At 49.7% G+C, this 102,500-nt stretch overlaps 6 protein-coding genes and 1 long non-coding RNA gene across 11 annotated transcripts in view; 4 read left to right on the top strand and 3 right to left on the bottom strand.

The window, feature by feature from the left end:
* The window catches only part of LOC118229738 (basigin-like), a 9,785-nt gene extending 8,105 nt beyond the window's left edge, over positions 1-1,680 (bottom strand). Inside the window, exon 1 of one of the 2 annotated variants that reach the window (XM_035422037.1) lies at positions 1,405-1,680. In XM_035422037.1, the coding sequence (XP_035277928.1) occupies positions 1,405-1,471 (67 nt within the window). In that variant the 5' untranslated portion in view covers positions 1,472-1,680. The remainder of the gene's footprint in view (positions 1-1,404) is intronic. The other variant, XM_035422036.1, reaches the window with a different exon arrangement.
* Positions 1,681-4,345: 2,665 nt separating this feature from the next.
* LOC118229737 (E3 ubiquitin-protein ligase RNF126-like) lies at positions 4,346-11,059 on the bottom strand. Its single transcript, XM_035422035.1, has 9 exons — positions 10,966-11,059; positions 9,726-9,784; positions 9,287-9,350; positions 8,778-9,007; positions 8,061-8,129; positions 7,494-7,563; positions 6,441-6,534; positions 5,686-5,801; positions 4,346-5,287 (listed from the first exon to the last, which is right to left on the bottom strand). Exons 1-9 carry the CDS (start codon positions 11,038-11,040, stop codon positions 5,120-5,122), a joined length of 945 nt encoding a protein of 314 aa, XP_035277926.1. The 5' UTR covers positions 11,041-11,059; the 3' UTR covers positions 4,346-5,119.
* Positions 11,060-16,626: 5,567 nt separating this feature from the next.
* On the top strand, positions 16,627-36,430 carry LOC118230589 (serine/threonine-protein kinase STK11-like). Of its 3 annotated transcripts, none has more exons than XM_035423718.1 (11): positions 16,627-16,774; positions 17,867-18,947; positions 21,533-21,616; positions 23,201-23,290; positions 24,063-24,195; positions 24,366-24,502; positions 24,896-25,023; positions 27,072-27,129; positions 30,626-30,819; positions 33,762-33,972; positions 35,619-36,430. In XM_035423718.1, the coding sequence occupies exons 2-10, from the start codon at positions 18,664-18,666 to the stop codon at positions 33,941-33,943; spliced, it is 1,290 nt and encodes a 429-aa protein (XP_035279609.1). In that variant the 5' UTR covers positions 16,627-16,774; positions 17,867-18,663; the 3' UTR covers positions 33,944-33,972; positions 35,619-36,430. The 3 variants fall into 3 exon arrangements, with proteins under 3 accessions (XP_035279609.1, XP_035279608.1, XP_035279610.1); XM_035423717.1 differs by having other exon boundaries at positions 33,762-33,962; XM_035423719.1 differs by having other exon boundaries at positions 16,639-16,815; positions 33,762-33,962.
* A 4,491-nt stretch (positions 36,431-40,921) lies between these two features.
* LOC118229556 (voltage-dependent calcium channel beta subunit-associated regulatory protein-like) lies at positions 40,922-53,829 on the bottom strand. The gene is made up of 11 exons (XM_035421601.1): positions 53,537-53,829; positions 49,888-49,960; positions 47,104-47,255; positions 46,361-46,422; positions 45,674-45,836; positions 45,167-45,317; positions 44,758-44,883; positions 44,276-44,498; positions 43,050-43,224; positions 41,573-42,689; positions 40,922-41,401 (listed from the first exon to the last, which is right to left on the bottom strand). Exons 2-11 carry the CDS (start codon positions 49,933-49,935, stop codon positions 40,922-40,924), a joined length of 2,697 nt encoding a protein of 898 aa, XP_035277492.1. The 5' UTR covers positions 49,936-49,960; positions 53,537-53,829.
* Positions 53,830-55,778: 1,949 nt separating this feature from the next.
* On the top strand, positions 55,779-59,273 carry LOC118229193 (ATP synthase subunit delta, mitochondrial-like). Its single transcript, XM_035420924.1, has 5 exons — positions 55,779-56,023; positions 56,907-57,060; positions 57,847-57,935; positions 58,392-58,528; positions 59,134-59,273. The coding sequence occupies exons 1-4, from the start codon at positions 55,904-55,906 to the stop codon at positions 58,512-58,514; spliced, it is 486 nt and encodes a 161-aa protein (XP_035276815.1). The 5' UTR covers positions 55,779-55,903; the 3' UTR covers positions 58,515-58,528; positions 59,134-59,273.
* Positions 59,274-72,979: 13,706 nt separating this feature from the next.
* Positions 72,980-89,798, top strand: LOC118230732 (midnolin-like). 2 transcript variants are annotated; one of them, XM_035424005.1, is made up of 8 exons: positions 72,980-73,314; positions 76,634-76,868; positions 78,862-78,949; positions 79,645-79,710; positions 84,373-84,804; positions 84,992-85,118; positions 85,306-85,599; positions 89,007-89,798. In XM_035424005.1, exons 2-8 carry the CDS (start codon positions 76,648-76,650, stop codon positions 89,279-89,281), a joined length of 1,503 nt encoding a protein of 500 aa, XP_035279896.1. In that variant the 5' UTR covers positions 72,980-73,314; positions 76,634-76,647; the 3' UTR covers positions 89,282-89,798. The 2 variants fall into 2 exon arrangements, with proteins under 2 accessions (XP_035279896.1, XP_035279895.1); XM_035424004.1 differs by having other exon boundaries at positions 76,637-76,868.
* A 3,679-nt stretch (positions 89,799-93,477) lies between these two features.
* On the top strand, positions 93,478-96,704 carry LOC118230562. The gene is made up of 3 exons (XR_004765878.1): positions 93,478-93,789; positions 95,771-95,842; positions 96,475-96,704. It is a non-coding gene; the product is annotated as an uncharacterized LOC118230562 (long non-coding RNA).
* Positions 96,705-102,500: the final 5,796 nt, after the last annotated feature.

Genomic DNA, 102,500 nt, shown 5'->3' on the forward strand with positions numbered 1-102,500 from the left:
GACATTTAGCAGACGCTCTTATCCAGAGCGACTTACAATTTTTTACATGGTTTGCATCCATTTATACAGCTGGGTATATACTGAAGCAATGCTCTTGCTCAAGGGTACAACGGCAGTGTCCTATCCAAGAATCGAACCTGTGACCTTTTTAGGTTACAAGACTAGTTCCTTACCCATTACACTACACATTTCCAACTATAAACTACTTTAAATGCAGAGGGCATAACACACAAAACGGGTGCCAAAGACGCGTTCCTGGCCCGTGCCAACTTCTGACAACTGGCAGACTGGGGCTTTGGTAAAGGTTAAGGGTTTTCGCCCTGTGACATGATTTGATGTTGTCATATGCGGGATATGTATTCTTATGACATTAAATAGCCACGATAGTTGTCATGGAGTTGCGGTTATACAATACACTCCAGGAAAGCGCCTAAACTAAAAATATACTTCATAGATCATATTTTTAAACTATCGTGTCTCATACAAAACTAGCTTGGGCGAGCAACTCATTGACAACATCAGCACGCAGGGACAGAGCGACAGCACAGGGACGATAGCCAAGTCAGTGCCAATATATGCCAGCAATGTGCGCCAGAAAACTACTCTAAATTTCTCTTCTTTAAACCTATCTGGCCAGACTGCTCTAAAAACAGCAACGCAACACGGACTTAAGACAGCTGCGCCTAGCTTGATAGCGAACCGTCCCGTTGAAAGGAGCACTCTGCTAGCTTGTTGATAGCTAGATAGCCAAGTTACCCAGATGGTTAAAAGTTTACTGATAAGCCTCAACGACTGCTACTGACCGCTAGTCAGCTAACTTTAGCTGTTTAGCTACCTAGCTAGCAAGCCTACACCGGTATTGAGCACACAGTGTACGCATAGTGAGTTAATGTGAGCAGCGTACCTGGACGTGCTTTCCACCAGTCGAGACAATTATGATAACGTTATCGAGCAGCTCATCTGACGTTGGCTAGCCATGAGAAAAAAGTATCCACCAGCTCTTCAACTAGCTAGCAAACCCGAATAACGAGCGAGTGGCCTCCGCCATTTTAAACCATCGAGATATCTGGCAGCCTGGCTAACCAGTCACACAGCTTCTCCATTGTCATCAAGTCAAAACAGATACCCGTTGTTGGCTACAGCCAAGTTGCTTAGCTAGCTAGCTAATATTAGCGCAGGTACCACACCAGCTAACGTTGGCTTAAGTGACCTAGGCCACTCCAACTTCAAGTTCCAATCACCTCATTTCACTCAATTATATATATATATATATATATTTTTTTTTTTTTTTTTTTTTTTTTTAAAGCAACAAGAGTGCCGTTACGCCTAAACACCGAAAATCACCACAGCTATCAAAATGTTGGGTTAACAAAGTTATGTTTGCTAGCGTTAGCCACGGCTTACCTTCGTCGGCACCAGCCGTACACAGGCATACCAGGAAGAGAGCACCGCAGCTCCATAACACCGCCATTTTCACTCGTTGTTCGGAGAACTTTTAGTACCCGTCTTCTTTTATATGACCTTTAGGAATCAATAGGCAGCGTTTAATTTCGGAAACCCAAAACCTATCTTGGCCTTCGGCCAGCTACAGATACGTAGCTGGGGCAAATGTCTGGCGATTCGCCTGGGCGTTGATATTTATGTGCGCGCTCCGCACGCGCACTCTTCTCAGTGAACCCGCACAAGGGCGTTGCGTGACGTGACGTCCCTGGGGGAACACCAATGAACCGTATAACATGTACAGTACATTTCATTATAGTTTCTTATTCATATGCATTTCATATAGTTCATTAAAGTTAACGACCGACTGACAAAAGTGTCCGCACCAGTAACACGTGAACAGCCAGGGATGAATGTAAACAACTAGCAAAAAACCAAAAGGTCAGTTTGCACAGAAGTGCTTGGTGTGGCCAGCGACACTATTGCAAAGGTGTAAATGAAAGGGCCAATTTCAGTGCCATAATTAACATTTGCACGAAGTCGCATGAGGAGATGCAAAAAATAATAAATAAATAAATAAAATGAAATACAAATGAAAATCAAGGAAATCGTGTATTTGCATATACAAGTATTTGTCAGTCTTTCTTTCACAACGGACATCGTGCACATATCTCTTGAGGGGTTGACATCTTCCACATCCGTGTATTAAACTAAATGTAAACATTTCCTCTTCGACCCTTCGTTCCCTGTGTTGTACATTCTGCTCTGGCACCTACAGACCATATTCTGTCCAGATAGCAAATAAGAGCGTCTGCTAAATGCCTGTAATGTAATGTAATGTAATGAAAGGCGACAGGAGCCAAGTTTCACTAAAGAAAGGGGACACTTTTTTTGTTGTTGTAGTTGCTGAGGTATTTTTAAAAGTATGTGCATGCGTGCACTTATTCGCACAGAATAGGATTTCTGTTCGCAAGCAACCTGGGCCATTGTACGCACTGGAGCCATTTGTTTGCATGTAAAGACGTCTGTTGAGGCGGATCATGATTCGTTCTTTCTGGGCCTAGTCCACAGGCATGCCAGGTGCCAAGGACCGAACGCTGAAAAACACAGCTCGCCGCGTTTCCCCAGAAGGCGCCATACGGACTTAATTGCACAAACAAAAGTTCTGAGCCCGCCGTCGCGCCGCTTCTGGAATCCTTCCACTGGGCTCCTTTCCAAAACCCCCGAATGGCAGCGAGCTAAATACCGGGGAAGAGCGACTTGCTTCTCGAGAGACGGCACAGAGAATGCAGCCTGCTAACGTGTCCACCTGGATGTTCAAATAATAATAATCAAACAATAATATCACCTTTAAATCTTGCCGGTACTTCATTGGCTAGAAATAACTGTACGAAAAGAGTGTCGTACCTTATTGAACCTATGTTTTGTAGTTGTCCGACGACCATTATACGCACTTTTGTACGTCGCTTTGGATAAACGCCTGCTAAATAAATGAAATGTAATTTCATTGCGTGAGTGCGGCGGTCTCATGTTGCACATGTCCCAGGACATAGTTCCAACTGCAAATAAGATTAAATGTCATAAAAATAAATAAATATATATATATATATATATATAATCAGGTACACATATACAACCTCTGGAGGCATAACACTGTGCATGTAATTTTGCAGTTACCTGACCCAGTGATCGACAGGCACCCATTTAACAATCAACCCATTATTACCCACTTTTGCCTCAGGTCTGAAAATAGAGAGAACACCGTCACCAGCAATGCTATGTGATCTTTCAGTAAGACTGCCCTCTAGTGGCCATCTGTACGAATCGCAGATTTTCTGAAGGCGCTCACACATTCGCAAAAGAAATCCGAAGGGGGATTTATGTTATGAAACTACTTTATAATGTATGCAGCCTTGAAAACTGCAATGGCACGAAAAATCATTCATAATACAGGCAGACATGGACCACCAGTGGCAAACACCTGTGAGCAGACGTGCTGGGATTGACAGTAAGAACAGTTTCGTTCTCTGAATACAAGATCTGTGCTTCTGACACTTAGTCTACCACTTCACTACCATCCACAATCCACATTCATATCTTACATTGTTTTATTATCATTCTTACAAAAACATGTCATTAACTTAAAATAAGTTAATAAAATAAAATAAAAATTAAAAAACTCAAATTCACTGAATATGCATGGAGGAAAACAAAAAAACAAAACAGTGAGAACCTGACTGTCATATTCGTGGCGATGAAACATTTGAGTACGGCTCCCCTGCGTGGATAAGACTTCCTGTGCGATGAAGCGTGTTCAGGAAACGCACCGAACGCGCAGAGAACCGCTGGAGAATTCAGCAGGGCTGAAATATTCAGCCTCGGCTCTGCGCCCCCCCCGGGGGCCGTTCGGAAAGGAGGCGACCACCAGCACTCAGAGTCTGAGACACAGAACGAGGGATCGGTCCAGTTCACACGCTCTTACTTTTCTTTCACATCTTTTCTTCTTCTTTTTTTTTTTTTTTTGCCGAACTGCATTTAAAAGCTTTGCCTCGTCCAGCGGGCTTCAGTCCTGGTCCTGGGGGGCCGCAGGGTCTGCTGGTTTTTTGTTGTTACTCAGCACTTAATCGAACCCTTAATGCAGTCGATTACACACTTTACTCACCCCCCCCCCCCCCCCCCAGCCCCCTGGATTCTTGGGTCGGATTTGGTTGCTGATATTAAACAAAAATAAAAACCAGCAGACCGTGCGGCCCCCCAGGACTGGGAATGAAGGTCACTGGCGCAGCATTATGTTTACTGTACCTTTAAGAACAGCAAACATATGCTGTTGTGTAAATGAATAAAAAGATTGTGATGCCGAACTCACCCCCACCCCAGCCCCCCCCCACCCCACCCCATTTTGCAAGGATATTCTTTGATCCTTTGGCTGTATTGATGAACAGCAACTGAAAAAACATCAACACGTAGACTATGTACAAATATGCTTCCCCTTCGCAAACAGCTGTGTTGCTAATGGAGAGTTAAAAATTAAAAAGGAAAAGAAAAATGTGTGTGTATGTGTGCGTGTGTGTGTGTGTGTGCAAATCGAGTGCCCCTCCCCAGTCCCTGAACAAACACACACACACACACACACACAGAACTACTCCCTCAGTGCAGGGCAGGGCTGGTTCAGTGTTGTTTACGGTATTTATGCGGCCTTATTTCATTAGTCCCTCCCATGTCAGACGCAGCCAATCCCATGTCCTGATTGGCTGGTTCTGTCTGAAGTTCCTCAGCCCGCTCCCCCCCCCCCCCCCTCCCCACTGTCCCCAATCTCCCCTAGCTAGTGTCAGCCCATGGGTAGGAGGTCAGAGGTCAAATTCCACGCATATGTAGAAATGGTCACTAGCTGCTTTTGGAAGGGGGGGGGGGTGGTTTAAAGGGTAAGGGGGGGGTGCAGGGAACACGCCCCGGTGGTCTACGTCACGCCAGCCCCCGGCTCGCGCGTTTGGGCCAGGGCCCCGGAAGTGCACACTGAGGTGCGAGGAGGCGGTGCTGTGGAATGGGGCGGAGCCGTGGCAGGGGGGCGGGGCTACGGCAGGGGGCGGGGCCCTAACAGGGGGCGGTGCCGTGATGGGGGCAGCAGTGCCTTGGTGCCGAGGAAGGAGCCGGGGGGGGGGGGGGGGGGGGGGCAAGTCAATTACGAGTTTTTGGCGGTGTTCTCGTTGCTGGGTGAGCTGGCGGGAGAGGAGGAGGAGGAGGAGGAAGAGGACGAAGGGGCGGTGAAGCTCATCCCCGAGAGGCCGGGGGGGTCGGTGGCTGTGTTCAGGCCGCTCAGGCTCTTCCTGCACACCGGACACGTGTCGTGCTGAAACACAGAGGGGGGGGGGGGGGGGGGGGGGGGGGGGGGGGGGGGAGAAGGTCCGGCGTGAGGCAGAGGCAGGCTGACACGCCCTCTGTCCATCAGCAAGTTCACGGGCCAGTCGAAAATAGAGCTGGATATCAACAATTCCTAAAAGTCCCCTTAAAGATGCTGGAAACAGGGTTGCCAGGCTGGGCGATGACCCCGCAGATGTGGTGAGTTTATTCTTTAAATAAAAAAAGTATGGGAGTCAATGGAAGACGGAGGTGTTTTTTAAAACAGGTGTTCAGGAGGTAGGAACATTTTGGGGGATCCCTTTAACGGCAGCACAGAAGAAATGTTTTTGCCCGATGCAGTGCGGTAGAAGGGGGTGGGGGTGGGGGGGTGGGGGGGGGCAGGCCTACCTGTTCCAGCCAGGGCACTATGCAGTCGTTATGGAACAGGTGATTACAGGGCAGCTGCCTGACGCTCTCTCCCACACCGTAGTCTTCCTTACACACAGGGCACTCCAGGGCAGAGCCTGCCAAAACAGCACATCCACCATTACACCACTCACATCCTCAAACAAGAGCTCCCATTACCCAAAACAGCACATCCACCATTACACCACTCACATCCTCAAACAAGAGCTCCCATTACCCAAAACAGCACATCCACCATTACACCACTCACATCCTCAAACAAGAGCTCCCATTACCCAAAACAGCACATCCACCATTACACCACTCACATCCTCAAACAAGTGCTCCCATTACCCAAAACAGCACATCCACCATTACACCACTCACATCCTCAAAGAACAGCAAGCATTGCCCAGCACAGCACAGCAAATCAACCATTACACCATTCACCTCCTCAAACAAGACCTCCCATTACCCAAAACAGCACATTCATCATTACACCACACACCTCCTCAAAGAAGAGCAAGCATTACCCAAAACAGACAGAGTGCAGAAAAAAAAACTGATCTGCTTTTAAAACTGAAAGCACTGACCTGACACACCTGAAAAATAAACATGTACTGGTTATGTTATAATGAAAAAAATCTTGTTCATATACAAACCCTTTCCCCTGTAAGATGATTACACTCTCAGAGTATTCTCAGGGGAGTGAAAAGGGATGGGCGGACGTGTTTTTCGGGGGGTGGGGTCATACTGACCTACGTGCTCTTCTGTGATCTGCACTGTGGGAAGGCTTTTGATCTTCTCCTTGTCTGCAGGTGGGGGTCCAGTGTTCTCAAACTGATTCAACAACTGAGCGGGACGGACAGAGAAAATGATTTTACATCACAACAAGAACCTGCGAGATTTACAACTGCAAGCTCCTTCGATTCTGAGATTTGAAACACTAAGGCTCAGGAGGAAGATTTATAAATGTTCCCAAAAGTGAAATTCCCTCCCACACAACAACATTCCAAAAATAAAGGCATTATAAATGAAAATGAGGTACGCCCTATCTGGGAGGTCCCCTAATGAAATGATCCCAGAACCAGAGAAGTAGGCTCTCAGCAAATGAAATGAGAAAACCTGCAGACAGGAGGGCAGGGTAGTATTATATAATTATACTACATGCATAATTCATGCACAGTGCAGGAAACTTATTGCTGAAAAGCAGCAGGTTCGAGTGCCAGGTAGGACACTGTCATTGTACCCTAGAGTACGGTACGCCACACACTGCCACACACACTGCCACACACTGCCACACACTGCCACACACGCTGCCACACACGCTGCTACACGCTACACACGCTGACACACACACTGCCACACACGCTGCTACACACGCTGCCACACACGCTGCTACACGCTGCCACACACTGACACACGCTGCCACACACTGCCACACGCTACCACACGCTGACACACACTGCCACACACTACCACACACTACCACACACAACTACACACGCTGCCACACACGCTGCCACACACGCTACCACACGCTGCCACACACTGCCACACACACTGCCACACACACTGCCACACGCTACCACACGCTACCACACACACTGCCACACACGCTACCACACACTGCCACACATTGCCACACACACTGCCACACACTGACACACACACTGCCACACACTACCACACACTGCCACACGCTGCCACACACACTGCCACACACTACCACACACTGCCAGTTCACTCTGTCAGCGGGCACCAGGCGAACGCCAGGCCAGGTCTAAAGCAGGCGGGCGCTGCAGGCCTACCTGCGTAATAATGGCGTCCAGCCCGTTGGCCCCCCAGGCGTAGTCCATGGGGTTCGAGTGCAGCATCCCCCTTCCACGAGAGAACGATGTCAGCACCGAAATTATCCAATCATCAAGCTCCATCAATCGCTAAACTTAAGCTGGCAGCCGAAAACTCACTCAAGATTACTTCTGCATCACCATTGGTCACGTTACACGCTTTCTGTTCATTGTTTTTTAATCCACTTGCTAAATTTTGTCCATTTTTTATTTAACGTGCTGCATTTTGGTCTCCACTGTGAAGCATTCTGAGCTGCTCGTTTCCCCAAATGAAAGCTGCTCTACAAATAAATCAGATCATTATTCATTATTCAGGATGATCCTGCCAACACAAACCCTCCCTCCAGCCCAGCAAAAATATGACCAAATATGGACGCAGTGGTGGGGGGGGGGGCGTCGGATGTGACCGGGGCTGTAGGACAGACCCCAGAGCGCGTTAACCCGAACTCCGCCCCCCAGCAGGCGAGCGTGCGCGTGGTTTTCGCGGCGCTCCTCCGGGCACGAGGCACGCGCGGGCGGGCTCCTCACCAGGGCCCGACGCCGATGTTGGCCATGGCCGTGGGCGCGATGATGCCGTTCACCAGCTGCTGGATGATTCTGAGGAAGAGGAGGGGAGAGCTGGGTCACATTCCCCTGAGGAAGAGGAGGGGAGAGCTGGGTCACACTCCCCTGAGGAAGAGGAGGGGAGAGCTGGGTCGCACTCCCCTACTGGGCCAAGAAAGAGACGACGCGGCAGAGAATACAGACAGACAGACATACAGACAGATAAATGGTGAGTCACACACACAGACAGACAGATAAACGGTGAGACACACAGTCAGACAGACTTATATGGGTCAATGGACAGACAGACAGAGACAGACAGACACACAGACTGAGCAGCAGCCGTGTGGAGCAGGTACGGTGGGGGCAGCCGTGTGGAGCAGGTACGGTGGGGGCAGCCGTGTGGAGCAGGTACGGTGGGGGCAGCCGTGTGGAGCAGGTACGGTGGGGGCAGCCGTGTGGAGCAGGTACGGTGGGGGCAGCCGTGTGGAGCAGGTACGGTGGGGGCAGCCGTGTGGAGCAGGTACGGTGGGGGCAGCCGTGTGGAGCAGGTACGGTGGGGGGGGGGCGCAGGTTTGAGCGCAGGCCCACGTATGAAGTTAAGCGCCGTTGCACAATGCCGACCGCTCGTTTCCCTGGCAACGGTCGAAACCGCGTCAGCGCTGTGGGGAAGGGGGGGGGGGGGGTTGGGTCTCCACTCACCCCTCCAGCGTGGGCACGCCATCGTGCCTCCCGGCCGGCCGCCGGGGGGCGTGGCGGCCCCGTGGTTGCCTAGCGCCGTAGCGTTGGCGGTACGCCTGCTCCCGCTCCCGCCGGGCCTCCGCCTCGCGGTTGTCCTCCGGCGGCACGCCGAAGTCGAAGCCCTCGTCGAAGACGCCCAGAGCGAACTGGCCGTACCCGGGGGGGAACGCGAAGAGGTGCTGCTCCAAGCTCTGCAGGACGGGACGCACGCACACATGTACACACACACACGCACGCACGTACACATGTACACGCACACGCATGCACAGGCATACACGCACGCACATGCACAGGCACACACACGCACACGCATACACACACACGCACATGCAGGCACACGCACGCACACGCATGTACACACACACACACACAGTCAACCATTTATGAAAATCATGACCAGCCTTCTAAATTCTAGGGTGACCATTATCAACACCCCCACCGCCCCCACCCCGCCCCCCTCATTCGCACACCTCAAATGGCTGACGGCTCTGACTGCTGCTCGTGGAGGGGGTGGGTGTGGCTTCATTTTCAGCGCTGGAGTCGAACAGGGAATGAACAGTCAGACATCAGACCCCAGCACCCCCCCCCCCCCCTAAATGTGGCCAAATTCACAGGGAATAATCACCCCCCGCTTCATCCCCAAACTGGGCCAAATTCACAGGGAATAATCACCCCCCCCCCCTTCACCCCCAAACTGGGCCAAATTCACAGGGGCTCCTGGAGACCCAACACATCAGATGTCGAGTCCAGAGGTTAAAGACGAGACAGGTCCACTCAGCTGCTCACTGTGTTCCCCGCCATCCTGACACAGACGCCGTGGTCTTTCATCTGGGAATGCCGTATGAACCGGGCAGTGTGACAACGCTATATACAAGCAGCAAGACCCCAGGACCGCAGGACGTCACATACCTTCTGCTCTCCAGAAGCTCCTCTATGAATCCAGACTGGCACCGGGGACAGGTGTAATCCTGCAGAGGAGAGGCACACCTGTGTTATTTACCACCCTTATAGACACACTACAGTCTTCACACCACATATTATGCAATTACACACAGGCACATCATTATGTACAAAACTACCATGCTGAGAAATAGCCAGACACTGAGGTCATTACAAAAAACATAGCTTTCGTGTGTAAAAATGTAACAATTACAGAGTCAGGCTGAGATTTTACCTATTTATTTGTTTGATTTAACTGTTTTTAAGCCAACATACTTAAACAGTTACATATATCGCACATACCGCAGTGCTACAGTGTTTGCTAAGAGGCTGTCCAATTAACAGCTGACAGCAGGCGTTACCTGGCAACTGTTTTCATCGACAATGTTGTTCAAGGCGTTGCGGTGTCATGGCAATATGTGACATTTTCCCATTTTATGCAATTTAGTAACAAATACACACACACTTTTTCGTTAGAGGACACAATATATTAGCATTGACGTGACTGCTTGTTTACTAGTTAAATAGCCAGCGTTAGCTAGCTATAAGGGATAGCTAGCTGGCCCAACACTAGCGAGTTGCTCGGTTCAGAAGATAGCAGACTAGCTAGTCTACAATGAGGGACTACAATTATTTTTGAGATGTTCTACAGTACATCTAGCATGCCATTTAGCTTGCTAGTTAGACAATACTCCTGACTAGGAAATTAACAGCCACCAGCCAAATGCTAAATTGTATCTGTTGCTGGTAAGTTTGTCAACTCTATAAGCAACGGCAGGTAACCGCCCATCATTTGGCGACCCCTTTCTATTCTAAACATGTAGTTGTCTGGTAAAACAGAGGCGGTATAATTTGGGATGCATCAGCCACTGTGGCCAGTGAACGAAAAAAAAATAGATTTCTGCCCTGCTACTCGTTCACGAAAGTCACTCGCGAAAACAACATTTCTGGAGAGAAGTACCGCTGCATTAGGAAGCACTTCGACTAGGCAACGAACGGAACGAGCTAGCTAGCTAACTAAGCAATAGACTCTGGTGCTACTATCTACGAACAAGCTAGCTAGCTAGACAGACAGACAACATCAGCTACACAACCAGGCTATGGACAGCATCAGGACCTAAACTAGACCCATGGGCGAATTACCCACTCATTGTTATATCATAGACAATAATTGCTGCTTCATCATTTCTTCCTTGACCACATTACCAACCGGGAGTAGAGGGCTAATCTCTGCAGAACATCGGTGACAGAAAAACCGGCTGAGTCGTGGGGGAGCTTCCGCCATCTTCTGATTCAATTGCGAGACACACAAAGTTTGTACGGGCTAGGGGAGGGGACAAAACTAATCCACACAGCGGAATATACGAAATGCTAAAGATCTTAGGAAAGCGTCTACTTGCTGTTATTTGTGTTTTATTACATTTTGACGTTAAAACTCCGGCATCGTAAATTGATTGTGATTTTTCCGTTATGCGCTACCGTTGATCAGTTAGCATTTTTTGTTAAACAGTGACAATAATACAATACAACCACTTAGATGACCAAAGCGATTACAGTCCAGAATTATTTTTAACCCCCCTTCACCCCTTTAACATACACAGTAATCCTTTACATTCGGCACCATATAATTTTACTTGGTCTCAAACAGCAGATCTTGGTAAATCCGATTCTGAAAGTAATGTAGATTTGGAGCTTTAATACATGCCCTTGTGCAGTTTTGTGTACTTCCATGAGGTCTCAGCGTCCAAGTGTTACTGTCTGGAAGGAATAAGAGCCTAAGAGTCCTACAGTCAAACATTACGACATATTGCCTTCATCATTAGCGAAATGGCGTTACCGGCTGATCGAATCTAACTCAAACCCATAGATAAACCATAGCTCAAACGGCATGATTGCTCCTTGTGTAGTACCTGCAGCTACCAGGAGATGGTGCCATTTCAAGATTATTGACATTGTACAGTGTCCTGTTATTGGCCAATCAGGACATTTTTTTAAAATGAACGAAGACATATTTTATTGTTTGCTTAGTTGATGAACCTGGATCGGTCTACGTGACCCGCTATTTGCTGATATCCAGCTGTGTGACTGCAGCAAACGGTAACATTCTACTCAGGAAAAAATCTATGGTCAGAATTTTTTTTTTCAAAACACAGTCAAAGTCATGGAGAATATATGAAGCAATTACTAATTATTTATTGGTTATCCCATAAAATAACAGGATTTATACATTTTGACCCTTCATTGAATGTTTTTTTACAGGCAACATTGCTGCTGTTCTGTTACAGCATTTTTTTTTTTTTTTTGCAGTGCAGCTGAGATTCAATCCTGTATCCTACATGTTATCCTTGACCTCCACGCCACAGTGGTTTCCAAAACCTGCCCACTGCCCTCAGCGAAACCCACTGAGGTCTGAACAATACAAGCGCATAGTAAACAGCCTTACGATGAACAGACAGCATACCTATTTCACCCACCGTTGCTCACTTTTTTTCACAAGGGGGGGGGGGGGGGCAGGAAGGTAAACCCAGTTCAAAGACCTTTTAATAGCACAAGTACATTGCAATCATAATGTACCACAACAACGCACATCCGCAATCAAAGGAATTACGACTGTGCACACAAAAAAAATTATGAAACAGAATCAGGCTCTGCAATTATACACACACACACACACACACACACACACACACACACACTCACACACACACACACACACACACACACACACACACATATTACATAACATTACATTTATTTGGCAGACGCTTTTATCCAAGGCAACGTACAATAATAAGTGCACACTGAAGATTACTGGAACAACTACTAAACACAGGTCTGATAAGGCACAATAACATGAAAGTGGTACAGGTGGTACATGTGTAAAAATAAAGTGCTACAGGAACAAAGAGGAAGGATATAAGTGATAAAAATTATCTTAGATGAGGAGTGCCCTGCAGAGTGGTGATAGTTAGTCCAGGTACAGCCTGAAGAAGTGAGTCTTCAGGCCATGGTGGAAGATGGGCAATGACTGAGTGGTTCGTAGAGGAACAGGGAGTTCATTCCACCACTGGGGAGCTAGGGCGGAGAAGCGCCGTGGTAGGGATGAGCGAGAACCATTCACACACGCACACACACACACACACTCATGCGAGACAATGGCACCTAGCACAGAAATAGCTCTGGCAAACCATAAATAAAGTGTGTCTCCCGCCAAGCTGAGGAACCTGGCTCTGACATCATCAGTGGAGCTCGATGGGGCTAAACACATTGGCCAAATAGCCCTTAATGAGCAGCGAAGATGCAGGATCTCTCCCACTTCAGGGACGCAGTAGCCTCACGCTACGTCACACTGTGGATGACTCATCTAAACCGCACAGCTGCCAAACACCACAGAAGGAGAAAAACTCCTGAAGCGCGAGAGAGGCTCGCTCTCTTTATTTTGGCTCTTCCGCTTTGTACGTTTCAACGAGCCTGATCAGATTTGTTTTTTTAGATTTGTGTGTTTAGGAATCAAATATCCTGCAGTATGTTGAAATAAGCGATATTATCGCGATCAGAAAAGCCGCTCAGCGCAGATGGGGAAGCACACAAACGACTGCACATGATCGTAGACATTAAATACATCTCAGTGGGAAATATTTAGGCGTTGTTTTCATCCTAACAGGTCCACATCTTTACAGTGTACGACGCCAGCGCTTTCCGTGTGTGTGAGGGTAGCGGGGAGGTCATGTTGGGATCTACCCCCCTTCTGGGCGGAGCTGTGAGCTGGCAAAATTGCGCCCCACCCTCATCCCCCCCCCCACCCCCCCGGAGTCTCATTTATCAGTGACAGCGCAGCCTGAGCCAAGCCCCTGATGAGCTGGTAGGACTGCAACCCCCCTGCATCCCCCCCCCCCCCCCCCCCCCCCCCCCCCCAGTGACAGCGCAGCCTGAGCCAAGCCCCTGATGAGCTGGTAGGACTGCAACCCCCCCGCATCCCCGACCCCCCCCCCCCTCAGTGACAGCGCAGCCTGAGCCAGGCCCCTGATGAGCGGGGGGACGCCAGGCTGCTGTAATTAGACCCGCTGCCCGCCGTTCCCCGGGGATTACGCTCGTTAAATATAACCCACATTCTCCAGCTGAGCAGAAACTGCGTTCGGTAAGGAGCAGGCAAGCTGCGGGCTGTGTGAGAGCATGAGTGAGTGAGCGAGTGAGTTAGTGAGCGAGTGATTTAGTGAATGAGTGAGTTAGTGAGTGAGTGAGTGAATGAGTTAGTGAGCGAGTGAGTTAGTGAATGGGTGAGTTAGTGAGTGAGTGAGTGAATGAGTGAGTGAGTGAGCGAGTGAGTTAGTGAGCGAGTGAGTTAGTGAATGGGTGAGTTAGTGAGTGAGTGAGTCAGTGAGTCAGTGAGCGAGTGAGTGGATGAGTGAGCGAGTGAGTTAATGAATGAGTGAGTGAGTGAATGAGTGAGTTAGTGAGTGAGTGAGTGAGTGAATGAGTGAGTGAGTGAGACAGTGAGTCAGTGAGTGAGTCAGTGAGTGAGTGGATGAGTGACCGAGTGAGTTAGTGAGTGAGTGAGCGAGTGAGTGAGTGAGTGAGTCAGTCAGTCAGTCAGTCAGTCAGTCAGTCAGAACCTTTATTTAATTCTCAGAGGTACAATTGAGGGCCAGGTCGAGATTACAAAAACAATTAAGACACAATAAGTATAATAAAAGATCACAGAATATAGCAACAGTAACCAACATAGTGTATAATAAAATAACTAGAATAAAATAAAATATAATAAAAAAATAAATAAAATCAAATAACTAAGAGTGAGTGAGTGAGTGAGTGAGTGAGCGGGTGAATGTTAGTGTGAGTGAGTGAGTGAGTGAGTGAGCGAGTGAGTGAGTTAGTGAATGAGTGTTAGTGTGAGTGAGTGAGTGAGTGAGCAGGTGAATGTTAGTGTGAGTGAGTGAGTGAGTGAGTGAGTGAGCGAGCGATCAAGTGATTGAGTGAGCGAGCGAGCGAGTGAGCGAGCAAGCGAGCGAGTGTGTGAGGGAGGGAGGAAGGGTTTAGTTGAGGGGGGGCTTTACGGGTGATGGTTCATCTTGTTGAGTTTGAGGCATCAGAAAGGAGGTGCATTTAATTATTTTAGTCATTTCTGCTTTCAGTCATTAACAAGTCCTGGCACCACGAGGGGCTGACGTTTGAGCAGAGAGAGGGGGAGAGAGAGAGAGAGAGAGAGAGAGAGAGAGGGGGGGGGGGGAGAGAGAGAGAGAGAGAGAGAGAGAGAGAGAGAGCTAGCGGGGGAGAGAGAGAGAGAGCGAGAGAGAGGAGGAGAGAGAGAGAGAGAGGGAGAGAGAGAGAGAGAGGGGGAGAGAGAGAGAGCGAGGGGTTGATGTTTGAGGAGAGAGAGAGAGAGAGAGGGAGAGAGAGAGAGAGAGAGAGGGGAGAGAGAGAGAGAGAGAGAGAGAGAGAGAGAGAGAGGGAGAGAGAGAGAGAGAGAGAGAGAGAAAGAGCTGTTCTGTTGCTCTTAACTTGTTCTTGTGTATGAGGTGCTAAAATTAGGTGCTGATATGACGTTTGGCTGGAGGTTAGCGGTTTAAGGAGCCGCAGCAAGGGACACGAAGCTCATTGAAACAGCCCAGCGCTGTCGCCTCCAGCTGCAAGCCAGGCCGGGTCATCGTGTGTGCTTGTGTTTAATTAGCGGGAGACAGCTGCAGTGTACAGTCTATTAAACCACCCGCTGAACACTCGGGGTCCCAGTACCTGTATTCGGCCGCATTACCTGTAATTACACTGTTACTGCAGAGATGCGTTGAAATTACAATGTAATTACAATGTAATTACAACTATGTTGCCCTTGGTTTCACAAAATATTAGAACATAGGATTTTCTGGGGTGGTGGGACCCAATGTGAGATTATATCACAGGGCCTAAAATCCGTGGTGGCACACCTGATCACAGCTACAATCCAGGCCCAATGGTTGCCTTTAAAAATACTGAATTAAAATATGTATATGTAATCTGCTATTGCACATGCCATATTCTTAAATATGCAGAATAATTCCCTAAATATGCAAGGAATTATAATTAATATTATTCATATTGTAGTTTGTGTTTAGCACATTTGTGTTGATTTGATTTCCATGCATAATTCCAGGACATGGTATATTAACACACGAATGTCCACTACAGAATGCGACAACACCCAAGAGAAGCAATCATAAACCATCCGTTTATGATCAGTTCCCTTGGTCACGGAAGCACGGTCTTCAGCTTCGGCTAAATGCATCTCTTCATTTGCATAATGGCCAACAAGGGCTGTTATTTTGAAACCCAGTGGATTTATACGCGTTACATGCCATATTCTACGGTGCCCCCCTGGGGACAGCTGAGAAAAAAAGACCCATGTGTAAATCTGTACTCTCGGTTTATAAACCGTGCCCTCGGATTACGAATCCATGCACACGGATTTGTAGTTATTTGGCGCGCTGAGCAACTGGCAGAGAGGAAGACGAGAAAACGCTGGAGGAAATCAATGGCAACATAATAAAAGAATGTTCTAAAAAAAAAAATTCGTGACGCACACCACTTTGTTTGTGGTCTCTTATTAATGCAAGTCGCAGTTTCGCATGCCCGCCGAATTCATGGAACTCCAGCGGGACACCGTGTTACTTTTCTTTTCGCAGAAAATGTGCACAATTCTATTATTGGTCTGGATACCATTAACCTTAACATCAGCGGTAATGTTAGCTGGCCCGAGTGATTCGTTTACACCTGTTATAAATCAGGTTCCGAGTAGTAGTGGAAACCAACACATTTCGTTTTCGTAGTACCGAAGTACGATGGCGTCAATCACCAATGAAAACGCACGCAATTGGTTACTGGGCCTGACGCAACGACGTACCGTGTATTTTTCTTTCCCCCCCTCCTCGCGCGAGGGGGGAGGTAAACAAGATGGCGGAAGTCTGACAGCAGCTGATTGAGGATTGCAAACCTTCAGTTAACAGTCATGCATGCACCGGCACGACGCAAGGAAAAGAAAACCTGAAGAGGTAGCTAAAATATGAAATATCGTTGATAGATATTTGAATGCGTAAGTAAGAATTACTGTGGCTGAGCATCTGAACTGTAGCTAACACAATCTATTAACTACTAACTAACATTAACAGGATAGCTAGCTAACTTAGCGAGTTTACCGCAAACTATTAGCTAATAGCTAACATTGACTGCATGAAGCAATATCTGACTTTATTTGCTTACTGGTTTGGCTCCTATAGTTGATTAAATTATTCGGTCCCGGCATGGTTGCCACCAAAGTCAACATTTTCTTGTTAACGTTTCATAAATATTAAGATTAGAAAGTTTGCAACGGTATCAAGATCGTTAATGGGCCAAAGACCTAGTGCATAATTCACGGTCCGGTGTTGAGTTGGGGAATGCACGAGTTAGACTGTAAATAAACGGAAGGGACGCGTGTCTGCGTGGAGCCGCTGGTGTGTGTTCACTGCGCTAACCTTAGTCGTAGTTGGACACTGGAACTGCATGTAGTTCCCCATGCAAACCGGTATGTTTGCGGAGTATAACACCCCGTAGCCAAATACAGTTTGTCGCTTTTGTTGGCTTGCTAAACGTTGCACAGTTAGGGACGCGGCGTTGCTACAACGCAAGCTTTACTCACAATGTCGTTTATGGCTGGCTAGCTTGTTTACTTATTAACCTTAACGAAGCTTCAGAGTGTTAGCGTTTTTTTTTTGTTTCAAAGCAAAGGAGAATCACGGAAATACTGCAATGTCTCTGAGAAGTCGTGACGTGAGCCGGATGATGTAAAAAAAAAAAAAAAAAGGACACAGGACCACAAGTTATGTTTTTTGGAATAAATGTGTGTGCAATGTGTGTATAAACATTGACATAACCTACCTGTCAAGTGGTCTCGAAAATACCTGGAAATAGTTTGTAAGCTGTACACATTAATACGAGGGATTTTAGTCCGTGATCAGCTAACTTGATGTGAGTTTATATATACGTAGCGAACTAAATTGTAATATCACGTGGAAATGTTTTACAGAGTTTAGCCGTTATTTAAATTTAACAGTAAATGTGTTACTTCTTGAGCCTGAGAAATTATTTGGTTTCTTAAATTACAGATTCCATGGAGCAAGATCATGGTTTGCTGGCGATGGACACCCAAGAACTTGCCTTTAACTCTTCGCCAGCTGGTCAGGCATCCAGCCCGAGGCAGTGATGTACGATTCTGACTGATGTCGGATTAAGGAAAACCGGATGTTTTCAGTTTTAGACTATATGTAAAGAAGCAACAACCAAAGAAGGAAGTCTCGTTTGCGGTGGTTTGTAGACTAAATACTGCATAGCCTACTTTTGAAGTCACCAGGCGAAACGCTACTTAATTCAGCAGATGTAACGTCACCTTACTGATAACGCACGGAACTGGAGACGAAGGACATCGAATACAGGCATGCTGACCAAGGGCGGATCTGTGCCAATAGTCTGTTTTCTGCCACTTTCGAGCGGCGGTTCCGGTACTTTAAATCAATGGGATGTAATCTTATCAGTTAACCACAAATGATCTGAATTGATACCGGATCTCTGGCTTTCTTTGGGCTGAATTGAGCCGGCTTTGGTGGCCATTTGCCAGAAAAAGCAGGCAACGTTGTTCTTTTTGACATATTTTTGGTGTAAATGAAGACACTTGACCTTTTTTAGTAGTTCAGTAAGTCATTGTATTTTTTAAAAAAGAAAACAGAATTCATGAATCGGTCACTCGGTTAATTAATAAACACTCAATAGATCAACTCATACATTAAGCAGCCCCCCACCCATTCAGCTGAAACAGGGACATCGGGGTGGGTGGGGGGGAGGAAGGAGGAAGATCGTTGTGGGCGGAGGTTTTTTTAAAGGCTTTGTTTGCGGGCGCGGTTCAGAGATGAGCGAGGGGGACGTCGCGCACATGGACTACCTGACGGGGTCGGACCTGATGGGGATGGACACCTTCATCCACCACATCGACTCCACGGAGGTGATCTACCAGCCGCGCTGCAAGCGGGCCAAGCTGATCGGGAAGTACCTGATGGGCGACCTGCTCGGCGAGGGCTCGTACGGGAAGGTGAAGGAGGTGCTGGACTCCGAGACGCTCTGCCGACGCGCCGTCAAGATCCTGAAGAAGAAGAGGCTGCGCAGGATCCCCAACGGGGAGGCCAACGTGAAAAAGTGAGTCACGTGACCTGTGGGGGTGGGGGGTGGGTGGTGGTGGGCGGGGCTACGTGACGTCACACGACACCGGATTCTTTCAAGCGGGAGATCTTGTGTGGTTGATCTCTGCCCCAGAGCCAATCGCGACGCTAGAGAGCCACAGGTGCGTCCAACCTCAGGGGTTGGGGCTGAGAGGGTCCTTGACACCCGGGGGTAGAGGTGTTAGGGTTTTTCCAGAAGCCAGGGGTGAGGGTGTGTGGCAAGGTATATGGGGTGTGGGTCGCCTCAGAGGGCCGAAGAGCAGCTATTTGAGCGGCTCTTATCAAGTGCTGCCAATCCTTTACTCATCACCGTCCGTGGTTTTTCATATAGCAGCCTTTTTTTTTCAGCTGCCATTTGGCTTGTCTTGTCTTTTTTGAAGCGATATAGTAAAAACGGCGGAGTGTTTACATAGAGTCCTGTGGCCTCCGGTGCACGTCCGGCATTTGATAGCGTGATTCCAGGAGGAGCCCGTTCTAGCGGTAGGTTTAAGCCGTTTTTAGCGGTAGTATAAACGCGTTCTGGCGGTAGTTTTAAGCCCTTTTTAGCGGTAGTATAAACGCATCTGACGCAAAACCGCAGTGGTCTGAGTGCTGATGCGCGCGGCTCTGTGTCCAGCTGGCAGTGGGGCACGGTGCGGGAAAGTGCGCGTGTGTTTGGCGTTTTTTTTTGCCAGTCATCAGCTGACCTTAAGACTTCATTTCGGCGAACACGCGCAGGTAGCCACGCGGATTCTGTTTGTAGTAGCTTGTCTGAGTGAATCATTAAACCGCGTTCTCACTCTTTGAGTTCGTGCCGTCTGTCTGTCTATCTTTGGTTTGTGTTTACAGTCTGATAGTAACAGGGCGCTTCACTGTGGAATAGGAAGGGGGGGAGTGTAGTAACTGGAAGAGACCTGTTTGAGACAAATGCAGGAGCGTTTTGAGAAGTTATTAAAATGGCGGGATATAAAAGACACTGCACCCGGACATGTGCTGTACGTTAAACAGGCCAGTACTTCGAGCCATTAACTGGGTTCGCTCGTCTCGTGCCTGCCCATTGTGACGCATTATAAAAACTCTGCTCCATCCGCGCAAAACTGACGGATCAACTGCCCGTTCCAGAATGCGAGAACAGCCAATCAGAGAGCCGGAAAGGTGCGGCTCGGGGGATGCCCCCACTGTGGAGAGAGCCATCTGTTCTTTATTTCTCACTTGCTTGCATCCCCTGTTTTTTTTTATTTTCATTTGGCAGTTAAAAAAGGCTTTTGCTGAACTTTGATCGGTGCCAAATCGAGCACAGAATTCATATACGCATTTTCATGCGTCTGAAATTTGTTGTTTTGAATGCGGTCCTTAACATTTTAGCAAGTTCTAAATGATTACTTTTGGAAGCAAACACTCATGCCCACTTCTACTGTGTTCATCTGTCCTTCTGCCATATGCAACTCTTTTATCTGTTAGCATTTAGCCAGCCTACTCAGCTTACATCGTTTCACATGCAATTCAATACAGCTTAATATTTTACTGAAGCTGTTCAAACGCCTTTCCCATGGATACCATGCCAATGTCCTGCTTTGGAATCAAACCTGCAGCCCCTGTGTGACCGGTCCCTTTGGCTAAGCGGTTGTTGTGTGTGTGTGCACGTGCGTGTACGTGTGTGTGTACGTGTGTGTACGTGTGTATACGTGTGTGTGCGTGTGTGTGTGTTGTGGAAACGCATTAGACCATGGGGCAGAAATCCACCTATGGTGAGGCAGTTTGGAGTTAATCAGTGATCACTTGAGCCGTAGGAGTCCGTCCTGTTGTTGAAATGGAATTACTTCCTGTTGTTGTGATGGGCGGGGGGGGGGGGGAGGGGGGGTGCCTCTTGACATTCCCAGCATGCATTGCAACCCTGTCAGCAGCAGGCGTATACCGCTGGGGACCCTTTAGCCAATCGCTGACTTGAATGAATCACTTTACCGTGGAAACGTACCAAAAATCAGCAGGCACTGCAGCCCTCCCGGCCTACAGTCTGGCACCCCAGCATGGAGGATCACAGGCCGAGAGCTCACTGTTGCCCCTACTGGCGAATGTGAAGAAGTGACCGTTTTTTTTTCTTCCTCTGCTCATATTGTGCCCGATGAATTCTAACATCATCATATTAATATGACATCATTCAATATTTGCAACCAGGTCCCCGGTTCATGTTTTGGCTGGGGTTTTTGTGTGTGGCGTTTGCGTGTTCTCCCCGTGTCCACGTGGGTTTTCTCTGGGTGCTTCAGTTTCCTTGCACATTCTTAAGACATGCAGACGTACTGATTAAAGACTCTAAATTGCCTGTAGGTATGAGTGTGTGAGTGAATGGTGTGTGTGCCCTGCGATGGCATACACCTGACCAAAGTGTATTCCTGCCTCTCACCCACTGCACGCTGGGATAGGCTCCAGCACCCCCTGTGACCCTGACCAGGAATAAGTGTTAGATAACACCTGGATGGACGGATGGATTTAATATAGTACGATAATCTTGTATGATCAGGAGGCAATTTGTCAGATTGTGTGTTTATTTTTAAAACCTCTTTGCCTCTTTTTTCCCTCCCGCAGAGAAATCCAGTTGCTACGAAGACTGAGACATAAAAATGTCATCCAGTTAGTCGACGTGTTGTATAACGAAGAGAAACAGAAAATATATCCTTTTGGGAGAAAGTGGGATGGGGGGTTTGGTTGATGGCCTATTAATGAATTCCACAGGGAACCAGTTTCTTTGGTTTTGTTGTCTGATTATGATAAAGATGATGCATTGTTCAGGGTTGCCATGTTCCTTAAAAACAATCCTTTTGAAATAATTTCATCCTGGGGATGAAAGGCTGTGACCAAGTAGCTCTGGCGTCTGGCTGTTCCTGTACCGCCCCAAAAGTGTGAGCTGTGATCGAAAGGAGGATTCTGACCTTTAATTCAGAGATGAGCCCCCCCCCCCCCAGGCTGTGATCAAGCAGCTCTGGCGTCTGGCTGTTCCTGTACCGCCCCAAAAGTGTGAGCTGTGATCGAAAGGAGGATCCTGACCTCTAATTCAGAGACGAGAAACAGCCCCCCCGCCCGGTACCCTCCCCCCCCCACCCGATGCTTGCTGCAGAGCGGCTACGTGCTAGCCGCTAGGCTTCCCTAGCGCAGGGTCTCGCTGAATCTAAAAATAGCGTTCTGATGCGTCATACGCACCCGTCGCCGCTGGGCCGACCTCATGCGAGCACACGAGCAAGAGAGCGAGATCGAGATTTAAGCTCTCCTCAGACCACCCTTTCAGTCAGCTCGCCCGCGATGCTGTTTTTTCCCCCCCGTTTTAATTTAAAGTATTTTTTTATCACGGTCAGCTGTGCATCAGATGCAGTTGCAGGTGTTTCCCTGCAGGGTTGTTGGAGAGAACGTGATTAAGGGTTTTGGGGGTTTTTTTTTTTGTGTTGCAGTTTCATTCGCTGACCAGTAGATGTCTCTCTTTGTCCTGTGTGCTCAGGACGGACTGCGGATCGATCGACTTTCTGTAGTCTTCAATGCGGCTCATTCCAAAATACTCCCCTGACTGGTGACATAATGCATCCACTTCTGTGTTTTTCTCTCATTTACACTTGAAACTGACCCTGAAATTAATTGATTTTATCTATTTTTATTAAGTCAAATGTTTGTTTTTTTTGTTTTTTTTTTTTAAAAACAATTTGCTCCTCACTCGCACAAATCATTTGAATCAGTCTTCTCACTCAGAATTCCCTCATGGCTGCTGCTGAAACTGATGGCTCTGTCGCAGACTGTGGGAATAATATCTCGCTCTGCACCCATTTCCAGACAATGCGTCAACAGTCCCCCTTTGACCCTGTGATGAATTGGTCGGTTTTTTGTTTTTAAAGCCTGATAACTGTGGCCTGATAAAAGACGTCTGTGACCCGGACGGTTTATTCTTGTTGATGAGCGGTAAATATCGCGGCGCACAACGCTGGAGCGGTGGGTGGAGCGCGAAGACGCAGCGTTAGCGCGTTAGCACGTTAGCGTTCCCCAGGGCTGCCCTCCGCTGCGTTCTGAGATTCTGCTGACTCATGCTCTGGAGCGTGGAAGATGAATTTGAATGAAGAGTCTATCGTGCGCGTCTGTCTCTCCTCTGATAGCTGAGCGCTAGCGGCCTTCAGCGCCCCCTGCTGGGAGTCCTCCACCGTGCGAGCTCCTCTTGGTTCCTTAAAAAAAAAAAAAAAAATTATAGTATATTTTTTCTTTGACCTTTGACCTCACGTATATGGTGATGGAGTACTGTGTGTGCGGAATGCAGGAGGTCCTTGACAGCGTTCCGGAGAAGCAGTTTCCAGGATATCAGGCTCACGGGTAAGACTCCGCCTCCTTCCCCCCCCCCCCCCCCCCCCCACAAACACACACCCAGCCTTTTACAGTAGCCTAGCAACCAGCAGCCACTCCTCTGCCACATATTCATAATCAGAAATGGCTTGGAGAGACAGCGCCATAGAGGTGTGAACGGTATGGCTAAATCCATCGCCATGTCCTTTTTCAAAGTGGCGGGAACTGTCCTCTTTTTGCATCCATAATTCACGATGTTCAGCGCAGTAATAATGTCTCTCTCTGTCAGGTGTATTGTGCAAAAATATAAAAATGCTGAAATATTTTACTCGTTCTCCGTTTCCAGATGGCTTGCGAGCCTCAAAGTTAGGAAGATTGATTTGATTGGCGTCTGTAATGTGCCTTCCTGCTCCACCGCATTGGCTGATGTTTGGTTGTGTATGAGTTTCAAGACCTAGTCCTTTAAAATGAGATTTTTTTTCTGCTTGATTATAATGCAAACTCGCACATTTCTGCAGATGGTTGCTTATCACACTCCTGTGCTGGAACACTGCAGTGTTTTTCAGGGTTGTGTTTTTTTTTGTCCTTTTTTCTTCCAGTCAGCCAGTTTAGGCCTTAAAGCAGGGTCTGTGGTCTCTTCAGCCAACCAATGACTTTAACACAGCATGCTGAAACACTCCAAATCCCAGCATGCACTGCAACTCTCCATTTAAACAGCTACAGGAAAAAAAACCAAAGAAGAAGAGCCCTGTCTCTCAGTAGAGAAGCCTACAGACGCTGGTACCTGCCTGTCTTCTCACAGGTATTTCTGCCAGCTTCTGGACGGCCTGGAGTACCTGCACAGCCAGGGAATCGTTCACAAGGACATCAAACCGGGGAACCTGCTTCTCACTACGGACGGTGCGCTGAAAATATCCGACCTGGGCGTGGCCGAGGTGAGGGGGTCGTGCTGGCCGTGCGTCTGTCTGAAGACTCTCAGAAGGGCTCTGCTCCAGTGTGTGGATGGGCCCCACGGTCTGGTATCTGTTAAGGCTCTGTGCCAGTGTGTGGATGGGCCCCATGGTCTGGTATCTGTTAAGGCTCTGTGCCCCCCCCCCCCCCCCAGGCGCTGCACCCCTTTGCGGAGGACGACACGTGCAGGACCAGTCAGGGCTCCCCGGCGTTCCAGCCCCCCGAAATCGCCAACGGCCTGGACACCTTCTCCGGCTTCAAGGTGGACATCTGGTCCGCTGGGGTGACCCTGTGAGTCTGCGCCCCCCCAAACCCCCTTTCTCAGGGTGATTTTAATCTCTCCACCAATCAGATGTGGTTTCACTGCAGCTCGGCCATCACGGGGTTCCTGATGTTCAGAGTCTGGAACAGGAAGAACCTTCCCAAGTGGCTCATTTTCTGTCACCAGGGAAGCCATGCCCATTATTTTGGTCAGCCACGCCCACTGTCAGAGCAGCCACACCTACTTTTTTTTGGTCAGCGACGCCCACTGTCAGAACAACCACACCCACTCTCAGGGCGGCCACGCCCACTCTTGCCATATTAGCTGTGCGTGCTTCAGTCAGAGCTCTTGAGTAAGTGCTGAAATGCTGACCTCGCTGAACCCCTCCGTCCGTACCCTAATCCAGCAGTTTTCCTTCGCAGGTACAACATCACCACCAGTCTGTATCCGTTCGAGGGGGACAACATCTACAAGCTGTTCGAGAACATCGGCAAGGGGGACTACAGCGTTCCCGAAGACTGCTCCCCCCTCTTATCGGACCTCCTGAGAGGTAAAGGGCCGTCTTCCTGTGGATGCTTTGGTCCCATTGGTCTGGCCCAGTCAGGTGGTGGTCTGTTGCCATGGAAATAAGAAAACCAACAATGTACTGTGGGGGGGGGGGAGGCTTTACATGAATCCAAATCAAAGCATGCAGGTGAGGCTACCTGGAGGGGGGCAAGGGGGGCATTCACAGGGCATTGCTGCGAAAGAGCGCGTGTGTGTGCAGTGAACCTGTCCTGTATAAATAAAGGTAAATAAATAAATGAACGGTGAACTAAATACTTTAATAGACAGAGCTTCTGTGCACTGCCAGGAAGTGACCCACTTAAATGCATCGAAAGCCGCTTCGGCTAACTAGCGTCAACTAAAAACACAAAAACAAGGCGCAGCCTGGTGCGAATCGTCCTGCACAGAAGCCGGGATTAGCTTGGTCCCCGTCAGCTGCTTTTGTTTCCCGTGCTCGATTCTGTTTAATCCCCCCCCCCCCACCCCGAACCGAACTGGCCGCGGAACATCAGTCTGGCCGCGCTGCGTTTTTAGCCGCGCGCGATGCTAGTGGCGCGATGCACCCTGTCACTGCATGCTAACGTCACGCGGGTTAGCGCTGTTCGCAGTTTGTCGTGTGTGCGTTACGGGCCGCGGCTCAAATGCAGCGTCTCCGCGTGACCGCGCGCGCAGGAAGTGCCGCGCCTGGCGCCGCCCGCGGCGTTTGAGACAGAGCGTCACGCCGCTGACAGTCCCTTAGGGCGTGCCGAGCGACTCAACACTCTGCTCCCACTGAGGACAGTGTGGGAGAGACTCAACACTCTGCTCCCACTGAGGGGCTGGGCTGGGGGGCTTTCTAAAGGACAGTGTGGGTGAGACTCAACACTCTGCTCCCACTGAGGGGCTGGGCTGGGGGGCTTTCTAAAGGACAGTGTGGGTGAGACTCAACACTCTGCTCCCACTGAGGGGCTGGGCTGGGGGGCTTTCTGAAGGACAGTGTGGGTGAGACTCAACACTCTGCTCCCACTGAGGGGCCGGGCTGGGGGGCTTTCTGAAGGACAGTGTGGGTGAGACTCAACACTCTGCTCCCACTGAGGGGCTGGGCTGGGGGGCTTTCTAAAGGACAGTGTGGGAGAGACTCAACACTCTGCTCCCACTGAGGGGCTGGGCTGGGGGGCTTTCTAAAGGACAGTGTGGGTGAGACTCAACACTCTGCTCCCACTGAGGGGCTGGGCTGGGGGCTTTCTAAAGGACAGTGTGGGTGTGACTCAACACTCTGCTCCCACTGAGGGGCTGGGCTGGGGGGCTTTCTAAAGGACAGTGTGGGTGAGACTCAACACTCTGCTCCCACTGAGGGGCTGGGCTGGGGGGCTTTCTGAAGGACAGTGTGGGTGGGGAGGGGGAGGGGGAGGGGGAGGGGGAGGGGGGAGCTGCCGTTCACAGATGGACCAGCAGATGGCGCCGTGATAGTTCTGTCTGGGTGTCGCTGTTTAAGACTTTTGTGTGTGTGTGTGTGTGCGTGTGTGTGCATGTGTGCGTGTGTGTGTGTGAGAGAGAGGGGGGGAGATCCAAATCTAAGAATAGAGCTTAATTTAAGTGTGAGGGATGGCAGTGGCAGATGCCCTGTGTGAATTACAGATAGATATCAATAGCAGTAATAATAATAATAATAATAATAATGAATCCCTCGTATGATACACTGTGGCCCAGAGTGCTTAGCACAGAAAAGCCAGCGATAAGATGGTCAGAACGCAGAGATGAGGCGATCGGCGGTGACATCACAGCGAGCTTCCTGTCCTGCGGCTGCTGTGCACTGTGTCTGTTTCCTGTCGGGGGGGGGGGTGAAGGTTGGGGCAGCTGGGAGGGGCATCCTGCTAAACCGCTGTGACTTTGGCGGTAGGGAGGTGCGCTGACTACCGCTGACCTGGTATCGAATTCAGACCACGCCCCCTCCCTCCATAAGCGGGACAACTGAAAACTGAACTGGCTTTTCCTCGTGTGTCTGTTATTTATTAATATTTATTATCTGTCCTTCTCCTGGTTAAAGCTGTGCTTCGCCTCTCATTGTTTCAGGCATGCTGGAGTACGACCCGGTCAAGAGATTCTCTATACAGCGCATCAGAGAGCACAAGTAAGTCATCCATCAGTTTGCCTTTTTATAAAAGATTTTTAAAAAAAAGACTTTTTATTTATTTCTCATGATGGCACATAAAACTGCTTATTCCTGTTCAGAATGAAAAGACTTTAACAGTGAACAGTAACAGTGATATTGTTATGACCGCCCCCCCCCCCCCCGTCATAAAAGTGGTTGGATTTATTTGTGAGCTGTCTGAGGGCGTATAGAGCTTTGTTAGACCACACCCTCGATGCTGCGTAATGCTGCTGTTACTATTAATATACGAGTACAACTCTGAGCAGAGTGAATCTCATCCATGTTTCACTCCTATTAAACACTTGCAGTTGATCTGAGGAATTTTGCCGTGTATTATCCATGTTATCCGTGTCACTGTCATCATCATCATCATCATCATCATTCTGACGGACTTTAGGTGAACCCCGCTACCGCCACCCGGTCCCCAGGGTTTGGAACCTGCAACCTCCCGGTTAACGATTGGCGAGCGCTGATCCGCTCGTCCCAAACGGGGGGGGGCGGGCTTACGGACAGGACAGCTGTGCGCTAACTCCGCTAACGAGGCATGGGGTGGGCGAAGGTTTAGCCCGTTAGCCTCCGCGCGCGCTGCGGGGCCTCGTCGCTAACGCCGTCGGTAATACAAACGAGGCTCGAATCCGGCCCGAATCCAGCCTGAATCCGACTCAAATCTGGCCTCAGTCCGGCCTGAATCCGGCTCAAATCCGGCCTGAATCCAGCCTGAATCCGGCCTGAATCCAGCCCGAATCCGACTCAAATCTGGCCTGAATCCAGCCTGAATCCGGCCTGAATCCGGCTCGAATCCGGCCCGGCAGTTTCAGAGTGAATTAGCGCTCTCACACCGGCAGCGGCTCGGACGCCCGTTCCCGTTCTTCAAAGGGAAATCATGACAATGACACGGCGGCGGCGGAGTTAGCATTTCAAACGCTGCGCTGGGCGTGCGGCGGCGGCGGCGGCGGCGGCGGCGGCTCTGATCTGGGCTTAAAATACACACCGGGGACGGGGGAGGGGAAACGAGCCGGCTCCCAAAGACGGACAGGCTTCCAAACCGGCGAAGGTTCCTTTTTTTATTTGAAAATAGTAAATGATGATATGAATTCATTCTTATTCTTTTTTTTTTTTTTTTTTTTTTTTAAATAGAGCTCACTTCAAATAAGTGACATTCCTCGTTGAAGGTTTGTGTGTTGTATTAACGATAACGATAATAATAGTAAGCTTTTGTACTTGGAGATGCAGCTTTCACGTAAAGCAACTAGCAGCGTGAAGTGTTTCACTGTGGAATTGAAAAAGCAATCAATCAGTTGTTCAAAAATAAAAAATTCATTACAAAAGTAAAATTGAAGAACGTAGTTTGGCAATATTGATTATTCTTTAAAAACAAGTGTGTTCTACTCGGGCTTAAAAGGAGAAATAAACGAAGCCTGTCTTTTTTTTGTGTGGTAATTTTCCATCATTTCAGAGTGAGGGAGAGGTTTTTATGGGCAGTGGTCATGGGTGGGGGGGGGGTGACCAGTGATGTCACTGAGTTGCACAGGAAGGAGGGAGAAGCTGAGAATGTTTTTTCTCTGTTCCACACCCCTGCAACCCCAACCCCCCCCCCCCGCCTGCCCCTGTGTGAACTCCTGCACACTGCCCTAGCTGTTTAAAGGCAAACAGCCGTTTCCCTGGTAACGGTGACTGAAGCAGGCCCCTGTGTCGGCATGGCGATGCCTGAGCACATGACCAGTGGGAGGTTACACTTCCTTCACACTCTCTCCCTCACACACATGTGCACACACACACACTGTCACACGTGCACGCATGGACACACACACACACACACGCGCGCACACACACACAGTCATATGTGCACGTATACACACATGTACACACACAGGCACACACAGACACAGAGTCACACACATACACAGGCTTGCATGTTGAGCTTTTGCTGAGTGATTCTGTGGATCGAAAAATTTCCCCAGATTATCGCCACATAATTCTCTCTGCCTCCTCTGACTGGATCCCCCGGCTCCACTCCGTGTTTTCATGGCAACGCACTGCCGCAAACGAAGAAGCATTTTATGGTGAAAGTGAAAATGGAAAGTTAGCATCGGCATTAATATTTAAACCAGCGAAAGGGCTGTAACAGTCAGTCACGCAGCTGCTCTCTCTGTTATGATCCAGCATTTAGGAGTTTTAAACCCTCTCACTGTTCCTGTTTGGGCCTCCAGACAGTTTAAACCAGTTTATTCCAGTTTAATCCAGTTTTAATGTGCAGGCGGACAGGTCTGTGGTTGTGAAGTGTTGGCTGAAGCAGGTGAAGTCCCTCTGAAGCGTTTCGTCAGCCCGTTTCCCTCACCCCATGCGACTCCTCTGGCCCTGGCCTGCGGTATTGGCCTGCCTCTCGGCCAATCAGGTTCTGCATGTTTAATTATATGCCCCGCCTCCCTCCCCCAAACTCTGTGTGCAGCTCTGTTGCAGTGCTTGTACACACAACGGTGTGTTTCCCATATTTCAGGAGAAGGCCTGTTGAATATTGATGGCGCAGTGGGGATAAACCCGCCAGAATGCCGCACTCTGAGTGACTCAGCTGCAGGTCCTGCTTAATTATTCATTAGCCCTGCTTCATTATTCATGTGTGGTGCTTAATTAGTAATGAGCTCTGCTGGTAAGGCCGGGGGGGAGTGCCACGCCCATGGACGCTGTGTTCCCATGGCGATCGGCCACAAAGCCTTTTATACTATACGACACAGTACGATATGCAGTATGCAGAACTTAATATGCAGTGCGGTATACAAAACGCACCGCAAAGCAATGTATAGTGTACAATTTGAACATAAACTAGGACAAACAAACATGAGAGAGAACATGAGGACCAAGCGTTGAACAGAAGAAAGGCAGGAACTTAAAAATACTGGGGGGAAAACCACACATGCAGGCTATCGCTGAAATGAGGAGACGTTCGAGTGCGGTCTGGGGCAAAGCGATGATCCGATTAGCGGGGCGACTAACGGGCACGAGACGGGAAACGCGGGGAACGCACCGAAACGCTGCTGAGAACTAAAATCAGGAAACGGACAGCGACCGGCAACCGGGAACCGGAGTCGCGGCTCAGTACAGTGCGTACAGTACCATGCAGTCCACTGTTCAGCAAATGCAGTATTCAGTGCAGTATCGCAGTGAACACTGTACGGTACAATGTGCAGTATGCCAACCCATATATATTACAGCACACAATAGACCATACACAGTACTGTACAGCCCAATGTACTGCATACAGTTTAGCCCTTTAAGGTGTGAGGTCACAGTTATGCGATTAGAATATTCTCAGCTGAACATTCTATAACGCTGATGTCACAATCACCGCTGGTGACGGAAAGGGACGGAGTTCTAGAACACTGACCTTTGGGGGGGGGAAAAAAACACATTCTGGAGAGCCTGCTCTGCAGAGGACACAAGTGAAGGGCGTTTGGGTCTCTGTTGTCGTCCCGTTCAGCTGGGTGCGGAAGAAACACCCCCGCTCGGAGCCCCCGGTGCCCGTCCCCCCCAGCGCGGACGGCAGGGACCGCTGGCGCAGCATGACGGTCCTGCCGTACCTGGAGGACCTGCACGGGTACCACGAGGACGATGACGAACAGTTCTTCGACAACGAGGACGACATCATCTACACTCAGGACTTCACTGTGCCGGGTAAGGAGGCGACGTCGCCCGCGACGTACAAAAGAAAGGTGTAAGCACCGCACATGAATAATTAAGGTGCAAGCATCACCTTGGTGACGGAGGTGTACGTGTCACCTTGGTGACGGAGGTGTACGTGTCACCTTGGCGACGGAGGTGTACGTGTCACCTTGGCGACGGAGGTGTACGTGTCACCTTGGCGACGGAGGTGTACGTGTCACCTTGGCGACGGAGGTGTACGTGTCACCTTGGTGACGGAGGTGTACGTGTCACCTTGGTGACGGAGGTGTAAGCATCACCTGGGGGACGGAGGTGTACGTGTCACCTTGGTGACGGAGGTGTAAGCATCACCTTGGTGATGGAGGTGTAAGCATCACCATGGTGACGGAGGTGTAAGCATCAGTGTGGTGATGGAGGGGCGCCCCCCCCTTTGCTGTGGGTGATGCTCCTGGTCTCCCGGTAACCGGGAGCGGTGACGGTTTGACGGTGGGAGGCAGCCGGATGCAGTCTCCCGTTGCGTGGGTTACCATCGCTAACGGCAACCCGACAGGCCGCGCGCGGTCCTCGCGTTCGGAGTCATTCCGCCAGATTTGCGACGCGCCGTCTGCGTCTCGCATTGGGGCCACCACCACGTGTGTGTGTGTGTGTGTGTGTGTGTGTGTGTACACGTGTGTGTTCTCACGGATCCAGTGAGTCATTCCTCTCATAATCGGTCTGCAGTCAGGCTTCTGACTGGGTCCTTTTGGCTTCTTTTGTTGTGGCAACAAAGGGGGGGAGAATGTAAAAAGGGTGATATCTGATGAGTCATATCTACCCAGCTGTGTCTTGTGTCAGCAGGGGAGCAGATCTATAGGTCCCTGCGGAAAGGTGGGCTCTAACCTTCCTGGGTTTTTAACGTCTCTGTTGAGTTTTTTCTGTATTGAAGGATCCTGTCGCGTTAGTGTAGGGCCTTATGTTGAGGCTTAATAGGGTTCCAATGCCATCTTCAGAGCACTGGGCCCCCTTTTCAGAATGGGCCCCATATGGAGTCCCTCCCAGGACAGCCCTTCCGCAGTGCACCCCAGGGGGTTACTCTGCTGCTACCGCCCACATTCAGCTCAGCGTATGCCGAAAAAACGAACATGCGCAGGAACAACCACGGTCCTGTGCGGTGGGGTCCTGTTCTACCCCTCTGTGACCTCACTGCGTTCCTCTTAGAGATCTGCATTCTGCACCTCTGCGATCGCGTTGTGCTCTTACTGGTGCTCTGTTCTCCACTGCTATGACAACACTGCGCTCTTACTAGTTCTCTGTCCCCGGACTTTGTGACATCACAATGCTCTTGCGCGCGTTGTTCTCGGTGTTCCGTTTTTTTTCCCACCGTACCTTCCGCGCTCTTATTGTGACGCACGACCCCGCCTCCCGAGCGTTCCGAACGCGGTCTCCTGCGCGGCCGCGGACACTCCGAAGCATTTCTAATCGCGGATCAGACACCGGGGCGTTTCTGCGTTGCCTCGACAACCGAGTGAGTCATCCTGCTGCGTGCAGCTGGGTGTGCGTCTCTCCTCCCTCCCTCCCTCCCTCCCTCTCTCCCTGGTTTTTCAGTCCTAAAGGGCACTGCAGAGGAACAGAGGCAGCCCTTTCTGCTGGTCGTCCTGGCGATCGAGCGAGGCTGCGCTCACCGATGCTCCTCTGTGATTGGCCATTTCAAATCAGGGAGGAAGATGGAGGATAAGGGCTGTGGCGTGTAGGGGGGGACACTCTGTTCCTCGCTGATGCCAGCGTGTTGAGCGCCTGTGATCTCGGGGCTCTGGATATGACCGCATCCCCGAGTCTCCCGCCCTGGAGCCGTTTTAAACGCCGTTTCTGGTGATCCGGGGTAGACAAACACATTCTGGAGTTTTGAGTTCAAGCTCATAATTGGCAGCGCCCTAATTAATAAAAATAAAAAAAGTAAAGAAAAAAAAATGTGTTCCTGAGTAGAGTAGATCGGATTCTGTAGGCTGTGATGAGGAATTAAAAGCGGTGCCTGCATCGCACGCCCCAAAACTGTCTGCTTTCAGCCCCCCTGGGGGTGCTGGGGGTAACTGGGACGGGTCAGAAGTCCTCTCGAGGGGCGAAGCTGCAGGGGATTCTGGGTTTTTTGTCTCACGGACCCCTCGAATGCTGTTCATTCTGCATCGCTGTAGCGTTTGCTCACTGACCACGACCTCGATCACATCTGATAGGTTGGAATTAGATTTTTTTATTTTTCTAAATATACTTCTTTTTGGCTGGACCGCAACAGTGGGGCGAGCCCTATAAACACGAATGTCTGAGACTGAGTGACTGACTGACTGACTGACTGACTGACTGAGTGATAAAGTTACACCGCGCATGTCTATGACGTCGGCCGGTTCGGTCCAGCCGTATACTAGGTTTTTTACTTATTGAGAGTGACTTACAAAGCTTGCACATTTCTGCACAGCGTTCGTTTTGTACAGATGGACTGAAGCGATTCGGGTTGGGGGACGACACGGTGGGGCGGTGGATGGCGCTGTTCTGGGTTCGAATCTCATCCGGGAATTTGTGTGTCCGCGTGGGTTTCCTCCGGGTTCCTCCGGGTTCCTCCCGCAGTCCAAACACATGCAGGTCAGGCTAATTGGAGACGCTAAATTGCCCGTAGGTATGAGTGAATGGTGTGTGCGCGCTGCGATAGGTTGGCGAAATGTCCAGAGTGTATCCCTGCCTCTTGCCCAATGCATGCTGGGATAGGCTCCAGCCCCCACAGCGACCCCGAGTTAGTGGGTTAGATAATGGATGGATGGAATTCAAGGACCAGGCTCAAGGTGGCCGTGGCAGTGCCCCACCTTGGATTTGAGCTTGCAATCTCTAAGTGAAAATGACTGCTGACTTTGAACCGGGTCAGAACTGGGTCAGAACCAGGTCAGAACCGGGTCAGAGCCAGCATGTGTTTGTGTGCCTCTGTGCTGCAGGGCAGGTGGAGGAGCAGAGGCCCCAGCCCGGCCCGAAACCCGTGTGCGCCAACGGCACCGACGCGGCGCCGCTCGGCAAAGCCAAAGCGGAGCGCCGGTCCAGCTCGTCCTCCAACCCGTCCCGCAAGGGAGCGTCCACCGCCAGCAAGATCCGCAAGTTCTCCGCCTGCAAGCAGCAGTGACCCCGCCCACACCAGCCAGGTGAGTGCAGGTCTGTCCGCGTGAGGGCAGTGATTAGGGGGCGTGTCTCAAAGTGTTGGGTTAAGAGCAGATGTTTCTGTGTAAGGGCAGTAGTGTTGGGTTAAGTGCAGATGTTTCCATGTAAAAGCAGTAGTGTTGGGTTAAGTGCAGATGTTTCCATGTAAAAGCAGTAGTGTTGGGTTAAGTGCAGATGTTTCCATATAAGGGCAGTAGTGTTGGGTTAAGAGCAAATGTTTCTGTGTAAGGGCAGTAGTGTTGGGTTGAGTGCGGATGTTTCTGTGTACGGGCAGTGGTGTTGGGTTGAGTGCGGATGTTTCTGTGTACGGGCAGTGGTGTTGGGTTGAGTGCGGATGTTTCTGTGTACGGGCAGTGGTGTTGGGTTGAGGGTTGCGGAGCTAATTACACACGGGGATGCTGAATGCTCTCGGTTACATAAGGCTGTACATGTAAGAAGGGTCACAGACCTGGGTGTGTGTGTGTGTGTGTGTGTGTGTGTGTGTTTGTTTGTGCGTGTGTGTGTTTGTGACTGGTGTTGTTGCACTTCTGTCTGTATGTCCGTTCGTCTGTCTCTCTCTCTCTCTCTCTCTGTCCGTCCGTCTGTCTATCTGTCTGTCCGGCTCACTCGTCTGAGCTCACAGTAGAGGGTAAAGCCTGCTGCAGCAGCTGGGCTTGGAATTGGATGCATGCTCTCCTCCTCTCTCTCCCCTTCTCTCTCACTCCCCCTCTCTCTGTGCCTCTCCCTCTTTTCCTCTTCCCTGTTCTCTTTCTCCCCTTCTCTCTCCTTTTCTCTCCTCTTCTTTCTCTCCCTCCCCCCTCTCTCCCTCTCCCCCTATCTCTGTCCCTCTCCCTCTCTTTCTCTCTCCCCTCCCTGTCCCCCCCTCCCTCCTGCCTGTTATAAAATGAGAGGGGGATTCTGGGACAGATGCTGAGGGAGAGGACGAGTGCAGGAGAAGCTGTGAAAGAGGAAGAGTGAGTCACAGCTTTTAATGGCATTCAACAGCCCTCTATGACTCACTCACACCTCCCACACAGTCTGAGGTGTGTGTGCATGCATATGTGTGTGTGTCTGTGTGTGTGCGTGCATGTGTGCGAGCACGTGTCTGTGTGTGTGTGTGTGTCTGTGTGTGTGTGTGTGCATGTGTGTGAGCGTGTGTCTGTGTGTGCGTGCGTGTGCGCATGCATGTGTGCGTGTCTGTGTGTGTGCGTGCATGTGTGCGAGCGCGTGTCTGTGTGTGTGTGTGTGTGTGTCTGTCTGTGTTTGTGTGTGTGTGTGTGCGCAGAACCTTTTCCTTCAGTCCTGTCTGTATGAGTCATTCCACAGGAGTGAGGATACAGAAGGGCTATAACACTCACAACCATGTAACACAACTCATGTATACACACACACACACACACACACACACACAGAGAAACAGATTGTGAAGGGTTAATAGGTCACTGCAGGCTGTGGGTTCAGTTCTCTGAGGTCAGACAGCAGATATTTCCTGTACTGCTCGCACTTCCCTGAGTTGGGCATCTTGATTGGCTGTTGGTGAAATCCACTCTCAGCATGCTCTACTGTGATTGGTGCACAATGTAGAAGTGTGTTACCAGCTGTCTTCTTTCAGCCAGTTAAAATTCTCTCTCTCTCTCTCTCTCTCTCTCTCTCTCTCTCAGGTTTGTCTTCATATTTCATCCTTTCTTCAGCCTGAAGAGAGAAGAGCAAAAATATTACTCTTCCTTTTCTTTTTTCTCCCCCCTCCCCCCCCCCCCCCCCCCCCCCCCCCAAAATCCATAATTTCAGACTGGTGAAAGTAGTTTGTGACTCCAGGAAGTGCCCTGCGGAGGACGTTATTTCTGCTGCTGCAAGGACTGAAATGGAGGAAGGATGGGGAGAAAGGAAGGATTAGGGAAAAGAAGAGATGATGAACTGTTCGCCCAACCGGAGGCCAGCGTTTAATTTTGCCTTTCTCTTCACCCCCGTCTCCCCTCTTCCCCAAAGTCATGTCCCGGGTTTCTGAAAACACCCTTTCCCCAGTGGAAGTGCGGGAGGACTGCTGTTTAGAACTTATTTTGGCAGCCATGTTGAATTTGGCATTTCTGCTATTTCTCTTCTTGGCTCTTTTCGAATTTCATTTCCCAGTTACTGGTAGCAGTTTCAAAATGACCCGTCAGGTTTTAAAAGAATGGAAATGTTAATGATGTCAGTGACGAAACTACTTGTGAGGATGATGTTGATGATGATGATGATTATTTTTTTATTATTATTATTATTATTATTATTATTATTTTAATTATTGAAACCTGTTTTAAAAGTGCATGCAGGGAGAGACGGGCAGATTTGGTGAAAGGGAATGTTCCAGGAAAAGGGGAGAAGGGGTCCTGTCTGCCCCGTTTGTGTTCATTCTGCGTTTTCTGTTAGGTTGTTGTTTTTTTTGCCATTAAATATTTTTTTAAATTATTATTTATATAAAACCACATCCCAACCAGACGTGCAGTGGTACTTCTCTTTAAAGCATGCATCTCCGAATGCCTGCAGTCTGCTGGCACAGGTTGCGCAGGGAACGCAAGTACGACTGTGCAGCTCAACCGGTGGACATCAGCAATACTGATCTGGGATCAGGTTTTTGCCTGTCTGTAATCCTAACCGTCCACATTATGAACTAAAGTGCAAAACTGATCCTAAATCAGGGCTTGTATTCGTAAAGCATCGGAGTAGGAGGGCTCATCTAGTAGCAAGTTCACCTGCCCATACCCTAACCTTAAACATTATGTGCTGAAAGGATCCTTGATCAGTGCTCCTGCTCTTCGAGATTCTTTATGAATACAAGTTTTGTGCTTTGCCAGCATGAGCCACACAAAAGGACCGCCATCTCCGTTCAAAGCCATAAAACGGTTAAATTTCAGTTAAGAGTTCAGTTAAGTGTTCAGTTAAATTTCAAACGAGCACCATTCAGATGAGGCGGCGACTCCGCCACTTTCCGGTTTAATAATATCGCCCAGTCTATCACGTTTGCAGAACCGGTACAGAATGAAAGCAATCACTAAGTAGACTGAGGTGAATTTGGATGAAAATGAGAGTCCGATCCGAGGTGAATAAAAACAGGTTAGTCGAGAGCAACAGTGGGGAAATAGTCCTTAGTGTAGAGGTGGTCCCTAACACTCAGTCTTATGGAAGAATGAAATCCCCTCTTCGTCGTCTTGCATTTTTAGGACCTAGAGAAGATTCTGTGGTGATTATGGAAGCGCTGTGGTTGGCGTGGGAAGCAGTAATGCACACTTGCTAGTGTCAGCCAGTGCTTCTCCCCTCAAATCGGGTTCACGGCAGGTTCGCGCGCAGCTCAGCAGATGAACTTGCAGGCACTCGATCGACCAGCAGGGGTCGCTGCGCGCGAGATGAGACCGCACTACTGGCAGCACTGCCAGCCACGGTCGGCAGGGTCTCATCTGGATTTCTGGATCAGTGCAGGCTATACTTAAAATTAAGTTTTGATTGCGTATGTTTCAGGTGTGACAGGGTTGTTTAGACCGGACCCCAGGTGTCAGGAGTAATGGGTTCTAACTCTCTATCAGCATCTCAACAAATTAGAACTGAATGCCGCCCAGGTGGATTCCAGGCCTTCATCAAACGCGTATTTTACTTTTTTTTTTTTATGAGCACACGTTGCTAACCACTATGTGCAATCGTATGAGAGAAGAAAAAAAAGAAGTTCTGAATATTGGCGAAAATTTTGTTTTACGATTTAGAACGGTTCAGTTCTAAATGCAGAAGCATAGCCTTCTTCATTTTCCGGCGTAGTAGTGCTATGCGGGAAATTCACTGGTGTCTGAAGAGTTAAAGTAGCCTATTTAACATAATTCTTTGACCCAGATCTGGAGGACCTGTTGTTTGTGCAGCAGTGTTTTCATGGGGAGCGCTATTAAACTAGCACAGAGACGCGAATAACACCGCGATGGTTATTTTTGCTGCCGTGTTCTGGGGGGGGGTCGTGAAATCCGAAAACTCCGTTTTTTTCCGCCCCCTCTTGAGTCTCCATATTGATTCTGAGTCATACTCGCCGTTACCGTGATGTTTCTTCCGTCAGTTGCCCGCTGTTCGGGCCCGACATTTTCAACGAGGAGTTTTTCGGCTCGCAGCTGGAGCAGAACATTGATGGATTGAAGATCATGGCAGAGGAGGGTCAGAGGTCATGTGACAGACTTGTCCTGCTAAGACTGGAACGGGCCGGACCGGTATTCCATCTGTACACAATGCAACATTATATAGGGGAAGTCTAATATTCTAGGCTACTTTGAATGGGATTTTGAATGGGACTTAATGAATCAACGTAATTAATTTGTTGCCATTGACACGTTCTCGCGCCCTATCCGCACGCTAACTGACTGGCTGGATAGTGGACAACGAGACAGTACGTGGGCATTGAACTAGAACCGCTATTTGAATATTCCTGTAAAAACAAATATATCAGGATTCGTTAGGGCTGGACGCGTGTCCTGAAACCGTAATCGCATTTCAATCTGTGGACATCGTTCTCCATTTACCTTTATTTTTTACCATTACATGGGTATGTTGTCATTTGTCACAAGTATGTCCTTTCCTCTACCCCTTTGTACTTGCTCACAAAAAAAACACACACACACACACACACACACACACACCTCCATGTTACGGCAAAGAACAACTTAAACTTTTCAGACAGAGCCTCACTTCTGAACTCTTTATTTCCCGACTGAAAAAAATAAATACATACAATGATTGGTCCCTCAGTAAATATGGGTCATAAAAGTTATTTTTTACCCCCTGTTTTCCCCAGTTACAGTCAAGAATACAGAAATATAGTTTTTATTTTTATTTTTTTTAAATAAAAAAATCAACAAAGAAAAATTTCATAAGATCACTCCTTACTCCTAGGGGGGGGGAAGAACTGGAAGAAAAAAAAGTAAAAGCCCTAAAATATAACCACTAAATGTGCGTATCAACGCTTCACTTCAAAAAGTAAAAGAGCATGACAACAGGTACTCACTGTACCTAATGGTGTGCAATGTTACACATCTCTTAGGAGATATGGAACAACTAAAACATTTAGTTTTCACGTTTGCACATGCAAAACTAAACACTATAAAGTGTATTGATGCTTTGGACAAGCTACTTTTTAATTATACAATGACAGGTGTGTTCACAGGTCCTCTAACACTTAAGGATTTACCTAAGTATACCACCAAAATGATCACATTTGTTTTTATACAAAATAGCTGATTCCTGTAGATCTGGAACAGACAAGTACATTTGGCAGAAGAAGAAGAAAAAAAACAATTTAAAAAACACGTGACGGCATTTTTACCTATTTACACCATAAAAATCTTAAGCAGGCTAGTCTTGCCTCTGAAACAGATGATTACTCTGCTTTTATATTAATCAAAATTAATTTTTACACATTCTTTTTTTTTTGTTTAAATATGCTCGATTGCAGATTGGGTAGCATGTTGTATGGTTCCAAAGCATATGTGTGTAATGCTTCTCTATTGCTAAGATGCACCTACATTCTCATTGATTCTAGATTCTATAATTCTAGATTCTATTGGGTCTGAAAGGCGTGGGTGTGGATGCGATCAGCCTAGCAGGGATTGGTTCTGCGTGTGGTATGGCAGTCAGTCAGCCAATGAACCGGCAGACTCATGGTGATCGACAGATGACTGCCCAATCGGGGCTCAATCAGAGATGGATGTCCCCGCCTTCATCAAAAAAAAAAAGATGTGTCATGGAGCCTCCAGTCCACTTGGGGGCAGTAGCACCTCCTCCCAGCTCCTTTGCTACTTCTGACATTCCAAATGTAGCTGGAGTGCAGCGAGTGTGCCAAGAGCTGATCGAAGTACGAAGAACCCCGAGATGCGTCCCTGTACACGGGACACGGGGACAAGTAATGAAAAGGCTCCAGGTGGGAGTTTTTGGCGGCAGGTCTATAGGCCTCGGGCGAGGCCTGCCTGCTCTGTGCTTTTCTGACCTTGTGCTTAGGACAACGTGCTGTAATGTCGCACTAGCGACGACCTTGGGGGTTGAGGGAAAAAAAAAAAAAAAATGTCAGACAGCCCAGAGTCTTCGGAAGTTCCAAGAGCCTCCTGGAAGAACACCTGAACTCCTGGAAACCTCGCTGTGAAATGATCTGCCGTCGTGGAACACCTGTTCTGGTGACATCTCCTGGAAATTCGAGCGTATCCCCGCTCCACCCAACCCCATATGTACATATGGAAAAAGTCAGACAGCTAGCTGTTCGCTGTGTTACATTAACCAGGAGACTTAACTGAATAGGTTGACAGCCATGGTTGGAGCTCTTGGTTTTGCAGTTGTGCTGCAAACTTCGAGCTGTTGAGCTGTAAACTTCCCCTGCAGAAAAGTTGGAAACCTCAGCAGTGGGTGGGGCGGAAGGTCATAGGTCACGCCTCCACAGCAGCAGCCGGGAGGACATGTTGGATAGCACCTGGTTTCACAGTGGAGATTACACATCGACCGCGTCAGCCACCATCTCCAACAACAGAAAGGGATTCATGGAGCTCCAGAAGGTGGTTCTCTGGAAAAACCTGTGAATGTTATTTAAATGTGTGTGTGTTTGTGTGTGTGTGTGTGTGTGTGTGTGATCCCCTCAGGAAAAAGTACTTGGTTGGCCATGGCAAATCAACAAATGAAGTGAAAAGCTTTCTGTTGAAGGTGTCTGATGGCGGATGCTTAGCCTGTTCAAGCGAACAGTCACTGAGATCCTGTTCTTCAGGGACATCCCCCCCCCCATCCTTTTTTTTGGTGTCCTCTGACAGGACGGTGCCACTGAGATACACATGGATACATATTTTTTTGGACTAATATCCAGCTGGTCCTCTGGGCTTTTTTCGGGGTGCACCCGGACGCCCTCTGAGTACATTTACCTGCTACCCCTGTTCCCCTGGTGCATTGGGCGGGGTGGGGGGTGGGGGGGTCGGTCACCATGGCGTTACACGGGGCTGTGGTCGGGGGAGGTGTGGGTGAATTTGACCACGCGCTCGGCGCCCCCTGCAGGCCGGCGGAGGCCGGTGTAGAGGCGGTCCTCCAGGCCGCGGGCCAGCTTGTCCGCCAGCTCGTCGGTGACGGTCTGGGGGCCGTGGCCCGTCCTGGGCGCCGGGGGGGGCTCGGCGGGCGGAGGGGAGGCGGAGTCCCCTTCTTTGACCGTGCGGTTGCTGCTGCTGCTGCTGCTGCTGCTGCCGCTGGGGCTGACCTTGCTGCGGTCCTCCTCTGCCTCTGCCCTGTGAGCCTCGGCAGGGGGCGTGTCCACAGCGCCAGCTCCGCCCTCTCTAGACTCCGCCCTGATTGCGTCAGCAGTGCTGGCCCCATCCTGGCAGCTCTCCACCCCGGTCATGTCAGACTCCTTGACCTTGGCCCCGCCCCCAATGGCCCCACTCTCAATGGTCCCTACCCGTGCTTCATCTTTGCTGGACTCCACCCCAAGCATGGCACCACTGGCTTCAGCTGACTTCGCTCTGGCCCCACCCGCAATGGCTCCGCCCCTCGCAGGCTCCGCCCTGGCCCCGCCCTCCGCAGACTTCGCCCTGGCCCCGCCCTCCGCAGACTCCGCCCTGGCCCCGCCCCCCGCAGACTCCGCCCTGGCCCCGCCCCCCGCAGGCTCCGCCCTCTGCGCCTCGGCCTCGCTGGCCTCCTCGTCGGCGGCGCTGACGATGCGCGGCAGGGTGCCGTGGTAACGGGTGTCCAGCGGGAAGTTGGCGCTGTCGCCGCGGCGCATGGGCGGTCCGCGCTGGGCGAAGGCCACGCCCACGCCGGGGTCGCTGTGCTGCTTGGCACGCTGCCACTGCTTGCGCAGGTGCACGCGGGAGGCCCGGTGCCGCGGCCGCGCCGGCGACTCCTGCTGGTCGAAGCGGGGGTCATGCCGCAGGAACTCGTTGAAGAGGGCGTCGGTCTTCTCGTCGATGCTGTAGTCCCGCCGGGTCTGGGGGCGGGGCCGGGCCTCCTTGGCGGCGGCGGCGGCGGCGATGGCGGCGGCCGCGGCGGGGAAGGCCTGCCCGTACGGGGTCCAGCCTGCAGCACTCCTGTCCTCATCTTCCTCCTTCTCCTCCCCCTCCTCCTCCTCCTCCTCCCCCTTTCCCGCCACGGCGGCCTGGTCCTCCAGGTCCTCCTGGAACAGCCGGGCCTCCGGGCTCTCGCACACGCTGCCCTTACGCCCCCTGCTGGTGAAGAAGTGCCGCTTCTCCGAGGCGGTCTTCCCCCGGGCCCCGCCCCCGGCCCCGCCCCCGCGGGTCCCGAACAGCCGCAGCTCCTCGGGGGCGCGGAGCGGCGCCTCGATGGAGGCGTAGCCGCTGTCCATCTGCAGCAGCTTCCTGTTCCCCGAGTCCCCGTCCCCGCCCCTCTCCAGCTCCGCCCCCTCGTCCTCCGGCTCGCCCTCGTCCCCGATGTCCTGGGACGGGCAGCTGGACAGCCCCGCCCGGGAGGCCCCGCCCCCCAGCGAGCACACGCTGTCGCCGTCGCTGCGCACCGAGTCGCGGTCGTTGTTGCTGCTCTGGTCGGAGGAGGCGTAGCGCTCCAGCGACGCGCGCAGCGTCCAGATGTCCCGGTACAGGGCCTGGTGCTCCGCGCTGTCCTGCCGAAACACCGCCCCCAGCCCCGCCCCGAGCTCCTCCTCCTCATCCTCCTCTTGCGGTTTGGGGAGCGGAGGGCTGGGAGCACCTGCCCCATCCACAGAGCTGGACTCCACTGCTGCTTCTGGCTCTAACCTGCACAGCCACATACAAAACACACGATTATTATTATTATTATTATTATTATTATTATTATTATTATTATTATTATTATTATTACTATTACTGCCGTACGAGCGTAAACCAGTTCACTATTCAGGCTGTGACTAATACTTTCTAACCAATCACAGAAACAGAGTGTGGGTCTAAGGTGACGAGCAGCAATTCACACATATACCAGGACATACGGAGGAAGAGGAAGAGGTTAGACGGGAGAGGAGGACATCGTAAATGAGTAGTCCTTCTTAAAACCTGCCCAGTGTCTAGGCTGGAACACCCCCATGTGATATCTGCACACAGGGGGTATGAAGGTACGGAGGGTGGCTTTGGGGGTACCTGCTGGAGGGGGGTGGGGGGGACGTAGGGGGCAGAGACGGCAGGCTGGCGCAGTACGCCTCATCACAAGGGCTGGTGATGGACAGCTCCACCTGCTCAGGCTCCTCCCCTTCCTGCTGCTGGGTGCTCTCACTGGCCGCCCTCTGCCTCTGGAACTGTTGCCTCTTAGGGGACCCTGGGTAATCAGACACATGCATTACACACCATTTCACATGCATATACACATCGACATACACACCATTACACACACAGGCACCATTACACACACAAGCACCATTACACATCCACATACACACCATTACATACACTTACCATTACACATGTACATACACACAATTGCACACACAGGCACCATTTCACAGGCACCATTTTCTCTGTCTCTCACACACACACACACACACACACATACCATTACACACAAAGACACACACACATGCACACACACACACACACACGGGGAGCGCTCTGCAGCTGAGCCGAGACAGTGAGACTGCAGATGAGTGAGTCACCGCTTAATTGGTGACTCACATCGATAAAGCCGCTAAGAAACGCGGCGAGGTTTGAGATGTGCGAGATCGCGTCCTGTCGGTAGTCAGCCCCCCCACCTCCCCGTAATCAGAGACGCGACGCGCCATAAGTCCCTCGTTAGGAGGAAGCGTGGGGGGGGAAGCGAACCGGCTCACCTCCGCCTGACAGGCTGTCATGTGACCCGTGATGTCACTGAACCTGGAGGGGTGACGCTGCCGTTCATTTTCACACCACCGCTCGGCCCACCTCAAATCTGGAGATTGTGAACGGAATAATTCTGTGGGCAGAGCTCTCCCTCTCTCTCTGTGAGGCACACCGTGTGTGGGGGTAGTGCTTACTTTTTGGTGAGCGGTGTGTTCTTTGAGGGGGTAGTGCTCACTTTTTGGTGAGCGGTGTGTTCTTTGAGGGGGTAGTGCTCACTTTTTGGTGAGCGGTGTGGCCACTGGCTCTCCTGTAGTACAGTGAGGCCTGTAGAGTGTGAAATAGCCACTGGCTCTCCTGTAGTACAGTGAGGCATGTAGGGCGTGAAATAGCCACTGGCTCTCCTGTAGTACTGTGAGGCCTGTAGGGTGTGAAATAGCCACTGGCTCTCCTGTAGTACTGTGAGGCCTGTAGGGGCTCTACAGGGTGTGGGTGGCACAGTGATGAGCATTTAAAAGTTTTTTATGATTGTAAGGGTAAGTCCTTGTTGCTCACACCTCTGGTATCCAGACTGGACGCCCTCTGGCTGCTGTCGAACTTCCACTTCTTGATTTTGAAGCACGGGCTGGGCCCCTCCAGGCTGGAGTGTCGGCGCAGTTTGGTGAAGAACTGCAGGACGCTACCCTGGCTGTTGGGCGCGGTCAGCCCCGCCTCCGACGTCCCATCACCGCCCAATCCAGAGGTGCCGCCGTTCCACGTCCTGTGCCCCATCACCTCAATCTGAGCACAGGACGGGGAACAACAGACACAGGGGTATTGTAAGGAATGAACAGAACTGTGTCGTCACACACCAAATAAGGAAAACGTGGAATGTTCTAAGAAGGCTGATTATGACATCATAGTGCAAAAGAAAGAAAGACCAATCCACCAATCACAGAGTTTGTTGATAAGTGACAACCAAGAGAGCAACGGCATAAATGGTGGAAATTTTGCAGCTGTATTTCCTTAATTACTCTGTACAGGACGGGGTGTGACTCACGGTGCAGGAGCGGGGGGGTCCCAGAGTGGGGGGGTTCACCACGGAGTTGAGCGTGTCCCCGGGGAGGGCAGAACTGGGGCTCAGCCCGGCCAGGGCTGTTTGGGGCAGCGACGAGCACGCGGAGGGCTGGAGGGGAGCACAGCACAGACACCCCAAAAATTCACCCACTCAGCCACCTGTGCGGATAACATACTCCTCCTCACTCATCTTCGTCCTCGCCGTTACGCGCTCTCCTGTAATTCCGCAGCTTCCGGACGTGCAGCCGGCCAGTTCTGTGGTCACCATGGCAGCACCACTCCAGGTCTTTTCCTCCAGACACTAACCCTGCGGTGCATCGAAAGCGCTGCGGATGCAAGTCTTAAACCTCAGACCAACCGGAGCCGTCGCCAAGGCTACGGAGGCTGGTTACCTGGAAGATGGAGAGCCTGTGTTTGGGGGCGGAGTCCACGGCCGCGTTGTACTCCTGGATGGTGAGGATCCTGACCGCGGGGGCGGGCAGGTGGAGGTGGGTCAGCCGCGCGTTCTTCAGGTGGTGGAAGTCCCCCTCCGTCAGCGTGTACCTGGAGTGGGCGTCGGCCAGAGGGGGAAGGGGGTTTTAGCTGCGCTGTCAGGTGAGCGTCAGGGTCGAGGGCCGTCCCACTTCACCTCAGCCCAAATTCAGGACGTGAACCGAAAATTAATTAAATCAACTGAGAAGAAGGGCCCACAATGTTCAAATGAGGATTTTAAAAAATTAATTAGTTGATTAATCATTTGCGAGTACTGAAACGCATAATTAATTAATGGCTCGGTTGACATTAATTCATTAGTTAACTGAAAGGCCCTCGTTAGAACACCGCGAGCGTTTTTGTCAGCGAGCCGAGCGCTAGCGGCGTCGACCGCGCGGCGCGGAACGGGCGGGACGGCGGCGCCTGACCTTCGACCCCTCTCCTGGGCCCTCCTGCCGTGGTCCAGCAGCGCCGACTCGTTGAAGGAGACGCGGCGGCCCGTGGAGCCGGTGGACAGGAAGCGCTCCGTCTCCGCGCCGCGGTCGCTGCCGGCCGACAGGCGGTCCGCCTCCTCCACCTGGATGGTGATCTCTGTGGGGCGAGGTCGTCCGTTACGCACCCGACAGACGCCTGGGCTGCACGGGGTGCTTAAAATCCCCACTAGCACCCCTCTGAGCCCGGGACCCCCATCCTGCTCCCAGAGGGCCGCTGGTTTGCTTCCACATTAAAATCAGAAACCGACCAGTTTCGACCAAATAGGCCAGCTGAGTGAGGTTAATTGACCGTGCAGTCGACAGATTTAATTGGTCAATTAGCAGTGTGACGATGAAAAACCAGCAGATCACGCTGCTCTCTGGAACCAGGACTGGGGAAGTTAAACAGAACCCACAGAATGTGTTTGATATAAAACACCTGTCAACTCTCTGACTTGTACAGAGAGCCAATCAAAAGAGATGACACTGAGTCACATGATGTGAGTCACAGCACGTAGTGGCTCCTCCCACTGAGTCACATGATGTGAGTGACAGCACACGGTGGCTCCTCCCACTCTGGGGGTTCTGGAAGCCTCTCTCTCCCCTCAGCAGCCAGCCAGGTGAGGGAGCGGGTGCTGTTACCTGGCACAGGCTGGGACTCCTCCAGGTACGTGGTGTTGGTCTTCTCCGGGTCATTGCTGGCCCTGCACAGTGGAGACCAGCGTTAAGCTGACAGCCCTTCAACACTATGTTCAGCATTTCATCTACGTTAAATATTTACCACATTAGCGAACAATAATTTCAGGTATATTCAACCGCTTGTATATCAACAACATGATGAAGAAAATAGCATTTTGTGCTCGTCTTGCGATATAAATCCAGTCTGAATACAATAAATAACACGAGACACTGAGGGGAAATCAGATTGCCCTTTTAAACACGGGGAATCTCCCACAGAGGTTGCCAGACAGAGCGGAAACCCCCTCCCTCCCCCCTCCTCCCCTCCCCTTCCTTCCCCCCCCCAGTCAAACCCCCCCCCCCCCCTTTCGGGAGGACTGGTGCATGCGTTAAAGTGTGTATTTAGGCCTGGCACCCCCCTGTTTGATGGGGTTAATAGCGGCTCCCTGACGGATCGGATCCCCGCGCAGCTGCGGCCGCTGCTAACCGGTGACGTGAGGCGTGACGGCCTGGCGCCTCCGCAGGAAGTGACACGCTGAGGACGAACCCGCCTGAGATGAGGCTCTCCCCAGTAGTGCCAATTAGCAAGTCCAGGCGATCGTAAAAACAAAAAAAATATATACTGGGGAGGACTTTTAATTTTCCGAGCGTGCTGTATTTTCCACCTTCGGCTAATTGGCTCGGCAGGCCAGGTGAACCGGGCTCACCTGGAGTAGCGGCGGTTGCCCTGGTAACAGTGGCGGCAGAAGACGAGCAGGACGGACAGCAGGACCAGCGTGAGCGCGGCGAACACGCAGAGCAGCACCAGCAGGGTGACGTAGGCGTCCCCCTGGGAGCCCCCGGGGCCTCGCGGGACGTCCTGGGGAGGGAACGGGGGAGCGTTACCGCCGTCCGACTCGGGGGGGGGGGGGGGGGGGGGGGCCTTCCCTGGGGAGGGCCGCTGTGGTGTTGATTTGCGAAACGCTGGCGGGGGGGGGGGGGGACGGGGGACGGCTAGCACCAATGGTAGAGCAATAAGTGCTTGTTTACTGGGACACTCGTCTAGATACCGTGCATTCACATGCTGTACATCCATCCATCCATCCATCCATCCATTCTTTATCTGACCTGTTCATTCCTAGTCAGGAACTAATTATTTAGTTTCCCCCCCCCCTTTCGCCTCAGCTGGGGGTTCTTTCGGGGTCTTGTGTTCCCTCTCTGAAGAGCATCTGCTGTGAAATGTTGTGCGACAGCCTGCTTGCAAATAAAAATGTAAAAAATAATTTAAAGATCTCAAGGAGCTCCCCAGAGCAGCCCACACGGGATCACAGTGTCCCGCAGAATTATCCTTACTTTCCCCACAATCCTTAATGCTCCAACACAAAATGGCCACCGTGCACCACCAAGGTGGGGGCTACAAATGGATGCTGGGTGGTTGAGCCCCCCCCCCCACCTCACCCCTACTATAATGCGCTTTCGGATCCTGTAAATAAAATCATTACTCAAGTACAATCCACTCTGCGTCTTCTCATTAATAATAATACTAATAATAATACTAATAGTAATAATAATCATTTTCACAATAATATTGTAGACTTGTAACATTTTATTTTCTGTTTCATTTTTGTTTTATAAATTTTTACTATTCAGTGTGGGCTCCAAACTCCTTCTGCCCTTCACTCTGACAAAGGAGACCAGGACCATTATTAAATCCCAACTTCAATTTCCGTACGTCAGGTGAACAGAAGAATCAGCTCTCCGTGGTCTAAAATTAGAAGCAGATGATAAGGGGGGGGGGGGGGGGGGCTGGGTGTGCCAGATGTTACCAGTCCACCCCATCCCCCTTCTTGACAACTGCTCTTACACCCCCTGTGGGGGGGGGGGAACAGCAGACAAATAACCAAATTAGAGAGCTCACTGTTAACCCAACCAGTCAACCCAGGCTGCAGAGGCCACTTTACAAATCACACCAGTTCCGCTGACACCCCCCACCCTCCCAAAAAAAAAAAAAAAAGGATACAGATAAGGATAATCAAATTACCTTTTATTGCCAAAGACTAGAAAATCGTAAATAAATCACCGCAATTAAATCAATTAAGACTCGCTATTGTAAAGACGCCGGATTCACAGAATGTAAATTACGTTATAGCCGAAACATGCCATGCACGGGTGTCCCAGGTGAACAGGTCTGTTCTTTCGTCACCTGGCTTACCAGCCGAACGCGGTGTCTGAGGAGAACCCTGGGGGAGTTTTTTTTTAGGGGGGGGAGGGGTGCAGGTGTGCCAGGTGAAGTGTGGCTCAGCTCTCGGGAGAGGCCATAGGGATGGGGGGAGGGTGGGTGGGGGTGGGGGTGGGTGCAGGTGTGCCAGGTGAAGTGTGGGGAGAGGCCATAGGGATGGGGGGAGGGTGGGGGGAAGGAGCTCACCTGCGCGACACAAAGACAGAGGAAGCACAGGAGGCACAGCCCAGGGCTGCTTTTGGACATGTAGTGTCAAACAGAAAATATATATTTATAATTCTTGAATATATTTATATATATATATTGAGTTTCATTTTGAACAAAGTTGGCCTCTGATATTTCTCTATTTTCGGTGTGGAAAGGCCAAGGATTTACTCCTAGACTTCACCTTTGTGTTTTTGTTTGTCCTGTATTAACCCTTCAGTGCGTTTGTTGTTAAAGTGTCTGTTGCATCTCTCACTGTTTTAAGAGAGTGCAAGGTGCACACACAGTCGGCACATCCTCTGACCAATGACATGGCAGAAATTAATCACATGACGGGTCCGTTTGTCTGCATTTTAGCTGAACTATCAGCTTGGAAATTTGATTAGGCCGCCGTCGACCACGACGAAAGCAGGGTGCCAGGGCAAGTCTCTCCTCTCCCCATCGGAGAGTCTCCAAGTGGGGGACGTCCCAAAAGGACCCCCCCCCCCCCCCAGTCCACCCAGCCACCCCCCGCCACCACCACCGCCGCTACCCCTCCCCAACACAAATAATTCACGCCTCTGCAGCTGGTGAGCTTCCCAGACAGCCAGAGCCAGCTGCTCCTGTGTGCTACAGTGCAAATGCTCCAATTAATGTGTGCAAGATGGCAGAACCGTACACTGTCCGTGTGTGTGTGTGTGTGCGTGTGTGTGTGTGTGTGTGAGTGTGTGTGTGTGTGTGTGTGTGTGTGAGTGTGTGTGTGTGTGTGTGAGTGTGTGTGTGTGTGTGCGTGTGTGAGTGTGTGCGTGTGTGAGTGCACGTTCTCAATAAGTGGCATTAGATAAGCTTGTATTGCCCTGGTAGTGTTGTGGGTGTTTTTGAAAAGATGGTTATTTTGTGACGCTGATTTAACTCGCTAAATTTGTTTCTTTCATTTCCTCAGGTACTAAGAAAAAGGTCTGACTCTGCTGCCTTTCAGGGGACTCGAGGAGTCAGTTGGTGGAACGCAATGTTTACAAAAACAACAACAACAACAACAACAAAAAACAATTCACTTCATAAAAACGAAGAAGATGGCAGCTGCACTTACGGTGGCATTTTTGGTGAGGTTTTTCAGAACTGGCGACTCATTGCTCATGGTCCAGGCAAGCGTGACCGTCTCACTGCGAACACGAGGGCGGAAGTTAGGGAACCTGCTACACAACCTTCCCCACTTCCCCACACACATGCACAGGCACACACATACACCCAACCACACACATGTACACACTAACATAATGATCCCTCCCCCTCCACACACACACACACACACATTAGTACATACATACACACACAACCACCACACACACTAGTACATGCATACACACACACACACACACACTAGTACATGCATACACACTCAACCACCACACACACACACACACACACACTAGTACACGCATACACACACACACACACACACACACACACACACTGGTACATGCATACACACTCAACCACCACACACACACACACACACTAGTACATGCATACACACACACACACACACACACTAGTACATGCATACACACACACACACACACACACACACACTGGTACATGCATACACACTCAACCACCACACACACACACACACTAGTACATGCATACACACACACACACACACACACACAGTCATGATCTAACACCACGTGTCCGCACTCCTTTGAACCCACAGATAATTTTTCATCGCCGTCTGAATGAGAGAAACCCCCTTTAACCCCTCATGTAATTAATCTCAAAGCACAAGCCACTAATCACTTCCTTCTAATTAAAAACGAAGAAAAAGTAATGAAACTTTGTTGGCAATCCCGAATGTGGTTCCTGGGGGCTTCCTCTGTTGTGCTACGTCATGAACGAGTCCTCAGCTTCTTATCTTTGGTCTTGTCTTTTTGGTTTTTACGTGCAATTCGCCCTACCTTAAAAACTACGCCTTACAGCATGCTCATCATACTGCCATATCATCAGACCCACGCGCTTAACGACTCGCGCGCTGTTCCCTGATTAATACGCAGCGTTCTAGTGTGATGAGCAAGATCTTAGCCCGCGTGCTTTTCTGACTGCGGTGACCTCTTTGCGTTTGATCGTATTAAATCGTGGTAATCTGCCTCACATACATACTACACAATATGGCAGTATAATCTCCGAGCAATGCAATTTGGGTATGTTTTGCATGTGGCTGCGTTAATGTGTATGTGTACGTGCGTGTTTCCACATGTGCATGACAATGTATGGTTGTGTGTTTAAAAAAAAACTAAAACATGATTACATGTTCCTATTTTACTCTATTTTTGAGGTCTATGTCGTTCCCATCTTTGTGTTGTGGAGCCAGATAAATCATGACTCGGCAGAATAACAACCTTTTTCTGATATGAGCGTAGTGACAGCGTTGGTTTTTCTCTGTTGCTCATTTTTGTTCTTGACATGAAAGGTTTTTTAAAAAAAACTATAGCCGCATATTTATGATGTGGTAGGTGGATTTCATTTAGCAAGGTAGCCTTTCTTTCCGAAATACACGTCAATCCCACTGTCTGCGTCATCACATGAAGGATTGATTTGCTCGGAGCTATATGGAGTAGTCGGTATAGCAGCTAAAACTATTTACAATGCCGGTCAGTAGCCTGCACGCATTCATTCCCCTTTTGATTTAAAATAACACCGGATAACATGTGCATGTGGAGTCATTACAGTCGTCACAAAGAGCCTCTTTGGATCAGGTATTGTGCTTACGCACAAAGGCGGTAGTTCCAGAAGGACGGCTCGCGGCGCAGATCAGTGCTCATTCGTGAGGGAAATTTTCAGCTGAAGCACGTTCGGGGATATTTTTAAGACTTGACGCGCTGGGGGAGGCCAAGATTAAAGCGTGACTTGAAAATCAAAAACTCAGAATTGCAGAATCTAGAAGCAGGTCTTAGATACCCAGTCGTGCGCAAGAGCAGGTTGCGCCTCTGAAATTTGTTTTCGAAGGTTAAACAGAGTCATTCTTTGAAATGAATTCAATTTATTTTGGCCAATAACGATGTTTCGGATAATGACGTGCAAGAAATAAACGATTCGTTATGGCCAAGGTGTGGTTACTTGATAAATGCCTTTATATGTTATTCCGTTATAAATATGTAAAGACTACCCACGCTACAGAGCTGGCAAATAGATAGCAATGTAGATTAAGTGATCTGTGCACTGTTCGGGGTGCCCCCATCCACCCCAATACCAACCCCCCTCATCCCCCATCTCCCAAAATAAATAAATAAATAAACATCCGCGCACACTGTTGAATGACACATAGAACAAAACTATAACAAGTCCAAGAGCACTTTTCTTATTTTATTAGATCACACATTTCTTAAAGACTAAAATATTGCCATAGCCCTTAAGCTACATGGAACGGAGATTAGTGATAGCTATGAAAACGTTTTAATACACCACAAATAAGTCACTTTTATGGCATCACTGATAATAAGAACCTTTTTTTTTTCTTATACAGCCATCGGCACATTCATTATTTTAATTTTAAGACCTCCACAGTTGTATTGAACCCCCGGATGTCGTTACATTCGGATGAATGAAAGTGGAATTGATAACTACGGAAGCTCGCCGGTTCTTGTTCATGTGCCCGCTTACGTCTGCTGCCTCGTCTCCAGTCTTTCCCTCAGATATAGGCTAAAGGTGTTCATGTATGTTCCGTTACAATGGTTTTACGCAGTGGTAAGAGACGTCCGTAGAGAGTAGCCTATTTATTAATATGTAACCGGGCCACTTCCGTCAAACCTGATAGCAGCTTCCCGTATTCACCGATAACTACTGAAAGCTATTTCTTGAGTTGTTTTGATCTCAGCCGACGAGAACGTTTTTTTTCCCCTCATATTTTGTTTTATCAACTTTTATCAAAATTGTTAGCTGGCGGTTCCTCGCGCTGTATTAAGGTTACAGGGATGCTGTCCAACAGGAAAGCACAGATCGTCGTGTCGTGCGAAAAGATGTGTAGCCTACACTTTCTACATATAAAAGGAAAAACTGGAGCATTTGGGGTATTATCATCTGGGATAATGTAGTCGTCTCCCTTTTAAGTTTGTTTTATCCTTGGGTTTTGGAGAAACGGTGCTGTGTATGCTTGTTGTCTATTTCAGAATTAGATTTTTTTAAAGCCGAAACGCTGCAGCGCTTTTGTCAGCATCTTTTCGTTCCGATCCAGCGTTAAGAGAATGAGAAAGACGTGGTGTATTCCAGCCCGTTATGATGAATAATGTCAGCTAATTAAAAATAATAATCGTGCTGCATATCTACACACCAAGGCGCAGGAGAAGACCAAGATATCGCCCGTGGGGTTACCGGATACTAGCTGGAGCCAGATTCATCTGTCAAACTTTGATACCTACTCGCGTTTTTTTTACATCTTCCCACCACTTCGCTATTTAAATGTCAAAATACTGTCATAGTCCATAACATCGTCACATTTTTAGGACAACTACCTACAATTAATATATGTATATATCTTAAATGCTGATATACTTTCCCGTTTTCACCTTTCACTGAACATGCGTTTGTGAAAAAGGGAAGACACAAACGTACAATTCTTAGGCTCAGTTTCATAAGTCTAAAACAACACCATACGCAACACAGTAATTATATTATGCTATGGAAATCAAATGTTGTGTAGGTCAGACGTGTATCGTTTAGCGGTATGAACGGTTAGTGCTCACCTTATTGTAATTCATGTGGTCCATCCAGGGCGATCTAGTCAGAAACCAATGGTACCAGCCTTCTGCAAACACCTTAATTTTGATTTAAATGCTAAAAGTATTTATGAATGAAACCCTATGCCTTAAGACACACCCACAGTCCAGTCTGGGAAGCACCACGTGACCCGAGAAGCGACGTTGAGCGTAGTGACTAGAAATGGGAGATTCTCGCATGCGGTGTCTGTGACTGCTACGAGCAGTTAGTTCATATTTCTGTACAGTCATTCAGAATGGATTGTTATTCCATTGTGGACATCAATGTAAGCGAAAAACACACAAAGTATGTGTCAGGAGCTCTTGACACATATGGCACTGCATGTAATCTCAGATTTTGTGTTAGTGTGTTCATACATTGAACACACTAACATATCATACATTTTTTATCTGTCATTCCCGATGTCAAATTACATTTAAGAACCGCGTTTGTGTGTGCACGCGTGCGTGTGTGCCAGCGCGTGTCCAAACGAATGCACACAGGCGAAGCAAGCACGGTTTACAGTTAATGGGTAACTAATTCTCTGCTTTCACGCGTAAGGCAAGGTTTTTTTTTATTTTAAATGCATGTGTGCAAGATATTATGTAAGCTTCCTTCTCAAGTCCTTGTGAGCAGCACTAGGCAGCGACTGTGCGCGACGGTTCGTCCGCAATCCTCACTTCGTGACCGAACGGCAAGAGCAAACGGAAACCCCGGAGTCATTTTAAATTCTGAAGGCTTCCCTGCTTCTGCAACATTTCTATTCTCAAGGTCATAGTGCCGTTATTTGCCCCGATGTATTGTTAATGCTTTGCCTGAGGCTTGACGTTTTGCTTGATAATTACGTGCTCGATCGCCGAGGATGTATATGTGTAAGCAAACCTAATTTTATCATTTCTATTTCAATCGGTCTTGATGAGGCATTTTATTATTCAGTGTCCAATCGATGCCATGGCTGAGTGCCACAATCGCAAGTGCGACATACAGTTATGCGTCTGCTCGAGGATTTCCCGAACTGGTTCCTAGTGCTAAACCAAAAAAAAGCTGCTTCGTCAAAACACCCCCCTGACATCAACACGCCATCGTGACGTGACGTCAGCACGCCCACTCAATGTTCTGCTGACGCCTAACGGCTGGATTTGGCTGCTCGTGAGGTTACTGACGATGCTCGTCCGGAATGGACACTTATAGAGGTGCAATTGTTTACTACATACACGTACAAATTACAGCCTTGCTGTATTTACAAATTTATTTTCTTGCTTCTGTTTTTTTTTTTTTATGCCGTCCACATTTTGTGAAAACGCATAGCAGTCTTCTTCTGCTGATCGAATACAGACGGTCAAGCAGACGTGTTAAAATTTTTTTATTCGTATTGCGCCACCTCCTGGCAGTAACCGAACTCGTTACAGCCGTGGTTCACAACTATAGACTGTATAAAAACAGTTCCCAACCTTGAACTTGGGGGATCCCTATGTATGCTGATTTTTTAAAATTTATTCAGTTGCTACTGCGCTTGGAAAAGCTGTTCATTTTACTTAATTAAGTGCTTTTCGCATTTAGATGGATTGTTTACCCCCTTAGACCACATTATGTCAGACATATCAAGGCATAACATGAAGAATAAAAATCCCATGTTTACATCGTGCTTATTGTGCTATATTCCATGAAAAGGGTCACGAATGTTTTAACTGGTCAAATTAAAGACTGGGTGAATGAGTCGGCTCCTAATTGGGTTGCTAAACACATAAGCTGTTTAATAATTTCCTCTTAAACGTATGAACACATAAAAAACAGATAGATAAACAGACAATAATAATAATAATCATAATAATAATAATAAGAATAATAAAACAATAGTGGTGGTGGTGGTGGTGGTGATGATTTATTTATCTACCATCTTTATTGAACTTTTGCAGCCTGTAAAAATTAAATATTACAGTAAAAATTGAGTAAATCTAACAATAATTAGATGGTGGTAATAATTATTCCAACTGTTATTGTACAAGAAAAACTACAACTAATCATTTAACATGTTTAGAAAATATTCAATTGTAGATTTATTTTAAAAAGAAAAAATGTGACTGCATGTTAACTTTGTCATTTTAATGCAGAATGAACACTGATTTGTTTTCATTGTACTTCCTTATTTTAAAGAGTTGAAGAACGGGGCATGTTTCAACGTTAAAACTCTTCTCTAAAACTACATTTCCCATGAAGCTTTGAAACAAACGATTTTGTGGCCTTCTGGGTAAACTGTCTGTCCTTGTCTTGCAGGGTGCACGTCGTCTGTCAGCTTTAACTGTGCGCTTTGCGGGTGTCTGTTCCCCCTCTGAAAAACATTTTATTTCAGCAAAATGTTGGCTGCAAGGTTCCTTCTCCGCCGTTCCCTCCCTGTTTTGCGCCAAACCCGATGTTACGCCGACGCTCCTTCCACTGCGCCCCAGATGTCCTTCACTTTCGCCTCGCCGACTCAGGTACAGAGGCTCCCGGCTTACAACTTTGGCCCTGGTCAAATGCTAGCTGGCTAGCTAACGTGAGCTGATATTGACGCGGTTTCATGACATATCAGGGAATCACTGGCACAATGTAGTCTACAGCAAATGTGCTTTGGTGTGATGTTATGTGACCAGAGCAGTCAAATGTTAGAGCAAAAACTAAAGGGCTGTCTTGCTAGCTAGCACGCTGTTCGCACGGGCTTGGTGCTAGTTGCCCGTATTCTAATGGAGCAGCTAGCTAGCTGCACAATGCTAGTTAGCTAGCAAGTTACAGTTCCTTGCAACCTTGCACTGTAAGGTGCATTAACTGAAGGTTATTTTGTGGCTTGCTAGGATGACATGTTAAATCTTTAATATAGTGCTGGCTAATGAACAACTGTGCCGGCATGCAGATTTGGTTAAAGTAATATTTATGAATAAACGTAGCTGATCTTGCTACTTAATGTATGTTATTATGTAATGGTTTGCTATAATTGGCACAATGTTTACATATGAAACGTGAGATTTCAGCTTTGTACTGTAGTTTACTGGCAAAAGTTAAATTGTTGTGAAACTTGAATATTAAATACATTAAGCTGTTATTTTAACACATAACCGTGAATCTGGATTCAAATATCTACAAATATCTGTATTACAAAAACTACTATTATTACTAATAATAATAATAATAATATAGAGAAATGTCAATAACATTTATATAGCCCATTTTACTATCCAAGTGTTTTCCAGTGGAGGGGGAATATTATTACGCATTGCCAAACACATCGTAATTGTTGAAATATTCAAATTAAGAATAAAACTGCGGTTGCCTAGGCGGCGTCGCACGGTTGGTGTGGTCTTCACGTCCGCCGTTCTTCCTCAGGTGTTTTTTAACGGAGCGAGCGTGAAGCAGGTGGACGTGCCGACGCTGACGGGGGCGTTCGGCATCCTGCCCGCGCACGTGCCCACGCTGCAGGTCCTGCGGCCCGGCGTGGTCACCGTGTTCGGCGACGACGGCACCGCTACAAAATTTTTCGGTGAGATTTTCGCGCAGCCGTCTGGGTCACTCTTGGAGCCAAGTCATTCGCGATGCAGATTATCGTTCTTGGATGAAAGCCTAATTTAGGTTCTGTGTGGAGTGACGCTTTTCCATCGTATGGTACGGACTCGACTCTACTCGACTTTTTTGGTTTTCCTTCGGGCAAAAGTTGTGGATAGTACCTGGTACTTTTTTGGTATCACCTCCGTCGAGGTTCCAGGCGAGCTGAGGCGATACCAAAAGGTGACGCGAAAACACTGCAGGCCACTGATTGGCCAGAGCAACGCGTTTCATGCAGCGTCGCTAATGACGACCAGCTACATTGACTGGGGTGCTATCTGCAGTGGAAAACGGAGTACCTGGTACCAACAGCGAGTAGAGTCGAGTTGAGCTGGTACCACGCGGTGGAGAAGCGGCTTATGTGGACACCCCTTGCAGTGAGCAGTGTGTTAACGAGCTGATTACTCCGTTTGCAGTGAGCAGCGTGTTAACGAGCTGATTGCTCCGTTTGCAGTGAGCAGCGTGTTAACGAGCTGATTGCTCCGTTTGCAGTGAGCAGCGTGTTAACGAGCTGATTGCTCCGTTTGCAGTGAGCAGCGTGTTAACGAGCTGATTGCTCCGTTTGCAGTGAGCAGCGTGTTAACGAGCTGATTGCTCCGTTTGCAGTGAGCAGCGTGTTAACGAGCTGATTGCTCCGTTTGCAGTGAGCAGCGTGTTAACGAGCTGATTGCTCTGTTTGCAGTGAGCAGCATGTTAACGAGCTGGTTAATTACTCTGTTTGCAGTAAGCAGCGGGTCGGTCACGGTGAACGCAGACTCCTCCGTTCAGCTCCTCGCTGAAGAGGCGGTGACTCTGGACAGCTTGGACTTGGCGGTAAGTGCTCCACTGGCGGAGTGGAGACGCCATTTCTAGCCCTTCATCTACCTCCCTCTTCATCTTCCCCTGAGCAGATTCATCTTGAGACCCAGGGGGTCTGCGCATCCCAGCATAGCACAATGCAATCTCCATGCTCCATGTTCATGTAGCATTACAGGGGAGGAGTGCTGATGTTTCGCCTTTTTTCACATGATGGATGATTAGAGGTTGGTCAGCACTCTGATTGGTGCTCCTAAGCTTGGTCAGGACCCTGATTGGTGCTCCTAAGCTTGGTCAGGACCCTGATTGGTGCTCCTAAGCTTGGTCAGGACCCTGATTGGTGCTCCTAAAATTGGTCTGGACCCTGATTGGTGCTCCTAAGGTGGGTCTGGACCCTGATTGGTGCTCCTGAGATGGGTCAGGACCCTGATTGGTGCTCGTGAAATGAGGCCACGGGTTGTCTGTCTCCACCAGGCAGCCAAAGCGAACCTGGAGAAGGCCCAGTCCGACCTGCTGGCCACCGCGGACGAGGCGGCCCGCACGGAGGTGCTGATCAGCATCGAGGCCAACGAGGCCATCGTCAAGGCGCTGGAGTAGAGCTCCCCCTGCTGGTAGGTGCATGCATGTGCGCGCGGACAGCTGCTGGGGATATCCCACCAGAGCCTGGTAGAGCCGCAGGGTCTGCTGGTCTACGTTGTGGAAAAGTGGCAGAAGTTTTCATCTGTGTATAATCAGCCAATCAAAGCTGTTTATTTACACAGTAAACCGACCACACCCGGTTTCCTGTGTGCAAATTTCTAAATTATGTAGAGGGTTAAGACAGGAAACCAGCAGATCCTAAAGCTCTTCAGGATGAGGGTTGGAACCGCTTCAACTCTTGATAACATACGAGTGTGAAATCTATAGACCTAGGGGTCCCCAGCCTCGTCCAGAAAGGGCCGGTGTGGGTGCAGGTTTTCGTTCCGACCAAGCAGTTGCACACCTGATTCTACCCATCAACCTCTGGGGTCTTTGCTAGGGGCCTTGATCATCAGGTTCAGGTGCGTTTCTTCTCGGCTGGAACGAAACCCTGCACCGGCACCGGCCCTTTCTGGATGAGACCGAGGACCCCCTGGTGTAGAGGAAGTGAGGGCTTATCTGTAAAGATGGCCGCCGTGGTGCCTTTCGGCCATTTTGTTTCAACAGCGGCATGTTCTTCTCTCCCCTTCCCTCTTAGGTTGCTTTGTGAAAGTGGCCTTGCCACCACGCTGAGCGTCTGCCCTCCCCCACACCCGCGAGCCATGGACCGCCAGGCACCTTTTCCTCTTTGCTTTGTACAGTGGATGAGATTGACGGAAATAAATTTTATTTCGCTAACCCGCTGTTGTGTTTAAATGAACTCTGTCCGTGTCGGGGCGCACTTGCGTTGATCGAGAGCTTTCGCGTCTTCATGAAATCTGCTGTTGCCATGGCAGTGTCTTGTCCTGTGCAGTCTAGGTCGAGGGTACATTTTTGGAGTATACTTCCTGGATGTTGGGGTGACACACACTGGAGCGCACAGAAAACAAGCCTTTCCAACACACGACTGATGTGGAATCAACGTTAGAGAACGCTGGCGGATGTTGGCTAAAATTTTCAAACAAATTCAAGCTTTGTTCTTTTTTGTTTTATTTTTTTGCCGAGCAACTTTTAATGTTTAGCACACAGTCTGAAAATTTATTGTGCAGCAAACAAAACTTTCTGTAAGGAGGAGGGTGACGTGAAGGAAACAAGTCGATCGTTTAGAGTGTTAGAATTTAAATAAATGTAATGCTTGTTCCAAACTTTTCAGAGCAATCTGTGGGTGAAGGTTCACTCTCCATATGGTCCACATCTTAAATCGTCTTCAGCAAATGAGAGAACCTTGAATTTTTAATCTTTCAACAGTAACGGTTTCGAAGCAGCACAGTTTTGTCGAACTTTGAACTCGGAAGCAGCCAAAGTGAACACAAAACAAAATTCCTGGACTTAAAACATTTCAGTACCATTGGCTGCCAGAAGATGGCAGCACAATGGCATTAATGGCCGCTAGACTGCTGACTGAAGCTGTTGCCCACAGTCAACGCTTCTGAACTGTTCAAATAGCAGCCCTCTTGTCACCAAATGGGGAAGTACGCATAAATGTCCACATTGTAAACATTTTTTTTTGTTTTGTTTGGCAGTTGTCCTGCTCTCACTGACTAATGCGTAATGAATTCACTAGTGATTTACGCAAGAGAAAGTGAGGTCAAATGAGTTTTGATTGCTGTGTTTGAAATAGTTGTGAGTGTGTTTGCAGTTGTGTATATGTGCAGGGGTCAGTATATGTGTGTGTGTGTGTGAGTGAGTGCATGTTAGTGTGTGTGTGTGTGTGTGTGTGTGTGTGTGCGCGTGCGTGTGAGTGAGTGCATGTCAGTGCGTGTGTGTGTGCGTGCGTGTGTGTAGTGCTTGTAGTCCGTGTGTGCATGTAGTGTGTGTGTAGTGCTTGTAACGTGTGTGCATGTAGTGTGTGTGTGTAGTGCTTTAGTGCGTGTGCATGTAGTGTGTGTTAGTGTGTGTGTGTGTGTATGCGTGCCTGTGTGCGTGCGCGCGCGCATGTGTGTCTGCGCAAGTGTGCGTGTATATGTGTGTCTGTGTGTGTGTGTGCGTGTATGTATGTGTGTGTCTGTGTGCACACGTGTGTGTGTGTGTGTAGTGTGTGTTTATAAATGTGTGTCTGTGTGTGTAGTGTGTGTGTGTGTAGTGTGTGTGTGCATGTGTAGTGTGTGTGTGTGTAGTGTGTGGGCGTGTGTGTGTGTGAATGTATGTGTATTACTACTTATTAATCAGTCCAATTCATTGTTAACTTTTAAAAAATAATTATAATGAAAGTCCCATCATCTAAGGAGAAAAAAAGTATTTTTCATGTGGGATGAAAGATTTGTGTCCTGGTGTATTTTTGTTAAAGTAAGTAAATGTATTAATGCCTGTGAAGCAAACTGCATGGACCAGTTCAGTTGGGAATTTTCAACAACGACAACAAAACAAAACAAAACAAAAAAAGGGAGCAGTTGCATGAACAGCAGTCCCTTCAGGAAGTGAGTTTGATGCCCTGGGGGGGGGGGAGCGGGAGGGGGGGGCGGGGGAGGGGGGGCGGGTTGTGGAGCGAGAGGGGGGGTGGATTGGGGAGGCTGTTCTCACTGCTGCTGGGAAATCTCCGTCCTGCCGGTCAGAGGAGTTTCCTGTGCGTTTTTTTTTTTTTTCGTTTGTTTTTTTGGCTGCCATACGGCTTGGATGTGAATAACTCACCCCTCCGGAATTTTCACTCGGCCCTGTCTTTTTGGGAAAGGGGCGGGGGCGGGGGCGGGGGTGCCCTGGCATGACTGGAATTTTGGGGAGGACCGTGGGTGTACTCTTTGGTCTTGGGGTGAGGTGGGGGAGGTGGGGGAGGTGGGGGGGGGGGGGGGAGAACGAAAGGAACACGGCGTTTTGTTTTCTCGCTCGCGGACCCGCCCTCCCCCCCCCCCCCCGGGGGCCACCGCACGGGAACCGCCGTTCTCTCCGGAGGTCATGTGACCGGGTCCACATGAGCGGAGCGCCCTCGCGTCTCTGACAGCCTGCGGGAAGGAGCTGAGTCACCGCAAACCGCCATCACCCCCCCCAGACTGAGAATAACCCACCCTGACTGAGAATAACCCCCCCAGACTGAGAATAACCCCCCCAGACTGAGAATAACCCCCCCAGCCTGAGAATAACCCCCCCAGACTGAGAATAACCCCCCCAGTCTGAGAATAACCCCCCCAGACTGAGAATAACCCCCCCAGCCTGAGAATAACCCCCCCTGACTGAGAATAACCCCCCCAGACTGAGAATAACCCCCCCAGCCTGAGAATAACCCCCCCAGTCTGAGAATAACCCCCCCAGACTGAGAATAACCCCCCCAGACTGACAATAACCCCCCCCAGACTGAGAATAAACCCCCCCAGACTGAGAATAACCCCCCCAGACTGAGAATAACCCCCCCAGACTGACAATAACCCCCCCCAGACTGAGAATAAACCCCCCCAGACTGAGAATAACCCACCCAGACTGAGAATAACCGTCCCAGACTGAGAATAACCCCCCCCAGACTGAGAATAAACCCCCCTGACTGAGAATAACCCCCCCAGACTGACAATAACCCACCCAGACTGAGAATAACCCCCCCCAGACTGAGAATAACCCCCCCCAGACTGAGAATAACCCCCCCCAGACTGAGAATAACCCCCCCTGACTGAGAATAACCCCCCCCCAGACTGAGAATAACCCCCCCTGACTGAGAATAACCCCCCCAGACTGAAAATAACCCCCCCAGACTGAGAATAACCCCCCCTGACTGAGAATAACCCCCCCCAGACTGAGAATAACCCGCCCAGCCTGAGAATAACCCCCCCAGACTGAGAATAGCCCCCCAGACTGAGAATAACCCCCCCAGACTGAGAATAACCCCCCCAGACTGAGAATAACCCCCCCGACTGAGAATAACCCCCCCCAGACTGAGAATAACCCCCCCAGACTGAGAATAACCCCCCCTGACTGAGAATAACCCCCCCCCCAGACTGAGAATAACCCCCCCAGACTGAGAGGCCTCTGTGGTCCCAGTTTAATGTTGTTATTTCTTTGCGCTTTGAGGGGAAACGCGCAGGGCCAGAGCGCAGGTAAAATGGCGGCCGAGGGGAGCGTGTGCACCTGGGCTGTAAAATCCTTCGCGCTCCTTCACTCCCCAATCGCTTCAGAGACCTGACCCTCTCTTTGCCTGCGCTGTGCGTGAGGGGGTCCTGGGGAAGCAGGGGAGAGTGTTTTTGGTGCCAGTGCATGTGAGGGTTTTTTGGAGAAGCAGGGGAGAGTGTTTTTGGTGCCGGTGCACGTGAGGGTTTTTTGGAGAAGCAGGGGAGAGTGTTTTTGGTGCCGGTGCATGTGAGGGGGTCCTGGGGAAGCAGGGGAGAGTGTTTTTGGTGCTGGTGCACGTGAGGGTTTTTTGGAGAAGCAGGGGAGAGTGTTTTTGGTGCCGGTGCACGTGAGGGTTTTTTGGAGAAGCAGGGGAGAGTGTTTTTGGTGCCGGTGCACGTGAGGGTTTTTTGGAGAAGCAGGGGAGAGTGTTTTTGGTGCCAGTGAACCTGGTTTGACCTCCGCGTTCCCCCTGCCTGGTGTTTGTGTTCCAGGCTTCGTGCCGGGGGTCCTTCGGCCTCATGGGGGTGTGTGTGTGTGCGCGTGTGTGTGTGTGTGTGTTTGTGCGCGTGTGTGCGTGTGTGTTTGTGCGTGTGTGTGTGTGTGCGTGTGTCTGTTACATTCAGGTATTTATATCAGTCAGGTGACATCTCTCTCTTGTCTCTGTTTTTCTGTCTCTCCTCTCTGTTCTCTCTCTGTCTCTCTTCTCTCTCTTCCCTCTCTCTCTCCCTCTTTCTCCCCCCCTCCCCTCTCTCTCTCTCCTGAGATATCGGGCCTGTTTGCCTGCCAGTGACCTTTCCTTCACCTCCACCCTTATCTCTCCCTCTCTCTCTCTCTCTCTCTCCCCCCTCTCCTCTCTCTCTCCACCCTTATCTGTTATCCCGCACTTCCTGTGATCTCTGGAACATTCCATGATGCCGAACGGAAAGCGGAGCTCCTGAGTCGTGCAGCGATGCACCGCTCTTTCTGCCGAGCGGCGCCGCTCGTCTCCAGGGCCGAACGTCAGCAGAGCAGCTGCGGGAGTGTCCAGACAGTGCTGGTGTGAAATGGAAGACGAGGTGCTGGAGGCAGTAATCGAGGCGAAAGACGAACACGCCGGGCACGAACAAAGTTTGACCTTCAATAAATAGCCACACTCCTTTTTGACTAAAATAATGTGTTCTCGAATAAGAAGTATAAACCGAGTACGGCGGTCATATTGGCCCTCGATAAATAATGACAACAATCGGCTCTTGCAGGTGTCCTCAGACTTTTCGGCCCCGCTGCGTATTTGCCTGCAAATGCATGTGCATGCACAGGTGCGTACGCCATGTCAGTTCATGCAAACATGCATGAGCGCATGCAAACATGTGTAAGTGCATGCAAACACATGTCGTGTCTTTGTGTGCGCCCTTGTCCACACATTGTGTGTGTTTCCCTCTGTTTCCCTTTGGTGCTTTGGTGTTGCCATGTGAACGGGACTCCGCCCACCTCTATTATGTCACAGTGCTTTGGCTGTTTCCTTGAGCCGCTGTGTTCCAGCGGGGCACTGTAGAGGTTCTTATGCAGTGCTGTGGCTTGCAGACCCTTGCAGGGGCCACAAGGGGCCCCATAGAGGGGCCCAGAGCTTGATGTTTCTCACCGGTCTTGAGACAGGAAGGTGTTGTTAGTTAAACAAAAATACCGCAATTTCTATGCTGGGGAAAAACATATGCTAAAATACATTTTTATTTAAAATGTTCTTATTTAGAAATGCAATATTATTCAGGTTAAGTATCTCGCAGGAAGGTACAGCTCAATTATTTTACCCGAAACTCAGTCCTCAGTCCTCAGACCGCAGTCCTCAATGACCTTCATGGCTGCCTGACACCTGTCACACATTTGTCTCAGTCTGATGACCTGTTTTGTTATTGTTTTTTCTTCATTTCTGGCTCAGTTTCTGTGTGTTTAAGTACGACTGTCTGTGGCACATTTTTTTGAAATTACAAAACATTTCTGAGAGAGCAGTCACACAGAGAGAGCGAGGCTGCCAAGAGCCGGGCGTGGCTGCGCTCCAGTTTTTTTTTTTTCTTCTTCCACAATAACAGTTTGCGGCGTTCCCACATTCCGGGCAGAAATAGGTGTGCGATTCCGGAGTTACGACTCGTACGGAACGCCGAGGCAGGGGGGGGGGGGGGGGGTGGGGGAGGGGGGAGCAGTTTGTTGAGGGGGGAGGGGGAGGGGGGAGGGGGGAGGGGGGAGGGGGGGAGCGGGGAGCAGTTTGTTGAGGGGGGAGGGGGGAGGGGGGAGCGGGGAGCAGTTTGTTGAGGGGGGAGGGGGAGGGGAGGGGGGAGGGGGGAGGGGGGAGCAGTTTGTTGAGGACAACATTGAAACTGAACGTTCCGGAACCCCGCTCTCTGTGACATCACACCCCCTCACCCCCCACCACCCAATCCCCCCGCGGGTCCAGCGCGTACCGAAACGAACGGCTCATCTCTTCGAGACCGCGTCTGTCCCACGTCAGCACCAGTCTCCCTGGAAAGGGGGGACCCCGGCACCTTTTCCCACAGGCTAAAAGTAGGGCATTCAGCGGGCATTCAGCGGGCATTCAGTGGGCATTCAGTGGGCATTTAGCAGGCATTCAGCGGGCATTCAGTGGGCATTCAGTGGGCATTTAGCGGGCATTCAGTGGGCATTTAGCGGGCATTCAGTGGGCATTTAGCAGGCATTCAGCGGGCATTCAGTGGGCATTCAGTGGGCATTTAGCGGGCATTCAGCGGGCATTCAGTGGGCATTCAGTGGGCATTCAGTGGGCATTTAGCAGGCATTCAGCGGGCATTCAGTGGGCATTCAGTGGGCATTTAGCGGGCATTCAGCGGGCATTCAGTGGGCATTTAGCGGGCATACAGTGGGAATTCAGTGGGCATTTAGCAGGCATTCAGCGGGCATTCAGTGGGCATTCAGTGGGCATTTAGCAGGCATTCAGCGGGCATTCAGTGGGCATTCAGTGGGCATTCAGTGGGCATTTAGCAGGCATTCAATGGGCATTCAGTGGGCATTCAGCGGACATTCAGTGGGCATCCGGCAGGGCAGCTGGAACAGAGGACATCGGGCAACCCCCCCCCCCCCCCCCCCCCCCCCCCCCCCCCCCCCCCCCATCACGTTCTGCTCGCGTGCAGAACTGAGAAAGAGCGGCATGCAAATCCACTGAGGAACACGGTGCACATGCTGGGATGCCGGCAGTTCCAGAAATTTTCACAGGCCGGGGGGGAGCGTGGGGGGGGGGTGGGGGAGGGGAGGGGGGGGTGCTTCCAAACGCCCCGGCAGTTCCCTGTAATCCGAGACGGTGAGGTCGTGTTTGCGGCGGGGAAAGGTTGTGCTGCGGGAGTTGAGGAAGTAACGCTGCGCTGTGTGCGCGTGTCATCTCCGCGTGGTCGGGCCAGGGCGGGTTAGCGTACAGCACGCTACGTACCCATCAGCTCAGGCTCCTTAACACTGTACACGGAACGCCTGCACCAACACCGCTCAGATATGGCACACTATGTAATTCCTCAAATATGACACACTATCTACATCGCTCAAATATGACACATTATCAACATCGTTCATATATGACACATAATCAGATGACACATCCCGCTGTTCATCTGGGATGGGGGTCAATCAAGCAGCCAACCCCTCCCTGGCCCACAGGGGTGAGTGTGTGTGCGTGTGTGTGTGTGTGTGTTTGTGTGTGTATGTACCTGTGTGTAATTATATAGGCTATATGTACACCTTTTACCTTTGCAATCATTTAGAGACATAACAGAACAGCCCCTACAGCCTGTAGTACTGCCCCCCCCCCCCCCCATCCCACCCTGAATCTGTCTCTTCCCCCTCTGTCATGCGGCAGCTTTTGGACGTAGGCTGTAAAGTCCAGGGAGAGGCCCTGGTTGTGTAAGCAGGGGGGGGGCGGGGGATGGGGGGGGGGGGATAGCGGGAACGGGTACAGCACACAGTCCCTTCACCGCACCTCCCTCCTCCCTCTGAATGAGGACAGACGAGGGGAGGCAGGGGTGCAGAAAAACAGAATTAGATTTGAGGAAGAGACCGAGGCGAAGGTTCCACATTTTAAAAATAAAACGGCACCTGCACTTCTCAGTTTCATTCCCAAAACTTATTTTAGGAGACTCGGTTAAGTGGGGGTGGGGGTGGGGGGGGGGGCCCGGGGGACGTAATGTGCATCATCTCTCAGTATAAATATGGCATGTCTTGGAACTGTTCTCCTTTGTAATTTTGTTGTGTGAAAACCCTTCCTAGCCCACTAACCTGCCCCCCCCCGCCGCCCCGCCGCCCCCCCGCCCAGATTCAGTGGATATTCTGCTCACGGTTGTCCACCGCAGCCCCAGGAGCGGTTGCGGAACTGCAGTAGTGCATGGCCGGTTTCCATGGAAACCAGCTGGCCCCGCCCCTCCTCTGTGTGGTGGGAACACCTGCCCCCGTGTGTGGAGAGGAACAGCTGGCACAGGTGGAACGTTCTGAGTCATCGCCAGCCAATCGCCGAGGGGGGGGGGGGGGGGGGGAGGGTGCATGGCGCATGGTGGCCACACCTGATGTAGGCAATCCCAGCTTCAGACTGAAGACTACAGGGGGGTGAGGGGCTGGAACCATGACAGCTGGTTACCCAGGACTTACAGGTTTCATCTCCACTCTTGGGGCAGACGCGCACAGTGCTGGAGTGCATAGTCTCGCGTAGCCAAACATGAATGTCTGACGAGCGTACCAGCGAGTGTGGCAGTGAACTCATATGAAATATGTGGGGGGATGACGTGTCTCCCTGTCTCTCTCCCCCCCCCCCCCCCCCCCAAACCTACGCCTACGGCCCAGGCTCATGCCCTCTGGCATTGCCACTCCCGAAGAGCTGAAGTCCTGAAAAACAGGACTTGTACCAGCAACCCCCACCCCCCCCCCCCCTCCCCGCTCCTGCATTTTCCCCTTTTCTCCTCCTCCCACTCATTGGCCAAACACACCTGCACCCCCCCCCCCCCCCCCAACCGCCACCAGTACCAGACCTTGGTCAAATACATATTTGAAATACTTTAACCCTTTAGAATCTGATGAAGTTCTCAAACAGTCCTGCAATTACTCTGGAGTGTTTAAAAGTAAACATGTTACCAAACATGTTTTGTTTTGTTTTGTACCATTTTTCATTATGAATATTAATGAAAATAAAGTGTTTTTTTTTAAATTAGCAAGCAATCAGCAGGTATTTTCCTGGTGTCTAAATGGTTAAAGTATTTTCAGAAAACTATTTGACCCTGGTCTGCACACACACCCACAAACACCCACAATGTTGAACTTTATGTCAGACGTGTAGGAGCTGAAACAGTTCCCACATTCTCAGTGTTGTGTACACGTGTGTGTGCGTGTGCATGTATATGCATGTGTGAGTCTGTGTGTGTGTACATGTGGTTGTGTGTGTGTGTGTGTGCATTTGTGTGCATTTGTGTATTTCAAGGTGAAACACACAAAGGTGAGGTGTTTGGCCTGCTTCTTTCTGTGACAGCGAAGTTTCCCACAATTCACTTTAACGAAACAATATCATTTTGTCGTGGTCCTGACAAGTCCAGGAGTGGGGGACCTGCAACCCCTGGTTTACAAGCCCAGGTCCCTACCTGTTACACTAAACCCGTTACACTAAACCCATTACACAAAACCCGTTACACTAAACCCATTATACTAAACCCGTTACACTAAACCCATTATACTAAACCCATTACACTAAACCCATATACTAAACCCGTTACACTAAACCCATTATACTAAACCCATTACACTAAACCCATATACTAAACCCATTACACTAACCCCCTTATACTAAACCCATTATACTAAACCCATTACACTAAACCCATTACACTAAACTTGTTATACTAAACCCCTTATACTAAACCCATTACACTAAACCCCTTATACTAAACCCATTACACTAAACCCATTATACTAAACCCATTACACTAAACCCATTACACTAAACCCCTCATACTAAACCAGTATACTAAACCCATATACTAAACCCCTTATACTAAACCCATTACACTAAACCCAGTATACTAAACCCATTATACTAAACCCATTACACTAAACCCATTACACTAAACCCCTTATACTAAACCCATTACACTAAACCCCTTATACTAAAGCGCCACTGATCAGAAAGGCCTATTGGCGCCGTTCCAAAATGGCCGCCTGGACACACGCTTGCGGTTACTCTTGGCTGTCCACACCAGTCCTCAGCGGCTCTTGGTATTGGTCGTACTGCACAGACCACAGACATAATTAGGCAGCTGTCTGTCCACCGGAATTCTTTATTTTCTTTTCTTTTTTTAAAATCGGAACCGTGGCTGAGGCAGGTTCAGGAGGTGAGACGGTTGAGAGTCAGCTGTTCGGAGACGGTGAGACATTCCCGAGACATTCTCAAGCATTCCCGAGATATTCCCGAAATATTCCCACCGTTCTCAAGTGGTCGCGGTGCTGCTTTTTAAAACTCCGTCCGACCGAGCGCCCGCAGCGCTGGCGGCCGGACGGGCGTTGATGCGCCGGGGTCCGTGCGCAGTCCTCTGCGCTGTAGCTTTAGCGTCTGCTGACTTAATGTGACCCAGTGGAGGTGATTCTGTGCACCAGGACCAATAACGTCTGTCATCATCATCGCCACAGAGGACCTGCAAACCAGCGGGGAGCCAGGGGCTGTGCAAACCCGGGAACCGTCAACTGTTGCCTGCAAATGAAAAACGGAACGCACTGCAGTGTATAGCATAAACGAAAATATAACAACAAATAATTTCACAGCACTGTATTTTTTTTTAAATGTAGGCTTATACTGCAATATCTGAAAGCTACAACCACATCTGCCAATATTTTGTGAAGGGTTGCAATATCTTGATAATGTGTTTTATTTTAATCCTTTGAAGGGTAGGTTTTTTCAAATGTTTTTTTAAATTTTTATTTATTTATTTATTTATTTATTTATTTATTTTAATTCCAAGTCTTTGTTCTAGAACTTTCATTTACCAGCAGTGACTGTTACATCAGTGTAAGATCATTCTGATCGCACAATTGTGATGTCACACCTTTAAGGGTTAAATGTAACTTCAGGATACTCCGTTCCCATGAGGGCTGGATCAGTATCAGGCAGCTAAGGAGAGGGAAGCTGGGTGCAGACTTGCTTTCGAGTCCCCCCCGCCCCCCTCTCTTTCTTTTCCACGCTCCCCCTCTTCCACACCCCTCTCCCAGGCCAAGGAGGCATGGTGACTGAGGTGCATTCTGGGGTTTTCACAGATTTGCATATTTGTGTTTGCGTGTGTGAGTCTGTGTCTGTGACTGTGTGTGTGTGTGTGTGAGTGCCTGTCTGTGAGTGTCTGTGTGTGTGTGTGTGTGTGTGCGTGTGTGTGTGTGTGTGTCTGTGTGTCTGTGTGTCTGTCCGTGTGTGTGTGTGTGTATGTGAGTGTATGTGTGTGTCCTTGCTTGCACATGCATTGATGACTCAGCAGGATGTCCTCGTTAGAGAACAGAAGCAGGGCTTCTGATGTCTCACCCTCACAGGAGAAGTCACTCTGTCACTCATTAAGAACAGGGTGGAGCCATGACTCCATTTTACTGGAATGCAGCTTGCAGGCTGTAAAGCACACACACACACTTACACACACACACACACACTCACACACACAGACACTCACAGACACACACTTACACACACACACACACACACACAGACACTCACAGACACACACTCACACACACACACACACACACACTTACACTCACTCACACACACACACAGTAGGAGCTCAAACACTGCTCATAGCTTACAGCCCACAGGTACTAAGATCAGGCTTTCCCGCTGCCTCTTCTGTTGCTCCGTTGTCCATGTGATTTTTTGTTGTTGTTGACCACACAGGTAAAACGAGGGTTAGTGAGTCATGACGACGCCTGTGTAACGAGGACGCACACGGGACACCTTGCTAATTGCCTCATCACTCAGATTTCGGTCTACTGTACTCAGCCGTTTAGCAGGGCTGCCCACAGTCCCACCGAAAATAACCCGCCCGTGATCCCATGAGCCTCTGGGGACATCTTACTGATCGTGACACATTTAGACAAGTCTACGCTCGTGGGCAGACACCGAAACTTGTCTTTGCATGCAGAGGCCTTGCTTGGGTCGGGCGAGCACTGACTGCATCCAGCCCATGACCCCCCTCACCAACCCCCCCCCCCCCCAGTCCTTGTGAGAGAGGTCTGAGCAGGAAACATGTCAGCATCACATAGGAACAGTGGGTGTGGTTCATGCTGCACATTTTCTTCTAATGCACCAAAGACAGGCATAGCCACTCATTCTTAGCTGTCCTCTCTCTCTCTCTCTCTCACGGTAAGATATAATGACCAAGCAGGGAGCGACTGTTTGTCACTGGTCATGATTTACGCGCTGGCAGAGACAGACGCTCGCGGCACCGTCTCACCCGGGCAGAAGCGCGGAATGACTCACGGATCTCTCGGTGCCGTTGAAGTGCTCAGCTGACAGGACATGCGCGCGCGTGCCTGCCTGGAAGACAGAACGTTGTGTTCGCAACTGTCCTACCTCGCGGGACCTGCTGATGAGCTTGACATTTTTCAAAGGGCAACGTGACAGCGGGATCTAGCTATTTTCTTTCGCGGGCTAGAAAACAAGATCTGTCTCAGGTTATGAACCGGCAGACGGTGAAAAATGCGATGTCAAGAAACGCAGCTGGCACAGTTCTCATCTATAATCCAAACAAGCAGTTATTTTAAAACACAAAATATTTGAATACGAACACACCAGTAAATAAATAATTGATTTAAAATATTTAATATCCACAGTATGTGTATATAATAATATAATATATGATATGATAATAATAATGCAGTTTATTTTTATAGAACATTTAGCTAAACATAGGTTAAGAAGTTAAAAAAAAGAAGGAAATGGATTTACAAAAAGCAAAACAGCCAACATAGGACAGTGATGCAAAATTGGGCACAAAATAAAGTATAAACACAAACAACCAAACATACTAATCAAAGCAATATTTGAAGCTAATGGTAACTTATACTGAAGAGGTGGGTTTTAGGTAGGGGATTTAAAAAGTTCCACAGACAGAGAGAGAGAGCAGACAGAGAGAAGTCTTTGACACCGAACTTATGGAGATGGGTTTTGGGGAATGGTGAGCAGAGCGCCAGTATTAGAGGAGCGGAGGGGACGATGGGAAGCGCGCGCAGTCAGCAGGTGAGTGAGGTAGGGAGGGGGGAGCTCTGTAAGTCAGTAAAATAATTTTCAGATCGCACGGCACGAGCCTTTATGGGATGCCAGTATTGCTGCTGATGGTTGCCCTGTTACTAATCTAGCCTACGTGCGAAACCCTTCAACCTTCAAAGAGACAACAACTGCAACAAACCCAAAGCGTTATACTACTTTATGTCAGGGGAGCAATGCTCTGTGCATCAGCGTTCATCGTGTTCCCTGAAATACAGTCACCACAGCCAAGGTGTAGCCTATTTACTTGTTTGTAGGCTACCATTGTCATATGCCCTCTGTTTTAGTTGGACAGAATATCAAATGACTAGATATCATATTATCAGAGAGACAATGTATAATACGTTCAATTAAATGTCACCCGATGGCATCAATAACCCCCGCTGTGTTGTTGAAACAGCCTGATCAGGTACACCGGTGTGTTTGTGTACGCACGCCCGTGTCTATGCAGTTAGTTTTAATACCCTGTGTTTACCGACACCGGTTGCCAGGCGACTGCTTTTCTACCTAGTTTCACTATTATGGCGTCATAAGCGAGGTTACCTCTGCGCTCGCTTCCCTCGGTTAATTTAAGGTCGTTCTTCAACGGAGCGGAACGACGCATGTCGAGATAGAAAGCAGATTGATTTGGATTATTTTTGTTGCAACGATTAATTCCGCGGTCCTTATCGCAGAAATAATTAACGAGTAATTAAGCCCAATGCACTTTCTTAATTATTAAAAGAAACACTTAAAACGTTCATTGTTCATTTAAACACAGTTCATACGAGTCAGGTGTGCTCTGTCAGTGTAAAATATGCTTGATCAGAGCTAGCATTGAACATGCTACCCGTAATGCAGCCCATTACAGTGTTATATATTACCTTCGGGCTGGCATATTGATTATGTAAACCGGGATATTGTGCTATTTAAGTTTACCAACTTTATGTTTAACCGTTTCCTTAACTTTAAAATCCAGTTGTGCCAAGGAAAGGGCTGGGCGTGTTCACGTGCGGGGGTTATCGGGTTCAGCGAGTGGAATCCCCTGGCTTCCTTAAATGTCTTGCTGACAACGCAATCAGGGATGTCTCCACCCAGATCCACGCAAGATCACTTAAAAGAGGTGTTCCACCTCAGTCATCGCTCTTACGCTCAGGACAGGACTGAGCGGAACATTAGCCTACCGTCTTCAGCTTTTAACTTCTTGGACATACCTGGATTTCACGGTGCTGCACTCGGAATACAAAAAAAATAAATAACTGGGTTAAATTAGCCGATTCCAGTGGCGTCAGATGTTATCAAATAAGTCTACCTTAAGAAGTGTGTATCGTCAAATGTTCAGTGGATTTGCTTTCGTTTCTTTAAACTGAAATCGTCGCTTACTTTGGAACTTACCGCATCAAATCGTGCAAATTTATTGGGAACTAGTGTCGCCTACGTTTGGGGGAAAAAATTTTTTTTTAATTATTGGTAAGTTGCACTTTTTTCATTTTAATTTTACGGTGTTTTCAACATTAAGTGAAGTTTCAGTATAATGTCATTTCATCACTGCACAGAGGGTTCGCGTGGCTTATGCCTAGTTGGTTAAAATAAATCAGGGTGAACAGAAAAGCACAGAACTCATTGTCAGGCAAGGCAACGCACCACTTGGAGAGGACAACGCGTATAACCGCCAAACGCAAGCCGATAAAAATTCGAGGAAAGCGTAAGAAGGCTTAATAACGGACAACAGAAAGCCCGTCTACTTTTAAAAAGTTCACAGTTCAACGCGTATTGCTGCATTTATTTTCGACCACAAGTATGCTACATCTTCATGAATCAATTGGGGCCTAAATTGAGAATCGGTCAACTTCAAATAGACGGTGTGTGCTCGCGTGGCACGCTGGAAATCCAAAAGGACGCTTTGACTCTGCATTTGGAAACTGACGCTAAGAGCCAAGTCATAAGTTTGTTTCCCAGACCTTGTCGGGATCCCTGCGGCCCTCATGTGGCGAATGTAACGGCGGTGCTTGTCACCGTTGCTCTAAGCGAATTTTGTTTCCGACTAACCGATCAACTTTGTTGCATTCTGTCATTCTGGAAATAAATAAGATGCGTTTAGCGCAATGGTGAATGCAACGGTATAGTAGGCTACTTGTCACCATTGTGACAAACGTCCTTTTCAGACTGAACTGATAATTTTTACTGGATTTGGTCATTTTGGAAAGACATTAAAGTGCTTAAATTATGATGCACAAAGGAACTCCGCCTGGGTGCCAAGGGCCATGTGATTAATTGTGGAGTCATGCAGTTCAGTCTACGCGGCATGACGCGTAGGCTACGACATCCTTATGAGTCATTTTATTTATTTATTTATTTATTCATTTATTTGTCTGTTTACTTACTTACATAGTCTTTTATTTAATATCCTATTACCTATTTCGCGAAAGCGACTTCGCCCTGGCCTGGTGTTTGGACCGATCTACGCGTAAAACAGTAAGCAACGGGAATGTAGGCTACACTGTGTGGAGGAGACGATTTGCGCAATTAGTAGGCCTAAATCTCGTGCGTCACTGATTCCGTTAAAATTTAACGTTCATATTATATTATAACTGGCAATAATAGACTGGTATGATCAGGCTACTTGATCTTCGCTGCTCTGAACTCACCGTGTCCGTGATTAAGAAGGGTGTCTCCTTGCACAAGACGTGTACAGAATCCGTGGCGTCTGCAATTTGTTGCTCACCAAATTTGTGCTGTGATAGTAGGTTATGTTTTAAGTGTGCGTGACTCAAACCTCTGCCACGTTTTTTGAGGCATATTATTACTGTAGTCCCCGTCAGGCAGAAAGTATGTCTCACACACGCACACTCACGTTTTCAGATTTAACCGAGTGGCAATTCGCTGCAATAATCCCTTTTGACGCAAGAGGGCGACATGAACCTGAAAATGTCAAGCCAGTAAACGCTTTCCCAAGACTGAAGTGGCATCTGATTGATAGCTCGTATCAGTGAAACATGCTTTTCACTGTGAAGATTTTAATAAGAATTGTGCCTTGGATGTGATGGTTCTGTCAAATGAACAGTGTAACCAATACATCTCATTTGTGGAATCCCACCCATACTGACAACGATTAATATTACATTTAGCTGAAAGCGCCCCAAAATTTCAAAACTGACAGATCTAACAAGCTTTGTATCTGACTTTAACCAAATTTGCAAACTGCGACATACTCAAGATTCGTTGGCAACGGAAATATAGAAACAATGTGAAGTTCTGAAGACTGCCGCCTAGGTCATCTAATTATTCTGTTCATATTTGCTCTGCTGCGGGGGCCCAATTTATCTACATCATCAGAAAGTTGTGTTTGCCCCCTGCAGAGTTGTAAGGGTGTGTTTCCTTCGGCTAAAATCCTGGGTTTTCAGCAGCGGGTCCAGGGACCGCTTACGGATCCCGGAAGGTACTGTAGGGAGTCCCTGGCCAGATTTGATAAACAATGATTTTATATAGATTTGGGAATTTTTTAACTTTTTTTTTTTTCTTCCCCCCTTTGAACTTATTGAGACAATGCAGGTTTGGCTTGCTATCATTTGCTTTGTCTTTGAATTTTTCGCTGTCTTCCAGATGGCTGGCCAGGTGTCCACACTTTCACCAATTAGAAGCCTATTGATTCACCGCAGTCTTTAATGTAACCAGTTAATAATTTACCATTCATGCAAATGATTGCTGTATACTATAGCGTATAGCAAAATAAGCACCATATGAACACGGGCATTTTATTCTTCATGACATGCATAGCTATCCCTGACATAATGAGGTTTTAAGATGGTAATTAATCCCTAAATTTGAAAAGTACTTAATCGCGAAGAATTATCAGATTGTTAAAATTATGGGTCTGCAATTGAGGTTGGAACGAAAACCAGCATACACAGGAGTGCCCCCCCCCCAGGACCGAGATTTGGAACCACTGAGCAAGATTATCACTGGTCCTTCTCCGTTGTTCCGCTACATTATGAATGGCCAAGAGTGGGCGGGAACTATTTGTACTTCTTGGCGTGTGAAGTCTCGGTCTCTTGCTTGCGATTGGCTCCTCTGACAAAGATTGCGTGGGAGAAAGAACAGGGGTGGAACCCTTTCTGCCACGTGGGCGGTTCCAGCGCGTCGCTGATTGGCCAATGCTAACAATTTCCTCACTCGGCATCGCTGGTAGGTCGAGATGGCTAGACGCGGTGGGCATGTCTTATCGCCTGAAGAGGTAGTCTAACGTTTGTCCCATATCGCTGATTTCACATAGGGCTGAGCATGGTCTCTGGACGGAAGTTACTTGGAGCTGGTAGCCTTTTGTATTGATGGGGGATATGTTGCTTGCTTCGCTAGTCTTGTTTATATAGCTTCTAATGTTACTGAACTAGTAACCTAGCTCTGTGCTGTCAATGATCTACTTTAGCTAACGTTCGCTTACTGGTTGTAGCTTTGGAAACGTAATCATTTTGCTTGGACGTGGGCTCGCAAACAAGCTGATTGAAATAGCTTACGGTATCGAATAATAATAATAAACTCAGAACTGGGACTCAAACGGAATTATTTAAAACGGAAAGACGACGGAAGAATCTTTATTTTGGCTTTACAGAAAATACTTTGAGCGTGGATCCTCTTTATTATAAAGAACCAAATAAAGGAAGCTTTGTTGGTTTGGAATGAACTACATAGCGAGCTGTATAATTTAAGCCACATTTTATCTTCCTGGAACTGTCGCGCAGTCACCCTCATTTCGACCCCACATTAGTTGCGCGCTTGTTCTTCTTGAAAGCAGACCATCGTCGAATGGACCAACATCCCAGGGCAAGGAGCTGTACCGACCGCGGAGCTGCGTCCTGCGAAGTCGTCCCCGGCGCGCCCTCCATGAATTTGCACATCCATTCTACAACCGGCACCCGTTTCGAGCTGTCCCTGCCCTCGGAGGAGACGGTGGAAGGGCTGAAGCGAAGGCTTTCGCAACGACTCCGCGTGCCCAAGGAACGGCTTGCGCTGCTGCACAAGGAAACGTGAGTAAACTGTGGACGCGAATCCGCCACGTACTGTTGCCAGCTGTTTGCGCCACGTCCAGAAACACCGTGAAAACTACTCTCCGGCTCGCCAGTCTGGAAAAAAACGAATCGCTCCTGATAAGCAGGCTATCCTAATACGAGCTTGCAAAGTCATTATGCTACTCGTATTAATGAAAATGTATTGAGATTATTTTGTGGATAACCATGCACCACTGGTTGTTTTTAACGAGCCTACAACAGTAGATTTCAGACAGCTCGGTCGATATAATTCACATTTCACATTCACATTTTTCTGGTAGCCGGTTGCTCAACGTAGGCTAACGTTTGCAGATGTTGACATTGATCCGATTACACGTCAATGTGTCAATTTTATAGGGTTAGTTCGTTGTGCCACAGCACCAGGATGATTGCACGACGTCCTCAACCGTCCCAGGTCCCAGTCGGCTACTTGATGAGCTGATAATGTAAAATGTTTTGTTGAAAGCCTGAGTATCTGGGCGCTTTCTCTGGGAGGGTGCGGGCGTTTAGTTAAGGCTTGCATTCCAGTTCGGCGAGGAGGGGGTGGGGGGTGACTGGACGGTTAAACGGGAGCGCCTTCCCCCTCGGACCCCAGGCCTGGAGAAGTTTTATACATATTCTTTTGGTCTGACGCAAGTTTTCTTTGCAGCCTAGTCACTGCTGCACGTCCGCGTACGGTTCATACGCGAGTTTTGAGCACGGTGACCGGACAAAGCACCGTGATGCTTTCTAATAACTAGGGTAGGCTTCTCCTACGCTCACAACCGTTCGGGACAGACTCACGCGAAGTGTTGCCGGCTACATAACGTTAAATACTCGCGTCAGTGGTATGCTACTGATATGTAGCATACCTGATACCAAACTGTTATGGTTTATTTACATTTCCCAGTTATTAGTGAATTATATCGTAGGCTAGCAAATTACCCTATTGCTCTTCAATATCGTGCGTTCCGAGTGTTGGTGGACAGTGGTTTCTTTGTCTCTTTAAAGACCCGAACAGCTGTCACGTTTTGTTTTTCAGCGCAGAAGTACAGTTTGAAATGGTTCAAATGGGCTAGCATATTTAATAACAAAATCAATTTTAAATAACCACACTTTATTCATTAATATAATCGTGTTTTTTGTTTGTTCGTTTGTTTTTTTTATTTTTTAAAACCGACCTCTGGAACACGTTGATTCCCTTTGTTCGTTTGCAGGTGGTAGCCTAATAGGGCTAAGTGAATTCTGTGTCTTGAATAGAAACGGGTTTCGATGTGAAATCACGTTGATTTAACAACGCGATGGACCTAGAAACCCGTGTAGATGGGCCTTACCTGCTCCTGTTCAAGTATACTCAGATAGTAACTATATAGCCTTCTTGCGTAATGCTATGCTAACAATAGGCTACATATCCTTGAGCCTGCCTTGACTAGGCGACTAGGAATTACACCATGCAACCATGTGAAGTCCAAGTAACTATAAAAAATGACGTCTAATATTGAGAAACAACGACTTTCTGCAGTATTTTGATTAGCCATGTATCCTGCGTAGCCTACAGAAAAAAAAACTATCTACAAATGCACGCGGCGGCTGTTGCTTAATTCTTTCCTTATGTTGTAACCCCTTTTACCGCTGCCGGCTTTTTGAAAGGTCATCAGTGCCGGTGGAATGACGTAGTTACTTGGATGAACTTTGTGTTCCAAAAAGTTCGGTCACGTGCGAATCGATTTGGGCCGTCGTTGTGCTTGGCTTGATGACAAGCTAGACTAAGCCAAGCGGTTCATTGACGTCTGCGATATTATCGAAGGTCAGAGAACCAAAAACAAGCTAAATTTGTATTATGGCTGTTGTCTCTATTGTCTTTAACATTCTTCCGTCCTGGCTTCGAGCTCGTCTCTTTTGGAACGCTGTTGTATCAATAGTATTTTTTATATAATATTGAAAGAGGAGCTGAATGGTTTTTATTCATCTTTCGCTGTCTTTCTGTCCTCAGGCCCCTAAATTCAGGAAAACTCCAAGACTTTGGAATAGCCGATGGGAGCAAATTAACGCTCGTGCCAACAGTTGAAGCAGGATTAATGGTGAGTGTTTTTACTCAACCCTCCGAACCTCCACAGAAACGACAACAACAACCTAGTACATGGACACTCAAATCTAGACATCCAAACCTGGCCATGCCCCCCCCCCCTCCCCTCCCCCCAATAGTTAGCTGAACAGTTTTAGTGCTACTGATTGGCCAGGCTGCATTCGCACCTGACTCCCAGGTAACGGGGGGGCTTTGGGAAATGGAAGGAGATGCTGCTGTTTCAAATGTTTATCTATCCATTTTTACCCCCTCTCTCCAAAAGCCTTTACAGACAGACTGTTGTTTTGCATCGACGCTCGCCCTTAGCCTAAGTAATGCTTTTGAAAAGCGCGCTCCTTGTTATTAAATCGTCCTCACCGTCCCGGAGTTTATTCGTATCGGTCGATGTGTATCCCGGTTTTCGGGGGGTCAGAAGCGGTTCCGAAATGCGGACTGTGTTGACCGTTATCTCGGATGACGCGCGAACCTCGGGTGGATTACTCTGGGACGTGTGAATGTGGCGATGCGATGCGCGTGCCAGCGGTCGTTAGACTGTTAACTGCCGTTCCGCTCTCGCCGATGACTGGCGGCCTCTCCTGTTCTTGGCCTCAAGCTCTTTGTGTTCCCTGGCTTTGCATAAGAACATTGTCTGATTTCATTAATTGAGTCAATGCGTAAAAATATATTTCTCATTTCTTGTTCCTGTAACAGTCGCAACAAACATCAAGACCTGAGCAGTCCATCATGCAAGCCTTGGAGAGTTTGACAGAAACTCAGGTAAGCACTGATTTAAGAAAAAAAATATGTATATTTTTTTTGTTTACATTACACAAGCAGCAGCTGAATCATTAGTATGAATGTGTGTCTGGCTGTCTCTGTGTTTGGGGGACACTGTTGATCAACTTGTCAGGAGTTATTATTTTATTATTTATGTAAGAATTGGCAGCAGTGGCAAATCGACCCGGCCCTTTAATTTGGTTAAGGCTTTGGCCGTGTGCTCGCTCGCTCGCTCGCTCGCTCACCCATGCCGGTGTTTCGACACCTGCCGGTCGTGGGGGGGGTGTTCTCGCAGGGCTGTTAAATTTGCATGTGTCGGAAAAGGGCGTGTGGGGGGGTTGGGGCCACGAGGGGTGAGCGTTGAGTAGGGTGGGGGCCAAATCGGCAGCCTGTGCAAGCTGTGCTGGCCGGCAGGACCCTCTCTCTCTCTCTCTCTCGGTTCAGTAAAACCGGCGTGGAAACGCTCTCTGGCTTGCGAAAGGGGGGTGGGCGCATATTTTTACAACGGTTCCCCTCTAGTCTCCCGGGCGACGTGCGGTGAGGTGAGGCAAGCCCGGGCGATAAGCCCCGCCCCCCGCGTGCGTCACTGCCCCCCCCGCTCTGCGCGTGTGCCGCGGCTCAGCTGCAGCGGGAGACAGCGGGAGGCGGCCCGCGAGGGTTTCCAAGAAGAAGGGTTCAGAGAGGAGACCGCATCCCCCGCTTCTTATTTTAGCCCGGCGGCGTGTGTGCGTGTGTGTGCGTGTGTGTGCGTGTGTGTGTGTGTGTGTGTGTGTGTGTGCTCTCTCAATCCCTATCTCCCTCTCTCTCTCTCTCTCTCTCTCTCTCACTCTCTCTCTCTCTCTCCCTCGCTGCCTCTCAATCCCTATCTCTCTCTCTCTCTCTCTCTCTCTCTCTCTCTCTGCTTCTCTCTCTCTCTCTCTCACTCTCTCTCTCTCCCTCGCTGCCTCTCGCCCCTATCTCTCACTCTCTCTCTCTCTGCCTCTCGCTCCCTATCTGTCTCGCTCGCTCTCTCCCTTGCTCTGTCTCTTACACTCTCTCTCTCTCTCTCCCTCGCTCTTGTCTCTCTCTCGCTCTCTCTCCCGCTCTCTCGCACGCCCTTTGGCTGACCGCTCTGGGACGGGCTTTACTCAGCAGCTCTGATGAATCCTAATTGGCGTCCCCGGTCGACTGGGCAGGTGTGTCTCACTGAGACGCATGCAGCCGAGAGAGAGAGAGAGAGAGTGCTTGACTGTTTACTCGGCTGTGTGTGTGTGTGTGTGTGTGTGTGTGGGCGTGTTCGGTGAGAAGACTTCCTACCTGCTGCATTTATCCTTGTTGCACGAATGCAGTTCATGGATCTTCGTTGATTAATGTATAAAAAGTTTGTTGAATAGCACGCAGGGTTTCAGCTGTGTGGTAGTGTGTGCAGCTCTGTGTGGTAGTGTGTGCAGCTCTGTGTGGTAGTGTGTGCAGCTCTGTGTGGTAGCGTGTGCAGCCGTGTGTGGTAGCATGTGCTGCTCTGTGTGGTAGCGTGTGCAGCCGTGTGTGTGTGTGTGTGCAGCTCTGTGTGGTAGCGTGTGCAGTCGTGTGTGGTAGCATGTGCTGCTCTGTGTGGTAGCGTGTGCAGCCCTGCGTGGTAGCATGTGCTGCTCTGTGTGGTAGCGTGTGCAGCCGTGTGTGGTAGCGTGTGCTGCTGTGTGTGGTAGCATGTGCAGCCGTGTGTGGTAGCGTGTGCAGCCGTGTGTTTGAGGGCAGAGGAGGCTTGGGTGCGGATGTCGTGTGAGAACTCGACAGGGTGGCAGATTCTGCCTTTCTGGAGGCCTTGGCCTTGTGCCTTTAGCTCTCAGACGCTGGGTAAAGTAAAACAGGAAATGGGCGCTCGTAAGCAGGAAGTGTAACGCATGACAGTGCAGCGCCCGCACCGCTGGCTTCCTGTGCGTATTTTTAACCTGGAAGTCCTGTCTTTGTGAGCTCATCGCTCACTGTGACGGCGACAACAGATGTGTGTGCGTGCGTGCGTGCGTGTGTGTGTGTGCTTAGGGGGTGGGGTGGACAGGAAGCTGGCCCCTTCCATTGTGCCACCCCCCCCCACCCCACACGCCCTCCCCCCATGGATCTCCAAGGAAACGGCAGTCACACGGCGTGATGTGGCTTCAGGAAAGGTGGGGGGGGGTGGAGTAGGGTGGCTTGGCTAAATGCAATCGGCAAACAAAGGCCATTGTTCCGGTGGATTAGCCATTGTGTGGCCGGGCATGTCCCTTGCTGAGCGCGCATAGCGACTCCCGCCGGGGCTAGCGTCAGGGGCTAGCGTCAGATGGCGGACGCCGGCGTCGGGAACGCGCGGCTTTGTCTGCCCGTGTGTGATTGGCACTTCCTGGTGAGTCAGGAGAAGCTCCGGGGGCCAGTGCACGAACGGGCAGAGCGCTAAACAAAGGGACAAAAAACAGCAGTAATTACGCAAACAATAATCTGCTCCTTCCCTCCGGCGCACGGCTGTGTCTGCTTGTCTGGGGAGGCGGTGGTGTTAGCAGGGTGTGAAGGGGAGACCGGGGGCCTGGTGTGTGTGTGTGAGTGTGTGTGTGTCCGTGTCCGTACAGGATCCCCGAAGGTGAACGCTGGCCTTGGTGTTGGGCCCCTGCAGACTGTTGGCCGAGGCCACGTTTAGGCGGAGGGGTGCGGCTCTGTAATGAAGCGTTGCATGCTGGGAGAGGAGTCGCGGGCGACCGGCAGCAGACCGAATGATGGATTTTGCGTTTATTTTGCGTTTATTATTTTTTGTGTTTGTTCACGCATGGGTGAGCCTGCGAGGCAAGGCAACCTGGTACATTCTGTTCTTCGGCCACACCTTCCTCCTCTTCCTCCCACCCCGCCCCCGGCCACCCCAGCCACCCCAACTGATCTTCCCAAAAATAACAGCCAAAGAAAAACCGCTCTTAAAGCAAACAGACGCCCCCCCCCCCCCCCCCCCCCATACCCAGCAGCAGTTTGATGACTCGCCCAGTTGACAGACGCCTGGTGATTCAGGAAGGAATCCACAGGGACCGGGCAAAGGCAGCACAGAGCCAATCACGTTGCGTCTGCTTTCCTCTTATTCTTCTGTGCTTCTCTGAGGGGGGGGGGGGGGTTCCCACGCCGATTCTGTAGGTGTGGGGCACATCGGGTAGCCTGTGCTAAGCGCCCCACCCCCGCCATCATCTGCTGGTGGAACTCCAGTCCTGGAGGGCAGCAGGGTCTGCAGGTTTAACTCCAGTCCTGGAGGGCAGCAGGGTCTGCAGGTTTAACTCCAGTCCTGGAGGGCCGCAGTGCCTGCAGGTTTAACTCCAGTCCTGGAGGGCCGCAGGGTCTGCAGGTTTAACTCCAGTCCTGGAGGGCCGCAGCGTCTGCGGGTTTAACTCCAGTCCTGGAGGGCTGCAGTGTCTGCAGGTTTAACTCCAGTCCTAGAAACCCCCCCCCCCCGAGAGAGACTGGCTTCCTGGGCTTACCTTATTTGCAGTTGAAGGACATTGCCTCTATTAGTTTATTTTTTAAGCCATTTTTCTTTTTGGCATCAGTGTGTTTACTTTGGTAACAATGACTGGAGAAACAGCTCTGATCTCACAGCTGGCGTTGTGAGTTTATCGAGCCCAAAGCTGCTGACGGATTTGGGGACCCCCTGCTCGTGCGTCAGAGCACCCGCTGCTGAAAGTCACCCCTGTGGGCTGGGCTGGAACGATCCATTCCTCTCCCCAGGCAGGGGGGCCCCCCCTCCCACACTGAACAGTGGGCTTACCTGGCTGGGGTTGCCCCTGTCAGTCAGGGGGGGCGGTGACCTACCCTGCCCCCCCCCCCGTGTTGACTCACAGGTGATCTTTGCATGAGGAATTCTCATCCCCCCCCTACACACACATGCGCACACCCGCGCGCACACACTCATTGCGGTCACGCACAGTGTGTGTTGTCGTGACTGTAGTTTTTGTTTTATTTTCGTCTGTGATTTGCCGTGCGAAGACTGCATCCCCGGGCCTGTGACCAATTGGAACTCTAGGTTTTCACGAGCGGTATGAATTATGACATCACAATCGCCATCGTCTCCGGGGAGACAGAGGCTGATCTACACCAGTGCGGCACGATCTTGGGCGGAATGTAGGGGGTCATTCGTTGGATCTTTTTTTTTTTTTCTTTTTCTTGTTTTCTTTCTTTTTTTTCTTTTTTGGTTTCACAACCTGTTCCCACGGACGAGCCACTCCTTCAGCCGGGCTGACTCCGAGCATGCTGGGATTTCCAGCCTGTGGGGGTGGGTGAGGGCGGCAGAAGTAGGGAGAGAGGGGAAGAGGGAAAGAGGAGAGAGCACAGAAGGAATAGAGGAATGAAGAAGAGCAGGAGCATGTGTTCCCTGGGGGGGGTTGTTGGAGGGTCAGCACACAGGTCACGTTGCCTGGGGTGGGGGGATTATTGATTTAGGGATGCCACTGCCACATTCTGTGCTTCCTCATCAAAAATGTCTGCCTCCACTGTGTGTGTGTGTGTGTGTGTGTGTGTGAGGAAACTGTGCCATCAGCAAACCCATCAAGATTCTCACTTCTGTCACAGGGGCTAATGCACACAGCAAAGGATTAATGTTTCTCTCTCTCTCTTCCTGTCTCTGTCCTTCTCTGTCTGTCTCTCTCTTTTTCTGTCCCTCTTGTCTGCACTTCCTGTCCTCAGGTCAGCGACTTCCTGTCTGGGCGGTCCCCGCTGACGCTGGCCCTGCGGGTGGGCGATCACATGATGTTCGTCCAGCTGCAGCTGGCGGCCCAGCAGTCCGGCGGGCAGCAGCTGCACCACCGTCACCTGATCGCCCGGGGGGGCGGGGCCAGCGCCACGGCGACCGCGGGGGTTTCGGGGAGCGGAGGCGGGCGTGTCCGCGTCCCCCTCCACGCCCATCGGGTCTCCGTGCCGACCACCGCCACCTCCGGCAGCAGCCCTGCCTCCACGCCGCCGCCTGCCTGCCCCACACCGCCCCCCGCCTGCCCCACACCGCCCCCCACACCCCGCTGCAGCCCCTCGACTCCGCCCCTTTCCTGCCCCGACGGCTCACCTCGCCCAAACTCGCCCCCCGCCGCCCACAGCACCCCGCCGACCTCCCCCTGTGCAGAGGTGAGTCCTCAGACCCGAGGCAGCGCTCTGAGCCGCAATGGCTTCCCTGGCTCAAACACAGGGATGATTAGATGCTAAGCAAATCAATTGTCCTGTAGCTGGGATTGTTTTGTTCTTTCCTTTCAATTTCTGTCATTTGTAGTTGACCAATATTTCTCTCTCCCTCCCCCCCCCCCCCCCCCCGCAGGCTACCTGCCGCACGCAGACTCCTGGCGCAGGCTCCGCCCCTTCCTCCTCGCGCTCTCGCAAGCCCGGCGCCGTCATCGAGAGCTTCGTTAGCCACGCCCCCGGAGTCTTCTCAGGGACCTTCTCAGGTGAGGCGCCCGTCTCCGCTGGGCCAGGGTCAGGAAAACTGGGGTTTGCGGGGTCAAATCCCGGCCGGGGCATTGCTCTCGTACCCTGGTATCCTGCTGTGTTAATGGTCTGCATGCCCGAAATGTGCATTTCTGCTCTGAGACTGCATTGGGGAAGAGTCTGACCTCTTAAATGGCTGCCCCGCAGGCACTTTGCACCCCAGCTGCCAGGACGGGACGGGGCGCCCCAGACGGGACGTTGGAACCATCCTGCAGATCCTGAACGACCTGCTGAGCGCCACCCGCCACTACCAGGGCGTCCCAGCATCCCTTGCTCACCTGCGCTGCCAGACGCGGTGCGCGCCCCCCTCGCCGCCGCCGTCCCCCTCGCCGCCCCCCTCCCCCGCCGGGATGCCGGACCTCTGCGCCACATCTACCTCCGTGCCCCCCGGCAACCCCCTGGCGCAGTGCCAGGACCCCGCCCACGGGAGCAAGCCTGCCGGTGAGTCCATTCGCTGACCTCAGATGAGTCCGGTGTGTGATTCGCTGACCTCAGATGAGTCCGGTGTGTGATTCGCTGGGCTTACATGAGCATTGCGTGTGATTCGCTGGCGTCAGATGAGTCTGGCGTGTGATTTGCTGCCCTCAGTTGAGCCTTGCGTGTGATTCGCTGGCCTCCGATGAATCCCTGGAAATGCTGGGAACAGACGGAGCAGTCTGGATTCCATGTCTCTCCAGACCAGTTTTCCCTCTGCCCCATTACCCTCTCCTCTGCAAACACAACACCCCCCTCAAACTGACCCCCCCCCCCCCCAGGGCAGACGCAACACGGCATGGGGGGGGGGGGGTTGTAGTGGTAGGCATGTGACCTGACCCAGCGAGGCTCAGCTGTGTCTGCTTTCCTTCATCTTTCACTTTTATTCTGTTGAGTTTGAGGCCGAGATAAGGCGAGTGACGGAGTGGGAGAGAGAGAGGAAGGGAGGAGGGGAATTCCTAAAGCCTTTGTTTGTGTAGTCTGGCTGGACAGTGGTGGGGGGTGGGGGGTGGGGGATGGGGGTGTCCTGTCCGTGCGCGTTTGGATTCCTTTTACTTGCGCCGCCTATTTAATGCACTGCAGGTAACCCCCTTGCCCCCCCCCCTCAGCCCCCCCCCTTTGCTGTGCATTCCTGCTGGATTTCAGTGGCTGCTGGAGGGTGGTGGTGGTGGGGGGGGGGACCCATTTTACTGTGGATCCGAAACACACAGAGTGAAGCCTTTGGGTTTCAGCTGGCCCGGCCCCCCCCCCCCCCCAACCCCCCACCCCCCTCTGAAATTCCTCAGGGCTCACAGTGCCTTCAGTGGCCTTGTGTATTTAACAAAAATGTCAAATGTGGGGGGGGGGGGCAATCCTGTATGATTTCAGCGGTTGTTGTTACAGCCGTTTTCCACATTCCGACCTCCGAGTTTGTGTGACGCTGCCCTGCGTCCATTCCAGTGAAATCAAACCGTTTTAATTCGATTCAGATCAGGTCGTAATCCAGAGTGAATCTGAACGCATTTTTATGGCGCGTTTTACCAAACGTGTCACATGTACCCCAGCTTCCCTCTCTAACTTGGGGAAATGTTTTTATTTATTTATTTTTTGGAGAGTCGACCGTAGCCATTGTGGACAGGGACGGGAATACGGGTTAGCGACCGCCATCTTGGATCTGCACAAGGGCCGGTGTTCCATGTCGTGGCCATTGTGGCAGAGTGCGGGTAGTGGAAACTGCGCTACAGGCCATTGTCTCCCCTGAGTCTGGAGTTTATTATGGGAGGGGGATATGCAGGATGGCCAGGAGTGTCTGTATCCCTCCGGGGGAGAAGGGGAGGGGGGCGGTTGCACGCAGGTGTCGACGGATTTCGGAGGGGGCGCTGAACCTTGCGTACGAGGCGGCTCAGCCCGATTCGGCCCCGGTTCAGCCTAGGCTCCGCCTCCAGCCTGAGAGCGCTGTTAGCCTGGACGCTAACGCTTTGGCCCGCATGACGCCTGCAGGCGCACGTCTTTTTTATTTTATTTTTTTGAGGCGATTGCGTCGCATCGAGCTGGCCGTAAAGCAGCGGCTTTGGGGGACAGTTCCCCCGTCCGTCCGTCCGTCCGTCCGTCCCCCCCCCCCCCACCCTCCCCGGGAGCGCGCCGGTCCGAGCAGCTTTTCCCGGAACGGTCTCGTTTTACAGAAATGACGTTTCGTTTGCGATCGATAATCTCATCATCAGCACAACAACAAGCCGTACTGAGGAAGTGTGTGTGTGTGTGTGTGTGTGTGTGTGTGTGTGTGTGTGTGTGTGTGTGTGTGTGTGTGTGTGTGTGTGTGTGTGTGTGTGTGTGTGTGTGTGTGTGTGTGTGTGTGTGTGTGTGTGTGTGTGTGTGTGTGTGTGTGTGTGTGTGTGTGTGTGTGTGTGTGTGTGTGTGTGTGTGTGTGTGTGTGTGTGTGTGTGTTTCATTGAGAGCACACTTCCCTCTGTTCTATAGGTGCTGTTAGTCAGCTGATGAATGCAGGGCTTGTTTATTCGGGGGGGGGAGGGGGTGTAGGGTTTGTACATACCGTCTTTGTGAGTAATTTCATAGCTGGCGTTGCGTGTACGTTTGCATTGTGACGCGTGCGTCAGTAGCGAGTTGCGGACAGCAGGCCTTGTATGGTGTGGCTGTTTCAGCGATAAAACGCATCACAGCTGTATAGACGCGTTAGAGACGAGACTCAGGACTGGAAGATCAGATTTTTTTTCCTTTTTTTTTTTCTCAATTTTTTTTTCCAGGTGGGGTGTGTGGAGATATAGAGGGAACGGGTGTGGCTCCTCCCTTTTTGTGTTTACGCCCGTCCCTCTGGGGTGAAACTCTAGAACACTGGCCTGTTCTCCCCCCCCCCCCAACTAGTCTTTGTCAGGGGGGCAGGGTAGGGCAGGACAGGGTGGGATGGGGTGGGGGGTAGGCAGCATTATGACTGACAGTGAGATATGTTATCTGCAGTTTACACAGTGAGTCTCATATAAACGGGTGGGGGGGGGGGGTGACTTTGTCTCAGTTTTGGCGAGCTTGGCAATCGGCAAAATTAACGTCTTGAGACTGGTTTGGCAGAAATAAATCCATAAGTAAATGCATGAAATGAACACGCACACTTAGTTGAGGGTCAGACTTCAGGCTGTTCCACAGAAGTGTTTAAAAGTGCCAGATTTGGGTAAAAAGCCACTGCCCTTTCTGTAGTTGCTGTGCAGCTGCGGGGTGGGGTGGGGGGGGGGGGGGGTTCCGGCCCGGGATTCTTCTCCCCCAAATGTGATTGATTGTGTGACTCCCCTGTCCTGTGTCTGTCTCACCTTAGTTTACTGACAATGGCCTGGATTCAATCAACATTCCAACGTTCGCCCTTAGGGTGGGTTAGCAAATGACCCCCAGGCATCAGTTACACTTACCCCCCCCTCCACGCCCCCCCAGTCCCAAACCTCGCTGGATACGCACCTCAGCGTTAGTGTGTTAATCGAACCCAATGGCAAGGCAAGGCAAGGGGCAGCTTTATTTTTATAGCACATTTCATACACTGGGGCAATTCAAAGTGCTTTACAGAGTAATAAAGATACAGTAAAGGCAAAAAGATTTACAATTAAGAATTTCAAAAGTACAGACAAGAGATGCAAAAGATAAAAACAACAATGCAGTGCAACCCAATGAGGAGAGCAGGCCGTCCAGCCCAACAGCGCTCGCCCATTCTCCTGACTAAACTGGACCCAGTGCTCTGAACACCTGCAGACTAGATGGTGTCTGACAGACCAGCGTATCAAAGCCCGGTCTTGCAAACCCCCAGAGTGTCTGCCTCTGGTGCTGTTTCACTCAGGATGGAGGTAGACATTTTCGCCCTGGCGCTGACCGTGTCTCCCCCCCCCCCCCCCCCTCCCCAGGCGACGGCGTGCGGCAGACTGAGAACACCGCCACGCGCTGCAAGGTGCAGCGGCTGCAGCTGCTGATGGAGCGGAGGAGGCTTCGCAGGAAGGCCCGGCGGGACGGCCACGCCCCCTACCCCTGGCTGGCCAATCGCAGGGCCGGCCGCGGCGCCCGCAGCAGCGACAGCAGCGTGTCGAGCGAGTCGTCCTCCCTGGACATGGACTACGAGGACTCGGTCTGGAAGCCCGACGTCAAGGCCGACATCAACTCCGAGTTCGGCGTCATGGCGTAGCGAGGTCGCGAGGTCGCGAGGACGACGCCCACCCGCCCCGTTACTTTTTGGGGGGGGGGGGGGGAGGCGGGTGGTGGGATGGAAGACGGGGAGGAGAGGGGGAGGAGTCCGGATGGAGGGAACAGGGCCACACCCCAGAGGGAGGGGGTGCAGTGAAACGGTCCGTTACCACCTGGCAACAGGCCACTCCCCCCCCCAGCCACAGTCCACTCCCCCCCCAGCCACAGGCCACTCCCTCAGCCACCAGCCCTGCCTCATGGTTCTGTATTGACCCTTAAACTTTATGCTGTTTTTAGTTTTTTTTTTTTTTTTTTTCTTCTTTTTTTCTTTATGGAAATATAAAAAAAAAAAAATGGGTGTATTTGTATTTTTGGAGTTTGGTGGGGGTGTTGCGAGATTTCATGGACGGTGAAGTAATTATGGATTTAGACCACGTGAACGCGTGTGGAACGTGTGTGGAACGCGTGTGGTCTCTCTGGATGATGGACTTCAGTGCTTTCCCCCCCCCCCCCCCCCCCCCTCTCCATACGGACGTATATGCTGGACTCAAACAGGACTGTGCATTTAGGATTATACCTACTGTATTTGGGAAAAGGAGGTGACATGCCCCTTCCATCCCAAAAATGGGCATTTTAGGTTCCTCACCAATATGAATGAAATTGCTGAAGGTTTTTTTTTTTTGATGGGGGGGGAGGTACTTAATTATTGTTAAATCTAATATGTAGCAATGTTCACAAAGCATTCAGGTTCTGAAAAGAAATGATGAAATATGTTTTTTGCACATTTTCATGGGGGGGGGGAGGGGTTTGTAATTCCCCCTTAACTGTGTGAGCCTTTGTGGGGGGTAGGGGGGGGGGGGGGGGGGGGGGGACAATTTAATGATGTTTATCTGAGATGTGTATGTGTGTATTACAGGTGGCCTCAGTGCTGGAGGTTATGAATGGCTATAATCAGTGAATTGAAAACTGAATAAATAAGTGCTTTAGAAAACAAAAATTGTAGAATTGTGAATGTAGATATAAGCAACAAAGATCTCGATTTTTGTTTTTGTTTTTGCACAGACCCGGTGGGTCTTGGTTCAGCCGGGTAATGAAATGGGCCCTTACTGTGGCAGGGGTACAGGCCTCCTGCTCATTCACTCTCTCCATCCTCACCAACCTGACGCTCCTTTCTACACGTTCACACCATTCACCCTCATCTGCGTGTGTGTGTGTGTGAGAGAGAGAGATGGGGGGAGAGGGAGGGAGGGAGGGAGGGAAAGGGAAGAGAGCGAGGGAGAGAGAGGGAGGGAGGGAGAGCGAGAGATTCCGAGAAGACCTGAAGGGGAGCATTGTAAAGAAGTCTTTTTTCTTTTTTTTTTTTTCTTTGTTTGGTTTTATGAACCGGTGCCTCCAGATTCTCTCCTGTCATTTACATATCAGATGGAACGTTTCCTCTAAAAGAACTCTGCTACTAATTTATTTTATTCTTTTGTCTTGGGGGGGCGGGGGAGGACCGTTGTATGAACTATCCTGGACTCAGGAGGTGTGTGTGTGTGTGTGGGGGGGGGGGGGTATGGATATGGTAGACTGCTCTTCCCCAAATGTGAAAAACTAAGGAGAAATGCAGCGAAACATTCCGGAACTTGATTCCGTCTTGAACAACGAGGTCACGCAGGGCCCCTCGCGTCCGAAGGGCAGATGGAATTCTGGGAATATTTTTCCTTACCCACCTATAGCCCACTGGTTCCCTTTAAAACATTTTTTAAAAAAAAAGTATGTGCGTATTGGAAGGTATCGAACGTTGCACACCATTTGCAAGCGAGAGATTACTGGCAGGAAGGTTAACGACCGCATTTTAAGTGGCCTCATCCTTCACACAAAGTCATACGGGGGTTCCCTCTTTGTGAAATGGGGAATCCTGCTTCACATCGAGGCAGGAGGAGCCCTGGCAGATTTCTGCGCTTCTGCCGAGCCGGTTTGAGGATGTCGCTGCTTCAGGGTTTTAATGTGCAGCCCAGGGCGAGATTAGGACCCGTCGCCCTGCGTGTGACGCAAACCCAGGTGCGGATAAATGGAGTCTCCGGACGGGTCTGAGGCGGGGTTTTAACGTCGCTGAACGGACTGTGCGGCAGTGTGAGATTTAGCAGAGTAAAGCCGCTTCTCCACCGCATGGTACCGGCTCGGCTCGGCTCGGCTCGGCTCGCTGTTGGTACCAGGTACTCCGTTTTCCACTGCAGATAGTACCCCCCCGTCAATGTAGCTGGTCGTCATTAGCGACGCCGCATGAAACCGCGTTGCTCTGACCAATCAGTGGTCTGCAGTGTTTTCACGTCACCTTTTGGTATCGCCTCAGCTCGCCTGGAACCTTGACGGAGGTGATACCAAAAAAAGTACCAGGTACTATCCACAACTTTTGCCCGATGGAAAACCAAAGAAGTCCAGTTGAGCCGGTACCATGCGGTGGAAAAGCGACTTAACACTCTAGACCTGAAGGTGAAATTACTTTTCTTTTTTTTCTGAAATGTCGAAATCACGGGATTTTCCTTAGTTTTGCTGTCTTGACCCGTGAAGTCCCCCGTCCGTGTCAAAGGCCATTTGTGCTTTGTGGAAACGCCTCCAATCTGTCCACCTTCCACCAACAGGTTGGAAATGCAGAATAGAAACAGATATTTACAACAACAAAAAAAGTTTTGATTGTGTTACCGTGGCAACCGAGCACCCTAAATTAGAGGGGATTTAACCACCAGGACATAACCATGTGCACTTCCTGTCTCCTTGCGCGTAGCATTTTAAACTACCCATTTTCCAAACTCCAGAGAATGCATATAAATAATGAATATATTCTCTCTCTCTGCCTCACCTCTGTGTTAAACTTCAAAGACACATGAGAAGGTAGAACACAAGGTCTCTGTGGTTTTCACACCAGTTGGTGGACACTGTGACTACATGCTCTTTCTGACTGAAGATATCTTCGTGTCGCCAAACGTTGGAAACAGTCAAAATATAATGTTCTAGCTGATAGAGCAGTGTAGCATGCGTGATTAATAATCAGTGAAACCGAAATGGTGAACTGTGAAATTTTTTAGGGCAGTTTGTTTCATTATAGGGAGTGGCTGAGGGTGAGTCACAGTAGTTGAAATGTCCTTTTCTTATTTTGTTGAAACAATGAAAAAACTTTTTTCCAAAATATCTACTAAATGTAAATATAGAAAAATATTATTTTCTCATGCAATACATTTCAGTGTGACTTGTGGTCGCGTTTTGTTAGGTGATAAATTAAAATGGGAGAAAAACTACGCGAAACCAGCATATGGAAGTCTTTTTTTTTTCCTTTATGTCTCACGTACCTGTGTGTGTCGGTTGCAAACTTCTGTTATAGTTTCAGTGGAAAATCTTAAAGGCGTCAAACGGTCTAAAAACAAGTCTGAAACCAGGTTTTCATTCAAAACATAACTGCTCAAAAGGGGGGGGGAAAAACACAAAAACACAAAGTCCTGTCTGACGAAGTTGTATTGAAGAAAGCGCGGACACACAAATCGTTTAGCTGTAATGTTCTTTATGCATTTGGCTATGTCACTGTACAACGAGGCTGCTGATTTCTGTCAGGCGCTCACAATACTCACTGAGTGGAGTGTAGAATGTGGCTTTCCTTCAGAATTCTATTTCCAGGATTCCAAACTAACCCCATTCCTTTGGGCCATGATCATGCACTCTAGAAGTTCTAGAAGTGGCAACGCCAGGATCCAGCTGTATGTTCTCTAAAGACTACGCCCTTCTCTGTGACACATGTCCCAGGTGTCCTGCGTTCAACACTCAAAACTTGAAGTGCGCTGAATCTGAGCGTTCTAGAACTCTGTTGCTTTGAGTTATGGTAGTAATTGTTGCATCAGCGTTAGAATGTTAAGTCACAGACATTCTAATGACATAATTGAGATCTCACACCTTAAAGGGTTAAACACGATAGAACTGCCCGTCTTTCGAGAGCTTGTTTTGCACAGTCCGGGACATCAGAATTCTTCCAAAGTAGCTTCCAAATGACCTCATCTGGAGCAGCAGGTTCCACTAAGATCCCCGACACCTCAGGCCAAACACCTTTCTCATTTCGACACGGACACTTAAATAAAAAAAACCTTAAAATCTCAAAGGGTGCTAAAGAAATGTACAGAAACTGTTTCACGTGAACTGTATGTTCAAGGGCAACAGGTCCACAAAACCCCAAAAGCCTCCAAAGTATACAACAAAAAAAAGGGTTTCCAGAAAGGAAACTAGGTCAATGTTTTTTTGGTGTTCCTGATTTGTCAGCTTCCATATTTACCAAGTGTGGTTCCACTTAAAGGCTTATTCTGCACTGGTAGCTCGTGCAGAAAGGCCTACATCAAAAGAAGGCCGCTGCAGGAATCCCTGGTGTTTTTTTAGACCATAAACCCAGGGAAAGTGGTTTGTTGGCCTTTATGTAACGCATGCGATGGAGGTCGAACCAAACCTACGGGTCAAACTAACAAGAGAACAAAATATTGGGTGGAAACGGTACGCAACCATTTTTCTTTGAAAATCACGGTACAATTTTAAGTTCAGTTCATATTAAGTATAGGTTCACTCACTGCATTGTGATCGAAATGAAAGTAGGCCTGGCTTTATCCGTTTTAAGTACTTCTGATGAATTTATGCAACTATTTCCCCCTCTTTTTGTAAAGCATTTAAACCTCCTTGATTTCAGGCTTGTTTGTTGTTGTTTCAGTTTTTGATTGTCACGCATTTCCTTGCCTACGTGTCAACAAAATTTTATAGCGGGATGACTCGCTGCTGCTGTGGTCACTGGGGCTTTTGTTTCGGTCTTGGAGGAAGTAAATAAACTTGCTCCCACCTACGCGCTCTGCTGGCTCGGTGCCATTTTAAATGAAAATAAAAAAAATGTTTTATTCTCTCACGGCATACTAACCTTCCCGCTCGCGCTCGGTTACGTAATATCTGGGTCGCAGGATCAGATAAGAGAAAAAACACGTCGTATGTGCGGACGTCTTTTAGACGTCTCTTCGTCAGAGATCAGTGCTTGTGTATATATGTATAGATAAGTATACAGGCTTTCGTCTGATCCTTGGTCAGGACACACGATTACTTTGCCAGAACAATTACACCTTTTTGTACCACGATAAAGCAGCCGGTATTTTAAGCTGTATTCATTTTGTCTCTGGGAAATTCAGTTGCTGTGCAGTCGATGTGTAGCCTAATCTTTCAGAGATATGCTTATTATATCGAATCTGTTTGGAAATGGAAATTGGGCCAGTTATAAAATAGTTTTCAGTTGAGCTTGGTTTTTGCATTTTAGGGTAATAATGTTTGCAGTTGAATCTGTGAGTTTAAGTGGCACTGGCTATATCAGTTTTTCCATTATTTTATAATTTATTTAATAATTAATTTTTTTCCTGTATGTATGTGCACTTCAATCCGATGCAATATGTTGCAGTATACAGTAATAGTGTTTGTGTGGATGTCCTTTGGAGCTAAACTCCTGGTAGCCCTCCCTGTCACTTTAAGGAACTTTCGGTGGTGTTTAAGTTTGCATTCCATACACAAATTCCTCAGCTTCGGCTGGGCTAAGAGGTCGACATCGAAAGGGCTAGGGGAGATCGTGGAAGCCAAGATTGCTTTTATGAAGAACTTGGCAATGACCCTGAAACCCCAGTCACTTTCACACGTGTGCTGTTTTCTCAGTCTTTCTGGGAAACCCTCCACTCATTATGAAAAAAAAGCCCTTTTATGGTACTGTAAACACATCTCTGTAATAGTTCTGAAAAAGCACAGAAAAAAAGTGAATGAACACAGGAAACCATATCTGGCAGGAAGTGTGCACTGTCGCCATGGTGACAAACTGAAACCACGCTTGCACGGATAGCCTTGCCAAATATTCTCTCTCTCTCTCTCTCTCTCTCTCTCTGGGTTGAGGAAAGCACGGTCAGATCGGCCTACAAATTCGCAAAGGAGTCTTAAACACAGAAACAAGAATTAACAGCGCTCTTGTAATCTGCCGCAAACAAAACTGACATTCTGAATAGACGAGGCTTGCGAAAAAAAAAAAAAAATTTCACAGCCCGTTGACGTGAATGAAAATTCTCTGTTTCCTGTCTTAGGCAAGAGGGGAGATTCGCTGGCTGTCTCACGATTTCAGTCTGTAAGACGAGCACACGCATACATAGAAAAAAAAAACATCAGCGCCCACTTGATCTAGATCCTTTAGTAAAGCTTTATCTTTGCTTACTGTCTTTCTCTGTTGATACCGGGTAATCTGCCACCAGTGTACTAGTTTGATCGCTTTTTCTAGTGTAATCTCTCTCTCTCATTTTTTCTCTTTCTCTATCTCTCTCTTTCTCTCTCTCTCTATCTCTCTCTCTTTCTCTCTCTCTCCTCCTCTGCGGAGTAAAGTGTAGCTGTTATCCGCTTCTCTCCAGCTGTGTGACACACAATCATTAGTTGTTCTTTTTTTTGTTTGTTTTTGTTTTTGTTGTTTTAGCTCTGGACATTTGTGCCCGGCTGGTTTCCAGCACAGAATGTATGTTCGTTCTCAGGAGAAGAATGCAGTCAGGTATGTACGATCGTCCTTCGACCAGCTGACATTCATTTTGCATGAGTTCACAGCCTGGCCTTCAAATCTCGTCCGTGCTGTGGGAAACAGATGTCAGGCGGGAGAGATGTAATTTTAGGTGCAGTCGAAGGCCTGTTTACTGTTCGTAGGTTGTTGTTTCGTAGAGCCAGCGTTGGGCTGTGGCCAGACCAGGTTGATCCTTGTCACAGTCTGTTTATGTTATTTACCCCATTTTTCAAGCAAAGGCGCACAACTCTAAAGTCATATTTTATATTTTAGCTAAAAAAAATGTAAATGTCATCAGAACTAAAGGAATTCAGTACTCAGCTCAAGGGCACAACAACACTGCCTCACGTGGGACCTGAAATATGCAACCCCCCCCCCCCCCCCGAGTTTCAAAGCTCCGTCTCCCCACAATTACGCAGCTCTGCCCCCCTAGATCCTAAAATCAAGCAGGACTGTCCCGAGCTGGAAACAGGCCCGACTGCTCCCAAAACCATAAATCAGCCTGCTTGTGACCAGGCCACATTCGGGTCACTGAGCCTCGGCTTCAGTCGCCAGTCCGCGAAAAATAGTGATTACCCCCTCTCCCCCCCCCCCCCTCCCCCCCCCACACCCCTCTTTGTTCACAGCACCTTCCCGTGCGAACGTTCTGTGTTCGCTCACCTCAAAGATTACCGCTCGACTGCCGTTAATTCGGCTGCCTGTGAGTCTACGGCAGGCCTTGGCTGTGATTGGCCGAAGCCTCGGGCGTGACAGGCCGAGGGCTCGACCGGGATTGGCTGAGGGCTCGCAGGCGCGTGGTCCTGGCTGCGTCCACTGACCCCTTGTGTTAAGCCTGCTTTGGGATGCGTTTACACGAGCTGTGGTTTGGGGAGAGGGGGATTTGCGGTTGGGGGGGGGGGGGCGCAGCTGTAGGCTGGGGGGAGCTGGGGGTTTGGGCGTGGAGGGGTGTAATCTGAGTCATCCAGGCTGAGTCACCCTTTTAAAGTACAGTGTCCCAATTGAGCTCGGGGTCAGGGGAGGTGAGGTAGGCCCTGCCGGGCCAGGCCTGGGGTGGGGGGGGGTGGGGGGGGGAACAGGGGGGAACCAGGTCAGGCATGTCCCGTGATGGCCTTCATCCACGCCCATGAGCTATGACAGGTCATACAGATGCCGCACTACTTTATTGTTTAAAGACAATGAAAAAAAAATTTTTTTTTTTGCTAAATGAATAACTCCACACTCCTCTTCGGGGAGCGGCACTTGTCTTTCTTAATTTTTTATTTTATTTTTAATTTTCCTTCTTATCCCTTCTTAAGTTATTAAGCCACTATGTGTTAAACGGTTATCGCAATGAACTGCAATTGAGACAGTTTATGTCAAGACCAATATGAATAAAAAGCAGTTTGTCATGCCCCCCCCCTTTCCCTTTCCACCTCCAGCAGCCAGCACCTGTGGACAGGGGGGGCAGGTGCTGGGACAGGGGGGGCAGGTGCTGGCTCAGCTCCCCAGAGGGACAGGTGGGCTCTCTGGTAAATGTGCATACTACACAGGAAGGGTCAAACGAGCGTTTGCATCAGCAAGGAAGCGCGAGACAAACGCTTAGAGCAGCGTTTACTGCGTATGTACACACACACACACACACACACACACACACACACACACACACACACACACACACAGACATACACGCACACACACACACACGCACACACAGACACACACACGCACACACGCACGCACACACACACATACAAACACACACACACACACACGCAGACATGCACGCGCACACACACACACACACGCACACACGCACGCACACACACACATACACGCACACACACACACACACACACACGCACTCAGACATACACACACACACACACACACACACTCAGACATACACACATACACGCACACACGCACACACGCACACACAGACAGACATACACGCACACACACACACGCACACACACGCACACACATACACGCACACACACGTCGTGCGCGCACACACACACACGCACATACGGACAACCAGAAAGTCGGCGGCAGCAGCAGCAGCGTGAGGTGGAAACTGAGATCGGCTCCCGAGCTGCAGCGCGGAGTCTAAAGAAGCGAATGAAAGAGGAGGAAACGCAGAAACCGAAAGCCGGCTCGGCCGCCTGTCAGCGAAGCGGAGAGGCGCGTGGCAAAGGTCACGAGCGACGACACCCCGCCTTCACTGCTCTCGGCTCGTCTGAAAGGGCCCGCGTCCTTTTCCACTATCACCAACAGAATCTCCACCGCCGTCATTTCTGGTAAATAATAATAATAATAATATTAATAATTTAACCCCTCTGTTAATCGCTGACAGTCACGCGCATGAGTACGGGCGTGAATGTCAGTGGCTTGTGATCCCAGCAGCGGTCATAACTGGCCTACTTCTCTGTTCATCGGAGGTGTGCTTATTCTTAACAGGGTGACAGAACTGTGGTCTACTGAGTCCTCTGCAGTACTTTGGTTTGGGGGGGGGAGGGGGGAGGGCTGGGGATAGGAGTAACTGTTATTTTGAGATGACATACTTCAGCATTTTAAATGCATCAGTTTCAGTTTTTTATTTTTGTTTTGATATTTTTAAACTGAACTGAGGTGTTCGGCCTTGGTTTCCAGCGAGGATCGATCGTGTGCTACGTGTGTTTCCAAATAATAGAAAACTCAAGCAGGTTTTGAGATGACAAATTAAGGCCAGGGGAGGGAGGGGGAGGATACCTTTCGGGTGTGAAAAGGGTGGGAAGACGGGCCCCACTGCGGAGTGGGATGGGGGGGGGGGGGGGGGGGGGGGGGGCGGCAGGTGGAGGAGAAACCTCCCCCATCCCAAACACGCCTGCAGCCGACACCCCCCACACAGAAATGACAGCGTCTGTATCATTAGCGGCACCAGAGTTCCAATCGTGGGTGTTCTCGAGAGATTTGCGGGTGGACTTGGGGCGGGGCGGGGGGGGGGGGGGGGGTGACTGCAATATCGGCCTTCGAGGTCAGGGGTGGGGGGTGTATCAATCAAAAAGTGGGCACAGGATGCAACATGCCAGTGCTAGTGGTTGGTGTGTGGGAGTGTTTTAAATGATCTGTACTAAGAACTAAGTGCAAATAAGTACTGAGAAGAATTCTTTTTTTCAAGCAGTTTTTTTTGATTGGGCTATTTTTCATTCTTTTCAAACTGACAGAGAGAGAGAGATTAAGAGAGAGAGAGAGAGAGGGAGGAGGGAAAAGAGAGAGCAAGGGAAAGAAAGAGACGGAGACCCACCGTGAGGTACAGGATACAGGCAGAGACGTCGCCTTTACAGGAAGTGATGTCACATGGGCATGATGCCCCTGATGAGGCTTCCTCCTGCCCCACTTCCTGTCACAGTCGATGATAGACGTCTGGTGCTCAGTCAGCTGGTGGACATGCCTCACCAGGTGGCACGGTGAACCCGCCCCCCCCCCCCCCACCCTGCCTCCCTCCCCTCAAACATCTGAGAGAGAGAAAGAGAAAAAGAGATAAAATGCAAACTTTTGACACTGTCTCACATGACTGACACACACTAATTGGGTTCTCTTCCCTCGTGAACCAACGAAAAATGGACAGAATGAGGACAGCAAAATGAGAGAGAGAAGGCCGGAATGTGCGTGAAAGGAAGAAAGAGACTGAGAAAGGAAGAGAGAAGGAGAGAGGGAAGGGAGGGGAAAAGAGAAAGAGGACACCAGGGGACAGTGGGGGAACATATAGGGTTCTGTATGCCAGCACAAAGGACACAACAGTTGTTACTCTACTGCTGTTTTTGTGTTCGGGAACATGCTTAGAAGGACAGTGCTTGCTTGTTGGCCTCCTCTTAGATCAACAGCAACCCCCCCACCCCCCCCACCCCCCCACCCCCCCACAAAGACTGTCAATTCCCTCTGGAGAGCACAGCTCTTTGTGACAGTATGTTTTGTAAAATTGTGCCATCACAAATGTACGTGGTTTGATTGATTGACTGATTGATTGATTGATTGATTGAGTAAAAGCTTCGGGTAAGACAGAGATGGAAGGGGTTTATAGAGTCTGCATTGCGTGACTCCACCCTTTGGACAAACCAGCCCCTCCCTGCTCCTGCCTCCACCCCCCATCCCCCACCCCCCACCCATCTTGCCTTCTTACCTTCACACCAGCTCCCTCACCCCCACACACACACACCCTATATGTTTTACCACCCAATGACATGTTCATTAATGATCAGATCAATATCAGATCAATCCCAAAACCTGTCCATTTGCCACACCCCCCTCTATCGACATCTCAATGGCTTTTCTGCCATCCCGCCTACCCCCCACCCCCCCTTCTGTCGACATCACAAAGGGGATGAAGTCCATTTGCCCCGACTTGGCCATTACAGAAACGCAACTAACTGCAATGCATTCAGAAATAAAATGTATCATCAAAATGTTGTAATGCTTCCTAATATGTGGGTAAACCTCCGCCTTATTGCCACTTTCACATAATGAAATATGTTCTCTTTTTTTTTTTAAAAAGGATGTTACTGTGTTCATTGCACTTTCGAAAAAGCTGAGTTATTTGCAATACATTGCCGTACAGGCCTATTTCGAGCACGTGCCCACAGCTGATGCTTCTCACGAAAGGGAAGTCGGGACCTCACTGTTGAGCAACAGCCACGTCCTCCTTTCTGAGCGAAACATCAGTCACGCGGACACGAAGACGCCCAGGCCCTTACCGTTGCACAATGTTTTCGCGTCCACTGTTCCCGGAGCAAGGCGCCGTCACAAGGTGTGGTTTATCTGACATGCATTCTGGCCGTGCGATGTGACGTCTTTTCGCTCGTTTGTTGTCGGTTCAGAACAAACCGGTAAGCAGTCAACAGGGCAACCGCGTTTTGAAAACGCAAATCGTCTCTCCCCCCCCCCCCCCCCCCCCCACTTTTTTTGTGTTGCAGCAAATGGACCGTTTAGTATGATTTGGTGCTGCCACGTACTTCCAAAAATCTATAATAAAAAAAAATTCCAGTGTCTCGCTACAATAAACAACCACTTTTTAAAATAATAATAGCACTTTTTTTCTGCAGTCGGTACTTTATAAAATATCAGCGCTGTGTGCAAAATTTTAACTCCAGGCACCGTCAATGTAACACAAACCCCCGTGAAATCAGAATAAAACATTTATCAGATTTTATGGGTAACCCGCGGCCTTTAGGATTTATTATTTCTGACTGACTGTTTGCTGGGATGTTGCTTCCAAGCCAGTCAAGCTTTTTTTTTTTTTTTTTTTAAGTTTTTTAATGATCTTTCTCTTTTCTTTTTTTCCTTTTGGCGAGTGCTGTTCCGTCTGTGAAGAGGCTCTCAGGATGAATTGGGCAGCACCATTAAGATCCCATCAGGATGGCGCCGGTAGTCAATTATTTACATCTACCCGCTCCGGCTCATTTGAAGCTGTCACTGCAGATGGGGAACGGCGCGTGACGGCCGCCGGTGACAGCTTCCGGTTTATCCAGGTTTTTAATTAAGGAATATGGGATCTGCGCGTGTACAGTTCCCATGATGCAATGCAGCCACGGAGCATTAGTCAAGGCTGCATTAATCATTTTGGAACAGGCTGGTCCCTCTGCGTTTCTGACCCACTGCTTGGAACTGCGCTCTTTAAAAAATAAAAAAAAAAAAAACGTTTTTTTTAAGTTCTGTCCAGGGGTGTATTTAAGCAATCTTCTGAGGCAAGTGTTGTCAAACTTTTTAAAATTCATAGTTCACCATTTGGAAAAGGGGGGGTGGGGGGGCGGGGGAGGGAGGGGAAGCAATTTCAACATCCCTGCAGGGAACTCAGTACATTTCACTGTTAGGTTCTAATTTCTGAGAATGCTTTCCTGATAGTACAAAATGTTACAGAAGTACGAGTTTTAAGAGAAAAATGTGGCAAGACCAAACTGCTGAAACGGCCTTTTAAATGGCATTTATTTTTTTCTGGGGATGGGGGGGGGGGTAAATCATTATAGGAAATTATTGTGACATGCTGGTGGTGCCAGGTGGACTAAACTGTGAATGAAGTGAGAACGTGGCGGGGAAGCGTTTTGTTAGCTTAGCTCAGCGTGCTAATCGTTTCCCTGTTCAAGCAGTGCGGCGAATGGGCCCAGGGCTGCGGTCTGAAAGCTGCAGTAGGGCCCGGGTGCAAAAAGCACGTTCGGATTTCTCATTCGAAGGTCGCGCGCCGCCAGACCCCTCGCTGAAGGGGAGCTTCGAAAGTGTTGGGGCATGTGTGTGAGAGAGAGAGAGAGAGAGAGAGAGACGTCCAGCCTCCACCGCCCCTCTGAATCCCCAAATCCCGGGGGGTGGGCTTGCCCTGGGACGCCGAAGGGGCTCAGGCCTGAGGAAGACTGTGAGTCAGTGGTCAGGCCCCTCGGGCTGTCTAACCAACTGAAAAAGGAAGAAGGAAAATAAAGAAAAGTGGTTTGATTTTGTGAGTCAGCGCTGGTTCAGCGTGTGATAAGGGGATGCAGTGCAGTGTGAATTCTGCGTCACTGCATTGTTGAAAATCCTTTTTTTTTCTTTCTTTTTTTAAATCACCACTTTGTCTGGAAAAACCTGTGAGGACAGTGGGGATGAGGTGGGGGGGGGAGGGTGGCAGTGCTGGGGGCGGGAATGTGTACCTGCTTCAGCACATGGCCTT

Source organism: Anguilla anguilla, chromosome 6, assembly GCF_013347855.1.
Source record: "Anguilla anguilla isolate fAngAng1 chromosome 6, fAngAng1.pri, whole genome shotgun sequence".
Classification (NCBI taxonomy): domain Eukaryota; kingdom Metazoa; phylum Chordata; class Actinopteri; order Anguilliformes; family Anguillidae; genus Anguilla; species Anguilla anguilla.

Coding starts and splice junctions, on each gene's coding strand:
- LOC118229193 (XM_035420924.1), top strand. CDS start 55,904: ATGTTGGCTGCAAGGTTCCTTCTCCGCCGTTCCCTCCCTGTTTTGCGC. Junction 56,024..56,906: donor CTTTCGCCTCGCCGACTCAG/GTACAGAGGCTC, acceptor GTTCTTCCTCAG/GTGTTTTTTAACGGAGCGAG. Junction 57,936..58,391: donor TGGACAGCTTGGACTTGGCG/GTAAGTGCTCCA, acceptor TGTCTCCACCAG/GCAGCCAAAGCGAACCTGGA.
- LOC118230589 (XM_035423718.1), top strand. CDS start 18,664: ATGAGCGAGGGGGACGTCGCGCACATGGACTACCTGACGGGGTCGGAC. Junction 18,948..21,532: donor GGGGAGGCCAACGTGAAAAA/GTGAGTCACGTG, acceptor TCCCTCCCGCAG/AGAAATCCAGTTGCTACGAA. Junction 24,503..24,895: donor TGGTCCGCTGGGGTGACCCT/GTGAGTCTGCGC, acceptor TTTCCTTCGCAG/GTACAACATCACCACCAGTC.
- LOC118230732 (XM_035424005.1), top strand. CDS start 76,648: ATGGACCAACATCCCAGGGCAAGGAGCTGTACCGACCGCGGAGCTGCG. Junction 79,711..84,372: donor AGAGTTTGACAGAAACTCAG/GTAAGCACTGAT, acceptor TCCTGTCCTCAG/GTCAGCGACTTCCTGTCTGG. Junction 85,600..89,006: donor CCACGGGAGCAAGCCTGCCG/GTGAGTCCATTC, acceptor CCCCCTCCCCAG/GCGACGGCGTGCGGCAGACT.
- LOC118229737 (XM_035422035.1), bottom strand. CDS start 11,040: ATGGCGGAAGCTCCCCCACGACTCAGCCGGTTTTTCTGTCACCGATGT. Junction 9,351..9,725: donor GAGCTTCTGGAGAGCAGAAG/GTATGTGACGTC, acceptor GTTCGACTCCAG/CGCTGAAAATGAAGCCACAC. Junction 5,288..5,685: donor TAGTGCCCTGGCTGGAACAG/GTAGGCCTGCCC, acceptor TCTGTGTTTCAG/CACGACACGTGTCCGGTGTG.
- LOC118229556 (XM_035421601.1), bottom strand. CDS start 49,935: ATGAGCAATGAGTCGCCAGTTCTGAAAAACCTCACCAAAAATGCCACC. Junction 44,884..45,166: donor ACAGGCTCTCCATCTTCCAG/GTAACCAGCCTC, acceptor GCTCCCCTCCAG/CCCTCCGCGTGCTCGTCGCT. Junction 43,225..44,275: donor GTCCAGTCTGGATACCAGAG/GTGTGAGCAACA, acceptor CTGATTACCCAG/GGTCCCCTAAGAGGCAACAG.